Source organism: Antechinus flavipes, chromosome 5, assembly GCF_016432865.1.
Source record: "Antechinus flavipes isolate AdamAnt ecotype Samford, QLD, Australia chromosome 5, AdamAnt_v2, whole genome shotgun sequence".
NCBI classification, from domain to species: domain Eukaryota; kingdom Metazoa; phylum Chordata; class Mammalia; order Dasyuromorphia; family Dasyuridae; genus Antechinus; species Antechinus flavipes.
The window spans coordinates 225,543,374-225,656,326 of record NC_067402.1 but is presented as its reverse complement, the minus strand read 5'-3'; the positions used below and the strand labels follow the sequence as shown (position 1 = coordinate 225,656,326).

Sequence of the window (112,953 nt, the reverse complement as noted above, 5' to 3'; positions counted from 1 at the left end):
GACCCATAGAGATGGAAAGAATTTTCAATATTATCTAGTCCAAAACCTTCCTTTTTTAAATGAAAGCCTTTTAATTTTCAAAAGATATGAATGGATAATTTTTCAACATTAAACTTTGCAAAATCTTGTGTTCCAATTTTTCCCCTTCTCCCCACCCCTCCCCTAGACAGCAAATAATCCAACATATGTTAAACAAGTTAAAATATATCTTAAATTCAATATATGCATACATATTAATATAGTTGTCTTGCTGCACAAGAAAAATCAGATCAAAAAAGAAAAAATGAGAAAGAAAACAAAATGCAAGCAAACAACAACAAAAAGAGTAAAAATGCTATTTATGATCCACCTTTGGTTTCCACAATCTTCTCTCTGGGTATAGATGGCTCTCTTCATCACAAGATCATTGGAACTGATCTGAATCATCTCATTGTTGAAAAGAGCCACATCCATCAGAATTGATCATCATATAATCTTATTGCCATATACAAATGATCTCCTGGTTCTGTTCATTTCACTCAGCATTAATTCATATAAGTCTCTCCAGGCCTTTGTGAAATCATCCTGCTAACTGTTTCTTATGGAACAATAGTATTCCATAACATTCATATACCAAATTTAGTCAGCCATTCTCCAATTGATGGGCATCCACTCAGTTTCCAGTTTCTTGCCCCCAAAAAGAACTGCCACAAACATTTCTGCACATGTGGGTTTGATCTCTTTGGGATACAGGCCCAATAGAAACACTGCTGGGTCAAAGCATTTTGATACCCCTTTGGGCATAGTTTCAAATTGCTCTCTTAGAATGGCAAAACCTTCCTTTTACAAATGAGGGAATGAAGGGACCCAGAATGGCGAAATAGCTTCCCTAAAGTGACAAAGTCATCATTTGAACATAGGAGCTCAGCCTCTATGTTCTGCACACTTTCTGCTGAATCATTTTGTCTTCCAGTGGACTGTATGTTCTGACCTTCCTACATAAACAAGTACCCTTTAGTAATGGTATTTTAGAACCTCTGTGGAAATTCTGTAGAATTTTTTCAGTTGCTTTTTGGTTGTGTTTGGCTCTTCCTGATTCTTTTGGGGTTTTCTTGGCAAAGATACTGGAGTGATTTGTCATTTCCTTCTCCAGTTCATTTTACAGATGAAGAAACTGAGGCAAAAAGACTTAAGTGACTTGCTCATGGTCAAAAAGCAAATAAATGCCTGAGGCTATTTGAATTTAGGAAGATGAGTCTTTCTGACTTGAGGTCTGGCCCTTGATCCACTGGACTTCCTGAGCTGCCCTCTTATGGAAAAATGCAAAGTTTTCACTTGGGACAATAGAAAGATACTTCTTTCTACTCCTCTAGGAGTAAGGACTTCCCCAGCTTCAAGGTCATGGCCTGGAATAGTAGCAGATTCAGTATAGAGCAACTGAAGGGGAATGGGGTGCTAACTCTCCAAGGGAATGCTAAGGGACAGAGACTTTGGCAGGAGGAACTGGACTCCTCCTCAATTTCTCTAACATATATACTCACATTCTGTAATATTTCAAAGATCTATGACTTCATCGACTGAAACCTATCTGTGCCTACCCATCTTATGAGCCCTTTTTCTTGTCCTCCCATAAATTTGCATTGGGGGTCAACTCACTGGATGGGGTATCAGAGACAGTCATACTTATTTCCTTTTAGTGTCACAAGGATCCCACTGAAGCATATTATCTCTCTATTGATCGACTTCCTTTTCACTGTGATCAAGCCATCCTTTTTGCTCATCTCTTTCCTTGATGACAAGTTTAGCTTCAGTTCTCCTTTGCGTGTGGTTATTTTGCAGCCTGCGTGCAACCACTTTGCACATTAGTTCATATATCGAGCACTTTACAATGTACAAAGTAGGAAATCTTAAGTGTTGGCAATAAGGATGGAAGGGCAATTCCACTAATTGTGGGGCTGAATGAAATAATTCTTCTGCAATGACTATCTGTACGTAAGGGATGTACATGCTTGCATATACATAAATACACATGTTGTAAATAATACCTAGGTTTGTTCTGAAAATTCATCATAAAACTCACTGGTAAAAAGGTGGATGGAGTATATGTGTGGGGGTGGGAATGATCCTGCCACCGAGACCTAGACTTTTGTTGCTGCTGTAGCTATTTCACATGCCTATCAGGAAGGAAAATGCCAACATTCCCTTTAGTCTAGATGCTCCACAGAGTTTTAGAGTCCTCAACCAGTATTTGGGAGATGCACTCACAGTGAAGACTTAACAGTTAGAAGAAATTTTCTACTCTCAAGGAAGATAGTTATCTAAGACTATGAACTTTCAGTAGTTACTAGGAAGGGAGGAAGGAAAGATTTAAAGAAAAAACAGTTAACCTTAACCTGTAAGATTTTTCTGGCTTTATTATCTTCTTGATTGGGTGTGGTGACACTCTGCCTCAGCTAGTCATTAAAATAATGTTTTTTTTTTTTTTTTCCTGCCAAGGAGAGGCTTTCTAGGCACTGCACTACAACAGAACATATCAGAGAATAAAAGATGATCCTTGAAGAAACTCAGTACTGAGTAAGAGCAGGCAGATTCTAGCAAAGAACAGTTTCAAAGACCAGCAGAAATGTTGCAAGGGAGAACAAAAACTTGAAGAAGAGAAGAGTATAACAAATTTTCCCAACCACGCACATGCCCTTGAAGTCTATGTCCTTATAGGCTTTCATTCATGTCTCCAGTCACATATGTTTGCTAAATGTATGCCTTTTCCAACTGATAGTAACAAGTAGGATATTATACTTTATAGATTCATAGTCAGTTGGGGGGGACGAGATAGAGGTTCCTTTTTTATTACTTTATTTGCCATGTTGTTCAATTAAATGTCTTTTCCTTTTAACTAATATAACTTATGTTTGACTAATAAAACACATCAGTAAAGACTCATCAGTAAGGACTCAAAACTATGTTTTTAAGTGAGTGCTGACCTACCAAACACAGGACTTCTTTTCTAGGGGCTTAAGTGTGAATAGGGCCCAGGATTCTATATACAAATTAAAGAATAATCATATTTCAAATAAAAAGCCGTTTCTTAGGATTGTTAAGGAATGAGGGCTGACAGTCTACCAGGGAGCTGGCCATCAAAAGTCCTTGAAGGGAGAGAGGTCCAGCTGCCTGTTTACATCTCTTCAAAAGGCAGATATTAGCTTGTCTTTTTCTCCCTTTGTTCCTGCTAGCAGTGAGCTGATCTTTCTCACTTCCCTGCTTTCCCCAATCTCAGTTTGTGTGAGGAAAAGAAAGTCAACTTCTGCTCCTAGCTTTCCTACCTTTCTAGCTATACAATCACTGTCCCCAAAGGAAGGGTGACTCTCCCCACCCTTTTTTAACATCTTTTAAAATGTTTTTTGGTTTTCACTTTCCTATTTTATTAAATAAGGATTAAGTTGTGGGGCTTTTTTTTTTTTTTGGTGTCTTATGTTTTTTATCACAGTTATTTACAAATACACCATATTCCTGCCTATCCTTGAAGTCTGCCATATAATAAACAAAGTTAAGTAATGGAGCAGTTTTGTCTGGCAGTGCATGTAACACATGGCCTTATAGTCTGAGATCTGGCTGCTGAGAAGAGGGAGTTTCATTATCTACTCTCTGGGACTAAGACTGGTCATTATGCTTTCCTTTCTTCCCTGTCCCACCCCCATTCCCCATCAGAAGATGATTTCCTAGTCTTTTCTAATTTCTCCCAAGCTTTGTCACTCTTCTGATCAATGCTTTAGTCTGATGGCCTGTGAAGTGAAATTTACGTGACATGGTTGCCTCAGCAACCGTCAAGCACAATCAGATACATCTGCTTTCTGATACAAAAGACCTTCCTGGAGAACTTGCTTCATATTACAAAATCTCAGCTAATACCAAAACTCTCATCTAGAAAGACCAATATCTCTTCCAGGAAGAAGAAAAAAATTAAAACAACATTTACGTAGAATTTAACAGGGTTTTAAAACAGTGTGCAAAGTCATTTCAGCAGATGAGAATGTTTAAAATTCTTGAGGAACTATTTTTAAACATTCTCAAGTGTTTTCCTGGAACACTCATTTACACTCAAACAATTTATATGCTAATTACAAATAATTCTCTTTATCATTTAAAGCAGAGTCCCTTGATTAGGATGGTGTCTGACAATATTTGAGGGGGGCAGCTTGGGCACAAATTGGAGAGGTGTCTTTTGCTTTTTGCCATCACAGTAATTTGGAAAGTATGTGTCTGGTGGGGTTTGGGATGCAGTGAGGACCAGGATGGGGAAAGATCCCTCACAGGCTGCTCTAGCTGGTAGCATTACATTTGTTCCTGCCTGGGCTTTTTGAGTGAAAATGAAGAGGAAAGAATGGAAGGGGCTAAAGGATTTGATGGAGGGGCAGCTTCCCACCAGCAAATACAGGGTCTAGAAAGAAGCCTGAGCAGGGAGCCTTTGAGCTTTTCCAGACTCTTCCATGGCACGTTAAAGCTTACAAAGTGCTTGGCTCACAACAATCATGTGAAGTAGTCCAAGAGCTGTTATTCCTATGATTTCCTTAGGAGGGAAAATGACTTGCTAAGAGTCACACCTCTAAGTGCCAGAGCTGGGAATTAAATCCAGCACAAGTGAGGGATATTTCATAGCCATTATCTTTGTTGATCCTCTTTACAATCCTCAAGGTTGGTATTATAGGCAAGAGTATTCACCTTTTGGATTGGCCCTGTGAGGAGGAAACTCTTTCTGTGTATGTCAGCAACTTCTCTACCACTTATAGCTGTAAAAAACTGGTTGGAGGCACTACGAGTTATTACACAGCAAGTAGGTCAGAGCCTGAACTTGAAATTTGAGGGTAGCTCCCTATTCATCGTACCACATTGCCTCTCATAAGGTAGAATTCCCTTTTCTAAAGTCTCTTTCCCCAGAGCCAGGCTAGCCACCATTTCCCCAGAGTGGTTTTAAGATATTCCTGAAGATTAGAAGTGTCCCTAATGTTTTCATTATTTGTCCTTTGTTATTGAAGAGGGCCATGACTCAAGGGAGGTGGGCCAAGTGAACTGGATTTAAGCTAGGCAGGGCTGGGCAAAGCTTCACTTTCTCTTTCAAAACCATTTGGATCCTGAGGCAAGAAATAGATTAGGATGACTGGAGAAGACACTGTAACAGGTCTCAATTGGACTGAGGTAACTTAAAAGGGGAAGGTCTTTAACAAGTCTCAATTGGACTGAGGCAACGCCCCATCAGTGATTATAAGAAATATGGCCGAGAGTGGTCTCTTTTACCTAGTCAAAAAAAAAAATAAATAAAATAAATCTGGGGGTGGGGGGGAGGAAGAACCTCAGGGTTTCTGGCCAAAACTAGAAACAATTTCTATTTATATTCACTGGAGTCAGTCCTGCCTCAAACAATGACCTAGTGGGGCTTGGTGTGGGACCTATTGTTGACCAATCCAGGAGAGCTAGAGTGATTTGGGTGTAAAGCCAAATCCCAGATTATAAACCCCAAAGATAGAGATGAGAACCCCAATTCTGGTGTTTTTCCATCCCTCTTAGCCACCAGTAATGAGGGCACCTGCTCCACTTAACCAATTAATATCACTTAGGTCTTACAAAGGGATATTTATTTACTTTGAGAATGCAGAAAGAACAGATGTTCTCTCCAGCATTTAGGGATAGATTTTCCCCTTTAGCACACTGATCTCTGGAGAGCCCATTCAGACTTAATGCACATGCTCATGTCCAAATGTAACCTAACTGTTGGGTGAATTTGAGTGTCAGCTTCCACTAAGTTAGATCCCTAGGGTCTTTCCTAAGAGCCTTAATGTTAGATAAACTATCTATAAAATCTGGCATGAATTCTTCTCCCAGACTTCCAGGGAATTTGCTGTCCTACAGTTCATAAGGTCAAATTGTCGTTCAGTCATTTGCAGTTTTGTTTCCATTTGAGGTTTTCTTGGCAAAGTTACTGGAGTAGTTTGCACTTTGTTTCTCCAATTCATTTTATAGATGAGAAAACTGAGGCAAACAGGGTTAAGTATCTTGCCCAGGGTCATACAGTTAGTAAATGTCTAAAGTCAGGTTTGAACTCAGAAAGATGAATCCTCCTGATTCCAAGCCCTGAACTCTATCCAGTCTGCCACCTAGCTGCCCTTTCACAAAGTCATAGCTACTTTGAATCAATTATAAATGCAAAGAAGCAAAGAATAGAAGTCTGTGATCATGTTTGGGATGAGGAAGACAAATGCCTTCTGGCCTTACTTCTTTGTCTCAATCTTTGGGAAAAACAGCTGTGAGTGGAAAAAAAGTCAGAGCAAGAACAAGTCCCTGGCTGACTAGTTCTTTTTAAGCACTCTAATTTTAGTCACTTAGTCAACCAAGAATTTATACCATATTTTATGGTTGGCAGACCAGTGCAGGTACTTGTGCTCCACCTTGGGAAGCAAGGCACATCCATTATGCCTTTGTGGAAACTCTCTCCAGCCTCTTCCATGCAGGAGAAATGCAACAGCCTCTTCCTCCCCTTTCTCTTTTATACACCAATGAGGAAACCAAGGGTCAAAGAGGCAATGATCACACAGGAATGTCAGATTTAGAATTTGAACTCAGGACTTCTTTATTCCAACTCTAATATCTCTTATCTACTAAACAAATTTCCTAATTACCTGGTAATGTCAGTATTTGGAAGGTACTATATAAATGTTATTGTTATATGTACTTAAACTATCAAAAATCTTTTTTTGCATTCTTTTAAAATTTATTTTTACTTTTAATTCTTAATAGTATTTTGTTTTTCCAATTACATGTAAAGATAGTTTTCAACATTCATTTTTGAAAAATTTTGACTTATCAATTTTTTCCCCTTACTCCCTTATTTCCTCTCCCTCCCCTATCCCAAGAGAGCAAGCAATCTGCTGTAGACGATACATGTACAATTCTTTTAAATGTATTTCCATGTTAGTTATGCTGTGAAAAATCAAAACAAAAGGGAAAAAAGCATGAGAAAGAAAAAGCAAACAAAAGAAAAAAGTGAAAATAGTATGGTGTTTAATTGGCATTCAGTTTCTATAGTTTTCTCTCTAGATGCAGATGGCATTTCCTATCTCAATTCTATTGGAATTATCTTGGATCACTGCATTGTTGAGAAGAGCTAAGTCTATTGTAGTTGATCATCACATAATCTTGTTGTTACTGTGTACAACATTCTCTTTTTTAAAAATAATAATAGCTTTTAAGTTTTCAAAATACATGCAAAGATAGTTTTCAACACGTATCCTTGCAAAAATGTGTGAAATTTTTCTCTCTCCCTCCTTCCCCCAAAGAATGGGGAACTCCTTCTTCCTCCATCTTGGATCATCTTTGCCTCAAAGACTCATTTCTACTAAGTTTAGGAGTCAATTTACACTTAATAATCTTGTTATGATTATGACTCTCATGTACAGAAATATGTGCTAGCTTAGGGTATTGTGTGCCTCCATTGCATTTGCTGATTTCTGAATAATTTTACTATCTGTTCCTTCACTAAGGCACCCCAGGCTGATCTATGATCTTTACAATGTTTCTTTATAAAAGGAGAATGAGCTTGGTGGAGTGAGAGAGAGATGCAGGAAAAAAGGAGTCCTGCCTCTCACACATACCAGACTGTGTGAATCCTGGGAAAACATTCATTTCTAGCTTCTCTAGTCAGTTCTCCAAGATAATTTGCACTCAACCTAAATTGACAGGGGGAGTTCCCTCATGTAGGAGTTCCCCATACTAATGGAATTACAGATCCAATTCTTCTCCTTTATAAAAAATAAGTTAACAGTACTAACAAGACTAGTTTCTTCTCACATTCTTCCTTTTTATCTTTTCTACAGATTCCTCATAGATTTTTAAAACCTACACCCACTCTCCCTAAGAAGAAGTATTTCATAGAGAGGCACTTTCAGCTGTACTCCTGACAACACAAATTGACTTTTCTACAAGAAAAGTCTATTTAACAGTAACCCTGATCTCTGAGGGAGATGCAATTGAAATAGGTATTCTAGCTATCATGTATCTATCTATCTACTTATCTGTTCATCTGTCTATCTTTCCATCTGTCCATCTATGTCTGTCTGTTGGTCTTTTTATCTACCTCTTTATTTATGTATTTGTTTATCTTCTTTCCTTTGTTTCTTCGTTCGTTTGTTCTTTTGTTTCTTTCTTTCTTCCTTCCTTCTTTCCTCCCTTTCCCTCTCCCTCCCTCTCTCTTTCTCTCTGTCCATCTATTTTTCTCTCTTTCTCTCTCTCTATCCATCTATCTCTCTATTTATCTGCCTGTCTTTAAATCTGTCCTTTTAATTGTCTGTCCATCTGTCTCTCTACCTATAAACAGATATGTACATACATATATATGAAACAGGGAAGGAGAAGTGAACAGGGGAAAACTGTGTTTGAATAGCAATCACCCAGTCTTGTGCTATTGAAAACTGAGACACAATGGGAAAAGGCATTATTCACCAGTTTAATAGAGATACCCCTAGATGCCTTCCAGCTAAGTTCCTTTTAACCTCCTACTAATATATGCTCATTGATTTCTGAATAGGGAAAGGTGCTCTGTGCTCTGTGCTCCCAAGCATGCAGTATCCATGGCATATGTATGAGGAATGAGGTCTGAAAGGAAAGAAAAGCCAGCAGCCAGAGCTTAGAGTGGTCCTTTCTTTTCACATGGTGAATAAAGGGAAGAATGACTGTTTGTTATAACTTTCACTTTTTTCTCTCTAAAACCCTCCAGAATACACACATAGTTCCAGAAATCCAGGTTCCAAATATGTTACCAACTGGTGAATTCTGGGATAGCATCTGCTTGAGTCTCTCATCTCCATAGCAATAGACACTCCACTGTGATGAAACTATGACAACAAAAAAAAAGGCATAGACATTCAAAACTGAAGATTTCAGGGGTCCAGCAGCCCCAGGCAGGACCTATAATAAAGGCAGGACCTATAATAAAGGCAGGACCTATCCCCAAAGTCTCTATGCTCTGTAACTGCTTAAGATCCCGCAGGGAACTTAGTCCAGTGCACATGCTAAGTACTAAAGAAATATTTGTTTGTTGACCAAATGGAGCTGCCTAGCCTTAAAATAACCCTTGATTTTTTTCTGTCTCTATCTGGTTCCTCTATTTCTCTACATCTGGGACAAATTTTACTTCTATTGACCTTGGCTTTCCTGGTCTCTCTATTGTCATCCTCTGGCCTTCTGGGTATTCTAAGAGAGCTAACTTCCTAACTTATCTCATCTTCTTGTCCTGCCATGTCTATTAGATCTCAGTGTATAGTTCCCAATATCTATTTTTTTCTCCTTTCTTCTCCATATCTCTACACACTTCAGCAAACAAAGCTGGATTTTCTAGGGTTTGTTTGTAAACTTTAGGAACAATGTGCTATTTTTTTCACCAATAAAAGTAGCATTTTAATACCTACAGTACCTATCTATCCCCATAGAGTTGTCTATGAGGCTCAAATGAGATAATAAATGTGTGTGTGCGTATTATGCATATGTATATGTGCATTTATATACACATATGTGTGTATACATAGTTATATACACAAACAGGCAGCTAGGTGGCACAGTGGATAGAATACTGGGTTCTAACCTCAAATGCTTATTAGCTATGTGACTCTGGTCATATCATTTAACTCTGTTTGCCTCAGTTTCCTCATCTGTAAAATGAGCTGGAGAAGAAAATGGCAAACCACTGAATTACCTTTGTCAAGAAAATCCCAGATGGGATAACGAAGAGTTAGACACAACTGAAAAATGACTGAACAACATAAAAACAAATGCATATATATGCACATGTAAATATATTTATACATTGTATTTGTGGGTATATGTATATATGCATGCATGTATGTAAAGACACATATGTACAAAGTGACTTAGGCAAGTCACCTTAAGAAAAATCACGCCGTTTCTCTTTGATCTCATTCTCCTCATCTCAAAAAGGAGAGGTTTTGATATAATAATGTCATTATATTAATTATAATGGATATACAGACATGTTTATATGTATAAAGATATATGAAAAAGTATAAATATATATATATACACATATGCAAGACACATCTATACCTTTACATGCATCATGTAATCATACAACATAGATGTGTATGACTATATATCTTTGTGTTTCTATAAGTACACACATACATATTTGTATATATTGGGTATTATTATAAATGCAATGACATTATTACAGTTAATCCTTCTTTTTCCATATGAGAAAAAGGAGACATATGTAAGGTCACATAGGAACAACTGATTGAAATAGATTTCAAACCCAGATCTCATGACTCCTAATCTAAAGACTTTTTTTCAGTCCAGTCTCACACTTGTCTTTATTTTGTTATTGATTCATTTTTTTTCATTTATTATTTCAGGGAGAAGGAATGGTACATTTTGTTTGGACACAACAGACATTTTCTTACTAAAAACCAAACAACCACCCCCACCCACCAACCCACACAAACATAGAATGATGCTTAAATTTTTAACTAAAATTTCTCAGTATTAGACTGAAGGTTATCTAGAATCTGAACATGCTGCCAGCATGTCCTTTGTGACTTCCTCCATATTATACCAACTCCAATCCCCCTCAGACATATTTTGGGTTCCAAATGAACTTGCTGGATCAAGCTCATTTTCCCATTCTATAATTCCAAATCCATTCTAAGATAATCAGGAAATCTCCTTTTTGAATAGCAAGAGTTTGGTGTTTCACCACATTTTAGTGATTCCAGTCTCACCGCTTTCCAATTCATCTTTCTATAGCTGGTAAAATGATATTTTCATAACATAGAGTGGGTTTGTCATTCCTTTCCTCAAAAATCTTCATTGGCTCCCAATTGCTTCTAAAATGAAATAAAAAATCTTCAGACTGGAATTTAAAACTTATGTTATAGTCCTTAATATCCACTCTGTTTCTGTTTAATTGACCTATTTGTGATTCCATACACATAGCATTCTGTTTTCCATCTCCTTATCTTTGTATAGTTAATTCCCCATGACTGGAACATAGTCCCTCCTGGCTACTTCCTCTTAGAATTCCCCACTTTCTTCAAAACACAGCTTAAGGTCTACCTGATTTCCCTCCCCACCTCCTTCACCAGTTGTTAGTGCCCCTTTCCTGAAATGACTTTATTCTAGTATTGTGCACTTTATGTATATTATCTCATTTGATCCTCAAAACAGCTCTATGAGGTTTAAAGTTAAGGAAGCAGAGGTAGACAGAAGCAAAGTTACTTGTCCAGTGTCACAAAGAGCCACCTGATTCCCTTGAATGAAATGAACGATCCATGAGTTCATCTATGTAATTTAACCTCCCTAGATACAGACTGGGAAATTAGGTCATGCAAGGGTAGGTGGGCAGTGTAGTGGATAAAAGGCAGGAAGATCTGAGTTCAAATCTAACTTTAGTTACGTAATAGCTGTGTGCCCCGAACAAGAAAGGCCATATGGAGGACGGAACACTGAAAGATGATAAGGACAGGGATAATTCAACCATACTCAGAGGCGATCTTCAAAATTTACAAATGATAATCTCCTCCCCAATAGAAGGAAGAAAGGGAAGTTGAGTATATGGCAAAGAAAGAAGCCTAATCAGGATTGTAGTATTGAGAGTAAGAACTCTTGGAGACCATCTAATCCAATTTCCTCATTGGCACAAATGAAGAACTTGAAAATCAGCATGATAAAGAGAGTGATCCAATGTCACACAGAGACCAAGTTACAAAGACAAGATTCAAACTAGCCCTAGCCCCTCCAACTCCAAACATAGTCTATTTTCTATTACCAAACTTTCCCTTTAAAATCAGGACAATGTTATCTTTATTTCTCACCAAACCCAGGTCCCTAGTAGCAAGAAGACTGGTTCTTGTGGAAGGGGTCTCAGCTGGCTCTGAGGCATCCCTGGTCTTGAAACAATGTCATGACAATGGTCATGGTTATGAGGCTTTCATTGTTTAGAGACAGGGTTTTCCAATGGTGGCCAAAATCAAATTCTGGGCATACTAGGGCTTTTAGGAGATTGAACCAGAACTGACCCCTAGAATTCTTAGGAGTAGAAATGACCTGGGCACAGGCTGGTTTTTGGACTGCTCTCAATGCAAAAAAAAAAAAAAAGCCATGAGATGGTATAGATTTAATTTCTTAGTACTAGTTACAACTCAACTGGACTTAGAAATGAGGGAGTGTGATACCTAAGGTTCAGTGATCTTGGAACATTTAGAGAGTAATGGAGGGTGAAAGTCCCTGGGCCAAAGGGACTTTCTGGAAAGCAATGTAGAATTATGCATATAAAGTGGCTAAAGTGAACATTCCTTTTGTGCCAGACATAATCTGGTCAAGTTTTACTTAACTTCTTTCAGCCTCAGTTTCTTCATCAGGATCCTCTAATGTCTTTCTTTCCTAGCTCTAAATCCAAGGAAGTCATTGATAAAAAGATTCCATATATAACAAAATATTTATAGTAACATTTTAAAAAATTGTATCAAAGAACTGGAAACAAAGTAGATGCTCACATTGATTGGAGAATGGCTAACCCAGTTGTGGTCCACAGGCATAATGGAATAAGATGGTGATATAAGGGGGGGAAATGAACAAGATAAATTCAGAGAAACATGGAATTGCTTACATGAATGAATGCAAAGTGAAATAAGATGAGCCAGAAAACAATACAGGAAATGACTGTAATGATGTAAATGGAAAGAAACATCACAATCAAGTGAATGTTACAAAATGGTAAAGGACAAGGTTGATTACAAAGAAGAAACATGAGAAAACATCTACCTTTCCCCACTCGTTTGTAGAGTTGGGTAAGGGGGGGGAGGGAATCCTCTGGGTGTGGAACATTACATCTGAAGGCAATTCTTTCTTTATATAAGTAAACCATTCTGTAGACCTTTATGTCAGTAGTTTTTACATAATGAGGATTTGCTTTACCCACCCACTTCACCTAGCCTATATGACAAAAGTATACACAAAATAATACCTTTTATGCAAGTCATAAAATGCACTAAAATATAAGAGACATATAAAATACTGTACTTGATAAGCAGCATTATGAAATGAAAGGTAAAGTTAATATTAAAGTATGTGCAGTACGATATAGCAAAGGTAAATAGATGTATACTATGTTGCCCTTTCCCCACTCAAATTACCCAGCTTTTATTATGAGTAGTTGGATTTTTTTTAAGAAGCTATCCAAAGATATTTAGACAGTGTCTCTCCTTTTTTCCTCATATAGCTAACAATAGCTAGCAATATTACTTTTCAGAATTCTTTACATATAGTTGAATTTGTATAATATGAATTTATATAAAGCAAGGACTGTCTGTAATGTCAGTTTTTTTCAATGTTTTGATCAGTTTTGCTGAATTTTTTTCCTCCTTTCTCTTTTTTTTTTCTTTTTAAATTCTTTCTTATAAGAGCCAATTTACTGAGAGGACCTATGAGAAGGATATAGTAAAGGGGCAGGAATGGAGACATAAAAGATATTTTAAAAAACCTTTTTTTAAGTGAAAGTTTTTTATTTCTTTTTTAAAGGTGAAAGTCCTAAGGCCGAAAGCAAAGGTTCCCTGAATGACTTGCAAATAGAGGAGCTAATGTTCCAGAACACTGGCAGAGTTCAGCAAAGTCTAACTTTCAGGGCTGAATCCTTCACCCATTTCCTTTTCACCTCCCAATTATTTTGTCCACCCCATCTCTAGGTCAATCACTCTCCATAGCCATCCTCATCACTGATCCTCTCTCCTAAACATCTGACAATCCATGTGGTACAATGCCTGGTGCATAGAAGGTGCTTAAATAAATGTCTATCAACAGACTGACTGACTACTGCACACACATTTGTCTCCTCATGCTCTACATTTAAAGATACACTTCTCTAATTACTCTACTCCTCTTAAACTCTCCCTTAATTTCACTATTTCTTCCAGCACCTAGACCCTTCACAGTCCTTTCCTCTGTCCATTTTTTCCATTCTTTCACTACTCTTGGTATGTCCTGCCTGTGACTTCTCATTGCTTCTCCTTTCCCCCCCATGATCATTCTGGCTACCCTATATAGACCCTGCTCATATCAATATTTATTTATACTATTTCTTTGTTTATAATGCCTTCCCTCTCTTTATCAACCCAAATCCTGTATTTTCTCTAAATTTTCTTCCAAGAAAGTTTAACTATGCATAGGGAGGCATAAGTTTTTAATGAATGAATGTTTGTTATTATTGTTGTTCTTGGTGATAGTGATGAATTCACACCCCAAACTTTTAAGCTCAGGACTTATAAAGGTATCTTTCAGAGGCAAGAGCACTAGATTTAAAATCAATTTACCTGGGTTCAAATTTGTCACCTATTAACTATGATAAATTATCAATTTATTATATTAATTATAAATCTATTAACCCTAGCCATGTCCCTTATCTCCGAACCTTAGCTTCCCCACCTATGATTTCATTACAGTGGGGAATTCCCGCTTGGGAAACAATCTCAACTAATGAAGAACATCAATTCCTCTTTAATTTATAGTATTAGAGAGATGCCTTGGGCATTGAGTGGGTAAGTGACTTTTCCATGGTTATGGGCTATCACGTATCAGAAGCAGGATTTAATGTCTTGGCTTGGCAGTAAGGCCAGTCATATTGCCTAAATTTACACAGCTGTACTGTCTCCATTCAGAATTCCATACTATCTCATATCCTCATTCATTAAGTAGGTATTAATAACTCTGTCAATCCATCTCCCAAAATTATCAAACATTAAAGTAATATCAAAATATGACCTATCATTGTTTCATTCAAGTGGATTTGGAATAGTTCTCTAGTTGTTTTTGCTATCTAAGTCATATATATTCATAGATATATGGATTGGAGATGGGGTGGGGAGGAGGAAGGAAAGATGGTAGCTTCCACTTCCTTTGTAGCTCCCAGTATGCTTGCTATAATGCTGACACTTAATAAATTCTCCTTGAATGAATAGAAAAAAGTAAATGGGATAGAGTTGAATTTTCTTTGTTTGAGGAGAAAGAAGATAACTTCATTTGCCTCCCCATGCCTCAGGAGAAAAATCAATGAAATGTCTCTATATTAACTATGGGAACCAGCCTTAACCTTTTCCCAATCCCTCTTCCATATTAGTTTCCCCTTTCCTCTCTATTCCCAAAACCACAGGGATATGACAGCATTTAGTACCATTCCCTGTTTTCTGAAAATAGAGAAACAGAAGGCAGAGAGGATGTCTTGGATTATAAGCAAGAAGCTTGTCTTCATTGATTCAATCAAGATTTGGGCAGAGAAGTGGCCTTAGGACTAGCCCAGCATTTTAGGTTATTTAAGCAAGGAGTAAATTGAAGGCCAGAGGACAAGTATAGAGGGGAGGCAGAAAACATTCCTCCAATCTCTTCTCCCCCTTCTTCCTCAGACCAGTAGTGTGTGTGTGTGTGTGTGTGTGTGTGTGTGTGTGTGTGTGTGTTTCTGCTGTCAGGGGACTCATTATGTGGGATGGGGGAAGGGAGTTGCCTAAAGGGGTGGGTGGGTTGAGTCTGTCTGGCTCTAATCCAGCCCCCCTCTCAGGTGGCCCCTATGGTTTCCCATGACAACACTGTGCCTGGGAAGGGCCAGCAGTGAGAAATAGAGCTTTTACTGTCAGGAGAACTTGGCCCTAAGCCAAAGCCAGAACAGAGGACATGAGTGGGGTCAGGAATGGGGTGGAGCAGGGAGGAGCTGTAGAAGTAGGAGGGGAAACAAGGCTGAGCCCTATGGAACCATACTTGTAGATGCATATGAACCAAAGTAATGGGGCTTATGAAAAGTTTTATCTGTCCAGCTATATGAAAGCAAGAGGGAGAAGGAAGCAGAGCTTCTGACAAGTTTCTCCTTTCCTTGGTTAATGTCTCTATCAAAAAGAGACATTGTCAACTTCTCCCACAAGCTATATAGCAAAGGCCATCCTCCCAGTTATGCCCATCTTATGCCCACCCTGGGTAGACTCACCTTTATATATGTCTACTCACACACTCACCCTCCTTGCTAGGGAGAGCTGGGCCAGAGATTGTTCACTATTGCAACTCACTGGTCTAAGACTCCCAGAAGAGAAAGGATATCCAGTGGATATTCTGTACTTCTTACAGTCTTCCTGAGAGAGGAGGGAGACCTGATCACTGGAAACTCTAGGAGAATTTTCTTAGTCTACTTTCTTAGGCATTCTCCCTCAGGAACTAGGTTCTGGGATGAGTCGTCATTGTAATCCCTTGATGTCTTTACTAGACATATTACTTCTTGTCCTTCTCAAGTTTATTTCCTAGTTAATTTAGTTAGTTGTGAGACCCTACATTGATTTTCTTTTCAAGTCAGTGGTCCTGTATAGAAAAAAAAAGTTTACTAGTACTGCTATATCACAATAAGGTTTGCTACTTGATTTTCAGTATTTTCTCTCTCCTCAAATTGAGTTTACTTACATATGAAAATATGCAAATAGTTCACGAGTAGAATCAGTAGAATAGAAAACACTTGTTAACAGGACTCATTTCATCCCCTTTCATTTTGCCTTTGAAATGAGGGTGGTACAGTGGATAGAGCCCCAGTACTGAAATCAGGAGGACCTGAGTTCAAATCTGGTCTTAGACACTTAATACTTCCTGGCTGTGTGACCCTGGGCAAGTCACTTAACCCCAATTGCCTTAGCAAAAAACAAAAAGAAGAAGAAGAAGAAATGAGGGTGGCCTGGGTAACATCATTATATCTTCAGAGCCTAGATCAGTGCCATGCACATAATTGACACTTGATAAATGCTTGTTGAATTAGATTTTTTTTTAAAAGAGAGAATTATTGGCAAAGAGCACAGACCTACAAGCAGGCACACCCCACCTACACACTCCTCACAGACACCCTGTAGGAGAGCAGTTGCCAGGAGACAACTCTAGGGAGCACTCAGGCCTCTTTTCCAAAGCAAGAATGATGAAAGAGGCATTATGTTGACTCTCCAAAATGGTAGGCTAGGGCAATGGTGACCCAAGAAGCAGATAGACTATCTGTGCTACATTTAGCCTACCAATTAGGACCAAAAAGCCCCATACAACCTCTTTATTTCAAGGAAGGACCTTTCTAAGTCCTTTAACATGGAATATGATCTCAGTGGACTAAATGTTTCAGTCTCTTCCAGCCAGCCTGCTGTTATCATCCATTTTGGCCTAAATTAGTACAAGTCGTGTTTCTTTCTGTAAGGTGATTTAAAAGTCAATTTCACCAATCTTTTTTGACCTAATGATTTTTCAGTCCTAAAATAATTAACCTGGGACCTTTTCTTAAAGGAACACCAAATCCCCCCATATAAAGATCCCAAAAAGTAAGTAAGAAGAGGGGAACATGTGCCTAAAAGAAACAGTGGGTCAGTAGAATAGGAAACATGTGGCAAGAAGGTAGGAGCTGGGGAATGGGGTTGGTGGAGAGGGAATAGACTGGGAAGAGATAGCCAGCAAATGATGTTTATCTATCTTACCTCCCACCTATGCTTTTGATTATAACCTTCAAGAACATAGAGACCAAGTTATAGAATGTTAGACTGGGAAGGAAATGTAGACATCACCTACTTCAAACCTGTCATATTTGGGGTTTCTTCTCCCCAGTCTTCACCCAAAGAAATAGAATGCTTTTTCCCAAGGTTATTATTATTATTATATTAATATAATATTAATATTAACATATTAATATATAAAATGTATTAAGTAGCAGAGTCTGGATTTGAGCCTCAGCTTCTCTGATAAATCCATCACTCCATTGTGTCCCTATTCCCTTTCCTCTGTGATCCCATTCCTCCTCTATTGGGAGGATGTGGTACCTCCAGGTCCCCTGGCTCCTACACCATGCACACTGTGGGCACTCAATAAATGCCCGTTTGAAATGATGACAATCACGATGAGATTACAACGCAGTACTTTGTCTGCAAAGTCCAGACTTCTGTCTCTACCTCCCCCTGGGAATTTCATAAATAAATCACTGGAGCTATTCCAACAAGAATTTAAGGGCTTATGTGCATGCTTGTGTGTGTTTCCAGAAACACAAACGACTTCTACATGATGACTACAGAAGCTTAAGCAGCCCCCAGAGTGAAGGGGGATGGGGGTGGGGGCTTGGGCTGCAAATGGAGACCAAGACAGATCCAAAGCTGTTTATATTGACACCAGACAAATAAAAAACCCTTTTGCTGGGTGCAGGTGACATGAGCTCCAAAGACAGCCTGTCCCTGGCTCGGGTTGCTTAGACTACACCTCCCCCAATTCAGTTTCTTTGTTAGTCTCCTCCATCAGATATTTTGTAAAGTGCTGGGGTCTTAGAAGAACACAGGCCTGTACACACAGGCTCACAAACACACCCAGTTCCCCTAAGGCCCTTTTGTAGAGGTAGACACCTATGAGAATCATGGTAGGATATGAGGAAGAAAAATGGGTGGAGTAGGTAACCACATAGGTCTGCAGTAAGGAGACTTGAGTTTGAACCTGGCTTTTCATGTAGCTTTAAAGCAGAAAGAACTTTATAAGTAATTGAGTCCAACTACTTAATTTTTAAAGATAAATTTTCTTTTTATTTCCAATTAATAAGCATTTACTTTCTCTTTTTCCTATTTCCTCCCATTAGAAGAAAGAAAGAAAGAAAGAGATGGAGGGAGGGAGAAAGGAAAAGAAAGAAAGAAAGAAAGAAAGAAAGAAAGAAAGAAAGAAAGAAAGAAAGAAAGAAAGAAAGAAAGAAAGAAAGAAAGAAAGAAAGATGTTTTGTAACAAGTATGTCTAGTCAAGCAAAACAAATTCCCACTTGGCCATGTCCAAAGACATATGCTTTATTCTGCATCTTGAGTCTATCACCTCTCTTTCAGGAGCTGAGATGCATAATTACCCCTGGAAGCATGATGGCTTTTATGTTGATTAGAATTCTTAAGACTTTCAAAGTTGTTTGTCTTTATTATGTTGTTATCATTGTATAAATTGTTCTTCTGGTTGTATTCACTTGATTCTGCATCCATTCATACAAGTCTTCCCACAATCCCCTCATTTTAACAATAAAGTCTTCATTTTCCAGGGTCACATAGCTAGCAAGTATCCAAGGCAAAGTTTATAACCCGGACTTCCCGGATACAAGCCAGTGTTTTATCCACTACACCATGCCTTGGACGTTTACTTAGATGCTATTTGCCTATAGTCAAGATATTTTCTGTCTCTGAGGCTGTTCCCTCAGTTGTGAAATGGGGATAATAAAACTTGACTTTATAAGTTATGGCAAGAAGCATTTTGTAAACCTCAAACAACTAGAAAAATAGGAACATATAAATGGTTCTTGTTATATATAACAACTTAAATGATCTCTCTGAGTGATCTCTTAGTTCAGAAATATCACCCTTTCAACAGGAAGGATTGAGGAAGAAGGATTCCAGTAATAGCAGCTTGGAGTAAGATGGGGAGGCCCCCAAAATGAAAGAATCAATGTTTCCTGAGTGTGCCCTATGCCAAGGATAATAGGGGTGATGGTGATGACATGTTTAAGTACCTAACCTCGTGAATGTCTGATGTCCTATATTGTAATTCTCTCGATGAATAGTGTTAGAGGGCTTTTATTTATTGGGATAACCAAGTCTTGCCAAGTCTTGCTTGTATCTTCAAACAAGCCAAAAGTATTTGTTGAACATCTATTATGTCCGAAGTCCGAGGAAGGGTACAGGAGAAATATAAGGCATTTGTCTTCAAGGAATGTATTATTGACAAACAATCAAAAGGAAAAGACTTATTAGTCACATACTCTTGTGCAAAATATGCACTAGAGCTCTACTTTGATATCTCACCAAAATCCTCTCCATTATTGCCATCTTTCTTCAAGAGAATATGTACCCCTCAAATGTAGACATAAAAGAGTAAATGGAAAGAAGAGACACACATATCACTATCTTGAAGAGATAATAGGTAAGTAGACTCAGCATCATGGAGAAAATGGGAGCTAATAGGTGGAATAGAAAATAGTTAAGGTGGGGTCCTATCACATTCCAAAGCAACAATTCTTAATCTTTATCTTATCATGGTTCCCCTCAGCTCTCTGGTGAAGTCTATACATACTGTTTCAGAATCAATTTTTTTTAAAAACATAACATAATAAAGATGGAATTTTTCTCCAATAGAAATTTCTGAAATCCATTCACCCTTGGGCCTCAGTTTATGGATCTCTGATCCAAAGGTTTCAAGGGAAGGAACAGTCATTCATGAAACCCACTGTGTATTAGAGATGGAGAGAACAAATAAGGTAAGACCTTTTGGTGATACAGTAGGTTTCTGAATTGCTTTCTTTGTGTTTTTGTGTTCCTGGCATAAGTGTCTATGGGGTTTTACAAGCTTCTGTACATAAAGATCTGAGCTCTAAATTTCCTAAGATCTTCAGCACAGAGAATTTTGAAGCATTGGTTTTCCAAGGTCTGTCTCAATTATATCCTTAATGATAGCTCATTCTGAGCTCATCTCTACTTTTTCAGAAGCACCCATGTCAGAGGTTATGGGACTCTTATAGTTAGAGGTCCTAGCACTAGATACATGGAGATATCACTCTTAAACCTATATCCAAAGAGAAAGGAAGAGAAGGAACCATATGTACTAAAATGTTTATAGTAGCTCTTTTAGTAGTGGCAAAGACCTGGAAACTAAGGGAATACCTATTAATCATAGCATAGTTAAACAAATCATGGTATATAGATGTAATAGAATATTATTGTGCTAGAAGAAATGCTGAAGAGGATGATTTCAATGAAGCTTGGAAAGATTGTATGAACTGATGTAGAGGGAAGTGAGAAGAACAAGAAAAGTTTGTACTCTAATATCAATATTTCAAATACAAACAATTTTTAAAAGACTGAAGAAATTTGATCAACCATTATTCCACCTATTCCATTTTGGTATGGGAGGAGGTAAGTTTGGTGGAAACTTTCCCAGAAAGGATTAAATGAACACCTCCAAGTGACAGGGACTGAGTGGCCAGCGGTGGGGGGAGAAGGAAGAGGAAGAGGATAAGATGCCTTTCCATATTGACTGACATAGCTGACAGATGTTTTTATCCAATTTCATGAATTCCTGTAAAACCAAGATAGAGGAACTCAGGATTGTGAAGAGCAGTAGGTGATAATGGAAAGGACAACAAACTCTTAAACTATACAGCTGGGGAATGGTGGGATAATGGCTGGGTTCTGGAATTGACCATACTGGTTTTCAAGTGTAGTGCCTGCAATTATCTAAGATGGTACTACTGGAAGGCCCGGGACTGGAACAATAGAAAGGAGCTCAGGGGGATGGGGGGAAATGTGAATTAGGCTAATAGAGGTAAGTCCAGAGCTCTTAGTCTCCTGGGACTCAGCAATGCTTGATTCTTGGAGTGTATTGGGGTGGGTATCTAGACTGATGTGTCTATAAGACATCGGTACTATATTTTTCAGCCTGGGCACTCTACTATACTGCCAAGTATCCAAATCTAAGATCAGTTGGTTGGAGGGACAGGGTCTTGAAGATTTTATGGGAATTAGGATGGGCTGAATCATTAAAAGAAGCTCTCTGGCATGGGAATTTCAGCAAGATTGGAGTTGGGCCAGGACCCATGTGATTAGGCTTAAAATTTACATATGCTCAAGAGATATAAATTGGGCTCCTTTTGTCTAGTTTGAGCCTTCTCATTTTATACAGCATTGAACCTTGGGCTTTAATTATCAATGGTTTCCTCTTAAACATTATATTTTCTGTTCTCTGTTCTAATTCAGATATAATCTCTTATCTCAAGTTCTCCAGCTTCATAATTTTTTTCTAAATAATTTTTTATGGAAATAAGTTTTTTCACATTTCTCTCTATTTATCATATTTGTTATTTCTTAACAGCACAGTAATATTCCATTGTATTCATGAATCCTGATTTTTTTTAGCCATTTAGCCACAGTTAATCCACATTTATTTTTTGTTTCCAATCACAAAAAGTACTACCCTATGGAACTGTGAATGTATCCAATCATTCTGGAGAGCAAATTGAAACAATGCCCAAATGGCTATAAAACTTTGCATACCCTTTGATTCAGCAGTGTCATTACTGGGTCTGTATCCCAAAGAGATCATAAAAGAGGGAAAAGGATCCACACACGCAAATATGTTTAAAGCAGCTCTTTTTGTAGTGGCAAGAAACTGAAAACTGAGTGGATGCCCATTAGTTGCGAATGGCTGAATAAGTTATGGTTTATGAATATAATGGAATATCCTTGTTCTATAAGAAATGCTCAGCCGGATGATTTCAGAAAAGCCTGAAAAGACTTAACATGAACTGATGCTAAGTGAAGTGAACAGAAACAAGAGAACATTGTACATAATAACAACAAAATTATGTCATGATCAACTATGATGTACTTGGATCTTTTCAACAATGCAGTGATTCAATGTAATTTCAATAGACTTGGGATGGAAAATTTTATCTGTATCCAGAGAAAGAACTATGGAGACTGAAAGTGGATCAAAGCATAGTATTTTCGCCTTTTAATGTTGCTGTTGTTTATTTGCTTGCTTTTTTGGCTCTTATTCTTTTTTTCTTTATGACCTGATATTTTTGTAAAACATTACAAATATGGAAATATGTTTTTAAAATTGCATATATTTAACCTATATTAGATTGCTTGCTATCTTGGGGAAGAGGGAGAAAGAAAAAATTAGAACACACAATTTTAGAAAAATGAATGTTGAAAACTATCTTTATATGTACTTGGAAAAATAAAATACTATTGAAAAAAAGCAATCTTTAAAAAAAAAGTACTATCCTAAATGTTTTGGAGTATGTGGGGACTTTCTTCTTATTGATGGTCTTCTTGGGGTATAGGTCTATTAGTGAAATCTTTGGGACAAAGGCTATGGATATTTCAGTTACTTTATTTGCATAATTCCTAATTGCTTTCCATATAATTGTACTAATTTACAATCCCACCAATGATGTACCAGTGCATCTCTCTTCTCACAGTCCCTACAATCTTGCCTATTAATTACATCTTTTGTCATTTTTGCCATTTTGCAGGGTGTAAGATAAAACCTCAAGGTTGTTTTGATTGACATTTCTCTTATTATTAGTGATTCATAACATTTTTTCATATGATTCTTAATAGTTTGCAATTGTTTTAAGAATTGTTTGTTCATATCTTTTGATCACTTATCTATTGGAAAATGGCTTTTAGTTTTACACACACACACACACACACACACACACACACACGAATTAATTATTTATGGATTTACCCTGCTTAACTTGTTCACCCAGTTCTTAAAGCTGATTTTTTCCATAGTGGTCCTGACCAAAATGAATAGAATAACTTTTTAATTCTCTCCTTGTCCCTCCCCACAAACCAGGGAGGTCTGATCAACACCAAGAGCCTCTCTTGGTCTTGCCAGAGGTGTCATGAGGTCAGACCTCATTGGATACCATTCTCTTGGCTATAAACAGGTTGGAACGAAGTGGTTTTGAGTCACAGAGACTGGAAAAGGCCTCTGAGGGATAAACCTTTCTAAGTTTAGGCCCTTCTTTAGATGGAGACACATAGAAAGAAAAGAAATGAGAGCCAGCTTTTCTATCTTGAAAACAAAACAAACCAAAAACTAAAGATATAGCTGGAATAGAAGAAATGAATTGAGTAGTCCAAATGGGAGTAGCTTGCTAAGCTTTTTAGAAAGACAGGAAGACCAGTCAAAAAGAAAAGGCTATATGTTGGTCTAGGACACACTGAGACAAGGTCATGATAATATTTTACAAGGGATATGCAGAGCCAACTTACCAAAGGGAAGAAGAGCATATTCAGCTCAGTAAGCAGGGAGAAATATTTGCAAGTACTAGCCACTTTCCCCAAACCCACATCCACAGACACCCTAAGAGGGGCCCCTTTCCTCTAGGAATGAATTAGTAGAGAGCAGGACTTAAGAGCGGGAAATACTGTTCAAGGGTATGCTAGAGCCAGTTTGAACCTGCAAGAACTGATTGCTAAATTTTCAGTGTATTAACATCTCTGTAATCAGCAAACAACTACAAATCAGAACTAGTATGTTGTGCATACTTTTTTTTTTTTTTGAGAGCTGATTGTTAATATTTACCAACATACCTTTGACACTTTAACCAGAATGAGTTAGAGCAGTTACATTATCAGGCAGGAAGATAGCGATTTAAGGAGAAAAATAGACTTCCTTTTATTCTGAAGCTATCTGAAGCTATACAGGGCAACATGTAAAGGCAGAGAGTACCAACCTTAGTTTAATCCATGATATCAGACTTATAGAGCTGTGCGCCAGGAGGGAGAGCCAGAAAACCATAAGGGTTTCTATTCAAAGCAGGACATCTTCAGGGGGTTGCTATAACTGGGTAGTTTTCTCAACATGTCCCTATACCTCTGTAGTATATGGGCCACTAGGGAGGTTTTATGTACTAGGTTTTGCTGTGAGTTAGAAGCTGATGACTTTGGTTACCTCCTTGACAATACATTTTGAGCATTTCCATGTTCTTTTTCATGTATCAGTGCCATATGCTGTGGGATTCTGGCAGCAAAAAGTTACAGGATTCTTAGAGTCTATTTCAATAAATACTGTAGAGAAACAGCAATTAAGTATTAATCAAGTACCTACTGAACACCAAGGTACAATGGATAGAGTTCCTGCATAGAGTCAAAAAGACTCATCTCCCTAAGATGAAACCTGGCCTCAGAGCTGGATGACCTTGGGCAAGTTACTTAACTTTGCTTGCTCTGTTTGTTTATCTATAAAATAATCTAGAGAAGAAAATGTCAAACCATTCCAGTGTCTTTGTCAAGAAAACCCCAAATGTGGTCAAAATGAGTCAGACACAATTGCAAAACAATTGAACAACAAAAAGTACCTATTATGTGCCAGATATGCTACATGCTAAGACAAAATTTAACCAATCTCTGTCCTTAAAAAGCTTATGCTCCTATACAAGCATTTATAAGAGAAATATAAGGCAATTTTTATGGGGCACTCACTTATATTTGGCAGAGTTGGAGAAGATCAGGAAAAGCTTCATGTAGAAAGGGGTATTTGAACTGAATTCTAAGGGAGTAAAGAGGCAGAGGTGAGAGAAAGTAGATTCCAGGCATGGAAGAGAGTCAGTGCTTTCTTCAAGTTCCTCCTGGCATGCCCAGGGTTTTAAGGTCTCCAAAGAGATATACTGAAAAGAAGTTACTTGAAAATCAGTTACTAAATTCTCAACTTGTGGATTAAACAAAATAGAGCCTATCATAAGGAAAACAGGATGGACTCTGCACCATGCAATAGGACTGTCAGGGATTCAGATAATGCCAACAGAGTCATGGATTCAGCCTGTGGATTGTGCCAGGTGAGCAATATAACCAGAAGGGATTCTTAATGGACAGCTATAGTTATTTTCATACAGAAGTTAAGACTTGGGAGGTTATTCCAGTACATGAAGTGAATATGCTCTATATCATACCCAACAAGCTGTCATCCAGTTTCTCATGAAAACTTTCATGAAGGAGGATCTCACTATCTGTACAAACAGACTTTAGGACAATTCTAATCGTTAGGAACTTTGCTGATGTTGATCCAAAATTGGTTTCTTCCTAACATCTGATCTTTGTTCCTATTTCTCCTTGGTGTAAAACAAGACAAGTCTAAAACATTTATCAAATGACAGTCCTTCAAGTACTCAGGAGCATTTGTTTTCCCCCAAGTCTTTTCTCCTCCAGGTTAAACGTCCCCTATTTCCTCAACATATGATATGGACATTCACCCTTCCTATCCCCTCCTGCATCCTTCTTAGATCCTCTTTGAGGCTGTCCAGAACTGAGCACAATACTCTAGATGAAGAGTGACCAGGGCAGGGTGAAAAGGGATTCATATTTATATAACCCCTCTAGTCCTGAAAGTTCTGCTTTTTTTAATGCAGCCCAAGATAACATTAGCTTTTTTTTTTTTTTTTGGCTGCTACATCATACTACTAATTCATATTGGATTTACAATCCAATAAATCCTCTAGACCTTTATCAGATGAACAGCTGTTTAACCATGTCTCCTCCATCCTACCCGCCCTATCCTATATTTTTAAAACTAATATTCAGAATCCAAGTGTAAGATTTTGCATTTATATGTTCAGCCTTAGTTTCTTTCTTAAGTTCTAATCTGGAATTTCCAATTGAACTACATCTCCTCCAAACTTCCCTATTATTTTTAAGTGTACCACCATCCTCTCAGTCACTCCAGCTTGCAATCATAGAATCATCCTAAACTCTTCCTCTTCCATCATCCCACATATACAGTTCATTGTGAAATCTTGCAATTTTATATTCACTTCTCTCTCTCTCTCTCTCTCTCTCTCTCTCTCTCTCTCTCACACACACACACACACACACACACATGTATCTACATACACACACATATATAATACACACACACATACACACACATACCTTCATTAAAAATTTCAGTTAAGTGATGCAATAGATAGAGTGCCTCACCTGGAGTTGGAAGATCTGAATTCAAATCTGAACTTAGGTGCTCATTGAATATGTAACACTTGGTAAGCCACCTAACCTTTGTTTGCCTCAGTTTCCTTATCTGTAAAATAGGGATAATAATAACATTTACCTCCTAAGTTCATCCCAGGTAAGGATCAAATGAAGTAATAATTGCAAAATGCTTAGCACAGTGTCTGGCACATAGTTAATACTATTGAAATGTTAGCTATTATTGTCATCATTATATAAAATGATAACACAATAAAAAAAACCAAGAGAGCTATATATATATGTATATATATATGTATATATATACATATATATACATATATATATATATATAGTGTTATTTGACATAACACTAAAAAGCAGTCAGATTCTGATAATATCATATGGACAATCTCAGTCCTAGAGAATTGATAAAGAAAAATGCCTTCCATCCATAGTGGAGACTACAGATAAAAAACAGTTTACACTATCAAAAGAGATAGATACATCTGCTAATTTTGTTTTCTTTATTTATTATAAAACATGGAACAAGCATGAGGATGGGCCATCCCTTATATTGTTCCCGGAGCTCCTTTTTGGCTATTGCTTGATAGACATGTGGTTCAGTAATGAATGGATTAGCATTTTGGGGGTTACATAGAAAATCCTATGAAAGTGACAGATAATATGATATTGCATCATTTAGAAATGAAAGAAATCTTCTCATTTCTCTTTTTTTGTTCCATCTTTTGGATGGAGACAAGTAGTCTCTTTGCCCAGGCATACCCACAAATGGATTAGGATGAATAGCATAGAAGCTGTAATCACATATAAAAGACATTTTAATTTAGGCAAACCTAGGGCTGAACTTTGGACTTGTGGCTTCCTCTTCTGTTTTTTGTTACATCACTGAATAGAGATTCATTGAACAAATCCACAATGGAAATATTCAGCTTGTGAGTTCTAGGGGTCTGAAGCTCCCAGATCCATCTGTTAGAACTGACTGGGAGTAGGAAAAGTATTCTGTAACTATACCTTTCTCAATATGACTATCAATGAGAGGATGAGCTCAAGTCCTGGTCTGGCTTGCCAAAATGCATGTTACTAGATATAATTGTTGGAACAGTACAGAGTAGAGGTGAAATGTGAATTGCTCAATCAGCAGTCCCTAAACCTGTTTCATATTTTGATATTTAAATCTCAACTTCTTGGAAGAGCATGATCATAGTGTAAAAATCACTTTGTCAACTTAGATTTATTCATTCCTTGTGTTAAGCATTTTTAATGGAGTCTGTCTGTCAACACTATATTAAAACTTACTATGTGCTAAATGCCAGGGATGTAAAGAAAGGCAAAAACAGTATCTGTTTTCTAGGAACTTACATTCTATTTATGCAAATAATTAAGTACATACAATATTATGTATAGGGTCAGTTATGAGGATGAAGAAAGGCTTTCTTCAGATGGTAGGATTTACCTGAACCATAAAAGAAGTTAAAGAAACTGAGAGGTAGGGATAAGAGGACAAGTATTCTAGGCAGGAGGGACGAAGGCATGGAGATGGGAGGAGGAGTATCATGTTGGTGGAATAGAGAGTAGGGCAGTGTCTCTGCAGTGTATAATATATGGAAGAGAGTTGTGTGAGAAGATTTGAAAGATAGGAAGAAGCCAGATTATGAAGAGCTTTAAATACCAAACAGAGTGTAGGATAGATTAGAATAAGTAGAGATTTTAGGCAGGAAGACTACTTAGGAGACTATTGTAATAGTAACAGGTGAGATGTGATGACAGGATGGGAGAGAGAGAGAGAGAGAGAGAGAGAGAGAGAGAGAGAGAGAGAGAAGGGAGAGAGGGAGGAAGGGAGGGAGGGAAAGGAGGGGGAAAGAAGGGAGATGTCCCAGTGAAACTTTAGCAAAAACTATAAATCTGTAGAGGCTAAAAGACAGAGATAATGAAAGATAAAGAGAAAAGCCTTAAGAAGCAAATAAAAAATTGTCTAGCCTAGAAAGGCTTATAATACCTTAACTGCATATGAAGAGGCCAGCAAGATAAATAAAAACATAAGGCATAAACTGGACTTAGTTGTTCCTAACCATAATCTTCTTCAGATTCCCAAAGGAGTATGGGGGGGGGATGATCATCATAAGGAAATTTGAAGTGACTTAGGGAGGGAAGGGGCTTCTTAGTGAAAACTTTAAAAGGAGAGACAAGTCTTCTACTTTTAGGTGACAAACTTCCCCAGAGGTAAGACTGAGGAGTCAAAGGGAAGAATCTTTTGCCTATTCTAAGCTTGGGGTCATCACTCTAGCAAATTTTTTTGTTGGAAAATATCACTAACATTTTAGCTGAGGAAAGCATAATGCCTCCAAAGTCCAGTCGGTGGCTAGAGGTGGCCTATTATTTCAACTACCCATCCCATAGATCATAGAATTGATCCATCTAGCAGAGATGCCACATCCTGAGAAGAGATCAGAGGCAGAGCGTTCTGTCCCACCCAGCCTAGCAGCAGCTGTCCAGCGGCAGAGCTCCTTGCTCCAGTTCAGTAGCCACTGTTCACTGGCAAAGTACCCTGCTTAGCTCCAAACAGAAGCCACCTCAAGTGGTTATCTAGGCCATTTCTACAGCAGCTAATCAGGAGCCAGGCTGCAATAAGACATCATATTCTAGGATGAGCAAGTGTACAAGTGTCACTTGTACATCAGTGATATCCTCTAGGAATTAGACCTGCTGAATAATGATAGACTAATTTAAAATTTCATGAGGACCCTCTGGAGAGAGAAACAACATTGAGGTCCTGTAGTTCTGGAGTTGTGAACTGCCTTAGCCACATGTGTCTCCTATTCATGTGCCTCACTCACTGTCTGGCGTTCTTGCCTACAATTTATCTCTCTGAAATCTAGATATATTTTTAGTAAAGATTGTCTTTAGCTAGGGGAAATTATTTGTATTTGTCTCGTGCTCTTGCTATGTCATTTGAGCAAATTGCCTTTACTAAATATTTATTTGAGTCTTCTTTTTGATCGTTAAGAAAAAGCACATATTGGGGGCCATCACAATCTAATGGCTTGTGAATAGTAATAGCCACTCCTCTGAGGACCTAGCTAGTGATAGTTAAAGATGGATGAAGGAGATCCTAAGGGATGCTATTATTTCTTATTTCTGTGGAAAGTGAGACTAGTTTGCTTGAAGCAGAGAGTACATGTTGGGAAGTAGTGAAAAGTAGTTATTTTATGTGATTGTTGTCTCTATCTTATAAGAATAAGCTCCTTGATGTCATGTTATAATGGATAAGACCTTGGACCTAGAAGAAATCCAGTCTCTGACAGCTAATAACTCTGTAACCAGAATTAACCTCAGTTTCCTCATCTGTAAAATGAAGTTAGATTAAATGATTTCTAATGTCTCTTCTAGTTATAAAAATAATAATTTATAATGTGTATAATCCTATCGACCATATCTAATTAACTTTTGTGCTTACCACACCCATACATACACAGACACACCATATACAATGCACATAGTAAATGCATGAATGAAAAGCATTTATTAAGTGTTTTCTATATTCTAGGAATAAGTGTTAAGTACTGGGGAGTCAAATAGTCAATAAACATTTAATAAATGCTATTCATGTATAATACACCATTTTTAGTGTTGAAGATAAAAAGAAAAGTGAAAACACAACTGCATATGTAAGGTATTCAGAATTAGAGAAATGGAATTAGTTAGAAACAGAATTAGTGTCATCTCAAATGGAATATAAAGCACACATAGCAAAAAAAAAAACCTTATTAGAAGGAGCTTAAATATTAACAGGGAAGACAACATACTTAGAACACCCATGTCCAAGAAAAATGTTTTTTATCCTGGGAAGTCATAGAATATAACAGAGTGAGCCATAGAAGTGTCTGCTCTTTCCAAAACAATGGGGATATTAATTTCATTATATTTCCTAGTGCAAAAAGTAGAAAGAGAGGGTATATATTATAATGTTTGGGCTAGCTTTCTGAAAGTCCTCCGGAAGGGCCCTGATCTCAGCAGGATAGATATCACGAGAATGACAAGAATAGAGTCCAAAGTCTTTATTGTCTCTTATACAATCTGTGTCTGTCATAATCTCAACCAGTCTCAGTTTGACCCAGTCTCCACCAGCAGTCTGACAGTCTGACAGTCTGACGATCTCAACCAGTCTCCTCCTGAGTCTGACTTTGTCCCCTTTTTAAATAACCTATTACAATTACACCATTACAGTATACTGAGTATGTGTGAACTAGAGAATCATTATATCACCATGCTGAAATACCCAGGTAAGAGAAAATACAGGACAGACAAAATAATGTAAATTTAAGAGCATTTATTGCTAGCTGGCCAGTGACTGAACCCCCCAGAACTGAACTAGGGGAATTAGCATGGAATAGTTTCAGAGATACATATTTAAAGGAAACCCCGCCCCCCCCCACAAAAATACTCTGAAACATTTATCAACCTAAAAATTCTATTCCCAGACAGGCAGCAAGGGTTAATAAGAAGACAATATTTCTTTAAGTTTTATATTTGTCAAGTTGTCAAGGTCTTAAGGCGGCACATCTGGGGGCTGTGTGTGCCTGCAATTGGAAACAGAAAATACCACCTGCATTAGGGAGTGAAGAGCTGGCAACATAGTTCTGACTCAGAGCTGAAACTGAAATAATGTTCTCACAGTCTCAGGAGTGCATAAGTAGGTTAGGGACAGTGTCCATTTCAATAAATACTAAGTATATGTGTACTAGAGAACCATTGTCTTATCAGTTCCACTGTTAACATCTTGTTTCAAGTATACCTTTCTAAAGTTTCAGCCCTCTATAATATACGGCTAGCTGGTGAGAAGATGACTAAGATGGTTGGCTAGCAGCATGATTTGGTAGTGGAGAATCCAATAAATATAATGGACTACCTAAGTTTGCATTCACTGACTTACAAATAGGACATCATAACCCAAAGTGGGAATTCCAAAGCTGAATTCTTTTTTTTTCATTTTTAAATTTTATTTACAAAGCATATGCGTGGATAATTTTTCCAACACTGACCCTTTCAAAACCTTTTCCAAATTTCCCCTCCTTCCCCTCCACCCCCTCCCCTAGCTGGCAGGTAATCCATGTTAAATATGTTGAAATACATGATCAATCCAATATATGTATACATATTTATACAATTATCTTGCTGCACAAGAAAAATCAGATCAAGAAGGAAGGAAAAGAAAAACTGAGAAAGACAGCAAAATGCATGCAAATAACAACAGAGAGAGTGAGAATGCTGTGTTGTGTTCCACACTCTGTTCGCACGATCCTCTCTCTGGGTGTAGATGGCTTTCTTCATCACTGAACAAGCAGAACTGGTTTGAATCCTCTCATTGTTGAAGAGAGCCACATCCATCAGAATTAATCATCTTATAGTCTTCTTGTTGCCTTGTATAATGATCTCCTGGTTCTGCTCATTTGACTTAGCATCAGTTCATATAAGCCTCTCCAGGCCTCTCTGAAGTCATCCTGCTAGTCATTTCTTATAGAACAATAATATCCCATAGCATTCATATACCATAATTTATTAAGCCATTCTCCAATTGATGAGCATCCACTCAGTTTCTAATTTCTTGCCACTACAAAGAGAGTTGCCACAAACATTTTTGAACATATGAATCTTTTTCCCTCCTTTTAGGATCTCTTTGGGATATAATCTCAGTAGAAACACTGCTGAATCAAAGGGTATGCACAGTATGATAACTTTTTGAGCATAGTTCCAAACTGCTCTCCAGAATGGTTGGTTCTGTTCAAAGTTCCACCAACAATGTATCAGTGTCCCAATTTTCCCACATTCCCTCCAACATTCAGCATTATCTTTTCCTGTCATCTTAGTCGATCTGACAGGTGTGCAGTGGTATCTCAGTTGTCTTAATTTGCATTTCTCTGATCTATAGTGATTTGAACACCTTTTCATGACTACAAATAGTTTCAATTTCTTTATCTGAAAATTGTCTGTTCATATCCTTTGACCATTTATCAATTGGAAAATGGCTTGAACTATTATAAATTTGAGTCAATTCTCTATATATTTTAGAAATGAGGCCTTTATCAGATCCTTTGGATGTAAAAATGTTTTCCCGCTTTATTGCTTCTCTTCTTCTAATCTTGTCTGCATTAATCTGCAGATAATCAAAATTATCTATTTTGTGATCAATAATGATCTCTAGTTTTTTGGTCACAAATTCCTTCCTCCTCCAAAGATCTGAGAGGTAAACTATCCTAATTTTCTAATTTGTTTATAATATCATTCTTTATGTCTAAATCATGACCCACTTTGACCTTATCTTGGTATATAGTGTTAGGTGTGAATCAATGCCTACTTTCTGCCATATTAGTTTCCAATTTTTCCAGAAGTTTTTGTCAAATAGTGAATTATTATCTTAAAAGCTTGGGCCTTTAGGTTTGTCAAATACTAGATTACTATAGTCATTGAGTATTTTGTTCTGTGAACCTAATCTATTCCACTGATCAACTTTTCTATTTCTTACCCAGTACCAAATGGTTTTGATGACCACTACTTTATAATATAGTTTTAGATCTGGTACAGCTAAGCCACCTTCATTTGCTTTTCTCTTCATTAATTCCTTTGAAATTTTTGACCTTTTGTTCTTCCAGATGAATTTTGTTGTTATTTTTTCCAGGTCAGTAAAAGAGTTTCTTGGGAGTTTGATTGATATAGCACTAAATAAATAGATTAGTTTAGGGAATATTGTCATCTTTATTATATTCACTCGAGTTATCCAAGAGCACTTGATATTTTTCCAATTGCTTAGTTCTGACTTGATTTGTGTGGAAAGTGTTTTGTAGTTTTGCTCATATAGTTCCTGACCCTCCCTTGGCAGATAGATTCCCAAATATTTTATCCTTTCAATAGTTATTTAAAATTGAATTTCTCTTTGTATCTCTTCCTGCTGGATTTTGTTAGTGATGTATAAGAATGTTGATGATTTATGTGGATTTATTTTGTATCCTGCAACTTTGCTAAAGTTGTGGATTATTTCTAATAGTTTTTTAGTTGATTCTCTAGGGTTCTCTAAGTATACCATCATATCGTCTTCAAAGAGTGATAATTTGGTTTCCTTATTACCTACTCTAATTCCTTTAATTTCTTTTTTTTCTTTTATTGCCAAACAGAACAAAAAAAGAGAGAGAGCTTCCTTTTCCACTCCCCTGCCTCCACCCACCAAAATCGTCATTTCCTATACAACACATCAGGACTTGCACAAAGAGTGGGTGGGGGCCATTCTTTCTCCAAGCTTATATATTAATAGAGTATGGTCCAATTACTATTTAGCCTCATGTGCTTGGGACCTCAGTGCATCAACTCAAGCCTCAGCCCATTACATTTCCCCTCCCACTTTTCTATAAAGGAAAAGAAGTTTCTCAGTGAAACCAAATGTATCTAATATTCTTTTTTCAGCCAAATCTATGGAGTAAGATTCACACAATATTTGTCACTCTTCTTTCTTTCCCTCAATTATAATAGGTTTTCTTTGCCTCTTCCTGAAATGTAATTTCCCTCATTTTATCTCCACTTTCCTCTTTTTTTTTTCTGTTACAATACTCTTTCCACCTCTAGTTTCTTTTTCTATATTATAACAGTAAAGTCAGATTATACATTTATTCTCTATGTATACCCATAATAGAAATAGTTCTCAAGAGCTTTTTTTTTTTTTTTACCTTTTTATTCTTCTCTCGAGTTCTATATTTGGAGGTCAAATCTTTTGTTTAGCTCTGGTCTTTTCATAAAAAATAAATGGAGTTCATCAGTTTTGTTGAATGTCCATCTTTTTCCCTGAAAGAAAGTGCTCAGTTTAGCAGGGTGATTTATTCTTGGCTGCATTCCAAGTTCCTTTGCCTTTTGGAATATCAGATTCTAGGCCCTTCAGTCCTTTAAAGTGGAAGCTGCTAGGTCTTGAGTAATCCTTATTGTGGTTCCTTGGAATTTTAATTGTTTCTTTCTGGCTGCTTGTAATATTTTTTTCTTGGTCCAATAGTTTTGGAATTTAGCCACGATATTCCTTGGGGTTTTAATGTTGGGGTCTTTTTCAGGAGGTATTCAGTGAATTCTGTCAATGGTCATTTTACCTTTTGATTCTATGACATTCAGGCAGTTCTCTTTGATGATTTCATGAAAAATAGTGTGTAGGCTTTTTTTCATCATGTATTTCAGGGAGTCCAATAATCCTTAAATTGTCTCTCCTATATCTATTTTCCAGGGTGGTTGTTTTCCCAATTAGGTATTTTACATTTTTTTCTATTTTTTCATTTTTTTGGGTTTTGCTTAACTGATTCTTGTTGTCCCATTGAATCATTCATTTCCATTTGTTCAGTTCTGAATTTTAGTGAATTATTTTCTTCACTTACTTTTTTTTTTTTACTTCTTTTTGTATTTGTCCAATTGAATTTTTCAATGAGTTATTTTGTTCTATGGAGTTTTTTTTCCATTTCACAAATTCTGGTTTTTTATTTATTTATTTATTTAATAACTTTTTATTGATAGAACTCATGCCAGGGTAATTTTTTACAACATTATCCCTTGCATTTACTTCTGTTCCGATTTTTCCCCTCCCTCCCTCTACCCCCTCCCCCAGATGGCAAGCAATCCTTTACATGTTGAATAGATTACAGTATATCCTGGATACAATATACATGTGCAGAACCGAACAGTTTTCTTGTTGCACAGGGAGAATTGAATTCAGAAGGTATAAATAATCTGGGAAGAAAACAAGAATGCAAGCAGTTTATATTCATCTCCCAGTGTTCTTTCTTTGGGTGTAGCTGCTTCTGCCCATCTTTGATCAATTGAAACTGAATTAGCTCTCTTTATCGAAGAGATCCACTTCCATCAGAATACATCCTCAAACAGTATCATTGTTGAGGTATATAATGATCTCCTGGTTCTGCTCATTTCACTTAGCATCAGTTCATGTAAGTCTTGCCAGTCCACAAATTCTGTTTTTTAAGGAGTTGTTTTCTTTTTCTATATTATCAAATCTATCTTTTAATGAGTTATATGCCTTTCCAAACCCTCTTGCAAAGTTTTCATTTCCATTTTTCTTCTAGCTCTCTTTTAAGATCCTTTTTAATTTCTTCTAGGAGAGCCTTGTGTGATGCAGACCAGGTTATAGCACATTTTGGGGGATTCTTCTGGAGACAATCTGCCTTTTGTCTCCTCAGGGTTTGAGATTTGTTCTTCTCTTTCACCATAGGAGCTGTCTATTGTCAGAATTCTCTACTTTTTTACTCATTTTTCAAAAAAAGTTAAGGTCTCTTTTAGGCAGGAGAGGTTTTCTAAGCTTTCTCTACAAGCAGTGGCTTCCTCTATAAGAGGACTACGGCTGTGCTGGGTCAGTGCTGACTCACTCACAATGCTGGGTGGGTGTGGCCAGGTCCTGTGAGATTCTGGCATTTTGGGATTCCCTATTTGTAGAGTGCTGAAACTATTGGGATGCACTGAGGTCAGGATTGCTGAGTGCTTGAGGCTAACTACTGATTGGACAATACTCTATGGGCATATGCTTGGAAAATGGTCCTTTCCACTATCTGTACTGGCTCAATGATTGGCGTATAGAGGATTGTAGGAAGGACTAAGGGTTGGAGTAAAGCTAGCCAGGGACACACTCTCGGTGGTAGACGAGGGAGAAGGTGGTTGCAGAGATTCTCTTCCATCCTCTTCACTTCTACCCCTAAAGACCAAAGATGGACTTTTGCTTATTCTGACTCCAGCTGATTCTGGGGTATCCTGGGTGCTAGTGCAGTGGTTACAACTATTTACCTTTTGTGTTTTTGTTGGATGTTTTATAACTTCTCTGCTGATCTAATGGCTTGCAGCCAGGGCAGAGTAGCCAACACTGCTGCTGTAGATTTCTCATTGTAGATTCTCTGCTCCACAGAGTCTGCACCACCTGGCGGAGTCTGTACCACCCTGGGACTCTGCACTGTCTGCACTGGCATCTGTGCTCAGCTGCTTGTGCTGTCTGCCAATCTCCCATTTCCAATTGAAACAGACCTTTCCTGGCAATTTTTGAAATTATCTTTTGCTGGTAATTTGTTGCAATTCTGCCAATCCAAAACGAATTCAGAGGCCGGATTTGCTAATTAGTCTGAGGATTGTAGGAGAAGGTCAAAAGAAATGTGTGCCATCTCCACCATCTTGGCTCCCCAAAGCTAAGTTCTTAATAAATATTTGTTCAATTTCTTTTTTTTCTAAAATGGGGCTATTTAAGTATTTTATTTCCTCTTTTGTTAACCTGGGCAAACTATATTTTTTGTAAATATTCATCTATTTCACTTAGATTGTCAGATTTATTGGCATACAATTAAGCAAAATGGCTCCTAATTATTGCTTTAATTTCCTCTTCATTAGTAGTAAGTTTACTCTTTTCATTTTTGATATTGGTAACTTGGTTTTCTTCTTTCCTTATAAATGTTTGAATAGATGTTTAAGGCCCTCCACAGACTGATTCCAACCTATTTTCCTATCTTATTTTATATAAATCCTTTTCAGGACCCTATGTTCAACCAACCTGGACCACTAGCTATTCCCAAACTCAACATTCCATCTTCTTGCAAAATACATTAACACTGGCCTGAAATGTTTTCCCTCTTTCTACTTTCAGAAGATTTCTCATTTTGTTTCAAGGCCTAGCTCAAGTGTTCTCTCCTCTTTGATTCTTCCTCCTATCCTTACCCATCATTATGAGTGCTTTCTTTCTCTTCAATTTAATTTATATATAGTTTGATGTGTTTTATCACCACCATTAATATGCTATCAACTTCTTAAGGGAAGGAACTACCCTATTTATCTTTGTATTCCCAGACTAAATGTTTTCAGAAGATAATTTACAAATGTTTTTGGATTGTCATGTATAACAAAGGATAGCTAAGTGCATAGTGATAGAACATAGGAGTTGTAGTCAGGAAGACCTGAATTCAAATACTGTTTCAGACATTTATTAGCTGCCTGATGCTGGGCAAGTCACTTAATTTTTGTCTGCTTCAGTTTAATGGAAATCACCTACCTCCTAGAGTTGTTGTGAGGAAAAATGGTAAACAATGCTTATAAAGTATTTTAAAAACTACATAAATGCAAGCAAATGAGGACTAATTATTGAGGCCTTGAAGGACAGGCCAACGAGTTTGGACTTGAAATGGGCCTATATTCAACAGTACTGGTTTCTTTTTGAAGTGTTTAATGAAAATTGTTGTCATGAAACATTGTTGGAAATGGATAACAAGAAAAAAACACTGTGGTTATGGAGGGAATGATCTAGATTCAATAGAAAAGATGCCCTTTAATGGCAACAGACAAAAGTATGAACTGGGGAATCTGTTTCTTGTATTTTCTACCACCTTCATAGCTCTCTCCCTTTGTGTTCTATTTAATCTGACCTGCCTCTCCTCTCATCTTCTACATATATCTTATGACTAGTTTAGATTTTTAGGCAGTAATGAATCAATGTCTGATAAGGCATTAATAAAGATGTCAACTAAGGAATATTCCCAGAGGACATTTTGAATGGTATGTTGAGAGTCCCAAAGATGAACTAGTTGTGGACAATAGAGACCCACTCTAGATTCTTTTTTTTTTTTTTTTGCAAGGATAAGTGACTTGCTAAAGATCACATACCTAGTAAGTGTCAAGTGTCTGAGTCTGGATTTGAACTCAGGTCCTCTTGCCTCAAGGACAAGTGCTCTATACTCCCATTATAGATTCTTAAACAAGACAGTATCATGAAGATAGTAGTTCAGAATGACTAATATTGGCAATGGTCTGAACTGGTGTCAAGAAAGATTGCAAGCAGAAAGATCAGTTAGATGTTGAAACAAGTCAAGTCAATAAGTCAATAAGCATTAATTAAGTACCTTTTATGGGCCAGGTACTCTGCTACATGCTGGGGGATACCAAAAAAGGCAAAAAATAGCCTCTGCTGTCAAGGAGACAAGAGTCTAATGGGATAAGAAAACATGTATTCAAATAGGTACAAACAAGCAATAGACTGAATAAATTGGAGATAATCTCTGAGGGAAGGCATTAAGGTTAAGGGGGAACAGGAATGGTTTTTTAATGAAGGTGGGACTTTAGCCAAAACTTGAATGAAGCTGGGAAAACTCAGAGGCAGAGATGAAGAAGAAGATAGCATCTCATGTGTGATAAGTACTTAACAAATGCTTTATCCATTTCTCTGTCTCTGTTTTTGCTTCTCTGAGATGGAAAATCATTTTCTTAGGAGGAAGAGATAACACCTTAGGTAAAGATTCCTGGTGAGATCCAGTAGGTGGCAGCAGTGAGAACAGCCCAGTGGGGTACAGGGAGTAGCAGGCAACTAAAAGACTGACTGCATTACCCAGTGGGGAGGAGGCCAAGATGAAAGCCACACCCAGTGAAAAACCAGCTCAACAAGAGCAGAACAGTGATGTCACCAAGAAACACAGGACACTGAAGCATCCAAGTCACTAGGGCCCCTTAAACACCTGTGCCCTAATTGTGTCCCCGCTCTTTCCACTGATGGTATGTGTATTTGCAGGAGAATGTGTCCCAGATTTATGGGGAAAATATTCTACTGATATTTTCTTTTCTTTCCCTTCCCCTTTTTCTTTTTCCTTCCTTCATTTCCCCACTTAATCATTTCTCCATATCTCTACCACCAACAACTAAGCCTTCCCTTGTAACAAAGAATAATAGTATTATTTTTCTTACTATGTGATTTCATTAAATGCCTTGCTTCTAACTAATTATGCCTTCTGAGTGGCTGTAACAGTAAACACAATAGTGGGGGCTCATGAAAAATGGTTTTGAATAAATGCAGAACCATAGAATACCTTGAATCCATGTCAACTTTGGGAACTGGAGTGGGCATTGCACAGGGGATGCAGGGGAAAGGGTACACCTGTGTGTTACAAGAACAATAATATACACATAATCTGCTTACATTGTGTTAAAACAGGTGAGAGAGTCAGATTGAAAGGAGTAAATGCTTTTACTTTATTCATTGGCCAATGCCTTGCTCATCTCAATCTTTACCTTTTGAGATTCTATCTATCCTTCAAGTCAGTGTTCAGCAGTGAGGAGAGGAGAAGAGAGGACCTAGCACCAGAAGAGTTTGAACATTGCCTCAGACGCTTAGTAGCTCTATGATCATAGGACAGGTAGGTTACTTAATCTCTACGATCCTGTTTCTTCAGTTGTAAAATGAGAGTTGACAGAAGTACTTTACAAACACCATATAAATGTAGTTATTAGTTAATATGAAATCTTAGTTCAAATGCTACCTCCTTCATGAAGTCTTTCGAGATTTCCCCCTCCTCCTCATTCTCCCTAATCAACAATGATCTTTTCTTTCTTTAGACCTCAAAAAGCCAAATTTAAACAATTGGCTAATGCACTTGTGTAAATGGATCCTGAATTCAATGAAAGTAGATTTTGTCTCCCTTAATTTTGAGATCCCATTAGAAGCTAGCCCAGTACTCTACCCCATAGTAGGTGCTTAATGAAGGCTTAATTGAAATGAATCTAGGCAGCTTAGAGTCTCGCGGCAAAACTGGTAAAAACACAGGCTAATAGTACGCTGCCAAGGTTATATTTGCTCTAAGGTTAAGTGCAGAAAAGAGTGATTGGGAGTTCTCTTTCAGACGTGTGAAGGACAGTGGAGATTAAGGTGTGCATGAAGTGCTCTCTGGTAACACGGAAGGCATGGGGGCCATTGCCTCAAAATCTAAAGAATTGCCTGGGACCAAACCAAAGGCACCGCGACCCGTTCTTACTCCCTATCCATACCAAAGGACCCACTCTAATCGTTTTTGGATGCCTCCTTAGGGATTGGGAAAAGGAAAATCTCACCTCCCCATAATACTAGTTGACCTTTAGGCAGTTCCTTCTACAACCCTTTTAGAGTAACATGGATATCATCATTTGGGGCAGCCAAGGTCCCACAGGTGACCGGTCCCCAAGGTGCGCGCTCTCCGCGCTCCCCGGCGCACCGCCCCTCGCCCCGGCGCGCGCGCGCGCACACGCACGTACAGAGGCACCGCCTTCCCTGCTCGCGCTCCTCGCCGGTTCCTGGAGAGGGAGAGCCCTCAGCGGGGCGCGTGCGCGCTCTCTCCGCCGCTGCCTAGCGCGGAGCTGCGCGCCTCTTCTTTAATCAAGGGGCAATCCCGCGCACCTCTCGCCCCTCCCTTCGAGGGGGACTCTAGCTGACTCCTCGCGCACGCTCGCTGCGGGAGGGTCCCGCGCGGCGTCCGGGACAGCACGTGCGGGGAGGAGGCGGAGGCGGCGGCGGGCGCGCGCTCGGGGCGGGCGGGCGCGGGAGCGCGCGCCGGGAGCTGCTGGGCTGCGGCGGCGGCGGCGGCGGCGGCGGCGGCAGCGACTGTTACTATGGCGGAGTCGTTCGGAGCCTCCTCCTTCCTCCTCTTGGTCTTCCTCCTGCTGGAGGGCGGCGGCGGCGCCGGACCTCGGGGGACCCAGGGTGAGTCCCGGGGAGAATGGGGAAGGAGAGTGGCGAGAGCGGGCGGGATTCGGGGCGAGGCCTGAACCGAGGCACCCCCTTCCTCCCTCCCTCTCTCCCTCCGCCCGCCGGGCCGTCCGCGGGCTCGGCTTGGCTCGGCTCGGCCCCGGCGCTACGGGGATCCCTTCTCCGCCTGCCCGGCGAGGCGTGGTCGCCGCCCTCCGGGCCTGGGGAAGAGGTGCCAACCTTCCCCTCTGCCCTGCATATTCCGGGACCGGGGTCTCCCCCGATCTCTCTACCTGCCCACATCCTGGGGAGGGAAATAGCCTTGACTCCCTCCCCCAATCACTGGGACCCCCCCCCCCCCATCACACACACACACACACACACACACACACACACACGATGTTTGGAAGGACTGGGGAGGGTAACCCTAGGATTCGAAATGGACAAATATTTTTCACCCTAGGGAAACGAATGGCAGGGGCCCTATTCATTTAATTACCTTGTTGATGCCTTTTACGCGAAATCTTGATAAAAATCTAAGATCTACCTTTAGCCTCCAAGATTACATAAAGATCCTAGGGGAGGAAGTTCTCCCACTGCCCTTGGCCAAGATTTCCCTCCTCCTCCCCCAAGAAAAAATGAACAAACAAAAACTTACCTTCTATCCCAAACAACCTTAAGCCTTCTTGTCTGACATGCCCATCCGACACAACAGGAGATGGACATGTTTCAGCAACACTATCTCTTCTTTGTGAAGCCCTTTGGATTTTAGAGGCGCCATTGAAATCCTAAAATAGTATTAATTTAAGGAATAATCGATTCAAATGGGTTTTGCCTTAGAGGTGGTAGGTGAAGCTTTTGTCTGAATTGAAGTGATTATTAACCTGTACTTTTGTCTGGGAGGGATCATCAGAACTCCAGGTTAATAACACAGAATCTGCTGCTTTGAATTCTCAGCAACCACCAACCTTTCAACAATGGAATATAGTGTGCGTTTTTATTTTCTAACACTGTTTTTTCAACTACAGATGATGGTCCTGCCTTTCGTAAATAGTCCAAACAGGAAAGGGATCATTGCACTTTGAGTCTGAAAAAAATTTTTTTTATTATTTTTAACTTGAATATCTGGTCTTGCTAGTAGCTGGCTTGTGTGCATTCTGTCTTTGTTCACTTCACTAATGCTTCTGTTTGGCGTCCTGTGTTTTCTTCATTATTACCGTATTATATAGGCAACTACTCCGTGTAGTATGGTTTTTGAACACAGTGTAAAGGTGTGTGAATAGAAACTAACAGCATTTGTGGTGAAATGATGACTTCCATGAATAGGGAGATTTCATGGTGGTGGGATGGGAGTAGTTACAATGGACTATATTTCTGGAAGATATAATGTTATTACGAAAAGGAATTTGATTTACCCTTGTTTAGAATATTATGAATAACTCCTTAAATTTCTTTCTTAAGGATTTTTATTATATTCCTAATGTATCACAGACTGTAACAAGTCTTTCCCTGGTGTCTTTTTTTAATGTTTGTTTTTAAAAGTCTAAGTAAAAGAATCAAATACCTACCTAAAATGTTTAATTGATAACCCAGCTTGTTTTGAATGAGCCACAGCCTGCTTTCCTTAACCTTTCCTAAAAAGAATGTCCAATAAGGGAGGAAGTTGGGCGGGATTTTGTTTCTTCATTTTTTTCCCCCCTGTTTCTTTTTTAAATTAGAAAGGGGTTGTATGTCCAGCTGATATTCTCCAAGGCCTTAAAACTTCTTGGCCAGACACCACAATTTTTTTCCGGGACACATCTAGTTGCCCGCAGTGAATGCACCGGAAACCACTGTTGCAAAAGGATTAGAGTAGAACGTCAGTTCTGGGAAAGCAAACTATGGGCCATGGGGTGACAACTAGTTGAATCTTTTCTCCTGTGTATGTTCATCAGATTTATTTTATCTGTATTAGATGGGTTAGAAATAGAGCAGGGTAGTTCTAAAGCATTTCATACTTTTTCTCGGACCTTGTAACAGAAGAATGAATGGTTTGGAAGACTATTCATTTAATAAAGAGAGAGGCTGGTGCAGTACTGGGACCTTTGCACCTTAATAAAATGCTGACTGTGGGAAGGGGAAGAAGTTTGTGCCCTGATAAAGTTATGGCACTGAACTGTTTGATTAGGAGTATCATACTTTTTCAGGTTCATCTGGGGAGTTCATATTTCACTTATTTAAAAAAATATATGAAATTATTTGATTTAGGAGAGGCAATAGAAAATTTTTTCTATTTTTTCAACATCAGTAGAAACCTTGATGATAGAGAGTAGAAATTCTGAGATCTAATTTGAATCCAGATGTCCATTCAGTAAAATAATTATGTTCAGTAAAAGTTGATTCTTACAACAGTGAATAAATGAATCCATTGTCTCTCCATATCTTTTATCTGTCCATATGACTTATGGAAGACATATATTAGTTGAAACTTGGACTATTAGTTGCAATACCAGAACTTTGTTCCCCCACAGGTTGTCCTTGAGCAAGTTTTAACCTCTGTGTACCTCAGTTCTTCTCTCTATATTGTAAAAGAAATGATACATGCTGTTCTTTTGGGGACATTTGTGAGGCTGAATTACTGATATCCAGTTGGCTGAGTATTTTTAGATACAGTTTCTGTACTTATGTGAATAAGCAATGTTGGATTACTTTTTATCTTATCAGGGTAGAATAACTGCTTTGTGATTGAAGGAAATACCATTTGTCACAGTGTTAATTCTTTTTATTTATGCATTTTGGCAGGCTACTTTTAGATTCTTTCAAGTTAATCTCTGCCTTGGAGGACAGGTCTTTAACATTTGTACAACTAGCCCTGTACCTGGGCCATCTGAGATTCTGGAGGGAGTGACCTGCTTAGCTTTTTTGGTTTGGCACCATATTATTTATTATGCAACTCTGGATATGTTTATGGTTTATGTTACATAAGAACTTAGAGCCAGATTTGGGCCAGTTGGGAACTAAAGAGGAGATTAGACTGAGAACTTCATCTTAAAAGGTTCTTTGGAATGTTGGAGACTCCTTTAATGGGAATTTTTATTGTGTCTTTACTATGTCAGAGATTTTAACATATCTTTTCCTGATGATTTGGTATAATGTCCTCTCAGTACTCTCTAATAAATACCCTGCTTCATAGGGGTGAAGATTTTTAAGCTAACAGGGATTTTAGAGTACACTAACCCAGTCCTTTCATTTTGCAGGTGAAGAAACTGAAGCCTACAGTTAAGTATCCCCAATCACATGGGTGACAAAAGCAAGACTTGATCTCGTTTTCAATCTTGCACTCCAGTTCAGCTTTATACTGTCTTCTGTCCTTGAATTCTTTCACCCCCTTGTCATATATTGCTACTCATCCTTTCCCAAACCCCAAACCTGGATTACCCTCTCCATTTCTCATCTTTAGTCCTATTCCATGCTGCTGATCCCTTCTGGAGGAAATCACATACTCCAAAAGCCTGAATCCACTATGTTTATTTTTATCTAATCTCACTTGGGCCTTCACTTGCCTATAGGGCAAATCTTTAAATTATCTCTGATTCACCTTTTATCACACTTCCCACCAGATCTTTTCCGGACCTTTACATTATCTTCTCTACTCTTCAAGGAGAACCTCATACTTAACTAAGAAAATTAAGGCAATCCTTAATGATTTCTCTCTTGTTATCACTTCTACATTTCAGATCTCCTCATCATTCCCTGTTGTCTCTAAGAAAGAGATGAATCTTCTGCTTACCAAGACCAGATTCCTTAGATTTTTGTCCCTTCTCTTCTCTGGGAACTAACTGTGTCAATCATCTCTTCCATTCCTTTTATCCACTGGCTCCTTAACTATTACTACCAACAAACAGATCTAGACCTCCCCATCATAAAAAAAAAAAAAAACTGACAAACCCTTCATTTGATCCTGCTGTCACTTCAAGCTTTTAGTCCTGTGTAACCTCCCTTTCTTTGCCAAATTCCTAGCAAAAATTCTCGTTACTTTTTGCTTTCAGATTCTTACCTCCTTCTTTCTTGTCAATTCTCTAAACCGATTTTTGAACCCACCTTAACACTGGACTGAGTTGCTCTATCTAAAGTTGGATTGTGAACTCCTTGAAAGTAGGGACTGTTTGTTTTGTTTTGTTTTGTTTGTTTTGTTTTTCTTGGCATCATCAGTGCTTAACACAGTGCCTGGAACATAGTGGGTTCTTCATATGTACTTGTTGAACTGATGGAGAATTTTTGAATAATATTGTTATCTAACCATTGCTTTGTTGCTTATTAAGTTTCAGTGGTTCCCTATTGCCTCTGTCTTAAAATAGAGATTCACATTGTGGCTCCATCCCGTTTTTCATATTACTCCCCTCATATTTTGTTCCAGCCAAACTGGTCAACTTCACATTCCCCATACATGGCATTCCGTTTCTTGCCTCTTTGCCCTTTACCTAGTGGAATTTCTAGTTCCAGGCAAGGCTCAGCTCAAGTGCCATCTCTGAAGGCTTCCGCCTTTTCTAACTGCAGCCAGGACTTCCTGCCCTCCCATCCCATCCCTGAAATTTCTTTATGTTTAATTTGTAATAATTTTTTAATTTGGCACTGTATATGTTGTTTCCCCAGTGGAATGTAAGTTTCCTTGGGGAAATGGACTATCTCTGCATCCCCAGCACCTGGTCCAGCATTTGAAATCTAGGAGGCACTTAATAAATGTTTAATGACTTGAAATTGAATGGTATTCTTATGAAAAATTGTATTTGAGTGACTGACTTTGGTGGGCTCTGATATTATAGATAGGCCAATTTCATCCCCAAAAGCTCATTGCAGCCCTTTGCCACCATATAAATCAGTAATTTGGTGAGATCTGCTGCTGCTGTTTCCATCAAAACCTGCTGAAGAGGCTTGTCAACTTGAATTGCTTTGCATTACAGTCTGTTCTTAGGAGTAAATCTAGTTCATGCTTTTCTCTACTTTATTTAGTCCTAAGGCGCAGCAGAAGCTAACACAAAGGTTCATCTAATATTTTCATTGTTGTATTTTCATCTTTAAAATCTGTCTTATACTGTTTATTGATAAAATTTCTACTTGGAACACTCATCTTGGACTCCCATCATTGTTTGGACTTAATGTGTATTTTGTTGTTGTTGTTGTTAGATGGAATTTTTTTGGTAAGATTTTTCTCATTTTCTTTTTGTATTTTTTAAAAAAGTATTCTAAAACCTTTCTTCCCGTCAATCTCGTTGACAATGGTAGTGCTGTAGGCATCAACATCCAGTCATTCTATGCAAAACTTATGGGGAACAGTGAAATCTTTTAAGTAGAAGAGTAGCTCTCCCAATTGCCTACATAGAATTTCTCCAGGGTCTTTGTCTTGGTACTGTGTTAATGCCTTTTTCTTTTCTTGCTTTCCTCAATATGCTTACTAAAAAACATGGTTTACTAAGATCTTCTTGAGATCTCTTCTAATTTTAGATTTGGTGCTCATATGTAGTGGAGAGAATCTTGTAGTAGAAGTCAGGAGATCTGTGTTACGGAAGACACTGACTTACGATTTGACTTCAGGGATTCCCTTTTATGAGACCTCAGTTTCCTCAGCGATAAATGAAGATATTGGCCCAGGTGACCTCAAAGGTTCCTTTTAACCTTAATATTACATGAGCTGTCTTCTCAGTTTTTTCTCTACTTGCATGCAGATTCTGCTATACTTCCATTTGATTTTTTGTAAACAAAAATATAAGGGTTTGCTGATCTGATCTTATGCTGAAACATTGGCCAGATTGAAACATCTATTTTAAAGCATTGTTCTAGAATCTGTACTTTTTCTTAAGTATTTTTTCCTCCTGGGCAGGCTTCTTGGGTTTCTGCCTCTTAACAGTTTTCTCGCAGCACCATTCCCTCAACCATCACTTGTTTTGAAGTCACAGTCTAAAGTCTCCCATAAGACAATCATCTTATGCACTTAACTCTTTTGTATCTGTTCCTTCATCTGTAAAATAGGAGTCATCACACTTCTCCTATCAGCCTCTAAGAATTGTAGAAGCTACCAAAAGTAGAACTGAAGTCCATTCTCTATCTTGGGTGAATCAATAAATGAAAAGAAGTCATTTTAATTCAGGTTTTATATGGCTAATATTTCTATCTCTTTCCCTCTTCTTTTCCATTTTCTTAAGTCTTTTGTGCATCCTTTGAGAAGAAGATTATGTGGGTAGTTAGGGAGTGAATATTTTAAGTTGAGAAAAAGGTTGGCATAATAGACTTGAGTCAGGAATATTTGAGCTTGAATCCTAAACCAGACATTCATTAACTGTGTCAAGTCAAAAAGCATTTACTGAGCCCTTACTATGGCAATGTGGGGCAGCTAGGTGGTACTGTTGAGGTCTAGCTTTGGGGTACCTAAATGAAATTAGGGTTAAGGTCTAGTGGCAGGTTTGGGGTACAGATTCGGCACAAGGGGGTCTAGTAGCGGCGCGAGTTCCCAATAAAAGCATTTATTGGCCCGGAGAGCTAGATTGATAAAAGAGGTTTATTATTGGGTAAGCAAAGTTAAAGTATAGGCGAAGGTAGAGATAAGGAGGGCACAGAGGGTCTAGTGGACAGAGGGTCCTCACATGGTAGCCATGTTTGGAATCTCTGCAAAGAGGGGTTCCCAGTGTGGCCTTTTTATAATAGGAGACTTAGCTCAAGGGGCTTTCAGGTGTAGCCTCAAAGTTGGCTCAGATCCGGGTGGGGCTGGGAACAGATCAGATCTTCTATTGGAATTCAAAGGGACTGGGATTTGTGAGTTAAAGGGCAATTTACATTATTAACTAGGAGAGGATGGTAATCTAGAAAGGAATCTTTCCCGCATCAGTACAGTGGGTAGAACACTGGGATTGTAATCTGGAGGACTCATCTTCATGAGTTTGAAGTCTGCCTCAGATACTTAGTAGCTGTGTGATCCTAGGCAGGTCACTTAACACCATTTGCTTCAGTTCCTCATCTGCAAAATGAGTGGGAGAAGGAAATGGCAAACCATTCCAATAGCTTTGCCAAGAAAATCCCAAAATGGGGTTATGAAGAGCCAGATACAACTGAAATGATTGAACAATAATAAAAACGGCACAGTGCTAAAGCTGCGGTACAAAGAGAGCCAAAAACAGTTCCTGCTCTCAAGTAACTTACACTCTAATGGGAGAGATGGTCTTTAATCAGCTGCAGGCTCCAAAGATCATATTTCAGAGAGGATATACAACTGATCTGACCCAATTTAAGCCTTCTTGTCACTGATTTGTAAGGATTAAATAAATGATAAACATAAAGCACTAAGTGCTATATAAATATGATCCATTATTTTTAAATTGCTTAAATTCTTAAGTGCGTAATAGTCAGGAAGTTGAAGAATATTTCAGTTAATACTGTATTTTTAGGTACTAAGTGTCCAGTGAGCACTTACTAATTATTAGTGCATACATATGCATATTTTAGGCCAGAGGTTTTATAATGGTAGATTGCTGTTGTTCAGTTAAGTCCAATTCTTCATGACCTCATAGACTATAGCATGACCGGCTTTTTTATTTTTCACTGTCTCTTGAAGTTTGTCTTAGTTCATGTTTATTGTTTCCATGGCCCTATTCAGCCAACATCTGCCATCCTCTTTTTCTTTTGCCTTCAATCTTTCCCAACATCAAGTTCTTTTCCAATGAGGCTTGTCTTCTTCTTATGTAGCCGAAGTATTTAAACTTAAGTATTTGACCTTTCAGTGAACAGTCTTTACTTTGACTGATTTGATCTCCTTGCTGTCCAAGGGACTCTCAATAGTCTTCTCTATCCCCACAATTCGAAAACATCAATTCTGCAATATTCAGCTTTTCTTGTAGGCCAAGCTATCTTAAATAGGTTAATTCATTCTGTTAATTGAGATTACCTTGTGATGCAAAATTTCTTCTATAAAAGAAACCTAAGTTGTCCCTCTCCACCAAGAGCTTGAAATCAGATTGTTGTTCTGCTCCTTAGTTGGTGAAAAGGCTTAAGAAACCAGAATAGTTCAGTTACAGCTCAGTGTTCTCTATCTACCCTGTTCTTCCTTGCAAAGCATCCAATCCTTAGAAAAGCCAGTTGTTGTATGAATACATTTTAAAATACTAAAGAAGGGAAAGGGACCTGTATGTGCCAAAATGTTTGTAGCAGCCCTGTTTGTAGTGGCTAGAAACTGGAAAATGAATGGATGCCCATCAATTGGAGAATGGCTGGGTAAATTGTGGTATATGAATGTTATGGAATATTATTGTTCTGTAAGAAATGACCAGCAGGATGAATACAGAGAGGACTGGCGAGACTTACATGAACTGATGCTAAGTGAAATGAGCAGAACCAGGAGATCATTATACACTTCGACAACGATATTGTATGAGGACATATTTTGATGGAAGTGGATTTCTTTGACAAAGAGACCTGAGTTTCAATTGATAAATGACGGACAAAAGCAGCTACACCCAAAGAAAGAACACTGGGAAACGAATGTGAACTATCTGCATTTTTGTTTTTCTTCCCGGGTTATTTATACCTTCTGAATCCAATTCTCCCTATGCAACAAGAGAATTGTTCGGTTCTGCAAACATATATTGTATCTAGGATATACTGCAACATATCCAACATATAAAGGACTGCTTGCCATCTAGGGAGGGAGGGAGGGAAAAAAAAATCGGAACAGAAACGAGTGTCAATATAAAGTAATTATTAAATAAAAATTAAATTAAAAAAATACATTTTAAAGGACACAAATGCTATCTTAGAATATTTTTAAGAGATTTAGAAAGTAGATCAAAGCTAGATTATAGTATAACATAATACTATACTACTACTGCATTATCAGTTCACACTTAGGAAGTAAAAATTGTTTTGTTGTACAGAATCTTTCTTTGAATGATATTTGCCATACTAAGATCTTACCTATCTTAATAAGTCCCAACTTTCTCTAGTACAAGTTTTCAGATCCATCTTATCCATATTTCTCTACTTAAAAACAGTTAACCAACTATTACCTTTTCCCCCCTTCCCCGCTCATACTATCTGCCCTTTTATTTCCATCCCTTCAGGAATAACATCACATTTGTACTGTTGCATTTTTAGTTTTATCTCTGTTCACCTCTAATATTTTGTTTACCATTCCCTCTAATATTCTACTGAGGTCTTCTTTTTGAGCCACTTTGAACAGGATAGCCTCCTCTTCTTTCTTATATCAATTCTCATCTCTTAGCCTATTATCTATTTATTTTGCTCCAGTTATTCTATTTTTCTTTGCATCCCCTGCATTTAGGCACCTAATATTTGTTGTATTAAGCTCTTTCACTTTTCTTCTGACCAAAGCAACTAACCTAAGCCTTTTTCTTTCTCAAAACTGCATCCCCACTGTCTTTAAAATACTCATCCTTAGTACAGTAAGTAGGTCAGGAAGAAGATACCTTTCGTAAGCTTCAGTCTCAAATAACTATTGTTGCCCTGATAAACCAGATAAAATGAAAGCCCCACAGAGGTTGACTATAGAAAACAATGAAGTATTTTTTGTATTTTGTTTTATTGTAGAATAAAGTAAAGAATGATTGTTTCCTTCTCTTTACCTTACTCCCTTCCTAGTATTTGATACATAATGGATAGTTTATTAAATATAATGGCTGTCTTGATGATCCAGGAATGACTGGATTCATTCTATCCTTTTTGCACATGCCACTCAACCTCCCAGGCAGCCACAGGGACCCTTCAGGATGGTCATTCCTACCCTCCATCATAGATTAAGTTGCTCTGACAGTTTTCCTTAGCATAAATGCCAAGCATTTATTTGGGGAAAGAACAAAGCTTTCATTCTGTAGACCTGAGGCTTAAGGTTGAACTTGTTTAAACAGCTCTCTAGGGTTGGGTTTGTTTCCAAGCAAAATGTCAGAAAGGTATTGTGTATAATGGATGCAGTGCTGAACTGGCTTCTCTGACACCTTCCCTTTCATGTATACCTCATTTCTAGGCCCTTTTTCTGGCTACAAATGAACTAAAGAACCAGCTTATCAAGTTCTTATTGTCAAAACTGGGTTTTCCCTTACTGTTCAGCTTCCTTTATATAATAAGGCAACTGTATTTTTTCTAAGATGCTTTTTAAACAAAATGGGGAATGAATCCTGGTTAATTCAGGAAAATCTCTCAGATTTTTGATTTCCAAGATACTACTAGTTGCACACTCATAATTGACAGTGAGCCATCTTGAATCAATCCATTTCAAGGAATTGTTTTTTAATCTTCTTTTTAATCCTATTTGGTGATTCTAGTGGAAGGGAAGAATAATTTAGAAACTGTAGATAAAGAAAAGGTAATTTTTTTCTTTTGAATTTTTTTTATTGCTGAATGTTATGGGCCAGAACTCTGAACTTGAAACAAAGGATTATTACAAGGTGCTAAGTCAGTGGAATTGATAGAGACAATGGTTATTTAGCATGGTGCTTAACAGTTTTCTAGTTCAGTACTTGTACTTAATGTACTTAGTACTTAATATAGTTCCACAAGATTCACACCAATGATAAGAGAGCATATAAGTTCAGACAAACTCATCCAGAATGCAGAATTGGAAGACAGAGACCATGGTGGTGGTCCTCCTGCCTCCCCCACAGAAATCAAGACACATTCTGGAGGACCTCAAGAAGCTGGCAGAGGCAGAGAACACAAAGGACTGGCCAAGCTCTTGGAACAAAGGAGAGAGATAGGCCTCTAAGAAAGCTAACCGGGCCCAAGAAAGGAGACAGTCAAGGATTTGGACTTTAATACCTGGCTACACTTGTGGTAATTACTGAACTGAAAAGAAAGCTGCTTCCAGAGACCCCAAGGAAACCAAAACAGAGAACTTTACAACTGAACTTTATTTTTTACAAGAATTTCTTGCTCATAACCCTGAGCCTTAGAGATAGATAGGACAGTACCAATTTCTTGAAAATACTTAGAATTTGGGAGATACTATATACATATATAGTAGGAAGACTATTTAGCTTGAGATCAAAAGATCCAGATTGAAATTTAGACTGCTATTTCTAAAACTGGCCATAATCAAGTTATTTAATCTTTCAGGACTTCCATTTCCTTATCTGTAAAGTGTGGATGATACTTCATATTGTTGTGAGGAAAGTGCTTTATAAAACTTTAAAGTACTCTATAAATGTGAATTGTTATTACTTTAGTGGTTTTGTGTCAGAGCGCAAACATGATCAACCTGAGTGCATGATTGTGGAACTATGATTCTTCAGCATCCGATTTCTCAGCATAACCATTTTTGAGTAGAAATTCTAGCATTTGTCTAGGCCACTCCTGTTGATAAAAGAGGTTTGTGTACTTATTAGTTCTCCTTACTGAGTTTTATCAATTTTAGAAACCTAAGGAATAAAATGGATGAATTAGTATATCTGGCAGTAAATGACAATTCTCATATGATTGTTTTCAGGGAAACTTGGTAGACGACAATAATTTCTAGACTCTTTAGGAATGATAGGAATGGACAAATATGAAATACAATCTAATACAACATCAATAGAAATGGAATGAAAATCATTACTATGTAGTCTCTGCATGATAATTCCATAATTATATGATAAAAATGTACTTATAGGGATATGGCACCAACCACTTAGCTAGGATAGTGAATTTAAGGTGGAAATGTTCAATAGAATTGTGAACGCTACAGACTTAGTCTTAGCAGTTGGGAATTTCAGTTATCTAATCATAATTTGGCAAAATTCAAACAAAATATGGCCCTAAGATTTTGAACCCATAAGGAATGGAAATATACCAAATTTGCTTTTGAGTTGTGAATAAGAACTAGTACAGAGAGTTATTATGACTGATTTAGAAAAGAAAAAGTATAATAATTATCAGACCACCTATAAATGTCTTATTAGAAGGCTAGGATAAATGTGTACCAAGGATCAAGATGACTTGGTTGCAGGGAGAAAGGGCAGATGCAATAATAAATACCAACTAGAGAGTAAAAAGACTCTTGCAAAGGAAATCACATCCTTCCAAAAATGGAAGTCTCATTCTTTTTGAGGTACTTGGAAAGCCAAAGAAAATTATTAGACATATAACCTGCAAGGGATACCAAAGCAAATAATCAGGTTATTTAAAAATATACCAGAAGGAAGGGAACCACTTTAGAGAATCAGTTGAATCACTTAGTAATCCTGATGCAAAAGCTACTTTCAGAAATAAAAAAATCAGAAAGCTGCAATTAATTACTTGCTTTGGTACCACATCCAACATCCCCTGAAGCATATAGGTTGGAAGTACTCTTAGACTAAACAGTGTTAACTGCACAGAATTTTCTAGATCTAATCAGTAGAAGAGGTTTAAATAATTGCATCCTCCTTAGAATTTCTAAGAAACACAAGAGTAATATTGTAGAACACTACCAAAGTGTGTAACCTATTGGTATAAATGCAAGACAAGCTATCCTAGCTGAAGCAACAAGGCATTCTGAGGGAATGAAAAGAGGGAGCATACTCTGGGCATGTCAAACCACTACCACCACTGTGACTACCATCTCTCATTGGATGCTAATGAAGACAGCCCTGACCTCGGTCCATGAGTCCTAGAGCCCTGGAAATAGTAACATTAAATGTCATTAAAAAAAAAAGGAGGCGTTAACATCTGTTTTGCTATCTAAGGACCATGAGACTTCTCCATCAAACTTGTAGCTGAAGCCTTTCAAATATGTCTCCTCCATTAGAATTTGGAAATCTTGGGTACAGAGACTGTCTTATTTTTCTGTTTGTATATCCAGTACTTAATACAGTGCTTTGGACATAATAAACCTTAACAAATGATTTTATTCATTCAAGGAGCTGCTCTGCCAATGAACTAGTAGGTTTTCTTTTCATTGGGAATTCTTGAAAGCCTTCTATTTCATTAAATGTCCATTTCTCCTCTCTGTAGAATTGTATTCAGTTTTGCTGGGAAGATTATTCTTGGTTGTAACCTAGATTCAGAATGTCATATTCCAAGCCTTCTTTTTGTTTCTGTCAATAACTGCTAAAACTTATGTGATACTAACTGTGGCTTTTGAGGTCCTTGAATTCTTTCTTTCTGGCTGCTTGTAGTATTTTCTCCTCAACTTGTCAGCTCTGAATTTTGGCTGCAATATTCCTTGAAATTTTCATTTTGGGGTTTCTTTCAGAAAACAACTTGTGTATTTCTTTGATTTCTATTTTGTCCATTGATTCTAATATTTTTCAGCAATTTTCCTTTATAATTTCTTGAAAAATGATGTCAAAGCACTTCTCCTTTCTCTTCCTCTTTTTCTTCTCTTTCTCTCTTCCCCCTTCTTGAATTTCAGATACTCCAGTGATTATTAAAATTATTTCATCTCAGTCTAATTTTCAGGTCACTTTTCCTATATTTTACATTTTCTTCTACTTTTTAAATCCTTTGACTTTATTATTTCTTGCTGTCTCATGAAGTCAGCATTTTGTTTAAATAGTTATGATTTTCAAGGAGTTATTTTCTTCAGTAAAATTGTATGCCTCTTTAACCAAGCTGCTAACTCCCTTTTCATATCTTTCTTCAATTGCTACCATTTGATTTAAAAAAAATTTTTAGTGCCTTTAACTCTTCTAGTAATTCTTTTTGGGCATGAGTCTAATCTGCATTTTTCCTTTGAGGCTTTGCTTATGAATCTGTTCATTATCTTCTGTGTTTGAGTCTTGAATTTTCCTCTCATCAGAGAAGCAATTTATAGTTGTGGTCTTTTTTTTTTTGTTATTGTTTATTCTTCTTGCATAATTCTTTATTTTTAATTTTGTGTTAAGTGTTAGGCTCTGCCCACTTCTAAGGGAGATGTCTAGCCTAAGTTTCTGTTGTTTTATATTCTTCAGCTTTCACAGTTCAGTCTGGAGATCTGCAAGTTTTCAGTACTTCTAAAAGCAGTATGATCTGGGAAGGAATCTGTTCACTACCCTCCTAGTCTGAGCTTTTTGCAAATCAGGTCTACTTCAGGCACTGTTTGCTCAGAGAGACTAAACTGTGGGCTGTCCTTTGGTCTTAGTCTCCTGACTTATTCCACCTTGGTTAAAGGTTAGAACCAAATCTCAATTCTGCTCATGGTTCGGAGCCACACAGCTAAGTTTCTGGAATTTTTGCCTTGCAGCTGTTCCTCTCCACCCTGTTATCTGTAATCTGAAAATATATAATGGGTATCAAGGTTGCCTTATAACACCTGTTCCTGTACCCCAGTTTAGGGATTCTTTAGGATCTCTTTCTACCCGTGTTTCCTGTCCAGATGCTCTGTCTTGTCTCCCTTTCAATTCTTGGCCTCTGGATTTCTCCTGCCTCATTGATGCCATGCTTTAGTCCTATCTAGCTCCCACTCAATGTCTTCAGACCTCTTTATTTTTCTAAGCTACTTTTGAGTGGAAAAATGACTCACTGTGACTTTTTCTTGTTTTTTCTGATCAGAATTCAGTTTCTTTCTAGCTTGTAGAAGAGATGTGCTGGATGAGCTAGGCAAAAATACTTCTTGACTCTCCTGACTCCACCTTCTAAACTGGTAGAATTTTATTTGATTTCGATCTTAATGAAAAATTCTATAATATATGGTGGAAGATATCATCAAGGCTTATAAGGACAAGGATAGGACCTATAATTTTATGGTTACAGGGAACTTCATTTTATAGAGAGTTGCTTACACATCTCACTAATAGGTTCCGTTCTGTTCAGGTTAAGACTTGCCCAGTCACAAAAATAGCATATTTCAGAGGTAGGACTTGAACTCAGGTCTTCTGTCTTCCAGGCTGATTATCTGTTTACCACTAGTTTATCACTAATCACTTAAGCAAGTACACTATATTGATGGAAAAACTATGTAATTTCTAGAGGAGGCAAGCAGTCTGATCTGTTAGAGTTCATCAGAAAGGGGGTGTGTGTGTGTGTGTGTGTGTGTGTGTGTGTGTGTGTGTGTGTGTGTGTAAAAGGTGGATTCATTTCGTGGTGGAAAAATAAAGCCTTTAAGAGGAGAAATATCACATGTTGTACTGTTAAAATGATGAGAAAAGGTCCCAATTGTCATTTTAAGTTACTAACTAAAGATATCATTCCAGAATGTTTTTGGAGGAGCAAGAAATACACAGAATGCTAAGTATTAGCATAAAAGTTATGAAAAATCAAACAGAAAATATTCTCTCTTTTTACAGAATCTTGCTATAATTATACCTGGAATGCTAGGTGCAGGTTTGCTTGCCTGTCTTAAGAAAGACATGGAATTAGAGATTGCCAAACAAAATAGCATGGAAATGGGAAGCTGTTATATGAACACATACAGATAAGGATTCTCCCTCTACCCTGTGTTTCCTTTCCCTGCCAGCTAATTATTTGCTAAGTCTTATAGATTCTATCTCCATAACATATCTTCTCTTACATAGCACCACTTAGTTCAATCCCTCATCACTTTTACCTGGACTAACGTGGTAGTTCAATCTCCCTGCCTCCAATATAGTCCTTTTCTAATTCATCCTCTACACAGTCACCAAATTGATAATTCTTATATAACTTAGGTCATCCCTGCTGTGGAAGCTTCACTAGGTTCCTATGGTCTCTAGAATAAAATACAAACCCCTTTGTTTAGCATTTAAAACCTTTCACATAAGGCTCTCGAGACATAGCTCACATTACTCCTATTCACCCCTTTCTGTTCTTGATGAACTGACTTAATTGCTGTTCCTGGTACTCAGCATTCCATTTCTCACCTTGGTTCTTTATTTATCTTATAGAATTGCTAAAAAGCCTTCATAGTCCAGCTTAGGTTCCTATAGCTTTCCTGATATAGTTTTGTAGTTCTCTTCTCTACTGCCCCGCAAAAAAAAAAAAAAAAAAAAACTATTTTGTATTTTCCTCTTTACATATTTTGTATGACAAGAAGCAGTGGGTTCAAATCCTGCCCTGATATTGAATATTCTAGCTTTGTGATCCTGAACAACTCATTTAACCTCTCCATTTCCTAGGAAAATTTGGTTGTAAAATAGTTGTTGATCTATGAGTAAATGGAACTTCCTCACTGGTGGTTCCTTATAATAAATAAAATCATAGGTGTAAACTTAAAAAAATTTATATACTTATATTTCTTTGTATGTGTTCCTTTTCTGTCTTCAAATCAGTGGCACTTAGCATAGTGCCTAGCACTAAATAAATGTTTGTTGTTTTGAGATGTGATCGTGGTCTCTTAAAATCATAAAAGACATGGAAAAGGTGATTTTTTTCTTTGTGTCCTGAGTCTTAAAATGTGAAAATTAGAGGAACTTTTTTGAAACTTGAAATAAGTTTAGGGCAAATAAAAGATCTAACTCTCTCAAATGCTATTATCTATTCTCTTGTATAAGACGTCATAGATTTCTCAAGAAAAACAAACAAAAAATTAAAGATATATTAGGCAGCATAGTGTAATGAAAAGAGCTTTGGATTTGATTTAAAGGATCTGAATTAAAATTCTAGTTCTTCCATTTGTCATTGGTAATCTCTCTAAGCCTCAAAATTCTCTCTATATAAAATGTAGGGGTTCAGTCAGTTATTTATTATTTTGGCTAGATAATTGAGGTTAAATGACTTGCTCAGTGTCATAAAACTAGGAAGTATTAAATATCTGATGACAGATTTGAACTCCAGTGCTCTATCTACTGCACCATCTAATTGCCCAAATCAGATGATTTCTGAAGGCCCTTCTAGATCTATATCTGTGATACCTCATAGACTACAAATGTTAATACTGTAGTTTCAGAAAGTCATAGAGTCATTCTTTGGTAGCTGTAAACTTGGAAATTTTGGAGCTATCTCCAGTCTTTTGGAATTTACGTCTGGGAAAGCACTCGTGTCCTTTATGCCTGTGTCAAAGATAGATAACTTGAGTTTGGAGGGACTATGTCAAGCTCAAGTAGCAGAAATGGTGGATTTCCTCCCAATGTATGACAATTGGGAAGGAAAGAAAGGTTTCACTTTCATTATTAGTAATTCTTTTTAATGTTTTTTGAAGCCCAGAAGTAAATTAGATGCTTCAACTAATCTATAGCCAGATTCTGATTCTACTTATAGTGGGACTTTGTAAGCTTTTTTTAACATTGGCTCACTTAAGGAACTAAGTTTGTTTTTTTCTTTTCTTTTCTTTTCTTTTCACCAATCTTGATCTGTCCATGTGTTGGAACTCTATTTAAATTCTGCTGGGGATTCTTACGGCACACCCAAGTTTGACCAGTAAACTTGTTAATAAGAGATCTTTGTAAAGGGAGGATGAACATTGACCATTTTCTAACATGTTTCTAGCCAGAATGGTTTATTTGGTTCAGATTTTCAAACTTTTTTTTTTAAACATAAATCTCATAAGAAATGGGTAGGATGTATGCGTGCTAGATGCATGCAACTAGAGTTATGTGGCTAAGGAATAGATTGTAAGTATTTAGCATTTGTGATTCGACTCTTAGTTTCCTGGAGAAACATAACATCTAGGTCCAGATCTGTGAGAATAATGAAGCCATTGAATTGGTCCCATTAATCTAATTTACAGTGCATATTTTCCTTGGGCTGAAACCAATTGACATATTTTACATAAATACAACTTTGAAAAGTATGAATTGCAAGGTTAATGGTACAATGGTAGAGTGCTTTGGTTGGAATCAGGAAGATTTGAATTCAAATCTGGCCTTAGACACTTACTTTCATTTAGCCTCAGTGCCTTAGTTTCTTAATGGGTAAAACAAGGATAATACCTTATATGATTGTTGTGAGGATCAAATAAGATCATTTTTGTAAAGCACCTAGCACATAGTAGGATCTATTTTGTAGGATTCATTATTTGAATTATTCAGGACTTAACTGATTTAGGATTGAAACAGTTCACATGGATTGGACTACCTGCCAGTTAGGGGCGGGGGTAGAGGAAAGGAGGGAAAAATTTGGAACAAAAGGTTTTGCAAGGATCATTGTTGGGAAAATTACCCATGTATATGCTCTGTAAATTAATTAATTAATTTAAAAAAGAAAAGAAAAAAAAAAAACTTAGTTCGCCAGATGCATAGTAAACTTAAATTTTTTTTCTTTTTTTTTCTGGCAGGGCATTTGGAGCTAAGTGACTTGCCCAGGGCCATGCAGTTAGAAATTAAGGTGTCTGAGGTCAGATTTGAACTCAAGTTCTCCAGATTCCAGGGCCAGTGTTTAAACTTATTAAAATAATTATTATCCTTTATTATATTTATCAGTGAACAGAAATATTTTAAAAAGCATAGCCAAGTTACTCTTTTGATTGAAATTCAGGAAAATATGTGTAAATTTAAAGCACTATTTTTTGATGAAGTGTTAGTGACCTAACCTGCATGGTTTTTGGGGAGAGGAAGGAGGGTTGTTTAATTAGAAAAGGTGGCTTTTTTTCTGAGACTCATTTCCCTATCTTTTATAAGGTGAAAGTGCAATATCTATAATAACCGGCCCCTCTCTTAAGCAGCCTACTGGCCTTATTCTCTCTAAATGCTCACCATATTGGTGCCAGACTTAGTGCAAACATCCTATCAGCTTAGCCCACTATAGCTCAGAACTCCTAAGTTTAAGCAGTCCATTAGTTTCCATCTCCTCACTGAGAAGTTGCTGCGATGCTCAGCTATTATTAAGGGAGCATGACTTTTTTCTTTTCAGATTCTCAATTTACATGCAAAATTTTTTGAAAAGAAAACCTTTGAGTTACTAAAAGCACCCTGTGACATTAAAGCTTTATCATCCCAATTAAGGTAAATATTTATATATGGACAAACTGAGGCCTCTAGAGTCCAAAGGTACTTACTGAAAGCATTAGATTGCAAACTCAGCAGGGGAAGAATTAAAACTCAGACTTCCTAACTTGCAGTCCAGTGTTTTGTCCAATCTGGAATACATTTCACCACTTATGTTCTTTCCTGTCTTACACCAGGATTGTTTTAGGAACTTCCCAGAAATAACAAGCCACATGTGGGTGTTTTATCTCCAGAATGATTCACTAGAAAGAGGCCACATACTTAACCAAAGGAGAATAGGAATGAAAATGACTCTTGTCTGGCTAACAACAATAAATGGTGGACAGCCTTTTAAAAGGCTGCTTTGCTTTTGGTCTTACATGTCTATCTGTGCTCAGAATAGTTGCATCTTAAAAATTCTTATTCCCCAAAATAAAACATAATAATAAAATATTAATAATAATTAATAATTAATAATATTAATAAACATAAAATAAAACAAATGTTGTGACCTCTGCTAGACCCCAAATATCAAGAATTAAACTTTCCTGTCTAGAAAACATTGTAAGAGAGTGTTTTCCATTTGACACCCTGAATTAAATGACAATATCCTTAGTTTTTCAGGGAGTTTTTTTTTTTTAAACTTTCTCTTCAGAACACAGAGTACCTTGAGCAGTTGATAATGCTAATTCAGAATAGTTGGTACCTTCAGAATCTTTCCTTGTATTCTTCAGTTTCTCTCCAAAAGCTTCTTTTCTTGTGTGTGACAGAAATCTCTTAAGTTTCCATTTATGATAAAAATTGGAGTATATGAAAAGAGAGAAATGTAGGAAAAAGGAAAGTAAGTTAGTAGGAAGAATTAAGAAAGTTTGAGGGACATTGACTTTTAAAACATTGGATCCTTTGCAGGGGTCCTCAAACTATGGCCCGCGGGCCAGATGCTGCAGCTGAGGACATTTATCCCTCTCACCCAGGGCTATGAAGTTTCTTTATTTAAAGGCCCACAGAACAAAGTTTTTGTTTTATTATAGTCCAGCCCTCCAACAGTCTGAGGGACAGTGAACTGGCCCCCTATTTAAAAAGTTTGAGGATCCCTGCTTTAAAAAGTGACTACCTTAAATTTTGTATTAAACACAGACAGTCATGCAAATCAGCACAACACAGATCTTGTAAGCAGGTAGCTGCATGTTTTAGAATTTCTCCTGGGAAATAGGTATCTGATGAAAGATTGGGAAAAAACACAGAAAGCTATGTATTATACTTTTCACCAACCAATGTAATTGGGCTAAGAGAGGGACCTAGAATATTGGAAAAGACAAAGATAGATTGTCTGTATCTGAACAGGAACAAGATTGGGAGTGTCAAAGAGTAGGGAGAGGACAGTATCTCATGAGACCAAGTGATAGACCTTGGTTTGAATTCAATCCAAGTTAACAGTGGCTGAATTTTGCCTCCATTTTATTGCCAATCTGTGGCCCATTTCCGTGTGTTAATGGATAAGTGCTTCAGTCAGCATTAGTAGCCTTAGCCTAAAGACCTAGGTAGCCAAGTCCAAAGTCATCTTTTTGTATCAAAGTCAGGATTAGGGTTCAGTGTTCAGGAGACAGCCTTGTGGGAAGGTCTGATTGCCTGTGATTTCGGATTTCAGTGCTCTTGAACTGACTTCCAAGGCACCAAATTAATTGATAGAACTATACTATAGAACATACTTCATGCTTAAGGTTACCTTATTAGTTCTCTTAACTACTGCATACTACATACTTGATTTTAGGCCCTTAAGGTAAGTTTTTCAGTATGAGGCAAAAGGAAAAAATACCAAAGAGTCTGGATTTATGTGTGAACAAGGGAATGTGAAAAAATTTCACAAAGCTATTTTGCTATGGATATGTTCCTATTTTAGTTCTTTCTTTCATATAACACAGGACAAAATTCTCTTCCCCCCCAATCCAGGAGCTACAAATAAGCATAAGGAAAAAAACCTCTTTGATGGTGGCATCTAAGTCATACTCAAGTATAGAAAGGAAAGATATAATTTGAAATGGGAGTTCCAAGTATAAAACTTTTTATCAGAAACTAGATCAGAAGCTAATTTTCTTCCTGTCTCAGACATAAGATATGGTGCTTGGAGGAAAGCAGACAGTACAAAGAGTTTTATTTATAAATTGAGTAAGTCAAAAAGGTGTTATCAGATTAGGCTAATAGCTTCATATTCCCAACTTATAACTCATCTGTATGCTTTGTGGTTAGTTACATGAATAGAGACTTTAAAAATTCAGGATCCCTTTTACCAACATCTAGTTCTAATTTTCCAACAGCTCTGATATGTTCATGTACAAACTGTGTGCATACCAACTACACATGCGAAACAGATGGGGTCTGCATGGTTTCTATTTCCAACATGGATGGGATGGAGCACCATTCTCGAACCTGTATCCCCCAGGCTGAGCTGGTCCCAGTAGGAAAGCCCTTCTATTGCCTCAGCTCAGATCATGTTCGAAACACACACTGCTGTCGTACTGACTTCTGTAACAAGATTGACTTGAGGGTGCCCAGTGGTGAGTAAATATTCTTATAGAACCATTGGTTGTTGTATCTTTGGGAGAAGAGGGTGGCTGGCTACATAATTTCATCTACCATTCCAGTGTCCCCTAGGATTATGAGGAAAGGGATCTCACAGTTTTGAGGATTCAGGATTTGATGAGGAGGGCACCAGACCTTGAATGTAGTCTCAGTGGAAGCAGGGATTGGTGAGCTATTGCTGCCATTCAGAAGAAAAAGAAATGCTATAATACAATAACAAGTACCTGGTGAAAAATAACCAGAATTAGTCAGTGAGAGGTATAGAAATGGGCCTTGAGTTTATGAAATGTTGCCATGGTCAAGGCAATAGAGGTGTTCAACTGGAGGAATGGTTTGAGAACTGTTGTTAAAAATAGAAGTAAAATGAAGAGAGATGGAATAAAGAGGTGTAAGAAAGAAAGTATGTTATCAAGAGAGAGGGACAATATATCTCCCCTTTCTCTGGAATTTTAAACTTTTTTGCACAAGGGGCAAAGGCTTTGGGAATCTCATTTATTGGGGTGTAATTAGAAAAAATATCTCTTAACGATAGTCCTAACAATAATTGGGAGGGAGAAAGAGAACTAGAGACTAGTATGAGAGAAAAATGTCAGAATTTGGAAATTATTTGGCAGAGAGGAGTTGGTACTCCCAAATATTGCAGAAGGATGCAAATCTGCCATTTAAGTGGGCACTCCCAACTTTAGTTAGATATTTAAAGGAATTATTTTTTGAATAAGTTTGATAATCTTTTGTCTAGTATACAAGAATTTTTTATTGAGGAGCTGGCTCAACAGGGACTGAAAGAAACCAGAAGAGGTGGTGGCAAGGTGGGAAGGTAATCAATTTCCCTGTCTTACTATTTTCCTTTATTTTCACTTTTTAAAAAAATTCCACTTATTAAATATATCAGGTCACCTGAAAGACACCCCATCCATGTGGGGTCCTGTGGAACTAGTCGCTGTCATTGCTGGCCCAGTGTTCCTCCTATTTCTCATCATCATTGTCGTCGTCTTTGTTATTCACCATCATCAGCGGGTTTATCACAACCGCCAGCGGCTGGACATGGAAGATCCCTCGTGTGAAATGTGTCTGTCCAAAGACAAGACTCTTCAGGATCTTGTCTACGATCTGTCTACTTCAGGGTCTGGCTCAGGTACAGAGTTCTCCAGGGCATTGTGTCTGTGGTTAGCCTGCATTGTTGTCTCCCAACGAGTAATGTGTAGATGGGGTAGGCTGATCATCCTGTGTTTGCTTCTCCCAGGACTGTGAGTCACTTGGTGCCCCATATGTAATAAGGCAAGGTGGCAAGGTCACAGAATTATTTTGTTTTTTAAGATCCCCCAAATTAAATATGAAGAACTCTTCATCATGAAAATGCTATCACTTGTAAAATTTAGCATTTGTGGAGCCATTGATGTTCTGCTAGTTCTGCCTGAGTAATAGTTGTAAAAAGTTAGTTGATAGAACACTATTCAGTAGATACTGCGAGCATGTGCAAAATTCCCATAAGGTGGTGGTGGCTAATCATTGATCTTGGCAGTATCTACAAGGTGAGTGTAAGGACACCGAGTGCTGAAGCTTAGAGTTGGCCTTTGGTGAATTATTTACTTGTACCAGTTGCTCTAGGATTTTGTGACAGAGGTATAAAATAGGCAACCTGGGTTCCTAGTAAAGCACTAGCTCCATATCCTGTGTGGCTTGCCATTTACCTGCCTGAGGTTTGCTTCATAAAGGAATGAAACAGGAATTTGGCCCACAATATTAAAATCTTAAGATTAATCTTAGGGATTTACGTAATCGACATGATCAGCTAAACTCTCGGGTCTGGACAAAACTAGAGGGAACTGAAGGATCTTAATGATAGTGTAATCTTGAGGAAAATGTCCTTAAAAAGCATTGTTGTTACTGCATCAGATAAAAAATATTAGAGCTAAAATGGGCCTTGCAGATCATCTAGCCCAACTTCCTCATTTCATAAGCAAGGAAGCTGTAGGAGTGACTTGCCCAAGATGGATAGGATTTGAGTTTGTCTTCAAACTCCAGATCCAGAGAAGATAGATGTTTCTTTGTGACAAATTAAGTATTTTTTTTTCTTTTCTTGAAGTAAAGTTTAATCTCTATCCTCTCAACAAGACAGTTGGCATTGTAGGGAAAATGATACTTAGGTAGGACAAAACTTTCCCCCCAAAAGTGGGAGATATTTTTAGCTATAGCATAGCACGCTAAAGTGTCTCACCTTTATATTTTTAGAACGTGAGAAAGCAAGAGAAAATACATGGCTTGGTCTTAGAGAAGTATCCTCTGTTCCACTTTTATGTGCCTCACACCACTGCCCTCTAGTGGAGGAGGAATGCTACCAGTGGCTGGCTCCTGAACACCACTGCCCTCTAGTGGAGCAGGAAAGCTACCAGTGGATGGCTCTGAATGTTTTTATCCTCCAAACTACTTAGCTCTCTCTTCATCCCTCTTTAGAGCCCTGATCATCTCATGCTCTAGTTCTTCCATTAGGATGCATGGACAGAGGTGAGTGGGTAGACTAGCAGATAACTGCTTGCATCAGCTGATAAATGTGCAGTATTAAATGCACATCTTTTGACTCGTATACTAGTTTGGTTACATTCAACTTTTCCTAGGAACAGAAAAGAGGGATGGATAGTATAAAACAATGGACACTTAATAATCTTTTCCCATTCTTCTCTTGAGTTTCAATCTCCTCAGCTCAGTCCTTTAGTAGTTAGCTCGGAATTTAGCTGGAAATTTGTGAAGAGGCTTTACATTATCGTAAGTGATGTTTAAGAACTGAATGTGCTAAATCCCTTTCTACTTGTTACACTAAGATAGACATTTTAAAAAGTGAAATAATGGGCTTTTTGAAGCCTAGAGTTTAGTATCACCTTCTATTCTTTTTTTTCCCCCAACTTCTTTTCTTTGGTCCACAGGGTTACCACTCTTTGTCCAGCGCACGGTGGCTCGTACAATTGTTCTACAAGAGATCATAGGCAAGGGCCGATTTGGGGAAGTGTGGCGTGGCCGGTGGCGGGGTGGAGATGTGGCTGTGAAAATTTTCTCCTCCCGGGAAGAACGGTCTTGGTTTCGAGAAGCAGAAATATACCAGACAGTCATGTTGCGTCATGAAAATATTCTTGGATTTATTGCCGCTGACAACAAAGGTAAAGGACTGGATTTGGTGTAGGGTGGAGGGGAAATGATTCTACTTTCTGACAATATTGCTGGATGAAAGAAACACTGAAAAAAATTCATACTTTAATTTGTAGTTTTTTGCTTTATTAAGGAAGGTGTGTGTGTGTGTGTGTGTATTCTAAGAGAGCAGGGAAAAGAGAAAATCCTGGAAACTGCCTAGTTGTCTATTGTCATGTACACCCTCCATTGTAGAAGTTCTTGGATATTTCTCAAACACAAGGCAAATCACTTGTACTTTTCATGCCTCTGTAAAGGCATATCCAAAAGCAAATGTATGCCTTTTTATAAAAGGGAACTCTGCAACTATTTTTCTCAGCCCTAGAGAACTTTTGAGGTAATTTTAGGAGTTATGTGTCTGAAAAGTCTTTGGAAGGTGTTTCATGTTTCTCCTCTTCTAAAACAGCAGGCAGCTATATTCCTTACATTTTTATGGAAGGATCCCCCATAAGAGAGAAGGAAATGAAAAAGAACTACTTAATTTGAGTATGTGTTCTTTTAAACAAACAAACAAACAAAAAATCACATCACCATCCATTGTTACAAATTTTGGATCTTTAAACAGAAAGGCAGAAAAGTTTTCATTTGAACTTAATAGTAGCATACAGAGACTTTAACTGTGGACAAGTTATTGAGCAAAGAAATGAAAGCTGGTATTGGGTAGGCTCTCTGTTGGCAACAAGAAATCAAGAGTTGGAATTTTTGGGAAGCCATTCCTTCATTGAAACTGGTGATTGTGAATAAGGATTTAGCTGATGAGAACTGCATTAGGTTTGAGGAAGAGAAAATCACTTGTCCTCCTATTTAGTCTTTATCACTTTCCCGAAAAGCCTGAAACAGCTAACTCTTCCAATGATATAAGATTATTTGTCCTTTGTAATTTTTAGTTTGCACATTTATACACATGTGTGTATGTATGTATGTACTCGATTTTCCATTAAAATATTATTTATAGTATCAAGTTCCCTCCTTACAAATACACAGAATTAATTTTTGCCTCTTCTTGCCCCACTAAAGCAGGAAGACCAGGAGTGTATGTTAAACAGACTAAAGCCATGAGTATTTTTATTTTGTGAAAATATTGTATTATTAGCAAAACAAGAAACAGGTCCTTCCAATTATAGAAAAGCTCTTCATACTACTTTTGTCAATGATCCTTAGCTCCAAGTCACAAAACAACATTGTCAACAATTGTCGTACAGTAATTAAAAAAAAAAACCTTTAATTCCTGAATTTATATTAGAAAAAATAAGAGATAAAATTAAGATGTTACTAAAATTTGAAGGGGAAAAGGAAGATTTTGTTGTCATTTTATGTAAAAATCCAGACATCATCATGTGATAGAAATAGCACTGCTCCCTCAATAATTTTGAAAAGGACATGAACATACTTACACTACAATTCCAAAAAGCTTTTTTAGTTTGACAGCATGAGTACTGTTAATAAACTAATTATACAAAAACAAAAACCAATGTAACTTTTGAAAGCTGGTATCTATTATCATTATCACAAACTAATGCATTCTCCAGTAGTGTTTGACAAAATCTAAAACATTTCAGGATTTACACACAACAGTTGATATGATAGTCATTGTCATAATAAGGACAGTACGAAGAAACACAGAGGTCTGGAGCAGTCCTGCTAAAGACAAACATCAGACACCAGTGGTAAAAGCAACCTGAGTGAACTATTGAAGAGTCTCAGAAAGACAATGGAAGATCATATTTATACCTGACTGGTGCACTTAGTAGGAAATTTGAACAGCATGTTGTCCAATTAAAAGCAAAAAAGAGAGAGAGATAGAAAGAAATCAGAAAAACAAAAGAATATAAAAATTCTAGGTTTCTGCAAAAATTTATAAAAGTCCAAAGGATAAGGCAATCAAAAGAAGTCAGAATAGTACAAAGAATAAAGCAAGCAATGCAATATTAACCAAAAACACAATCAGAGGAGCTTGAGAAGTAAAGCAAAATAAAGCAGCTTCTGAATGATAACAGGGAAAACAACCCTAATTTCTTCTGGTCACAAGAAGATCCAGACCAACCAAAATTCAGGTTGAAACCAACAAGAAAACTATGTTCATTGTTAATGCACTAACATTAGTGCAGAACAGTTATGTTAAGGGAAATAAATGAAATGCCAACTTTTCTGCAAAACCTGAAACTGCTGGAGCCAGAGAAGATTCATAATTCTTGGCATAGATGCCTCACATTGGCACATGAATTACTAGCCTAGCATTTTGCCACTTTATTCTCAGACACAAGTCTGATCCTTGTGCCTGAATTTTCTTGGTAGAAGGTAATAAATATCTGTTACCAAAAGATGAGGGCCTCAGGGATCCCTCATATAGGCCACATGCCTGTTAAACAGCACCTTTAACTCATGGAATCTTTCTTCATTGATATCAAAATATCATTTGGACTTAAGTATAAACATTTTAAGCATATCAAGAAAAATAGCAACTGAATGCTTTGAGCTTTATCCAAAAGTTGCATTGAACAAATAGAAGTTAGTGGTTAATAAATACTTTAGTCTTCTCTGGGCAAGATAAGAATATAAATTTATCAGAGCAAAGACTGTGACTGTGATGTTAAGATCCTTATTTGTATTTGTGGTGGAAGCTGAATGGGAAGAATATGTTTAAAGCAGTTAGTATCTGTCCAATATTAGCTTTAAGGTACAGCTTTGGAACTTTATTTATTTATTATAGCTTTTTATTTACAAGATATATGCATGGGCAATTTTTTTAGCATTGACTCTTGCAAAACCCTTTTTTTTAATTTTTCCCCTCCTTCCCTCCATCCCCTCCCCTAGATGGCAGGCAGCTTTGGAACTTTAAAAAGAATTGTGACAGATTTGAAAGTACTCCTCACTAAAACAAAATCTCTTTATAATATTAACAAAATGCAGAATCCATCAACCTAATATAAAAGAATATTGTTAAACACATTTTGGAGTACATGATTAACAATTCTTTTGGAACAAGTAAACATTGCTTAATTGAGCAGTGTAGATAACAGTAACATGCTACTAGATTTGTCTAATGTAATTGAAAGAGGCTTGCCTCTGGATGCAGCCTGTGAGGCAATTAAGATCCAAGAATGGAATCAAAAGACTTTTGAAAGACCTTTTTATGAACTCCAGCCAACCTGTGTTAATAAATAAGTATTAGGCAAATACCTGAGTTATGCATATTTGTTTCTGGAAATAGCAAGATTTATGGTGATTGTTCAAAACCAAGTCATTGCCACTAGAAATTTATCTTTTATGGACTGACAGATGAACTGTTTCCTTGCTACAAATATATATTAGTTAACGAAGTATTTGTTCAATAACTATTAGGTACCATGCATTGTTGTAGATATCAGAGTTACATGTACAAAACATAAAACAGTTCCTACTTGGAACAAGCTGACATTCTAATAGGAGAGACAAATACATGCCACAACATTCTCCAGTACAGCCCAAACTAGATTAAAATGTAATTGAGAAATATATAACAAAATATATAACAAAATAAAAATGCAATGAAACCTAGATAACATAACATTTTTTTAATTTTATAGCTTTTTATTTACAAGATATATGCATAGGCAATGCGTTATTGTGAACCTTTTGTTCCAACTTTTCCCCTCCTTTTCCCCACCTCCTCCCTCAGGTGGCAGATAGACCAATACATGTTAAACAGATAACATAACATTTTAAAACTAAGCTAGTGTTAGGTGTCCTTATGTACCAATTAGCAACCCCTCCCCATTTCTATTTCAGTATTAAAGATAACCTTGCAGAAAGAAACAATAAGTATAAATGCAGAGAAGCATTCTACAACTTTATGGACATAAAATTAATCTTTAAAAGTTTAAAAAAAAACAGTGTTCTAGGTGTTGACCAATCAAATATTCATAACTTCCAAACTACATGGAATAAAAGGTGTTAAAAATATAATAGAGACTTAATTAGGAAAAAATTAAAACTATGTGGGAACAGGTAAGGTCAATGTTAACCCTGTCATCCTATCATCTACTGGAATTTTTCCAAGGTTACTTTCTACAGAAGATGAACTTATTTAATAATCCTCTTATTCAGATAGAAAAAGTCATTTTATCTATTTGTGCAGTAGTTCTTCAATCTGTTTCTCTCTGAACTTTGGTGAGAAAGATGAAAATAAGATGACAGTAATGATATTGAGGATATTAAATTATTCACATTTATTTGGTGATTAAAGATTAACTGGTGTCTTTCTCTTTCTCACAACAATGAATAGGTATAGCCTTTCCAGGGACTTGGCTTTAAAAAGCTAGAGAGGAATTGAAAGAGCTTGTGGTATATAACTTAATAAGTTTCATCAAGTTGATACTATTCCACTGATGATCATTTCTTTCTTTAAGTTTGTTTCTCTGAGTAGTTGTATAATTAGCCAGCATTGGTGTGTTACACAATTTATCTTCTTCCAGACTAGTTTGTGACAATTGTATGCAAGAATCAAAGGCAAATTTGAAGGTTAACCATTTCCTTATTGTATTTCCTTCCATTTGGTAGTTTCTTGTTTTGAAATTTCATTTATGAAAATAAGTCCTACTCTGAAATCCAAGAATTTAGGTAGTCAAGAGACCTAAAAAATGAAGGAATGATGAAGGAATGAAATCTAAAAATATGCAGATTCTCAGTTTCCTTTTCATTGGTTTTTCAATGAAGCTGAATTTGTAAATTGTGAATGAATGAATAAAGATTTAAAATTCTTAATATTATTATCTTACTATGTGCTAAACATTGAGGATATAAATACAAAAACCCTTAGAGAGCTTATATTCTAATAGAGAAAACAATATGTGGAATGTGATTTCTAGTGAGCAGAATTTTGATCTAGAAAGTTACAGAGATGGTATGTGGAGTCTTAAAGGAGTAGATTGGCATATTTAAAATTTTTTCAATAGTAATTTTTTCCAAATACATGTGAAGATAGTTTTCAACATTTGTTTTTATAAGGCTGTGTATTCCAAATTATTCTCCTTCCTTTTTTCCCTTACCTTCCTCCTCCCCAAGATAAGTAACCTGATAGAGGTTAAATAATGTGCAGTTCTTTTAAACATATTTTCATATTTGTCATGTTGGGCAAGAAAAATCATACCAGAAGAGAAAAAACCATGAAAAAGAAAAAAACAAAAAACAAAAATACTATGCTTAGATGGCATTTTCCATCCCAAGTCTCTTGGAATTGCTAAATCACTGAAAAGTGAGAAGTTGAAAAGAGCAAGTCCATCACAGTTGATCATCGCATAATCTTGTTGTTACTGTGTACAATGTTCTTCTCTTGGTTCTGCTCACTTCACTCAGTATCAGTTCATGACTTTCCAGGCTTTTCTTAAATCATCCTGTTCATCATTTCTTATAGAATAATAATATTCCATCACTTTCATAGACCATTACTTCTTCAGCTATTCCCCAATTGATGGGCATCCATTCAGTTTCCAGTTCCTTGTCACTACAAGGAAGGGCTGCCACAAACATTTTTGCACATGTGAGTCCTTTTCCCTTTCTTATGATCTCTAGAGACACGGCTAGATCAAAGGGTATATACACAGTTTGATAGCCCTTTGGGCATAGTTCTAAATTGCACTCCAGAATGGTTGGATCAGTCCACAACTTCACCAACAAAGGCAAATCCCTTTCAAGAGAAATGGCAAGATAGATTTGATCACAGTCCAGAACTGAAAAGAATAGAATAAACCAAGGCAGCTGGTGAGATGACAACCAAGAATTACTAAGGTCAGTGGAACTGAGATGGGCTTTTTTGAAATAATATTCTTAAATAGACAGTCACTAATCAAGAAAAGATTCTTCCAAAACCTATTCTCTGCTATGAATCCAGGATGTGAATCTACTACAAATGTATTTTCTCTGATCTCATCTTGCCCCTCACTGTCACAAGGAATACACTCTTATTATTCCCTAATTGCTTTGCTATCCACTCTTCAGTCAATGTGCCAGATATTCACACACTGCTCAAGCCTTCCATCTCACCCCTGTCACAACAACCCTTTTAGCTAGGGATTTTGGCTCATACTTCAAAAAAAAATTTAGACTATTCTTGGAGAGGAGCTCCCCCTTTCCCCTTTCTCCTTATTTCTTCCATCATATCATTTGAACATCTCCCATGTGATACCCTCCTTTATCAGGTCTTGAGTAAAGAAGTGACTTCTCCTTACCAAAATAACTGATCCCATTTCTCACACTCTGATTCTCACATTCATCTTCAATCTCTCCCTATCTACTGGCTACCTACAGATATGCTGGCATCTCCATATTCTTTTTAAAAAAACAAACAAATGACACAACCCTCACTTGATGTAACATCCCTACTCCCACTATCTACTATTCTATCTCTCTCTTCCTCCTCTAAGCTAAATTCCTTGGAAAAGCTGTCCATACTTGGTTTTTCTACTTCTTATCCTCTCATTGTTTTCTAACCTGTCTGGCCTTTCTTCTCCTAATCACTGTCTCCTTGGACGGTTCTTCAGTGATGTCACTTCCACTAAGAGTGGCTCGTCTGCAAGGCTTTGTACTTGACTTTCCCTATTTGCTGTGTATTATCTCGAGTTGTAATCTTACCAGTTCCTCTGGGTTTGTTTATCAATTCTATGCCAATGATTCCAAAGCCTGTCTATCCAAACACCTGGTTCCCTCTCCTGAGCTGCTTTAACACATCAACATCTTCAATTGGATATCCCTTGAGCAATTTAAACTCAACATATCCCAAACAGAGCTCATTATCTTTTGCCATGAAATCCTTTTCTCTTTGTAATTTTCCCATTACTTGTTGACAGTACCATCATCTTCCTAGTTACCCAGTTTCACAACCTCAGTGTCATCCTCTGCCTCTCATTGTACTTTACCTTGCATATCCAATCCATTGCAAAATCTCATCATCTTTTCCTTCACAATATCTTTCATATACTGTCTCCTTTTCTCCATTCCCACTCCAGGCTGTCACCCATACTACTGTGATAATTTTCTAAATTCCTTCTCTCTGAGATTACCCTCAATTTAAGCTTTATACATCCTGTTTGTACAAATTTGTTTGCGTGTTGTCTCCTCCATTAGACTGTAAGATTCTGGAGAGTAGGAACTGTTTTTTGCCCTTCTTAGGTACTCTTTAAGAGTGTAGTGTTTGGCATTTAGTAGGTAATTAATAAATGTCTAGTTGATTGACTGACTTCCCACTTCATTTTTTTTCAATCCAGTTTTTATAAAGTGTAGGTAACTGAAAAATGTGGAATGAATCAATGTAAATTTTGCAAACTGATTTCTCTTATTCTCCTATTCCTCATATATTTCCTTTTCTGTCCCATTCTCTGCCAGTAGCTGTGACTTTCTAAAAAGCCTTCCTTGGTTCTACCTACAGATAATGGTACGTGGACTCAGCTGTGGCTTGTTTCTGATTATCATGAACATGGTTCCTTGTTTGATTACCTTAACCGGTACACAGTGACTATCGAGGGGATGATTAAGCTGGCTTTGTCTGCTGCTAGTGGGTTGGCACACCTACACATGGAGATTGTAGGTACCCAGGGTAAGTGGCCACAATGAAGGAGGAAAGAAGTTAGATAATTCTTGAAAGGACTTTTATCTTCCCGATTTTTATCCCCAATCTAAAGTTGTACACTACTAATAGCCACTAAAAGAATTAATCTTTCTTGTTAAATTGGACTATATGCTCTTTCTGCTTAGTATGAAATAGGCTAGAGTTTGATCTTTTTAAAAATTTTTGTTTAGATTTGGCCTCAGATGATCAAATAGCTTACTATTTAGTTACCTTTCATTAGGTAGTAAGATTTTGTGATCCATTGGCAAATATTTATTAAATGGTTTCATGTGTAATCCTCTAGGAAGCCTATTAAAGGATAGGAATTGATAATTTATTAATGTAGATGAAACTGATGAACATGTTATCAGCAGAGATAGCCATGAAGTAATTACTTAAATGTGTCAAGGGGGAAAACTAAGTCAGGAATATGTTGCTAGATTAGATACACTGGGCCTTATAATATAAACTTATCAGAAAACCCAAGTTTTTTATAGACTTGTTGTTTTTTTCTCTTGTGGCTCAGTTGATAATCAGGGAGATAGCTATTGCCAGCCTTGATAATGGACAAATTTATAGAATTTAAGAATTGGAAGGAAACTCAAAAAGAAGCATGAGTCATTTATTTGATCTTAGTCCTGTTCTTGACATACATATACCAGAGAACTCCCTCTTGGCCTGATTAGTTAGAACTTAACCAACAGTGCTGGATTTGTTCTTTTAAGAGATCCTGTTTTCTTTGTCAGGGAAGCCTGGAATTGCACATAGAGACTTGAAATCAAAGAACATCTTGGTGAAGAAAAATGGAATGTGTGCAATTGCTGACCTGGGTCTTGCTGTCCGTCATGATTCGAGCACTGATACTATTGACATCGCCCCAAATCAAAGGGTGGGGACCAAGAGGTATGGAGAAAAGTGTAACAGTAGCTTTTTATTTTTCAAAAATACATGCAAAGATCGTTTTCAACACTCATCCTTGCTTGCAATATCTTGTGTTCTATATTTTTCTCCTGACCTCCCTCCTCCCCTAGACAACAAGTAATCTAATGCAGGTTAAACATATGCAATTCTTCTAAACCATATTTATCATGCTGCACAAGAAAAATCAGGACAAAAAAGAAAAAGGTGAGAAAAAATCAAGCAAATAACAATAACAACAAAGATGAAAATACTATGTTGTGATCCACATTCAGTCCCCATAGTCCTCTCTCTGGATGCACCTAACTTTCCATCACAACTCTGAATTGAATTGGCCTGTATCATCTCACTGTTAAAAAGAGCTACATCCATCAGAGTTGATCATCTCATCATAATCTTGTTGTTACTGTGTATGATGTCCTTTTGGTTCTGCTCACTTCACTCCACATTAGTTCATAAAAATCTTTCCAGGCTTTTCTGAAATTAGCCTGTTTATCATTTCTTGTGGAACAGTGATATTCCATTACATAAACCATAATTTATTCAGCCATTCCCCAGGTGATGGGCATCCACTCGGTTTCCAATTTCTTGCCACTTCGAAAATGGCTGGTACAAATGTTTTTGCACATGTGGGTCCTTTTTCCTTTTTATGATCTTTTTTGTAATAGAGATCCAGTAGAGACACTGCTGGTTCAAAGGGTATGGACAGTTTGATAGCCCTTTGATAGCCCATTACATAAACCGTAATTTATTCAGCCATTCCCCAGGTGATGGGCATTCACTCAGTTTCCAGTTTCATGGGTCCTTTTTCCTTTTTGTGATCTTTTTGGAATAGAGATCCAGTAAAGACACTGCTGGTTCAAAGGGTATGGACAATTTGATAGCCATATTCATGGCTTTAGATTTAATAAAACAGTATGCACGAATTGGTCTCCTCTGTGAAGAGCTTCATCAAAGGGGAGGAAAATTAAATAGAGAGAAACATGTGGATCCTGCTGTTAGACAGTCTAAAATAGAGAACCTAAAATCTAGTTGAGGAAACAAGATATCCAGGTAGGAAAAAGGCTTGCTATATACAAAAAAGTGTAAATTCAGTGAATTAGACGTGAATGATATTTAGAAGTCACAAAACTCTATATCCGTAATACTATATTATCTACATCAGTAGTACTATATTACCTAAGGTGAAGATGCTCTTTGTATCTCTCCTGTTGACAAGTGAATTTTGTAGAGAATGAGGGAGTTGAGTATCTTGTATAAAAATGAAATGCATCAATTTTTTTTCCCAAAAAATGTCACTTATCCAATTGCACTGTTCTATATATCTGAATATTAGAGGGCAAGTTGAAACAGAAGGAACAATGTGACCAAAGGCATAGATTAAAAAACTCAGAGCTCAGGATACAGCAGGTAGTATAATATGACTTTTATTTCATACCAGTTCTTCCTTTTACCGACCTACCCTGAATCATTACAGCTGTGTCTGATCTAGTAGTGCCCAGATCAGTGTTTTCAGAGTCTGGGGTCTAAGAAAATCTCTAATAATCTCTGCTTTGAGAATGGCAGCTTAATAAAAGTTTAAAAAGTTCACAATGAAAAGACCAAATTTAAGTCCAAGATATATTGATGTTTTAAAAAATTCAGAAATTCATTATTGTTCAAAACTTTTATAATCCTATGAAAATGGAGATAATAATCATGTCCTTCCCTCCATTATCCAAAGAATCTTTGAAAAGTATCTTCATGTGAAAAGAAAAATCATCAAATTGACTCTTATTACTGAGTAGAGAAGCATGTTATTTATGTTCTTCCAGAAATCATCATATTCTTTTCATATTACCATTTCAGATATATGGCTCCTGAAGTGCTGGATGAAACCATCAACATGAAACACTTTGATTCTTTCAAATGTGCTGATATTTATGCCTTAGGATTGGTATATTGGGAGATTGCCCGAAGATGCAATTCAGGAGGTATTACACCCTGTTTAGTTTCTTCAGAATTCTAGAACTTTTAGTTGTTGAGATTTCATTGCTCCCTTTAATACGTTTCTTTTCAGGATGTATGATTTGGAGTTGAGAATCATACTCCCAACTTTCAGCAAAGGAATGAGATTCTTGCATCCAGAGTTTTCTAGCAGATTTTGTTAACTTCCTATTATAATTCTCTTATTAGATCATTATATTATATAAAACATTGTATTTAATTAGGCCATAGTTGTGGAATTTAGGGATTATTCTGAGTCGATTGGGGCATAGTATTATTTTAGAGCTCTTCCCTGGACTCAGTATTACATATCCTCATTTATTGATCTCCAAGCTATGGATATTATATGTCTCAGTGCCATTTGACTCTGACACAAGGCATTCTGGGAGAGTGAAAAAGAACTAATGAATGATAAAAGAACATGAGAAGTTTTCCCTGTCTAGGATGTCCAGTTCCTTTCCCTTTACCCTCGCTTCTTATGGACCCTCAGCAGAAGTCTCTCCCCACTTATGTTCTACATCTCTAAGCTTTTATATTCTGGAAGTAACAAGGACCTGTAACCATAAGTCTCAAATGATATTCCCAGAAGAACAATGGATTGGACAAGTGTACTGGTGCAGATTTTATGAAGATATGTTATATTTATACAGTTTGGAAAAGCTACTTATATGTTTTTCATATAGTAGATTCATCTGTAAGAACGGCTTAAAATATTCCAAAAATCGTGTATGTGCTTAGATAATAATACCACCTTGTAGTTGTATAGTGGTGCTTTAAGGTTTACAAAACACTGTTTTAGCAATAATCCTCTGAAGTAGGTATTACCAGTATAATTCCCATTTTACACATGAGGAAATTGAGGCTCACAGAGGTGGTGACTAACAGGGTCATATTATTATTAGACCCAGAAATCAAACCCATGTTCCTAAGAATCAGAACTAGGTATTTTTTTATTGTCATCCTGTCTCTAATTTCTCAGTGAAGCCCTTAGATACTTACAGTACGAGCTTCACATAATTCAAGTACTTCCCATGGAATTTTATTCCCTCCCTAGCTTAGTACATCAGCTTGCTGGGTTACTTTGTTGTTATTTTCTATTTTAAAAAATGTCTTGAATCATATGATTTTTGAGGAAATGTCCTTCTGTTTTCTTGCTGACAATTCGGGTAAATCTCTCCTTCCCAGGAATCCATGAGGAATATCAGCTTCCATATTATGATCTGGTGCCCTCTGATCCTTCCATTGAAGAAATGCGGAAGGTAGTATGTGACCAAAAGCTGCGGCCCAACATCCCTAACTGGTGGCAAAGCTATGAGGTAGGGAACTTTGCTGCTTCCTCTTAGCCTGTCTGCCACCTTTTGGAGAGGTGGAACTCTAAAGAGGAATTGACAGCACGGGCAATCATTTAACAAGCATTTATTAAAAGTCTCTTATGTATCAATAATGTGCTAAGTGCTAGGAATACAAATAAATTTAAAACAGTAATCCCTGGCCCAGTGAATTCACATTCCAAGGGGGAAGACAACACAGGACTAGCTAAGTACAGAGAAGATTATACAGGATACATGGGAAGCAATCTGAGAGGAGAACAAGACTTTTGCAAGGCATTATATAGAGTGAGGAGTTGAGGCTGATTGGGAGGATGGTGGTATCTTCAGCAGTGATGGGGAAATTGTAGGAAAGAGGAGAGTTTTGTGGGTAAAGATGATTTCTTTGTTTTGGACATGTTGAATTGAAGATAGCCAGGGGTCATTCAAATGGAGATATCCAGGAGATAGTGGTTGTGTGTCTGTGGCTCAACAGAGTAAACAGGTATCTGAATAGATAGCCTTGGAATCAACTTTCTAGAAGTGATCATTGGATCCAGGAGAACTGATGAGATTACAAAAAAAGATAGTGTAGAGCAAAAGGAGAAGGTGGCCCTTGTTCTTTGACCCAGAGATCTCACTGTTAGATATATCTCAAATAGCTCAAAGACAGAAAGTAAAATTCCTTATGGAAAAAGTGAAAAGCTTTTATTAAACACTATGTGCCAAATTTTGGGCATACCATTAGAAAGCATGACAATCCATACTGCCAAGGAGTATACATTCTCATTGAGCAAATTAGGACAGGTTCATAAAATTCTTTGTGGTAATAAAGAACTATCAATAAAATTAGATATCCTCTTTTGGAACATGGTTGAATAAAGTGTGATAGAGGAATGTAATGGCATATTACTGTGCTATATGAAATGGTGATTGTAAGGAATTCAAAGAAGTATCAGACAGCTTATGTAAAGTACAAAAGGGAGCAGAACCAGGAAAACAATATATTCAGTGGCCATAACAATGTAAGTAGAATCAACAAAACAAAACTGAAAACTATGTCATTAAAATGACCAACCTTGGCCCTAGAAAATAGATGAGAAGGCAGATCTCCTGCCCTCCTTTGCAGAGGTAGAGGCTAAAGATGGACAGTGGGGAATATAACTGTGAGATGCAGTCACTGGATCATTTGGTTTGCTGAACTGCTTTTTTTTCCTGTTACTTTTTTTTTGTTAAAAAAGAATAGCTATCTAGATAGTGATGTGCTGTATTTGGAAATGAAGATGATGGGGGGGAAAGATTTTTTAATTGGAGACTTTTTTAAAAGTGATTTTCACAGTGAGTGATGAGACCCTAACTCCCTGGAGTATGTGATCAGCAGTATAACTGAGATCCTGAATCAGATAAGAGGCCTGGAAGCTTCATCATAAATGGGGAAATAGGGTTCGTGTAACTTAATCTCAAAAACTGTACCATAAATATGATAATACCTATGATGACCCCCTCCCAGATTTGCTGGAAGATCGAAATGAAGATAAAATATGTAAATCTTAAAAGTGCCATGTGAGGGGCATCTTTTCTCTTTGTTACTATTCTTATTGCCATTTAAAGAAATCCAATGAGTCAATAAAGACAAACAGCAGCCCTTTTAAAAACAAACCTCAGGGACAGAAGTTCTTGACTTTTTTGTGTGTCTTGGGTCCTTTAGGCAGTCTGATAAAGCCTAATGGAGGCCTTTTTGGAATAATGTTTTAAATTAAATTATTTTAAATTTCATTTTTCACATATTTCCACGAGTTACGTTAGGACAAAAAAATCAGAACAAAAAGGAAAAACCACGAGGAAAAAAAAAGGGAAAAAAAGGTGAAAATTGGATGGTTCAATCTGTATTTAGTCTCTATAGTTCTCTCTCTGGATGCAGATGGCATTTTCCATCCAAAGTTTATGGGAATTGCCTTGAATCACTGAATTTCTGAGAAGAGCCAAGTCAGTCATATTTGATTTAATACAGTCTAGCTGTTATTGTATACAGTGTTTTGCTAGTTCTACTTATTCAGCAGTAGTTCATGTAAATCTTTCCAGTTTTTTGTAAAATCTGCTTGTTCAAGCATTACTTATAGAATAGTAATATTCCATTACTTTTCTATACTATATAACTTATTCAGCCATTCCTCAGTTAATAGGCAGCCATTCATTTTCCAATTCTTTGCTACCACAAAAAGAACTGCTACAAACATTTTTGCAGATGTGAGTCCTTTCCCCTCTTTTTATGATCTCTTTGGAATACTGTAGTGACACTGCTGGATCAAAGAGTTTGCACAATGTTATAGTCCATTGGGCATAGTTCCAAATTGCTCTCCGGAATGGTTGGATCATTTCACAACTCCACCAACAATGCACTAGGGTCCCAGTTTTCCCATATCTTCTCTAACATTTATTATCATCTTTTCCTGTCATTTTAGCCAGTTTGATATATTAACCTCTGATTTGTTTTAATATGCATTTCTCCAATCAGTAGTAGATTGATTGAAAAAATTAGAGCATTTTTTTTTTCAGTAAGACTATAGATGTCTTTAATTTCTTCATCTGAGAAATGTCTACTCATACCCTTTGGCTATTTATCAGTTGGGGAATGACTTGTATTATCATAAATTTCTTATAAGATTCTTATTAATGCATAAAAATACATAAAATTGCCAAAGAAACCAATTACATTGAAATAAAGTTGTCAAATTTTTTAAAAATAAATTAACTGTCTAGTTCATAGGCTCCCCCAAAAAAGGTTACTAATCTTTGCTCTTGTGGATATTTCTGAAGTTAAGAAGCCACTTCAGCTTGACTTACATTTTAGACCATATTTTCCCATTGCATTCCTGGGAAAGCAAGTCTTTCCCTCCTCAGTTAGGGAAAGTCAGGATAATACTCCTTACCACCTTCACCATCTGCTGCTCTTCCCCACCAAAGCAACTGGCCACAGGTTCAGTTCAGTTCTGAGTAACCCTTTTACATTAGACTCTGTCTAATCTTAAACAGTTACCTTAATTAGGATAATTAGCTGCAAGGTAGAATACATACTGTGAATGTTTCAAATCCCAGGTGACTTCCCCTGAGCTGCTGGAGTGCTTCCAGGTAGCCTCCTCCCTCTGCCTCTTAGGTGGAGCCTGGAACTTCAGATCTACTTCTGCGTAGGTCCTGAGTGGGGGAGTGGGTGGTGATAAGAGCGGTGGTCCCTTAGGCTATGACAGTTGTGGTCTTGTTTTGTGGTCTTCCTCTCTCAGGCACTACGGGTGATGGGAAAGATGATGCGAGAGTGCTGGTACGCCAATGGGGCAGCACGTCTGACCGCCCTCCGCATTAAGAAGACTCTTTCACAGCTCAGTGTGCAAGAAGATGTGAAGATCTAGTCCCTTCCCGACCCCATCCACATGCAGCTCTGGGCATCCAGAACCACACAGAAACCTGCCATGCTAGAGGGTAATGGAGGCCTACCTCTCGTTTCTGCCCAGCCCTGTGTCCCAGGCTAGCCTGGGCCATGAGAGGGAAAGAGCCTGGGAGAGACGCTCTCACCCATGTGGGGTTTGAGACACCTACCTTTTTATGTTCCCCTCCTAATGGCATGGAGACTGGTGAGCTATGGTGCAGAGGACTCAACGCCAAGCTTAGAGCTTGCTTTCCGTGGAAAGCTAAGCCCAGTACCTCTGGCACACTGTCTGGGAACTAGTATAGGGACAGCTTGAGAAAGTGCCGGGAAACGCAAAGCTGTGCTGCCATCACCAAGCTGCCGGAGAGCTCTCTTGGGGACGCCTGCGCATGGCCCCCAGAAAGGGCCCAAAGGAGCCGAAGGGGTGCCCCCTCCAGGGGCAGCTTTGAGCCAAATGTTCCCCTCCCTCCTTGGCACGAACATCGGAGGAACCATCCACAGAGATGGAAGAGGCTGCCTGTTGTGTTCGTTCCAGCTGTGTGTGCATGTGCGAAGGCATCCAAGCCATGCCCTTACACGTGTGTGTCTGTGTACGTGTGTCTGTGTATGTGTGTCTCTGTGTGTCTGTCGGTACGCACTTAACTGCTTGAGCTTACTGTGCATGTGCAAGTCTGGTTGCAGTCAGTTGTCTTTCAGTCTCAGTGTGCTGGTGCCTCTCTATTCAGTAGTGAGCAAAATCTCGTTTCTCCCGGCTTTCCAGGGAGGCCTCTGTCTTTCCCTTCCCTGGACTAGGCCCCTTCACCATGTGACCCTCTCTGTCTAGGGCCTCTTCCTTTTTCCTTTACAACTGGCTGCCCGGCCTTACACTCCCTCCTCCATTTCAGACTTTGGAACCAAAGCTGGCACAGGTTGGCCATTTTTGCTTGGTGCCACACAGTTGCCTGTGAGTGGGGAGAAAATTTGAAGTCAAAATATGGGGCAGGATGGGAAGGCCTGGGGAATAGGGATGAGGGAAGTAGAACTATGGCCAGTGGCGACGGAAATCTCAGCCGGACTAGGAATTTTATGAGTATGAGCTGTGAAATGGAAGGACCCAGAATTTTAGAATCAGATTAGAGTATCCCATCCTCCTCTTGTATCCTAGATCCCAGAAACAGCAGTGTATATTTTTGGTGGCGGCTGGGTTAGTTTTGGGGTGGGAGGGAGGGAAGGGAGGGTACTGCATGGGTTTTGTTTTACTGGATTATTTGATCAAGGTGGAGGACAGATGAGAGATTTGCATCCATTTCAGGGGCCCCTAGTAAAGACAGGAAATAGTTTAACAGGACCCTTTTATTTAAACTGAGTGTAGCGTTTAATGAAATTCTAGAAGGGTGGTGATTTGGCCTGCGTCTCTTCCGTATATAATAACTCTGAAGCCATAACTTTTAACTGGAGTGGTTTGATTTTTGTTGTTTGGGAGGGTCTAGATTTTAACTTTTTTTAATATTGTTAATTGTTTGTAAAAGAAAAACCTCTCTGTGTGTGATTACCTCTCAACCTATTTGTTTTTAAAGAAATCACCGAAAAAGAGAAACCATCCAATCGAATGCACACAGCTTAATCACACTGGAACTATTTGTTATGTGTACCTGAGCCTGTACTCAACATTGAGAACTTCCTCCCTACTTTGGGGTCCAATCCTCTTTCCCTTCTGTCCAGCCCTCCCTCCCCATCCCAAGCCAGAGTGGAGTTTTCTGAACTGTGGCCAGAGCCCTTTTACTGGTCATATAACTGGTTACACCCTCTCTCCTGAGCCAGGAGGCAGACCTACATGCAGACTGAACAGACTGATTTTGTGGAGTGGCAGCTTTGGGACAGAAAGACACTTGACTTTGACAGCTTTTGGAGCCAGAAGTTGCTGCTCATATTTGAAAACATCCTTGCCATTGCTGGAATCCTTTAACTTCTCATCCCTCAAATTGGCCAAGAGCCAGGCAGCAGTGTGTATCAAGTGCCCAGTGTCCACTTTCTATAGCACCCTGTATGCCGTGGGAGAACACAGAGCAAATAGAAGGCAGTGGCCAAGATACCAAAGGTGAGATGTGTGGCCAAGAAGATTAGCTTAATGATCTGATTCGGGCCTCAGGTTGGCCGTGGGACCCAGCATTCCAGATTAAATGCCAGCAGGATTACTTTGAGTTACCAATTTCAGTAGGCTACATTCATGCAAAGGTCTTCCCTCCCTCCCTTCCTTTCATTTCCTTCCTCCGAGGGGAAATTTCTTTGCCTTTGCTGACCAGTAGAATCCTGTCCTCTCCTTTCCAGCAGGCCAATGCCAAAACTGGTATGTGAGGGGGAAGTAGACCCTCTCCCCATTAGGGTTGAATACCCTAAACCCTTCTTTTTCCTCCCCATATTTATTTTCTTTTGTCTTATCCCTTATCTTACTTTATGGAAATTTTCTCCATTCTCTAAACACTTGAGGCCATTTGGCCAAAGACAAATTTTTTAGCACTTAATTCTATTGTTGGGGGCATCAGTTTACCCTGCTTCTGGCCTCCACTTGACCCTCCCCATAGCAGAACTTTGGGAACTGGAAGCCAAGGATAATGATAGGAATTTAAGACTTCTGAGTCTCCGTTTATAGCTAGCTAGCCTTCAAGGTCTATCTGATGCCCTTTTTCCAACCAGTGACATCCAAGTGGATCCTAAGCACTTAACCAGCTCCCCTGGTCAGTTCATTTTTGCTCACTACCCCCCAGAGTTCAGCCACCTCAGGGGAAGAATGTGGCAGCTGTTTGGGGCAACCCCACTAAAACACCATCTGAGAATTAGGGAGGAACTGAAGCTGTGTCCTTGGATCAACCAAGACTAACATTGATCCTTAGGATTGCCCTGCATCTTTGGATCCTCGATTCACAGACCAAGTTTAAGCCCGTTCTTATGTCGCCATCAAGCCCTGGAACGGCTCCTCGGTACTTGTTTGTTATTTTGTACATTTTATTAGAAAGGACTGTAAAATAGCCACTTAGACACTTTACCTCTTCAGTATGCAAATGTAAATAAATTGTAATATAGGAAATCTTTTGTTTTAATATAAGAACAAGCCTGTCCGATTTCTGCTGTACATTATTAAAATGTTTTATTCACAGGGCTTCTCATTTGCGATGAATCATATGTATGTAGGGTTATTGGTATCAGAAGTTGACTCTTATGGCCTGGAAAGAACCAGTCTTGTTAGGCTTCCACATTTTCCCCTAGCCCTTTAGTCAGATATTTCTCAAATCATAGTACTCTGCTGTTGAGTGTGCAGAGTGAGAAGACATACTAATTGCACATTCAGAGGACCTGCTTAATATGATTAGCTAATACTGTGTGTGTGACTTCTTGATCTTCCTGACCCTTCCATGTAAAAGAGAGAACCTTTTGCCTAAGACTGGGAAATAATACTAGCATCAGATAGCTGGGCTAAGGAGGAAAGTCAAGCATCATGTTTTTGTCATTTTTCTATAAGCTGAAACATTTTACAGGCCTTGGAGCAGAACATAGGACTTCTATTCACTGATTTGTTTTTTTTCCTCCTTGGAAAATTACCTTTTTAAATGAGAAAAGTATTTCCCAGACAAATTTGTGGGAAATTGCCTGAGTAGGATGAGTGTAGCCGCCTCTTTCTTTGGTCATGAATGAATGTCATTTCTCTTCTCCATCCCTAGGTTAGGGAGCCTGGAGCAGTTAGTCCAGTTGTGGATTCGACAAGTTGGTATTCTTACTGGATGGACTGCATTAAACATTAGCACAGTGAAATCAAATGACTTCAAGGATTGTTTGCATCCTAGTACACGATAAGATAGTCTCAAAGAAAGGAGCTCAAAAGTCAACTCTTTTTACAAATAAGGAAATGGGTCCATAGAACTGAAGTGACTTGCCTACATCACAGAACTAATGAACATCGGCAGACTTGAAAATAAATTCTAATTCCAAGCCAGATAGTTTTTAAAAAGAATGAAAAAAAGCAAAAAAACTTTGCTTTAAAAAAAAAAAAAACCCAAACACGATTGTCATTTCCTGGTGAAGACTTCTCCTTTCCTTCAAGAGAGCCTTAGTTTATCTATCCCATTCATTAACTGCAGTTAAGCAATTGTTCAATTCATGGGTATTTCATGTCCATTTTTCTTCTACTATAAAAAGTGTAACATGAATTTTTTCTTATATATAGAATTGGTATATGCTCTAGAGTGAGGGTAATGGATCAGGGAGTGTGAATACTTTGTTTTTTTTTTTCAAATATTTCCAAATTGTTTTCCAGGATGATCGGACCAATTCACAGTTGTTATCAATAGTGTTAAATATGCCACTCTTCTCGTACTCCTTGCAATATTGACTCTATTTTTTATCATCTGCTAGTTTGAATATGAAGTAAAATCTTGTCTGATTTGCATTTCTCTTATTAATTTGGAACACTTTCTCATATGGATGTTGATCATATGCATTCCTTAAGTGTTCTTTCCATTATAATATGCTGATTGAAGAATTTGGAGTCAGAAGACTTAAGTTTCAAATCCCATTTCAGTCACATACTACTAATTTGGTCTTAAGTGAGACCTTTACCTCTTGGGACCTCAGTTTTCTGATCTCCAAAATAATGGAATTGGACTAGTAGATAGTCCTAATTTTAAGACTATGATTTCTTCCTCACAACTCCAAATCTATTTATTCCAGCCATCTAGAAGATTTATCATGAAGGTCCCACATGTATTCCACATTTGAAAAACAATATTCACAATGGACCCTGGTAGTAGATATATTCCTTACGCCTTTAGTTAGCAAATCCTTTCATAGGACAACTTTGTACTTTTGATTTCTTATCCAAAAGGATACTGCTATACACATTTTCATCCTCTTTCCATTTTACCCAGCCTTGTCATTTCCCTTGGACCTTGGACCTGGGAATTAGAGCCAGAAAGAAATATGGGAAACTGTTCCTTTCCTCAATTTTATTTCATATTCCCCTGGGCATATGGGATGGGCGTCCTGGTGCTTTCCATCCCTCTTTTAGACAAGCATCAACATCTTTGAGTTTGATGCTTTAGCGTTTGCCTTTTTAACACATATTGCCATCCTTGGATGGGATAGTCATAAAATTGGGGGGTTTAGAGAGACACTTGAGGTCCTCTAGAGTAGTGGTGTCAAACTCAAAAAAGAAATGGGCATCTAAACCATACATATTTTATTTTTATTTATTTTATTTTCTCAAGACCCCTTAAGAAAAAGAAGCATAAAACCCATTACAAACAAGCTCTTAAAACATATTTTTGATTCCTTGAAGTGGGAAGTTGGGGTGCACCAACAGATGAGACATCCAAGGATGTCTTTGCATGTCCCATTTGCTCTAGGATCCTGAAATCCTGAATTTTATAGATATTAGAATGAGACCCAGGGCCACATGCAATGTCCTGACTTGAGATTTGGAAAGAAGAAATTTGTGACCCTATGAACCTGTATGTGGAGTTGTTGTATCTGAGGTTGGAATTGAACTCGGGCCCTCCTGACTCCAGGCCTGGTACTTGATCCACTAGACCACTTAGCTTTTTGTCTAGTCAAGTTCAAGGAACCACGGAAAGCCAAATATAGGTTATTGAGGAATGGGGAAGAGTTTCATGATAACAAAATTTACCCTTATTTGAGCACAGTACAGTTCAGAAAAATGTTTTCAGCCCTATGGAGGTCCTTAATTTAAACCTGACAGGGAGGTGACATAGCTAGAGAATGCTCTTCCAGACTTTTAAAGTTAGAGACTTGGAATTTATCTAGCAATAAGATGTTCATTATCAGGAAACAATGCATGTTTACCATGGTGAGGCCAAATGGTGGAGATGGCTTAGATAGGTTCCCCTTGTATCTGATACAACTCCCTGAGGGGGTAAGGCAATATAGTACTTTAGCTCTAGAGGTGGAGGACCTGTTCAAATTCCACATCTGCCACTACTTATGTAGACTTGACAGATTACTTCCTCTTCCTGGGTTTCAATTTTCATCAGCAAAATGAAGTTAGAATGGATGGCTTCTGGATCCCTTCCAGCTCCATCTGATCTAAACCTTTCAGGGTGGGCTAAGGATATTCCAGGCAGGTGATAGCTTGGAGGAAGGAAAGGAACAAGTAGGTAATGGCATAAAGAAGTGGGCCTGAAAAGAGAGAGAAGCAGCTGAAGGAATGGTCTGAGGACTGAGTTGGGACAGGACTATCCTTTTTTGAATGTTTAGGGGAGGGAAGAACTACTGTAAGAGAAAGAAGAGTCTTTGACCCAGACTTCTAGAAACTTTACATCTAAAGTAGACTCCCAAATACTCATACCCTAATAAGGGAGGAGAGGTTGGGTGTTGAATGCCAAAAGATATCCTTACTGGAGATTACTAAGTAGCCCTAACGTCTGCCACTGTATCTCCATTGGGCTTAGTGGAGGGAAGGAAAAGAAAATTGAGTCACAGGTTCAAGATTCTTAGATCCCTCTACATCAGGTAGAATTTATAGTGTCTCCCCTTTTGCAGTCTACCACACACACACACACACACACTCCCATGGAAGTTTTTGGCCTTAGGAAGTCATTGAGAAAAAACAGTCCCAACCCTCCCAGCTGCCCACCAGCTGTTGCTGCCTCCCTGAATTGGATGCCATAGGAAATGCCCATGGCATTCAGGACCCAGCCCCTCATTCTTAGTGGAACTGGAGACTCAGCTGTTTCTTAAAACCTTCCTCCACTAGCCTTATTCCAAGAAATGGAAACAATCAGGGACCAAAGCAATTTGAAATCCAGCACTGGAGCACTGGATTCCTACCCATTCAAAGCCCTGGGAATACCAAATTCCTCTCTCGTTTGAATTAGACTGTAGTGAGGACTTAAGTATTGGGATAATGACAATTTTTTAAAAGTTGTTTGGGTTTCTTAAGGAGTTAAAGGAAAAAAAATGGGCCTAGGATCCAAGTTTAAATTTTGATAAATAGCATCTCTAATCCAAAGTGGCAGAAAGCAGTTTCAACTCCTAATCCTATTCCTGACCTATTTTTGTTCTCTGGGGTTTGGGACTAGACCATCATGTTTAACAAAAAAATTTGAGTATTTTCAAATCTTGTCTTTCCCCCTCCTCGGTCCCAGCCCCCTGTTCTGATGTACTGAAGAAGGCCCATTGCAAAAAGGTGTTACCCTTCTTTTGAGAATTCCCAGGTTAATGGGAGAGACTGAACGCATCCAAATGATCATAAATGTGCTAAAAGAGCATAGTATAATTGGGTGATTTATAAAAGTATAAATTTGAAGGAAAAACCATTCTCTCTGGACAGCACATTCTGCTCTTTTCTAACTTAGAAATATCTAAAGCAGTCTCTGCAACTTCCATTCCTTGTTTCTAATTCTGGCCTCTGGGACCAAGGACAGAAAACTGAATTTATATTCCAAATAACTCTTCAAATACACACACCACCACCACAAACCCTACCCTTCCCTAGATTAAAGATCCCCTGTTCCTCATACTTCATATCCTCAAGGACATTCTCTGTCCTGCTTGCAAAAAACTTTGCAATTATTTCACTATACCCAATGGAAGTCTTCTGGAATAAGCAAGAGCTATGGAGAAACAACAAAGTAACATACTCTTAATGTTTACTAAGCACTTAAATTCTACAACTCAGTATACAAAAGAAGAAAGTTAAATGGGAATGATATCATTACGGATATTCCCTGTCTCTGAGGAGATTGGAGGAGAGAAAACAAGGGAGGAATTTCTGACTAGAAGATGAAAAGTGAATAATTATTGGTTTCTCTTCTGGTTTACCCAAATTGATCCTGGGGCCTGATCCACTAGAGAGGTAGTGCAGGTATTCTATTTTAATAATTCAAGGATCTGTAGTTTATTGTATGGATTTTCACTCCACAGAAGCAGATTGCACTTTCCCTTATGGATTCTAATCGAGAAATCTCTCCAAATTTAGCTGGGCTAGATTTCACTGGGGGTATAAAGGGAAATGAAGGGCAGCTGGATGATGCGCAGGATAGAATGCCGGACCTGGAGTCAGGAAGCCTCATCTTTCTGCATTCAAATCCAGCCTCAGACTCTTACCAATATGACTCTAGATAAGTCACTTAATCCTATTTGTTTCAATCTCCTTATTTGTAAAATGAGCTGATGAAGGACATGGCAAGACACTCCAATATCATTGCCAAGAAAACCATAACAGGTCATGAAGAATCAGACACCACAGAAAAACAAACAACAAAAAAGTTCTCACGAGACAGACCCCGTAATCCTTCACTAGATTTCCAGGTTGTTAGGACTTAATATAACTTGCACTTCACTCAGGTAGCCTTATAAAACCCTAAATCTCCTTTACCTCCATACCATGAACCAGAAGAAGATTCAAATATACATATCCTTTTCATTTAGATCTCATAGTTTAAGTGGCAAATGACCTCCTTCCTCCAAAGCCATCATTCTTTTTTTAATCCTTTCTAGTTTTTTTTATTTTAATAGTATTTTATTTTTCCATGTACATGAAAAGATATTCAACATTCACCTTTGCAAAACATTATTCCAAATTTTTCTCCCTTTCTTCCTCCCTCCTCCCCAAGTCAGCAATTTTATATAGGTTAAGTATATGCAATTCTAAACATTTTCATATTCTTCATGCTATGCAAGAAAAATCATATAAAAGGAAAAAATACAAGAAAGAAAGAAAAGCAAACCAACAACAAAAAGTGAAAATGTTATGCTTTGAACAACATTCAGAGTCCATATTTCTCTCTCTGGATTTTCCATCACAAGTTTCTTTGAATTACCTTGTATCACTGCATTGTTGAAAAGAGCCAAGTTGATCATCACATAATCTTGTTACTGTGTATAATGTTCTCTTGTTTTTCTCACTTCACTCAGCATCAGTTCATGTAAGCCTTTTTAGGTTTTTCAGAAATTAGCCTGCTCATAATTTCTTAAAGAATAAGAATATTCCAAACATTCACATACCATAACTTATTCAGCCATTTCCCAACTGATGGGATTCACTCATTCATGCAGTTCCTTGCCACTACAAAAGGAACTGCCACAAACATTTTTGCATGTGTGAGTCCTTTTTGAAGGACTTTGAAGGTCTGTATCCTCTTTGAGATACAGACCCCATAAAGATGCTGCTAGATCAAAAGGTATATAGTTTTATAGCCCTTTGGGTGTAATTCCAAAGTATTCTCCAGCATGGTTGGATATTTTCACAACTCCACCAACCATTCATTGATGTCCCAGTTTTCCCACATCTCCAATATTTATCATTATCTTTTCCTGTCATCTTAGCCAGTCTGAGAGGTGCAAAGTGGTACCTCAGAGTTGTCTTAATTTACATTTCTCCAATCAATAATGATTTAGAGCATTTTTTCATCTGACTAGAAATGATTTTAATTTCAACTGAAAATTGGCTGTTCATATTCTTTTTAAACATACAAAGTTTAGGTTAAAAAGAGAGAGATTGAATAAACATTGGAAGTCGGCTAGACTCCCCAGCTTCAATGATATTTAGAGCACGAGAAAAAGGCTGAGAAGACAGAAGTGGGCAAGAGAGTTCCACCAAAGAAGAAAGGGGAATTGAGGAAATGAGCCTGGAATGGAGAAGACTATGGCAAATGCCAGGAACTGCACGGGATAGAAGAGGTTACCTTAAGAAACACTAAAAGAAATTAACTTGAGCTACAGCAGGACACAATGAAATTAGACTGAAAAAAGAACTTTTCCAAAGGTAAAGGAATCTCTTGGTCCCTCACTTAGCATCATAAAATACCAGAGGTAGATATTTAGAGATCATCATAGTACAATCTAATATTTTATAGATGAAGATACTTTAATCCCACAATGGGGAAGTGACTTGTCCAGTCACATGGATAATTAGAGACTTATAGTGGAAAGATCACCTGAATGTTTCAGAAGATTCAGGTTTTAGATAGTTGTGCCATTTCGGTGATCTTGTAGATGAGTTGAGTGACCTCTGAGTCTTCATTTCCTCATCTGTAAAATTGAAAGGATTTTGAAAAAGGATCTCAGAAATGCAATAATTTCACACCTCTAGTTCTATAACTAGCTCCAGCACTAGGTTGTCAAGAAAAGCTTAAAGACCAATTTAGACGTCTGAACATAAAGCTCTGGGGTGTGAGGCCATGGCATATCTTTAAAGAGAGAGATGGATGGGATTTTTCATAAATCTGCCCGCTAGGGGTATAGTGATTCCTGCAGAGGAAGCCTATGGCCTGCAGAGGGAACCACTACTCTACACCAGCCTTGTTCTTGCCTGCTATGTCTGTCTCAGGGGTTTAGGGAGCTTTGTTGGCCACAAGGAAGAAGAGAAGAGGCAGTGAAGATGGAGGGAGGGAAAAGAGAGAGAGAAATACAAACTTTTCTGGCTTCTGGCATAGGGTCTGAGATGCTTAGTGACCTGAAAGTAGTCAGGATCATTAACCTAACTCAGGGACCTAAAGGAAACCAGCAATGGGTCAAACATACTCTCTCTGTTCTGCTCCTACCTATCCAACCCCTGATTTTCCATGAGGTCCTTCTGTGGATAAGAGGCTAACTTTGAAGTTGGTGTTTTTTGAAGTAAAAGGTAATCTTAGCCATTGGTTAGTCTAAATCTCTTTACATATGAAGAAACTGAGTCCCAGAGAGGACATGTAAAGAACTGGCATTTAAGAACACGTTCAAGGACTAAGTTGCCTCAGTTGACATAGTGTATTTTTTTTAATCCATAAGGCAAAGAAAATAGAGATAAAATGAAAATGTGTATTTCAAAGTAAAATTATAATAAAAAATTTTACATTATTTGACACATCTGGGAATCAGATTGTTGATAAGTAGCAGAGCTTGGACTCAAAAACCTATCTTCTGATACCAAGTCCATTGCCCACTTCACTCTCAGAAACCCTGCCATCATACCAAAAGTTTGGGAATTTTTCCTTTTAGTAAATGTTGAATGTGGATTTAGGCCTCAGAGTTCACTTAGGATGGTGGAAAAATAAACAGAAACCGGCTTCTTTGCTGCCTTTCCTCCTTCTTTCCCCATCTCCCCCCACCACACACACACACACACACACACACACACACACACACACACACACACTACTAACACAATCTGGAAGTGGCAGCAGACATCTGTGAGGACTCTGCTCTCATTATCAACAATTGCTGCCTACAACAAACCTTCAGGTTGCTCCCACCAGCTCTCAGCTTGATAGCCACTTGGTACCTTTGGTGGGGAAGAAAAGGGATAGGAAAGAAGCATTGAATATCCCAGTAATTTCCAAAACCCTACATATCCTACTGCAGCTCCTTAAGGGTATAAGGTACATCTGTGCTCCCTTGTACACACACTTGAAAAGAAAGGAAAGGTTTTCTTTTCCAGTTCGAGCTGCCTTGAAACATAGGAGGGGGAAACAGCCCTGTTTCCTGGCCACCAAGTTCTGTTGGAGGTTGGATGGGAAAAGATCCGCCACTCTGACACCCCAGTGCCTATGGCCACTGGCCATAACCATCACCCCTTGCCCTTTTAACTTCTCCGTTAAGGTCCATAGTGTTAGAAACTACTGAGATGTCCTACTCTATCCAGAACATCATGGCATCCCTCAAGAACTGAATCTAGAACAAGTCAGAGCCAGACCAGACTCTCTTCCTCAATTTGTTTTGTAGGGGTCTTATCTGTAAAATGCTTAGAACAGTACCTGGCACATATTAGGTGTTTAATAAATGTTTATTCCTTCCTGCCCGTGTGATTCTTTTCTCTCCTCTTCTCTGTCCTCCCTTCCAAGATAAGAATTTCTCCTAGTCTTTTTTTCCCTCAGCGCCCCTCCCCACCCCCAGCCAAGGCTTGGGCACCAGTCAGCCCTCTCTGTTTTGTTCCCACCTTCTGCTTCCAGTCCTGATCCGAGGTGTGGGGTCTGCCTGGCTTCGGTGGCTTATCTGTTTCCTCCCTCCATCTGTCTCTCCTTGATTCCATCCCTCCCCCAACTCAGTTCACCCTCCATCCCGTTCATCTTGAGCCCCGCTAAGGCCAAGCAGACCCGGTCACCTTCCCAGATCTTTGACTATCCTTCCCCAAAAGCCCTCCCTTCCCTCAACCACCCCTTCTCTAGCCTCCCACAGCCCTCTCCCAGGGAACTTCCCCTCCCCTCCCTGTCACTCAAATTTCCTTTGAGAGCCTCCACCATTTTCAAACTTCTCCACAGAAATTTTAGCTTTCTTCCAAAAGCTGAGGAGCCCCGTACCTCAAACCCATGCCCAGCCCCCGGGTCTGCCTTCGCTGCTCTCACAAAGATAGAAAGGTTTCCCAGCGGAGGATGCCCAATTTCTCCTGCGTGGGCGGGGCTTAGCCATATGGGCGTGGTCTTGTTGTGCGAAGGGCGGGGCTTCCCCTGTCGGCGGAAAGGAGCGAGGTGGAGCCTTCGATATGGGGGCGGAGCCCTGGGTTGGCCAAGTTCCGCCCCCTAGTCGACTGGAGGGGCTTATAAAGAGAGCCCAGTGAGGAGTCCGGCCCCCCTCTCAACCCAGAGGAGAAGCGGCCGACCCCGGAGCGGACTGTGGAGCGGCGCCTCCCGGAGGATCGGCCTCGGGCCCTGGACACCCCGGAGTCCGGCCACAGCCATGACCCTCCGCCACCTTCGGAAGCTACAACAGAAGGAAGAGGCAGCGGCCGCGCCGGACCCCGCTGCCGCCGCCGCCCCAGATCAAGGGGCGGCCCCGGCCCCGGCCTCGGTCCCAGTTCCAGCCCCGGTCCCGGCTCCTGCCGCCTCCGCAGGGGAGGACCTGTACGCCGCGCTTGAGGACTATCACCCGGCTGAACTGTACCGCGCGCTGGCCGTGTCTGGGGGGACCTTGCCCCGCCGCAAGGTGGGCTCCGCCGGCCGCTCGCCTCCCGGGCCCGCTGTCCTTGCGCTCCCCCGCCCTGTCCCCCGCTCTCCCGTTGCTGTTGTTGTTGCTCCTCCTCTCTCCATCTGCTTTCTCCCCCATACTCCGTAGGTTCCCCTCACCCCCTCTGCCTAGTCCCCTCGCCTCGCATCCGTCTCATTCTAAGTGTTTCGATGGTGCGGTGGTCCGGGATCTCCCCCTTTCTCCTTCTCCCGGAGACTGCTTCCTCCTCACCTCCTTTCCACTCGGTGTTTTCTCTCAGTCCCCCCACTTTGTGCCTTTCCTGCTCACAACTCTTTTCCCTCCACCCCGCCCCATCTCGAGATCCTTTCCCTCCCATCCCTTTCGTTGCTTGGGACTCTTCTTTTCTTCCTCCTCGCCCTACTCCAGACTTTTCTCCGCCCCTCCCCCCGTCGGGACTCTTCTTTCTCTTCTCCCCGTCCCCCCACTCTTCTTTCCCTTCCCCCCCTTCTCCACTCGAGACTTTTCTCTCCCCCTCCACCATCGGGACTCTTCTTTCCCTTCCCCCCCTTCTCCACTCGAGACTTTTCTCTCCCCCTCCACCATGGGGACTCTTCTTTCCCTCCCCACCCCCGTCGGGACTCTTCCTTCTCTTCCCCCTTTCCCGCTTGAGACCCTTTAACACCCTGACCCCATTCGTGACTGTTGGGTTAGAGAGCTTGGTGCTGTTTCCCCGCCCGCCCTCTCAAGAAGAGCTCGTGAGGTGCGCCCAGCTAGGGCTGGGATCCGCCAGTCTTGCCGGGGGGGGGGGGAAGTCCTGGGGGTCCCAGAAAACCTGGCCGAACTAGGGAAGAAGGACCCAAAGGAGGCAGCGGCTTCTATTTTGGAGGTGGGCCGGAGGTGGGGAAGATGGGGAATAGACCTTTCTTTAGCATCCCCTAGGGCTCTGTGTTGGAGAAAACCTCTAATCTTGAGGGTAGGGAAAGCGATTGGAGAAGAGGCATCCGAGCACCGGAGCTGGATGTCCCGGACTGCTGAGCCAGGGCGAGGGCGGAGGCGGTGCGGGGTGGAGATCCGGAGCCGCTAAGTCCCCAGCAGTGGCCCCTAGTCTCCTTTCCAGAGCGGCTGGAAAGGGGGGAGGCAGGAAGGATGCGAACCACGCCCTCCTTCGCCCCGGCCCCACCTCCAGCCTCAGAAGCTCTTCTTTTTAGCTCTGGGTCTGAGGCTACTGGAACATTCAGAAAGAGAGGAGGGGACGGAGCTAGTTAGCTCTCCAACCGTGCACAGTTCAGGTTGATGAGGTTGGGGGGAAGGACTTAGAGCTGGGCTGGGGCGGCTGGGGGGGGCGCATTCACAACACAGACCTTGTCTTCTTCCTTCTCACCACGGGTGCCCCAAGCCCCGCCCCCACCTGCACCGCCCCCTTTCCCCCACCCCCCACAATGAATGGCTTGTTACATGTTAAGAATTTGCATTTTATGAAAATCAGATTGGGGAACAAAGAGGGCTCTCTCTGCCACCCCCACATCGAATTTAGTGGGACCCCTGCCCTGGACTGCTTCTTTCCCGGACATTTCAGTGAAATGCAGGGAGGAGGCACCCTTGGGGAGGAGGTGAGGGAGAGCAGGGAGAGAGAGGTATTCTCTAGTCTAGGGCAAATGTGGTGAGGGGCGGAATAGTGGCGTGGGGGCAGTGATCTGTTGGGAAGTATTTTAGCTCTAGACTAAACGTCAATAAGCAGGCTTGACTTTCCACCTCCAAACAAAAACAACTATTTTGGAGAGAACGCTGTTGGCCGGAGGAGTGGATCATAGCTGGTCGGGACGCAACTAGAACTGGATTTTCTGAGGGCTGCTGGAGCAGCTCTGGAGAGTCTAGGGTCCCTGGTAGTCTTTAAAGGTCAGATGACTGGCTTGAGTGAGCCCCCACTAAGCCTTGTGGTTGGTTGCATTGTAGGATGACTCTTGATATTGGCGTAGAATTCTGTTTCTGTTTCCTCTGAGAAATGCGTCCCCTCATTATTCCCCCACATGGGAGTAAGAGTACCTTTTTGAAGCCCAGTTCTGCCATTTAGTAGATGTGTACCTATCTATGGTCCTCAGTTTCCATATCTAACAAAATAAATGGGTTGTACTAGACCAACTCTAAGGCTCCTTGTAGCTCTAAACGTTAGGACCCCTCCCCTCACCCAGAGTTTCCCTGGAATACAGAGGCCTCTTTGAAACAATAGGAAGCCTTTTAGCCTAGGAACCATCAGAATAGTTAGCTGGTGCTTTGGACAGTTGGGATCCCAGAGGGATCCTCTGTCAACAGAGAGAGAGACAACTGTTGGTCATAGTCACTCCAGAAATACTTGTTGAATCAGTACTGGGGAACGTACTTGGTGAAAGATAACTTAAGAATAAAGAGAATGGCAGCAGGTTTGGTTCCGGGTCTGACTGTGGCCTTAACTTTTCCCATTCTTTAGCCCTGGATTCATCCTAATGCTATCCCAGTTAAAATTAAGAAGCAGAGGGTGGGTGTTAGGAGCGGGGTCTTGAACTACAGCAGCCTGCTCCAAGGCCAGGGTTCTTCCCACCTACCCCTGCTGGCACCTACACAGTGAAAGTCAGCCCTTGCCTAGCCCTCTCCCCTTCCTAGCCTCCCTGATGCTATCAGGATATGACCTCGTCCTCTACTTCTTCCTTAGGGCTCAGGTCTCCGATGGAAAAATCTCAACCAGAGTCCAGAGCAGCAGAGGTGAGCTGTCCTTCCCTTTCCCAGTCTCCTGTCCCACTTTTCTCCATTTGGGGAGGAGTGGGCCAGGTGGAAGAGTGGGCTGAGTGAAGGGGGTGGCAGACAAGAAGGGAGTGGGAAGGTTTGAGTCACTGGGTGTTCTGCAAAACACCCTTTTTCTCCTCCCCCCAGCACTTACTGCCATATCCCTTTGGCAACTTTGGGGGCTGGAATGGGAGGTGGAGAAACTGGGAAAGAGGGAGAAGGGGTTGCCTGCAGAGCTCTGGGAGTGGGGGCAGAGAATGAAAACAGCTCTGACTGGGTGCCATCCACCCACCCTAAATGATCTTCCCAGAGCCAGTTCAGCATAAAATCTGAGAACATTGGACCGGGGACGCTTAGTTCTACTGCTTTTTTAAACTGTGACCTTGGCCAAGGCACTTCATCCTATTTTTCAGATGAAGAAACTGAGTTTCAGAAAGGTTACTCTTGGCTACCCACTTCATAGAAATATTTTTCATATGAAAATACAGTTAGTTGATATATGTAAAACAGGAAATGATACCAGGCTACGGGGAGAACACTTGATCTCTGGTGCATCAGGCTGTGGTTCCTTCCCTAGCCTCAGAGAAAGATCCCATAGACCAAGGACTGTTGACCGTTGCTCTCTGGCTTTCTCTGCCTTTATCCTGGGGGGGAGGGGGGCGGGGGGAGGTGTACCCCTTTTGGAACTAAAATGTCCCAGCCACTAGGAGGCTTGTTTTACATAACCCAGAGCTTGGAGGGGGCCACCAAAGCAGCTTTAGTCCTTCTGTGGGAGGGGGAAAAGAGAAGGAAGAAAGGGGGTGGACTGGGGGTGTGTGTGCGCAAAGGAAACTGGTGGGTCTGGATCCGCTCCAAACCATTGTGTCCAGCCATTCAGCTCCCCCACTATCCGGGAAGGGGCCGGCGGAGGCTGTTCTCCTCCCAGCCTGTCACATCTGGCACACTTCCCCCAACCCCCTCCTGCTTTCACAGTGGGAAGGCCCAACCACAATTGGGCAGGGCAGGCTGGGAATTGGGCTGTGGTCTCCTGACAAGCCAGAGTAGGGGCCAAAGCTGTAGAGCAGATAGTCTGGGCAGCTCAAATTTGGCCTTGTTTCTGGGGCCACTGATAAAATGGGTGGGAGCCTGAGGGGCAGGGTCTGAAGCTCCCCGTCCTCCCTCCCACCACGCCAATAACAACCGTTCCCAGTGTTACAGCCTGACCCTGTTGTCTCCTGCAGGAAAGTGCTCACCCTGGAGAAGGAAGAAAATGAGACCTTTGGCTTTGAAATCCAGGTTGGAAAAGGAAATGGTATTGGATGGGAGTGGGGCTGGGTGCTGGAACTGGGCTCTTTAAGGGAGGGAAGTTAGGGCCTAGTTACAGTGCCCATCCCGGTATCCTGGACTTAAGGGTTGATTGGGCTGTTTCAGACTTACGGCCTTCACCATAGAGAGAAGCAGAAAGTGGAAATGGTGACCTTTGTGTGCCGAGTTCACGAGGCCAGCCCTGCCCAGTTGGCAGGACTCACACCAGGTGAGGACTCAACTCTGGATTTAGAAGCAGGGAAGAGAGTGCCCCGGGGTGGGGGGGGAGTGGGGGGCTGGATGGATGGGGACATGACTCTGTTCTCTCCCTGTGAAATCCTGAAAAATAGGGTGTGTGGAGAGGGGACAGGGAGGGTAAATTGGACTTACTAACCGGGGCCAAAGCAACATTTCCCCTCTCCTTACTTCTGGGAGTGGAATGTCAGAAAGTTCTTTCTTTAGGAAGGCCTGTCTTTCCCTGACACACCCTCTCCAGCACTTCTGCTGCATGAAATTTATTAATAAACATGTATTCTGTACTCAACAATGAAGAAAGATAGAAGTCTCTGTCCTCAAGTTTTATTGGTGCCTTTGGATTTTACATCACATTCGTTTCCAAACATACTCTTCTGTTGCCAAGTAAGCCCTGCCTTGTAGTCAATTTTTAATTGGCAGAACCAATCAACACATGTACTATGTCTGACCTCAAATGGAACACTCCCATAAATCCCCACCTCTTCAATGAAAGCAGGGAGGTTCATGAATTGATTTTCTTCAAGATGTTTTCTCATACATTATCTCGCTTCCACCTGTGTGACAAGGCAAACCACTCCAAGTCTCAGTTTTCTCAATGAAAATATAAAACGAGGAGATACAGATTAACGATCCCTAAAATCCCATTGAAATCCAGATCCTCTGATTCTATTTCAGTCAGCTAGCATTTATTAAGCCCTTACTTTGTACCATGTACTATGCTAAGCAGATTTATTTCCTTCCCATGCGAGATTGACAGGATAACGTGATTTTTTTTTTTTTTTAAATTAGGCCCTTTCAGAGGGCTACCCTGGTCGTGCTGTGAGCTAGTTGGAAGAGAGGGAAGAACATGAAGAGGCTTGGGCCAGAGGGATCTTTATTTGATCTCAAAGGTCTCCTCCAACCCTACCTTATTCAAATAGGCAGCTTAGGTGCCCTTGGGGCAGTAGATAGAGCTCTGAGCCTGGAGGAAGAAAGATCTGAGGTGGACTTCCTAGGCACTCTAGTGACTTTACTAAAATAAAGTCTCTCTGCCTCAGTTTGTTCAACTATGAAATGGAGATAATAGCAACTACCTCACAGCGTTATTGTGAAGATCAAATGAGCTACTATTTGGAAAGTGCTTAGGAGAATCCCTAACACATAGAAGGTTATTGCTGTTGTCCAATTCAACTCTTCCTGACCCTCCTGGAGGAGATCCTGGAAGAGTTTGTCATTTCCTTCTGCAGCTAATTTTACAGACGAGGAACTAAGGCAAACTGGGTGAAGTGACTTTCCTAGTAAATGCCTGATGTCCAATTTGAACTCAGCAAAAGGATTCTTCCTGGCCTCAGGCCAAGGGCTCTATCCACTGGACCACCTAGCTCCAGTACATAGAAGAACTTTAATAAATTTTATTCTTCCCTCTCCTGTGGATTTAAAGCCTGGGTTTTTTGCCTTCCAGTCCAGAATTCTGATTTTCAGTTGTTTCCTCAGCCTTGCCCCAAAATGGGTCTGATGACAAGTTTTAAGCTGGACAGATAACCAAACCTGGGGCAGCAGAGCCTCAGAGGGGAAAGGCTCAGCCATCAGGAAGAAGGTCCTCTCTTTAGCCTGCATGGAGTAGGCCAGAGGCAGCATATGGCCCCTGTTCTCATCTGGGAGGCCTGACATAGAGAGAAAAGCAGCTGAGAAAGAACCCAAGGCTGAGAGAAAACAGCAGCTGTTCCAGCCAGTGCCAGGTGGAGGTGGCTGTGTTTTGTGTGGGAAGCTTTGGGAGGGAGGGAGAGGGAGCTGGCTTCCCCAGACAGGTGGCAGAGGTGAGAACTAGCTCTGGGCTAATGTTCAGATGTCTTTTAAATAATCTCCCCTACCCTTCCTAGCTGAAGAAAGAGAGAAAAGAAAGCCCGGGGAGGGGGTTTTATTGTTAGGTTATTTCAGTCAGATACCAACTCTTCCATTTGGGGTTTTCTTGACAAAGATACTGGAGTAGCTTGCCATTTCCTTTTGCAGCTCATTTTATAATTTTTCAATAGTGTTCTATTTTCCCAAATATACATAGTTTTTAACATTCATTCTTTTAAAACTTTGTGTTCCAATTTTTTTCCTTCTTTCTCCTCTCCCCAAGACAGCAAGCAATCTGATAATAGGTTAAATCCATGCAATCCTTATTTCCATATTTCTCAAGTTGTGCAAGAAAAATCAGACGAAAAAGGAAAAAACACCAGAAAGAAAAACAACAAAAAGGGAAAATATGCTTCAATCCACATTCAGTCTCCACAAGTTCTCTCGATGTGGATGACATTTTTCATCCCAAATCTATTGGAATTGTTTTGAATCTCCACATTGTTGAATCCAAGTCCATCACAGTTGATCACATAATCTTCTTGTTAAAATATTCTCTTGGTTCTTCTGCAGCTCTTTTTACAGATGAGGAAACTGAGGCCAGCAGAATGAAATGTTTTGCCCATGGTCACACAGATATTAATTGTATGAGGCTACATTTGAACTTAGGTCTTCCTGACTCTAGATCCCAACCTTTATTCACATTAGTTGCCTTTTTCTCTCCTTCTGAAACCCCACCACCACCATGATGAACGCCATCAATGTGGTAGTCACAGTGTTTTAAGTCCCAACTCCATGTGTGTAGATGTCTGTGACAGTGTACAAATCATTTCCCTTCTCAACTGCAAAATGTAAACAATACTTGCTGTCTCTGAGTAGTTATGAGGAAAACATGATCGTTAACTGTAAGGCACTTTGTAAATGGGAGCTATTATCTATGATCTGTGATATACAGGAGATACAATTGCCAGCGTGAATGGTCTCAACGTGGAAGGGATCCGGCACCGGGAGATCGTGGACATCATCAAAGCATCTGGCAACGTTCTCAGGCACGTCCAGCTCCCCCGCATAGGGCAAAACTACTGGGGAAGATCTAGAACCCACTAGAAATACAGAGCCCCAGAATGGAGTGAGAGGAATGTGAACAAAATGCCGGGGAGGGAGCCCTGGGAGGATCGCATTTTAGTTGGACCTTGAAGGGCTGGTGGGGTTATTTCAACATGTGGGCCGAGGGGCTGAGCAATAAATTGTGAGTGTAAGCAAGGCACAGGAAAGCTTAGGGTATTGGATCCAAGCGGGGTTAGGAAGTTGGGGGCTAAAAAAGGAGAAAGGCCGGCTGGGAGAAGGGGGGGGAATATGGAGGAGCTTAATGCCAGACTTTAAAGAGGTGAGAAGTAATGGCGGGTAGGGAGCGATGCCATGATCCAAAGCATCTTGGAGCCTTTGGAGCAGAAGAGAATTCTTGGTAATTGGCCAGGCCCATACACCTTAAGAGTTCTCCTTACATTTCTCCTCTCCCTTTCCCCCTCCACCCTATATTCCTCAGACTGGAAACAGTGTATGGAACCTCCATTCGGAAGGCAGAGTTGGAGGCCAGGCTGCAGTATCTGAAGGTAGAGAAAATCCAGACAGCCCTTACCCTGGTCCAGGGATAACGGCCTCGTCTTCCTCAGTCTGGGGCTCCCTGAGCCCCAGCCCTTTTGAAGGGAGGCATCTATCCATCCTTCCTCATCCCACTGAGTCTCTTGGGCCCCTCGATCCCAGCTTCCATTACCTCTGATATTCCCCTATCTCCAGCTCTGTCCCTCTAGTCTAATAGGTTGGGATAACCTCTTTTGCAGCAAACTTTATATGAGAAATGGGGGGAATATCGGTCACTGATGGTGCAAGAGCAGCGACTAGTGCACGGTGAGTTGGGGTAAAGTCTTGAATGGTTACTAACCCTAGCCCCCCCCCCTCCCCGCCCAAGCCCTGCCTGCCTTTCTGAGGGTGGGGTAAGTTTTTGAAAAATTATCTACTCCAGACCCTCAACTCCGTGCCGGTCCTCCTCGTTCTTCTGAGGGTGGGAAGGGAAGGCAGCAGTTGGATCATTTAAGGAACGGTTCCCTTTCCTATAGTAGAGGGTCTCGTTCACCTGTTTCCTTTCTCCCACCTCTGCGCGCCCCTCCCCCAACACAAAATCTGGGACATCGGGGGCCCGGAGCTCCAGCTGCATTCCCATGGCCTGTGCCCCCCTCCTGCCCAGGTATCGTGGTGAAGGACCCCAGTATCTACGACACCCTGGAGTCCGTGCGCTCCTGCCTCTACGGGGCGGGTCTCCTCCCAGGCTCGCTGCCCTTCGGACCTCTGCTGTCGGCCCCAGGAAGCACCCGAAGCAGTTCAGCCCGCACCCGAGAAGGTTCTGATGACTCGGTCTACCACACTTGCTTCTTTGGAGGGGCAGAGCCCCCGGCCCTGTGCCCTCCAGCCCACACCCAGGCTCCCCCCCCGCCCCCGGCGCCCCGGCCCCTGCTGAGTCGCAGCGCCAGCGTCAAGTGCCCGGGACCCGGAGGAGGCGGGGGAGGCGGCGCCTTGGGCCAGCTGTGGACAGAGGCCCGGGAACAGGGGCTATGCGGCCCAGGGCTGCGCAAAACCAAGTACCAGAGCTTCCGCCGGCGGCTGCTCAAATTCATCCCGGGACTGAACCGCTCCTTGGAGGAAGAGGAGAGTCAGCTGTAGGGGGGCTGGGGTCCTGCGTGGGCCCGGAAGAAAAGGGGGGAGGGGGAGGCTAAAGTTATTTATTTATTTATTCAGCGATTCCTGCAACTGTAGAAGGGCTCGAGGACGTGCGAATGTTGAGGCAGGGTTGTGGTGGAAGGACCCCCTCTCCCTCCTTGGACTTTGGGGAGGAAGGAGCTGTGGAGAGAGTTTTAGGTCCTGACTGGGGGGCTCTTTCTGTTCACCCTTTAGGGAAAGGAGCAGGGTCTTTGGCTATCCCGGCTGCCTGTGGCGCCAAAGGCAAGACCGGGGAGTGTGTGGGAGAATCTATGGAAGCGATTTATTAAGTGTAGGCTTCCTTGATGGAGGAAGGGAGCAGGGCTCTGTAGTGCCTTGGGGGTAGGGATGCCCTGTATCCCGGATGGAGTCTCCTCATGCTGGCTGCCCCTCAGCCTTATTGTGCCTCTCTCCATTCCTCTCCAACCCAACACCCAGTTCAGCCAGTTCAACCCCTCCTCTCTTCTGTCCCCCAGAGGCCCGTGGGAATGGATGAAGTTTCCTGGGCTTCTGGGGACTTTCTCCTCTGCCTCTGGGATCCCAGAATGGGTCTGTTAATAAGTGAAGCCAGCTTATTTGTACTTGTCGGGGCAGCCTAGGAATGGACCCCCAGGGGGCCCTGGAGAAACTGTGTGAAGTAGGGCTCATCCTGGGGGCTTTCGGACTCCCACCGGAAGGACGAATTGGGGGAGGGTCTGTGGGGGGAACAGACTGTTTCAATGTTCACCAACCTGTTGCTTCTGAAGGACATACTATAAAAAACTTTTTTTAAAAAAATTTTTATTATGCATTTGTGTTGCTTGTTAACTACTGGGGGAAAGGAGAAGAGTAATTAATGGCCTGTTATCTTTCTATATTTTGCATCTCATTTGCATCTTTCCTACTGCTATAGACCTAATCAGGACACATTGTGTTGAGAAAGAGTCCTGGTTTTTGCTCTCTTAGATTTTTTTTTAAAGTTTATTTTATTTTAAAAAAACAAACAAACAAACAAAAACAAAACAGTAAAGGAATACAAAACAAAACAAGGGAACATTGTCATGTGTCCAGCAGAATATCAGGGAGGATTCAAAATATATAGGTTTTTAGATTTGAAAGGTTTGACCCTATTCAATCCCTATCGTGTCCACATCATGAACACAGTTCTGGGATTCAGAAACATTTGGATTCTGTTGGGTGGCACAGTAAATAGAGTACCCAGTGGGAAGTCAGGAAGACTGGTCTTCCTGAATTCAAATCTCATCTCAAAACATAACTGTTAGATCTTGACCCTGTTTGCCTCAGTTCCTGGTCTGTAAAATGAACTGGAGAAGGAAATGGCAAGTCACTTGAGGATCTCTGCCAAGGAAACTCCAACTGGGATCATGAAAAGTGGGACATGACTGACCATAACCAGCTTTATGAGAGACTTTATTTTTTTTATTTTAAAAGCCTTTTATTTACAGGCTTTATATGCATGGGTAACTTTACAGTATTGACAATTGCCAAACCTCTTGTTCCAATTTTCTCCCCTCCTTCTCCCAACCCCCTCCCCCAGATGGCAGGATGACCAGTAGATGTTAAATATATTAAAATATAAATTAGATACACAATAAGTATACATGACCAAACCATCATTTTGCTGTAGAAAAGGAATCAGACTCTGAAATAGTGTACAATTAGCCTGTGAAGGAAATCAAAAATGCAGGTGGGCAAAAATATAGGGATTGGGAATTCAATGTAATAGTTCTTAGTCATCTCCCAGAGTTCTTTCGCTGGGCGTAGCTCGTTCAGTTCATTACTGCTCCATTGGAACTGATTTGGTTCGTCTCATTGCTGAGGATGGCCAGGTCCATCAGAACTGGTCATCATATAGTACTGATGTTGAAGTATATAATGATCTCCTAGCCCTGCTCGTTTCACTCAGCATCAGTTCGTGTAAGTCTCTCCAGGCCTTTCTGAAATCACCCTGTTGGTCATTTCTTACATAACAATAATATTCCATAACATTCATATATCACAATTTACCCAACCATTCTCCAATTGATGGGCATCCACTCAGTTTCCAGTTTCTGGCCACTACAAACAGGGCTGCTACAAACATTTTGGCACATGAAGGTTCCTTTCCCTTTTTTAGTATCTCTTTGGGGTATAAGCCCAGTAGTAACACTGCTGGATTAAAGGGTATGCACAGTTTGATAACTTTTTGAGCATAGTTCCAACTTGTTCTCCAGAATGGTTGGATGTATTCACAATTCCACCAACAATGTATTAGTGTCCCTGTTTTCCCACATCCCCTATGACAGACTTTATGAAGAAAGAGTTTTAATTTTATTTATTTCTTTGGTTTTCAAGGCAGTCTGGGTTACAAGACTTGCCTAAGGAAACACAGTTATTAAGTGTTAAGTATCTGAAATACTTCTGACTTTAGGCCCAGTGCTCTAACCACTATGACACTTAACTGCCTCAAGGGGTTTTTAACTTGGAGTCCCACAGGCCCCTTTTGTGGATAGGTTAAAGGAGGTTTGTAGATTTAATTTAATGAATATTTGGATATCTTTTTAACATTTCCTTTGTTATTTTATGTATTTTATCTTGAAATAAAAGAGTCCATGACACACAAAAAAGTTAACCCTGCAATCCCTGCTCTTCTGAATTCACACATGAGTAATGTTAGGTTTCAAGGAACTCTATTCAAGTTCTCCACTTAATTGGACAATTGATCTGAGGCAATCACTTCTTTCCCTCTGGATCTCCAGAGGGAAGGTTTCTTCCACTTTTGATATTCCATGACCCTGAATTGTTGGAGAGATCTTTTTAAATTAGTCATTTCTCTTGTGCTTCGTTCCTCAATATTCACTCTGGACAGCTCTTAGGCTTCTTTCTCTTGGCCTATTGAAGTTTTCTTCCTTCAGGCTATTTCAATCAATACCTCTTCCAGGAAGCTTTTCCTTCTCCTTCCTCCTCCCTCCATCATAGTCTTTCCTTGTCCTCAATCCAAGTGCTCTAGAGCCCTTTGTGTGAATTTCTCCTTTCCCCTATTACTTTCCAAGTCTTAGAATAATTAAGGTTTATATCCCTTACTAGATTGTAAGTTGCTTTTTCCTAGGAAGCAGGGGGAATCACTTAGATTACTGTCTGAGTGACCCTTAATAAGTATGCTTAATTTAACTGGGGACTTGACTGAAGTAAAAAAAAATAATAATAATAATCAGAGTAGCCCTCTGTCATCTGCCTGTCTCTATTTCTCTCTTTCTCTCCTCCTCCCAGAAAGCTCTCTCTCTTTTCCTACAGGATTGGGGGGGGGGGGAAGGGAGAGAGGGTCTGAAGTACAATTTTCCAAATACTTCTACTTGCTCTCTTTCTCTTTATTGAAGATATCCTTGTCATTATGAGGTTTCTGAGGAAAATCCAGTCTCTTCTTGCCCTAAATCTGCCCAATTTCCTTCAGACCAACTCTCACTTAATCCCTCCCTTGGATTTGGATTTTGGCCTTCGTGAAAAGGATATTGGTCTTCCTATCAGAAAACCTCTACCTCTGATGCTATGGATGTGACTTTGGACACATCTCAACCTCAGTTTTCTCATCTGTAGAATAATTGTTCTTGCATTTCCTACCTCACAGATTTGTGAGAAAAGTGCTGTAAAAATGAGTTACTCTTTGGATAAACTATTGTCCCTAATCCAGGATCCAAGATTTCTATGGATTGGGTTGGGTTAGAGTTCTACCTGGGCCACCTGTGTCTTCCTATCCCCCTCCAGCATTCACTTAGAGAACTAACACAATTGGTAGGAAAATGTAGCTTCTGAAAGGAACTGGGGTTGGCCCTTATTTGAACAGCTGGCCTGTGGTGATGGTGGTGAGCCTCTCCAGCTGGGAGGAAGGGGGAGAACTAAAGGGAGAGGGGAGGTCCTTGCAGTCTCCAGGGAGAATTATTAGATTGTGTTCTGTTCCTTTGTTTGCCAGAGCCCCGAGATTCTGGCAAAAGATCTCTAAGCACCTTCAGAGTGTTGCTAAACTGGGAGGTGAGAAAGGATCAATCCTCTCCCTTCCCAGAGAGGATTCCCACCCCCAGATGGGGGAACCCAGATCTTTGGCTAACCACCATTCCTGATTAGAGCCTCTCCCCGCTTCCTGACCTTGTTCTTCTCCCAGGAGATGAAGTTAACTCAGATAGGAGGATTAACAATTCCATAGCAACAGAGCAGGTCCCCGAGGGAGGGGAGAGCGGCAGACCGGGCTGTTGGGTGGCATTTGACTGTGACACATGGTGGGTTCCATGTTGGGTGGGTTTGGAAGCTGGAGGGGGGGGAGGCTGAGCATCACCTCTCAGCTGATCAGATGACGAATTGGCACCGAAAGCCTCCTGCCGTGTAGGTGGGTGACAGCGAATGACTAATGCGGGAGCTGAGATGCTTAAAATTAACCCAGAGAGTGTGCTCAGTGGAAGGGGGTAGGGAAGGGGGTGTGTGTGCAGAGGGGTGGGGGTGGGGCAGAAGGATGGGGAAAGAGGAACAGGGACAGGGACTTTCTCTTGCTCCCCTCTGTAGTTTGGAGGTTGTGTAGGCCATTGAATTCTGACCGTTCACTTTTCCTACTTCCCCAATCTCCATCATCCAAAGGAGAAGACTAGATCCCTCAATTCCCTCCCATGTTGAACAACAGCTGGACACAACTTTGAGATGTAGTTCAAGCTTAAAAGCCTCCTAAAAATACAGTTCTTCTGACTTTCAGGCACTGAAATGAGAGTCTGATGCCATCCCCTACCCCTCTACTCCCAAATTCTGGTCTCTCATAAGACCTTGTATCAGCCCATTTGGTACTCTGTACTGTCTGGAATAGAGAAGGAGATACAGGTTCTGTTTCTTAGAGGATTTCATCTATCCAACAAGACCATTGTGGGTTAATTTCTTCTTTCAATGTTGGTTTCCCTTTTGGCAACCCTCAAGGTCCCTCAGACTTCCACAGAGACGGAACATTTTGCAGATCCTGCTTTATTTGTTAGGATTGGATTGGCTTAGTATAACAGTTTTTGTTTCGGGAGTAGAGTTAAGGGTGGACACGGCATCAAACATTTAACCCTTAAACAACCCTCACTATGCTCAAGGCACTGTGCGAAGAAATGGACAGAAACCCCATCTTTGCTCTTAAAGCACTCACGGTCTAATAGTGGAGACAACAAACTATGTATGTAGGGCTTAAGGTCAATTGGTGTGCTGCTTGATCATCAATCAAGTGTTTTCATCAAAGTAACCAGCATCCATCCATCCATTAGTTTTCCTAGAGATGTCCACATCCCTAGTACTCACCATAGAATAATGTCTTAATTTCTTAAGCTACTCCCCATTCCAACCATCCAGAACCCCCATTACTTCTGGTTCATTGATCTTGACTCACTTTTGACATAGGGGTTTGGAAAAATAAAATGAAATATCACTCCAAAATATTAAAATTATAGACATCTTTATCTGGCTCTATTCCCCCCCCTCCCTATTTTCTGGGAGATCTACTTCATACTGATTAGCTATTTTGTGAATTCCACTGGCAATCGATACCACAGCCACACACAATATTGTACAAAGACAATGAATTCTATGCTTGTTAAGGGAACCTCAATCTGATCTCTCAATGAACTACCTTTCCCTGAATGGAGGTGGTAGGAAGAAGAGGAAAAAGATAAGGAATTGTGTCACTAGGACTTCCTAGAATCAGATTGTAGAACTGAAAATATTGGGGAAAGGCTTGGGGGTTGGGAGAGAAAGTCAGAAACCAGTCTTCAAACTCACTGGTGATTGAAATTTCCCAGTAGTTGCTAATCCTATCTCTACACTGATTCCATTTTTTGTATCTTGTCAGTATTAGCAGGTTCTATCTCTACCTCAGCCAGTGTCAGTCTCCAAAATCTGGTCTACATCTTCCTTAGATGTGCAATATTAGCATCTGGAAACTGAAAGTCTCTCTCCACTCCATTTCTTTGCTTCTTTGCTCCTGGCAGGAGATGACATAGGGCCCTAGTTCTCCAAAACAGAAGACTTTGGATCAGATAGCCCTTCTGTCTGGCCAATCACTGACATTGTCTGGAGGAAGTGCCAACTTGTGAGTTCACATCCAAAATCAAGCTTCTAGCTCTGAACCTCTTAGAGGATTTCATCTATCCAACAAGACCATTGTGGGTTAATTTCTTCTTTCAATGTTGGTTTCCCTTTTGGCAACCCTCAAGGTCCCTCAGACTTCCACAGAGACGGAACATTTTGCAGATCCTGCTTTATTTGTTAGGATTGGATTGGCTTAGTATAACAGTTTTTGTTTCGGGAGTAGAGTTAAGGGTGGACACGGCATCAAACATTTAACCCTTAAACAACCCTCACTATGCTCAAGGCACTGTGCGAAGAAATGGACAGAAACCCCATCTTTGCTCTTAAAGCACTCACGGTCTAATAGTGGAGACAACAAACTATGTATGTAGGTCTTAAGGTCAATTGGTGTGCTGCTTTTATTTCAAAGGAAATTTTGTATGGATACATATTTATGTATGTATGTATTTATGTAGGTAAAGAAAACCTACATAGAGTAGATGAGAGGTAACCTGAGGGTAGCCAGAAAAGGCTTTCTTTGGAAAAGGAAGATTTGAACTGAGTGTTTAAGGAAGCCAGAGAAATTTAGAAGTTAAGGTAAAGGGTCAAAACAGTCTAGCCATTGGCAGCAGACTTGAAACAGCAAAGTGGAAGTAAATCCGGATTGCAAAGTTCGTGAACAGGAACAGTATAAGAAAACTGGATCTATGGAGATGAATTGTAAATCAACACATGCTATGCTCACTTTTTTCTGCTTTTTTTTCCCCCATGATTTTCCCCCTTTGTTCTGATTTTTCTCTCCTAATATGATTCATAAAGAAATGTGTGTTTTAAAAGTTAATATGCATTTATAACCAGAAAAAATAAAACAATTACTAAAAAAAATAGGAAAGGTTTTAGAAAAACCAAACTTTATGATCCTGGAGGTAAAGGGAAGTTCACGCAGTGATATGGGGGCGGGGATCATCTTTGCTGTGGTCCAAAAGATAGATTGGGGGGGGGGGGCGGGGAGAGACTAGTTCAGAGGCCGTTTTGCAGCTATTCAGTTGAGAAGTGATAAGGACCTGAAGGAGGGTCAAGGCAGTGCGAGCAATATATAGAGAGCTGTTATGAAGGTGGAAAAAATAAAGGAGCTCTTCCCCCTTCCCCCTTTCCTCTTCCCCCTTTCCCCTTTTCCCTTTCCCTTTTCCCCTTTCCCCCTTTTCCCCTTCCCCCTTCCCCCTTCCCCCTTCTCCCTTCCCTTTTCCCCCTTCTCCCTTCCCCTTCCCCCTTCCCCCTTCCCCCTTCCCCCTTCCCCCTTCTCCCTTCCCTTTTCCCCCTTTTTTTTTCCCCTTCCCCCTTCTCCCTTCCTTTTCCCCTTCCCCCTTCTCCCTTCCCTTTCCCCCTTCCCCCTTCTCCCTTCCCTTTTCCCCCTTCTCCCTTCCCCCTTCCCCCTTCCCCTTCCCCCTTCTCCCTTCCCTTTTCCCCTTCCCCCTTCTCCCTTCCCTTTTCCCCTTCCCCCTTCTCCCTTCCCTTTCCCCCTTCCCCCTTCTCCCTTCCTTTTCCCCTTCCCCCTTCTCCCTTCCCCCTTCCCCCTTCCCCCTTCTCCCTTCCCCCTTCCCTTTCCCCCTTCTCCCTTCCCCCTTCCCCTTCCCCCTTCCCCTTCCCCTTCCCCCCCTTCCCCCTTCTCCCTTCCCCCTTCCCCCTTCCCTTTTCCCCTTCCCCTTCCCCCTTCTCCCTTCCCTTTTCCCCTTCCCCCTTCTCCCTTCCCCTTCCCCTTCCCCCTTCTCCCTTCCCTTTTCCCCTTCCCCCTTCTCCCTTCCCTTTTCCCCTTTCCCCCTTCCCCCTTCTCCCTTCCCCCTTCCCCCTTCCCCCTTCTCCCTTCCCCCTTCCCCCTTCCTTTTCCCCCTTCCCCCTTCCCCCTTCCCCCTTCCCCCTTCTCCCTTCCCCCTTCCCTTTCTCCCTTCCCTTTTCCCCTTCCCCCTTCTTCCCTTCCCCCTTCCCCTTCCCCCTTCTCCCTTCCCTTCCCCTTCCCCCTTCTCCCTTCCCTTTCCCCCTTCCCCCTTCTCCCTTCCCTTTCCCCCTTCCCCCTTCTCCCTTCCCCCTTCCCCCTTCCCTTTTCCCCTTCCCCTTCTCCCTTCCCTTTTCCCCTTCCCCCTTCTCCCTTCCCTTTTCCCCTTCCCCCTTCTCCCTTCCCTTTTCCCCTTCCCCCTTCTCCTTCCCCTTTCCCCCCTCCCCCTTCTCCCTCCCCCCTTCCCTTTCCCCTTCTCCCTTCCCCTTCCCCTTCCCCTTCCCACTTCCCCCCTTCTCCCTTCCCCCTTCTCCCTTCCCCTTCCCCTTCCCCCTTCTCCCTTCCCCCTTCTCCCTTCCCCTTCCCCTTCCCCTTCCCCTTCCCCTTCCCTCTTCTCCCTTCCCTTTCCCCCTTCCCCCTTCTCCCTTCCTTTTTCCCCTTTTCCCCCCTTCTCCCTTCCCCTTCCCCCTTCTCCCTTCCCTTTTCCCCCTTCTTCCCTTCCCCTTCCCCCTTCTCCCTTCCCTTTCCCCCTTCCCCCTTCTCCCTTCCCCCCCCTTCCCCCTTCTCCCTTCCCCTTCCCCTTCCCCCTTCTCCCTTCCCTTTTCCCCTTCCCCCTTCTCCCTTCTCCCTTCCCTTTTCCCCTTCCCCCCTTCTCCCTTCCCCTTCCCCCTTCTCCCTTCCCTTTTCCCCTTCCCCTTCCTCCCCCTTCTCCCTTCCCCTTCCCTCTTTCCCCTTCTCCCTTCCCTTTTCCCTCCCCTTTCCCCTTCCCCCTTCTCCCTTCCCTTTTCCCTCTTTCCCCTTCTCCCTTCCCTTTTCCCCTTTCCCCTTCCCCCTTCTCTCTTCCCTTTTCCCCTTCCCCCTTCTCCCTTCCCCTTCCCCTTCCCCTTCCCCCCTCCCCCTTCCCCTTCCCCGCTCCCGTCCCTCCCCTCCCTACTCTGCCACCCTCCAGGGACACCCTCCCCTCCTCCCTCCTTCACTCACACCCACGTGGGACATTCTCATATTCTCATACATAGCCACCCACAGTATCGTGCTCCCTACTTTTGTGCTACGCCCCCCCCCCACTAGGCGCTCAATAAATAGACACTTCCTCCCATCTCTATCATCACCATCCCCACAAGCATTATTAAAGCCTCTCCTCCACAGCAAACTTCTCTCTCCCCTTAATCACGCTCCCCCTCACCAGCCCTTAGCTCCCGTCTCAGGCCTCCCACTGAACAACTAGCTCCTCAGTCCCCCTCGGCACCCCCTCCCCCTCCCCCAATTCACAGCGCGGGGTAGAGAGGGAGCCCAGGGGAGAGGGAAGTTACGACTCTGGGGAGGAGGGTAGGTAGAAAACGGTGAAGCAGCACTGCCCCCTGCTGGAGAAAGCCACACACGGCTCTACTTTCCCTTCACTGCCCACATGCTCCCTTCCTTCCTGTGATCATCCTCGGCTCCCTTCCTGCCTAGCTTCTATAACCCTACCTTGACTCTTCTGCTCCAGAGTCACCAACCTAAGGATCCAGACGGCCGCTCCCCGCTCCAAAATTCCGTTTTTGTTTTCTTTTGGGATATTCTGGCCTTGGATAAATTTGGGAACTTAGATGAAGGAAAAAAAAAAACTTTATTTTCACTATCTTTTATCTCCGTCGAAATCTTACGCATCTTATTGTATGTATTTTAACACATTATTAGGAGAAGGGTTCCTTAGGAGACTCATGATCTCATAGTCACATCGGACTGCTGAGGTCCATGGGAAGTGATTAGGGCATAACCATATACAATCATATATGTCAGAGCTTCTTAAATCTTGCTAAGTAACTGAATGTCAGGGTCATGAAATTATAATTTATTATCAGAAAATGTTTGATATGCAAACTGATTTTTCTATATCTATATCCCTGGGGTCTCATAAAAATTTCTCTAGTCAATAGGGGTCTTGAGTAGAAAAAGTTTAAGAAGGCCTGCTTTGTGTTACAGAAGCTGGACTAACTTTCTCATTTCCCCCTTTTTTGGTCTTATTTTTCTTGTGTAGTATGATAAATGTAGAAATGTATTTAGAAAAAATTCACATGTTTAACCTGTATTGGACTGCTTGCTGTCCAGAGTGGGGAGTGTGAAGGGAAAGGAATTTGAAGGTTTTGCAAGGGTGAATATTGAAAACTATCTTTGCATGTATTTTGAAAAATAAAAATCTATCATTATATGAAAAAAAGAAGTTGAACTGGAACTTAGAACCTGTGACAGCTAGATAACCCAGTGGATAGAACTAGTACCAACCCTAGAGTCAGGAGGACCTGAATTCAAATTCCACCTCAGACAATTATTAATTCTGTGACCCTGGGCAAGTTATTCAATTGACCAAAAAAAAAAGTCAAACCTAAAACCTATTGTAATATCATTGATTTTTACACTTCACTGTGCAAAGATGAATATTGCGG

At 39.9% G+C, this 112,953-nt stretch overlaps 2 protein-coding genes across 2 annotated transcripts; both read left to right on the top strand.

The window, feature by feature from the left end:
• The first annotated feature begins 40,897 nt into the window (after positions 1 to 40,897).
• ACVR1B (activin A receptor type 1B) lies at positions 40,898 to 83,881 on the top strand. Its single transcript, XM_051963584.1, has 9 exons — positions 40,898 to 41,034; positions 62,087 to 62,326; positions 63,244 to 63,486; positions 65,273 to 65,503; positions 72,934 to 73,101; positions 73,860 to 74,016; positions 75,880 to 76,004; positions 77,203 to 77,333; positions 80,603 to 83,881. Exons 1-9 carry the CDS (start codon positions 40,944 to 40,946, stop codon positions 80,726 to 80,728), a joined length of 1,512 nt encoding a protein of 503 aa, XP_051819544.1. The 5' UTR covers positions 40,898 to 40,943; the 3' UTR covers positions 80,729 to 83,881.
• Positions 83,882 to 93,238: 9,357 nt separating this feature from the next.
• TAMALIN (trafficking regulator and scaffold protein tamalin) lies at positions 93,239 to 103,308 on the top strand. The gene is made up of 8 exons (XM_052000857.1): positions 93,239 to 93,633; positions 96,302 to 96,351; positions 97,593 to 97,647; positions 97,783 to 97,885; positions 100,688 to 100,781; positions 101,279 to 101,345; positions 101,574 to 101,640; positions 101,978 to 103,308. Exons 1-8 carry the CDS (start codon positions 93,388 to 93,390, stop codon positions 102,448 to 102,450), a joined length of 1,155 nt encoding a protein of 384 aa, XP_051856817.1. The 5' UTR covers positions 93,239 to 93,387; the 3' UTR covers positions 102,451 to 103,308.
• Positions 103,309 to 112,953: the final 9,645 nt, after the last annotated feature.

Coding starts and splice junctions, on each gene's coding strand:
- ACVR1B (XM_051963584.1), top strand. CDS start 40,944: ATGGCGGAGTCGTTCGGAGCCTCCTCCTTCCTCCTCTTGGTCTTCCTC. Junction 73,102..73,859: donor GGAGATTGTAGGTACCCAGG/GTAAGTGGCCAC, acceptor TTTCTTTGTCAG/GGAAGCCTGGAATTGCACAT. Junction 77,334..80,602: donor ACTGGTGGCAAAGCTATGAG/GTAGGGAACTTT, acceptor TTCCTCTCTCAG/GCACTACGGGTGATGGGAAA.
- TAMALIN (XM_052000857.1), top strand. CDS start 93,388: ATGACCCTCCGCCACCTTCGGAAGCTACAACAGAAGGAAGAGGCAGCG. Junction 96,352..97,592: donor CAGAGTCCAGAGCAGCAGAG/GTGAGCTGTCCT, acceptor TGTCTCCTGCAG/GAAAGTGCTCACCCTGGAGA. Junction 101,346..101,573: donor CCAGGCTGCAGTATCTGAAG/GTAGAGAAAATC, acceptor CCTCTTTTGCAG/CAAACTTTATATGAGAAATG.